This window comes from Protomyctophum bolini (genome assembly GCF_963924005.1).
Source record: "Protomyctophum bolini genome assembly, chromosome: 1".
Taxonomy (NCBI): domain Eukaryota; kingdom Metazoa; phylum Chordata; class Actinopteri; order Myctophiformes; family Myctophidae; genus Protomyctophum; species Protomyctophum bolini.
Window position 1 is genome coordinate 19125243 of NC_137862.1, and position 144179 is coordinate 19269421.

Genomic DNA, 144179 nt, shown 5'->3' on the forward strand with positions numbered 1-144179 from the left:
AGGTTTGTCTTAAAATAAATAATCTAAATGGTCCGGACGGCTGACATAGAATCCCAGGCACCTAGGCTGTTAACCCCAATCCCAATCCCTTTGCTGGAGTGTCACTCCCCTGCATTCTCTATACGTCGTGTCAAACTATACTGTATCAAATATAGGGAGGGGGGGATCATAATTTTATAATAATCTAAGACTTTCAAAAATTGCAGATGTACAAGCTCGCAGCACGGCACAATGTGACACACTGTGAGCTTGTATATCTGCTATTTTTGAACAGACAACGTATAAAATATGTATAAAGTGGTTAAAATGATTATGACCATTAACTCAGTATGCTGGGCACCCCCTTGGAACCACCCCAAGGACCCCTGGGGGCCGCCGGTCCCCACTTTGAGAACCAATGTTGTATGCACAAGACTCTGGCACACCTGTCTGTGACGACATCACCTAGAAGTCACCTCCTCTTGCCAAGTGGGGTTTACAACAATATTTACAAATCAACTTCATCATCATGTGTGAGATGACAGGTTTGGGAAAGAAAAGGGAAAGTTGAGTGCAAGAGGAGCGCTCCAGCGTCTTTCTTTACCCTAGAAGTCCAAGTCCCAATCTGTGTTGTGTGAAACAGTGTGAAAAGTTCCCTACCACACTAGTGCCGTTTCCTAGACATTTTTCACAATATGTAAAATTATGTTTAAGTATTATCCTTCTAATAATTCTTGCTGATCTACATACAGCAAACCACTTGAAGATTTTTTTTTTATTGAGTAGGCCTACTCACTAAAGTACTATTTCATCTTGTAAGATGGTCTATGTCTCTATGTGAGAACTTTAATCCATGATGGCAGAAAGGCGCTGGCAACAACAACAAAAAAAGAATTCCTTTAAAAAACGTTCAGCGTGTAGATCTGCTATTTTGTCAGTGCGAGAAACAAAGCACAACCAAGTATAAATCAGACATGACACATCCATTGTCAAATGTAGGTTACTGGGGTTTAAAATAATATTAAAAAAACCCAACTCATGTCATTTGTGGTTACACAGGTTAACAGGTTACGCAAGGTTGACACGCTCTGTGCACTTGACCTGGCCTGAATGCATCACAAGGCTGTGACACATCTGTTGTTGGTAGTGACATCATCCATAAATCAACTCCCATTAACAAGGTGGGTTAACCCCTTGAACCCTATAGCGTCTAGTGCCCGATATCGGTATTATTATTATATATATATATTTTTGCAATTTAGGTTCAAGCCACCATCTTGTTTCAGAATAATTTCTGCTCAGACAGAACCTAATTTTTGTTACATTTAACATTCAGAATCCCCCTCAACAATACCAAACAAAACACAAACAAAAACTAAACCATACAAAATTAAAACGCCAACAAATAAAGAAAACATAACACCAAAGGTACATGGTCAAACACACCTTCACAAACACAGTACTCAACCTGGTGTCCACAACATTTATGAATGGTTGCCACATGTGTAAAAGCCATTGTAATTATTATCATGTAGTATGTATACAGGTTTTTCTAAGGGCAGGATCCTTAAGGCTCATACATACTCCAGTTTGTGGTGATAGCTTATCTCCTCTGTGTAGTTTTTAAAGGGTTGGAAAACTACACCATTACGTCAGTCGCGGTGATGATCAGCCATCACCGCGGACACAGACCCATCTCTCTGTTTTTACTATCGGACAAGTCTTTTCACTCTGGAGCTATCACCCCGTTCACTGATTGGTCTAGAAGTTGGGTAAACCACAGGGAGGCGGGGTCAATCCTTAAGGACATCACCGGCCCGCGAGTATGATGGCCTCAACTCTTATCACCGTTTTAGGTGATAAGCTATCACCTAAAACGGTGATAACCTATCACCAAAAACTGGAGTATGTATGAGCCTTTAACCAGATTTGAACCTTAAGTGCTGACATTTTTAGCATTGAGCCTGCCTCCTTGCTCGGGGCATCAATTGAATCTTGACCATCAGGTCAATTGTTTTAGTCAAATCCTGTGTCTATAGGTGAGACATGACCTTTGACACGATCTAAATGGCTGAATAAAAGGGCAGGGAGACAAAATAACTCTAGCATAAAAATTGGATAAAATTATATTTTATTCATTAAAAAGATTTGGAATTTTTGATAAAGCATCAGGCCAAACGGTGGTCTTGATAGGACACTGCAAAATTAGCACTGTATCGGTCGGGCTCTACTAGTGTCATTCAGTGAAAACAGCTGAAAGATCACAATACAAATAAATACAATACAAATGTTTGGCTACGAGATTTGGTGTACAAGAAAGAGCTGTTGCCTCATACGTCTCGCCACCCAAAATTTCACATTATTGGGACAGCTACCGTATAATTTGTAATTAATATTTTATATGCAATCTCAGTCAATATCCTAAAAAGATATTGCATTGTTGATACAAAACTTCATGCCCCCCTTTGGATTCAGTTCACAGGCATAGAACATTATACTGCATTTCTCAATGTAAATCTGTTAATTAGGCAACAAATCTATGAATGCACCATGTCTCTGTCTGTGTGTACGGTTGTAATACACATAACTAGAGAACCGTTCGCCCCACCGACTTCAAATTCGACACACTCGTTCCGCACAACCACAGGGAGTGCAGTGCCCGGTGTCGAGTCGGTCGGACCCACGGTTGTCCAGTACCGCCACAAAAGGCCTCTGCCCGGGCTCTGGACAGGGCCGTTGCCCAGGCTCCATATATGGAGCTGGCCTGTTCTGACATCACAACGGATCTCCAACTTCCATCGTTACTTTATTTGTCATGTCATGTACAGTTGTACATTCCAAATAAGCAATTATTAACCATGTTCTGATGTCATAATGTTTATAATGCGTGTATACATTGCTTCCCGGAAGTAAAAAACAGCCAGAGCCAATCACAGACGCCTGCGTCATTCGGCATTAGCCAATCTCAGGCCGGCACTCAACAGTACAGACCAACAAAGAGAAGAAGAAAATGCGCAAATGGTTCTGATTTCTCCAAAACCAACAAAGAAGAAACCGTAATGTTTGATAAAAATCAATTCATTTAACACCATAACATGGTTAAAATGTGTATTTGGAATGTACATTAGATGATAAATAAGGTAATAACGCGATTCATGTCGATAAGTAATTTGAAATTACAGGATTACTAATATGGCTTCAGAACATTTTAGATGGGGGAAAAAAATGGAAAAAGAAAACAGGTTTTTCTCCTCTGCTGAACAATTAGTTCTCCCACCTCCCATTCACAAATGGTAACATTATATATCGATGAGACAGACATATTGTATCGATTAGTGCCCCGAGCTGGCTGGGATAGAACAACGCTCTGCAGACCGGGCCAAGGACCCCTCAGCTGAGAGAGAGATGAAGCAGGAACCCCCGCTACATATTGTATGAAATTGTGTAACAGATTAACCTTTTTCATAGTGCAAACAAGTCTATGAAGCTTCATAGCTGTTTTGTAAATTCACATTTTTGTTCTAATAATAATGTTGGATTTATGTCTGTAGCCCAATCAACAAGCTCACAACACATTGTGCGTTGTGCGCACGTGTGCATGACGTGCCGTGGTACTGGAGAAAAAAAGAATCACCATTACACAACTGAAGCCGACACAACACTCACTCCTGGGATAAATCTCACGCATGTGTAGGTAATGAGGATAGGTCTACTCTGGAGAGTCTGGATACATGACAGTTGGAATATGCTGTGAAGAGTTGCGTTGGACTTTATACACTAATGTTTGATATAGTTGTTGCTGTTGTTGTTGTTAATCCTGGCGCCCTATTTTCTTCAATTCATCAAGGATTCTCTTTTTGTTTTTGGAATTCTCCATTTTCACCGTGAATGGGACAAAAAAAAAACCCCGTTAAATTCTCCATGAATTCACAGCTTCACAGGGTGAGTATGGGAAAAGTTATTTTTGGGGCATAGTATTCATTTAATGAGATCCCCATGGTTCATGCAAACTTGTACAACCATGTGTGTATGCAAATCCAGTCCCTATGAATAACACATTGTCTCTGGCGGGTGGAAACCTGTGGAACCTGTCCAAAACTGTTACTTTACCCAATGTATTACTTTTCATTGGTTAAATATGTATTTACACACACACACACACACACACACACACACTTCACTTAATAATACCCGCACTACCAGCTCACGTGTCGTAGTTGTATGGTATTAGTTGTATGGCAAAAGATTAAAAGTTAACCACTTAAACTCCAGCATTGGTATTGATGAGGAAAGCTCTTGCTGAAAATAGCAGACCAGCTAGTTTTAGCGAAAGCTTTCCCCACAATAATAGAGACCCTAGTATATTGAGCCCTGAGGAACTTCGGATACTCATATACACAGTAAGTGGTTAAAATATGAAGAGATGAGGTTTCTCCCAGACAGTGACAAAATAGTTAACACTCTAACCGCTAGCATTTATTGAAAAATTAGGATCTAATTCACGCCAGCATTTTTTACAGTTGAGCTCTTATTTTGAAAAGCCACATTTCCGGTCCGGAGTTTAAGTCAACATAACCTAGGAAGCTGAACGGAGCCTGGACAGGCCTTGTTTATAAGATGAATCCACATCGCCGGCTCAGTGCCGTCAAAGAAATGCTGTTTTGACCAAAAATGCCATCTGGGACAAGGAATAGGAGATACAGGTGATTGAAAGAAACGGATAGAATGGATTATTATGGTGAGGTCGATCTAAAATGGGCGATCCATTGTCATGACAACAACAGCTAGCTACCCGATGCTAACGTAAGTAGCATTATGGCTCCATCGATTAATGCACTAAAAAAGCGCAATTGCCATTGATCTACGCCAATGGCGTAAAGCGTAGTATTAAAAAATAGGCTTCAATTGACCTAGATCTAGTCTCAATGTCTTCAGGTCTGGGACATGTTTCATCCAATTAAGAATTGAAAGAGCCGTTTGTGTTACCAACAAACACGCAGTTTTTTTTCACAGTTTTTTTTCGCAGACTATAGTTACTTGGCCTATATTTAGTGTAGGGCAAACAGACTATAGTTACTTGGCCTATATTTAGTGTAGGGCAAACAGACTATAGTTAGGAAAAACTTTTTTTTCGCATTTCTTTTCAGCCCTGTGGGAAATCTCCGGAAAGGGGTGGTGCTGTACACAGTGTAAATTTGTTTGTGTGTCACTGTGTGTGCATGCGTGCCTGGGTGTGTGTTTTTATTACTATTATTTGGGAGGGCCAGTGTTGTAGTGCTCAGGGGCAGTCTTACCACTAGGCAAGGTTAGGCAGCCGCCTGGGGCCTCATGAGATTGACCCAAATTATTGGGTTTTTCCACTATGGCACTGCGTCACATAAAACCATCAAAAGTAGCAGATCTGCAAGCTCTCGACGCAAAATACACAGTTTTGAGCTTGCAGATCTGCTACTTTTTTATTTGAATCCTGAAAAGTAATTGTTTTGGAAACATGAGCCGGTTTCTACCCGACAGCGACGATATACAAGCTCAGTGTATAATACAGACACAACAAACATAGCAATACAATCGTTCCATGTGTGTGTGGGTGTATGTGTGCGTGTGTGCGCGTGTGTGTGTGTGTGTGTGTGTGTGTACCGTGCACCTCTCATAGTGTAGGCGTTCATGAAGAGGGGGGTACACTGACTCTTCGTCAGTCTCTTCCAGGCAGGGGGACAGCTGATGTCTCTCTCCTCCAAGTCACACACAAACATGTCTTCAGGCTGAGTCACCAGCGTAGCGTAGGGCCGGGTGGGGGGAACACACCAAGGGAAAGCCAAGTTTAATCTAATGACAGTTACAAAAATCCTCCATGCAACACTGCTTTTCAAAAAGAAAACACTGCACTTTATTCGCTATCTATTTTGAGATTAATTGTGTGCGCCTACAGTTGTTTTGATTTGAACTGAAATGCTGGTGCTCTCGTCGGGCCGCCAGTGTGGCCTGCTTTAGACAAGCATAACAACTGCAGGAATAAAATAGACAAAATAAAATACACAGGGATACTACTGACACTTAACTAGGCTAGGATAACAATGCAGTGTTGAAGGAGCACGTCATCCATTTTCAACCTTCTTCATAGAAGTAGTCCTCCTCACCAGTGGTGAAAAAAGTAGTTTTACCCTTTACTTAAAGGACAACTTTAGTTTTTTTTTTCAACCAAGGTTCAGGTTTTAGGTCGTTATAAATAATCATTTGCTGCTTTCTTTCGTTTGAGCAATTTTAGTTGTTTTTGACAGAGGGGTGGGGGCATTCGAACATGGGGCTAAATACATCCTTTTTTACAAAATTTTACAGCAAATAATATTTACTATAGTCCTACTAGACCCCAGGAAATTACATCTGGCCACAAACGATCACAGGATCTACTGAATGTGAAGGTAGAGGTACTAGGGGGATGCCATAGGCTACTGTGGGCTGTATTTTGCGTGTCTTTACCAGGTCTTATTACTTAACTTAAGACCTGGAGGCGTGGTCAATGCTCTTTGGCCAAATGACATTGATCACGCCTCCAGGTCTTAAGTTAAGTAATAAGACCTGGTACTTAAGACACACAAAATACAGCCCTGTGTGTCATAGGCTCAATATGTCAGTTTGTCACATTCAATAGATCCTGTGATCTTTTGTGGATATAATTTATTGGGGTCTAGTAGGACTATAGTAAATAAATCACCATATTCTTTTGTAAAAATAATACATATTTAGGACCATGCTCGAATGCCCCCACCCCCCTGTCAAAAAAAACTAAAATTGCTAAGACGAAAGAAAGCTGAAAATGAAAAAGAAAAAATAACACTCATCTTTTACTTTCTCTAATAACCTAAAACATGAGCCTTGGTTGAAAAATGTCTACATTGTGGAATTATGTCTACATTGTAGAGTATGTCTACATTGTATGTCTACATTGTGGAATTGACAGTATCAATTCCACAAGGTAGACATACTCAAGTAAAAGTCCGGAATTCAAAATTTACTTCCGTAAAAGTACAAAGGAATTGGCATTAAAATGAAAATGAAATACCAAAAGTAAAAGTACTCATTGTGCAGAATGTCCCATTTCAAGCTCTCAAATGTGTAATAACCATTTGAAAATAGCAGATCTACAAGCTCACCACTGCTCCTCACAGATTCACTATTTCCGAATACGTTACTCTACTCTTTCAATGGTGGGCCATTGTTCTCACATTAATAAAAAATAAATAAAAGTTTGATATGTTGATCCTACCAATGATGTCACTGGTAGGCGGGTTTCTGAACTGTCCACAGCCCTCTGAGACACACAGTTAGTAGACAGAAATGATACCATATTATGGTGAGCTTTAGTGAGGACCAATTATATAAAGATACGTTGAAAATGGGCGTAGTGCTCCGTTCAGTATAAACTAATCTATTAATGGTGAGATAAAAGGCAATAACCACAATAATAAAGGATCAAAATCATAGGCAAAGATCATGAAGTATTATAGATTTTAGAAGACATGATCCAACTTATACCTTACGAATATTTATCACCCCTTCATACCGAATCACATCGCCTAAAAATATCTGATCTTCGAGTTCATAACAAGTGGCAATGTGCCTTGTTATGAGTTTGAAGATCAGCTATTTTTGCAGAATGTTTGCCCCAAAATAGGGATGCTAGGGTATGTGGTTATAAAAATCAGCCTGTAGAATGTGTAGAAAGCTGTTAAGTATCCTGGGACTGCCACAAACGCTAAACTGACCTTCAAGCAGTACTGTGCGGCAGTGTGTAAAACGAGACATCAGCGCTGGTACCGCCTTAGAAAACTGTCCCGTTTTCACACTGACAAAACCATGTTAATGGCCTCTATGTTTTCTTTTTCTCCCTTGTGTCATGGTTTGTTACCCTGTCTCTGGAGAACAGGAAAGTCTCTAACCAAATTGTCAAGTGGGCCAGTAAGCTTGTAGGTGAAGTCTCAACTCAAGTTGAAACCATTTTTCGTTTTTTTACTCCTCGCAGCTGTAAGGTAAGGTGACTTCTCTCAGACTGTTCCCATCGGATAGCAGAGCTGAGGGTGACCTGTAAGGGTCCATTTGGTTCCACTGGAATAGAAATAAATAGAAGAGAGCTCACCTGTATCCTCTCCTTCTGGACTCCTGAAGGTGCGATGTAAATCTGGTCCCTAGAATGTCATGCAAAGACAAAGTTACACAATACACGTTTTAGGAAAGTTATTCCGTGCCCATTATGCTAAACATTTCTCTTTAAAAGAGAAGAGAAGCTGCCTTTTTTCACACACGCACACGTAAATGGACCTGTTGGAACCCCCTACAGCAAACATTTTAGCTCGTTTGCCTTTAAACGCGCATAGCTCATGAACCGTTTGACCGTCGGCAATGAAACTTCGATTCACATATGCGTTCACAGTTCAAATCCATCTCCTCCCGGACCCTGGCGCCCGCTGGCCTAGTGATCCAGGCCAGGCGAATGCCACATATTGGCTCTTGCCTGACAGCGTGTGGCGTGTTCGAGTCCCGGTCATGACGACCTTTGCTGCATGTCTCTCCCCTTCTCTATCTCCCCCTATCCTGTCTTTCTTCACTGTCACTATCAATAAAGGCACAAAAGCCAAAAACAAATCTTAATCTCGGTTTCTCGGGCCCGGCGTCGATCCAGATAATTTGCGCGCGTATCTACGCTCGTTCTATGTGCTGCTTTCAATGGCTTTTATCTCCAAATTGGCGCCATGAATGTCATTTCTGGTCAAAACAACATTTTTCAACGGCCGACAGACGGCGCTGTGATACACTGTCAGGATTTTTCTGCACCCAGCGAGAGAACAACAACCGGTCAAGACACCAAAATAAGGGTTGAAAGGGGAAAAACCTTGGCAATCCACGATAAATAAATGAATTAATCCCAGTAGGGATTGTGATTTAAAAAATAATAATAATCTATCTCCTCCCAGGATATTTGATCAAGATGCATGAACATTTCTACACGTGAACTTTTGATCTGTGAAAATTCTTCTTCTGCCCATAATACATACATGCAGCATCACATGATTCTGAAACTTTACAGTACGGTAGAGGGTCATGCCAAATACCACTGAAACCAGTCAATTTCTTTTAAATGAAACCTTTGAACAGGCAAAAGGTCATGGCACTTTCCACATCTTCCTTGACTCATGGGGAAAACATCTGTCACTTTGACCAGATTTACTGCCATTTACTACTTATTTTGAGCAGTTTGAAAAATGCTTATACCCGCTTTTCTGCCTGTATTTTTGAGCAATTTGTGTGAAACGTTCTACACAATCTATGGACCATTATCTGAAATCCCAGTTGAAGAGAAGTTTGTATGTGAAAACATGAACAGCGAAATCTATAAAAGCTTTCGCCTTTGGACTACGGGTTCAAATCAGGGCACTGCCAACTGTGCTAAGTCAGTGTATGAGTAGCTAGGTTTGATGCAGCAAGTTGGAAGTCCTGAGAACTGATGGTAGGTGTGGTGTTAACACACAGCTTGCTAACGATTAACTGCATGCCCCTCAATGCCACGATGATAGCATTGGACGAGCACACTTTTCCTAGGCCGACAGCAAATGTTCTGTTATAGCGAGAAGCACACCAGCGACACCGCATACCTCAAAAGAAAGCTACATTTGTCCACTCCAATTTAAAAAAAATGATTTTACCATCTTCCATTCTGGAGATAATTATCTTTATGTAATACCTGCTTTTGTAGTAACAGGCTCATCTTGAACAGAAGCCGAGTTAGGAGCTGTTTTATGTCAGACGTTGACAGACAGTTTAGATTCGCAGACTTTAGATCCGTGTCCATCATGAAGCCGGAACATTGCGCTACATGTTTGACACATTGCCCGGGTGTGTAGAAAGGCGATGGAAAGTAATCACTAAAAAGAATGCGGTAAACGTAGAAATCCCTTTCCCGCACCGGACCGTTGGGATTTGAACCACGTAGAAATCCCTATCCCACACCCTGTGTTATTTAATTATACTCTACTACAATTACAGCATTTGATAGCTAGTAATTGTTCATGTAGATTTTTTTTATTTTTTTAAATGGATACAAAGCTGATCTGTGCTTTGACATCTGCTAATTTCTATAAGTTTGAGTACTTATACTCAAAGTATATTTGCTGATTGCCTTCTTGCTTGGGTTCCGTCTTATCACTGCTTGCAGCTATATTATTTTTGATTTCTTTGATCCTTTTATTCAATTGTACTTTTACTCAAGTAAATATCAAACTTGTACATGTAACAGACGTTCTACAGTAGGGTATTGATACTTTTCCATCACTGCATACAATGGATAATCTATGATGTATGCCAGGCATACATCATAGATTATGACATACTGTAGCTGACTGTTGACGTGACAGGCTGGCCACGTGAAGTCACAGATCCATATTGGAGTCACACCGTTCCCATGTCCATATCCATATGATTTTGTTTTATTGATTTTTTTACGGAGGAAAACCCACAATACAGGCGACTGAATCTTTCCCACAAACAAATCAATCTAAACATCGTATCACATGTCAGAGTGCCGTTAGGCATTTTCACTTTTAAACGAACAACACAAGCCTCCATTGCCGTTTCTGACCGACCGTGCAACTCTCAGCTGCTGCCATGCTCTGGTGTACACAGCCCACAGCAGTCTGACAACCGCTGGCCTTTACACATTTCAAAAAGAAAACTGTACAACTCAAACTTCCCAAATGGTTTATAAAGATTCCTCAGATCGTGACAGCACAGCATAGAGACGTTCCATATCGTTTCACTGTCGGGAGGAAAACCTTGTATGTCCAAAACTCGTACTTTTCAGGAAAGGGAGGGGGGGGGGAGAACGCATGCACGGTCGTGCACACACACGAAAATATGAGATCTGCGAGGCAAGCTCACAACATGTCACACCGCGACTCATTGCGAGATTATAGTGTCTATTTTCGCTACCTGACAAAGTAGCGCATTCACTTTGGATGAAACAAACGGATGAAATATGGAGATACAAGGTTCCTGTCTGACAGCAACTATATAAATGTGGCACACCAAAAAGTAGGCAGCCCAGATACTTTCCCCATTTACTTTAAAGGGTAATACTAGATCGCTACATCAGTTTCTGAGTGAAAGCTATATGAAAGCAAGTTTCAACCCAAGTATTTGGTTCCTACTTCGAACATAATTTCGATACCCAACCCAACTAACCCTATCTACCTACTGTATCTACCTATCTGTATGCTCAAACATGTAGTAGGAGCGACACAGGAGTGGAAATGGAGTGAAAGAGAAGGCCAACGCTCTCCTCTCCAGTCATATCTTGGCTGCTCCGCTCCACACTCCAGTTCCCATGCTCTGGTTGGCAGTGACCCCCGTAAAAAATGCCCAATTCTCACACAGAGCACGCACGCACAGGCACACGCACACGCACACGCACACACACACACACACACCTGACAGGTTGGTTCCCCGTTCACACTCATTTGCATTCTACACGAGAATAAACAGTCAGCCCACCACTTCAGCGGCCATGCACAAGAACAGGCTACAGAACCTGGAATAGTGCTGGATGGAGTTGCATCGTGCCATAATGCCTATTGTGGCAGCAGTTGTATGGCTTTAGTGTGTTCACTGTTGTAATTAGGCCTGTCACAAATCACTACATTATTATTGTCCTATCACAATTATATGATAGCCTCATATTATTTTTGCACAATCGTCAGCATTGTTTCCATTCATCTGTATACATTATTTGGAGTTATTTCTTTGCATATATAAAATTATTATTTCTCATATCTATTCTGCGCTGCGCATTTTTGTTTACAAAGCCTAAAAGCCAAAGTATATAAAATATAGTTTAATATAGAAAATAATTGTACATAATATATTATTTACACAGCATGTTCCAATGTTCAATGCCAAAAATGCAATTAAATCATGAATCGCTATTAGTTGCATGGCAATTAATTGCCACAGCAATGGATGATGGGTATGAACATTGCAGGCTTGTGGATTTGCTATTTCTGAGTGACGCATTAGTATGATCAAGTAAGGCGTTCATTTACGAAAAAGAAAAAATAAATAGAGATAAGAGAAAGGCGGTTTCTGGCCAACAGCAAGTTCGGCAACGATAACGAAAGCACATAATACAACACTCCAACATCGAGTAACTGGAATTGGTTCCATCATATCTGATTTGGAACCGTTTCCGGGACTGGTTTCATCACACTGTCAGAGGCTATTCACTTATTATTCATAAGCGACATTGGACTTTGCTGTCAAATCTGCCAGATCACAATGCGTTGTGTAGATTGGCTATTCAATAACCAATGTATATGTTTAAAGTTATCATGTGGCCTAGTAGTCGCTTCTTTAGTTCTTTTGGACCCGTTTTCATGGACCGTGTTGCTTATTTCTCTCACAAAATCTGGCAACAGTGTTACACATACCTGCATCTCAGACTGATGCCTCCCCCGGTCCCCGTCACCCAGCCCAGCTGGTAGAAGAGACGACACAGCTCTGGGATGAGTACACGAGGATGCTCTGCGTCTGAGTCCTGCCACAACAAATGGAAGAACAACTCTATCAACCTAATTACATTTTATAATAGTGCCAAATCCCAACATAGTCGTCTCGAGACACTTTACAAGCAGAGGCACAACGTGTCGCCCTTGAGCAGGCATGTTTAACTAATCAAGTTTAACTTGAGGAATAAAACTTCTATAAAAAGTCTGTCTAGGAATGTTCAACCAGTGGTCCGGGGACCACCAGTGGTCCTTGAGGGGGTTCCAGGTGGTCTACAGCTAAATGATGGAGTGTTGGTAGCCAAATGGACCCTTATAAATCTTTAACTTATAAATCTTTAAAATGAAGCCAAATGGAACCTTATGGGTTCATTTGGTTTCATTGTATGCTCTCAAGAGTTAAATTATTGTTAAACATCTGAATGACTGAATGAATATACCGGTACAAGAGGTTTAATCATTGTTATTTTTGATCGTTTTCCCGTTATCTCTCCTATGTTATAGCCACATCAATAGAGCATGGAATTGTGGACAAACTCTTATCCAATGACAACAAAATATTCTAAGTCTTATGTCTGAGAGGCTAAATCTCATCAAATGGTGGCCCGTGGCTTAAATTCTGAATAAATAGTGGGCCTTGATATGGAAAAGGTTGAAAACCACTGCACCAAAGTCTGACATCACTGCCACTAGAGGGCGCTATAATCCCCCTGGGTCACAGAGTAATCTCTGTATTGGAGTTCCCATTGCATCATAAGAACCGTTACAGAAATAAACAAATCAGCCAGGCGATTTTGGATATGAAGCATCAACTGAGGGTAAACAAGTGCAAATGTGTCCAAACACAGAGATGATCAGTATCATAAATGACACAGAGGGTGTTCTAATGGATTTAATCAATCTAGTTATTATTTAGTCACAAGCTCTTGTTCATTGGTTCAATGAAATATTATCTTCACTAAACGCTATTTGCACTAATTTGTGAGACACTGTTGTAGTATGACAATTTAAGTAGGGCATTCATTTATGGGGGGAAGAAAACATACCGATTTTAAACATGACGATACAAGGTTTCTGCACGAAAGAGAAGATATGCGCAGCTGTATAAACAAGCCCTCACTCAGAATGGCTGGGCAACGTTGAAGCCGTCTTCCTACTGTTCAAAACCTGGTACTGCTAAATTTATGAATGAATTTGTGGCGTAGACGTGATGCAGAGGTACCACAAGAACAGCGCGAGGGGTACTATGATAGGAGCCAACCAATCATATGAACGCTCGAGGGGTACTACCCGGAAGACTTATTTCTTCTATGGCTTCACTGAGAAACTTCCATTGACGTGAATAGCGGGGGTGGGGCTATCGCTCCTCAATCCGTTCTCTAGATACTGTATATACATGTAATTATTAGTGAAAGGTTGCACAGTAGAAGGTGTTAATCATGCCAGTCTAGGAAGGCATTCAGCTCCTCTTAACGAGACATGAAATAATGAAGCATTAAAAACATTTGGTCCAGTATGTAGGGATGGGCCGATAATCCTTATTAATGTTTATCACATAAACGCCCACTATAAACGCTCACATTTAATTTATGGTATAATTGTCTTTGCTGTTCATATGCATATCACATGACCATTCAATTTGGGATAAATATGGGCAATCAATAAATGCCAGATCCTGTGAATCCATGATTTTAAGTGTACAGCCTGTTTATTGGACTATCATATCAGATAACCCTCTCACAGGATGGCGCATCAACACCAAATATCTTTGCCAAAAAATAGCTGTTGTGGGCTTGTAGATCTGCTATAGATCTGCTATTTTTGAGGGGCGCTAGTCCCTCCTATATACAGGTTTAATGTTTGTGTTTAGTTCCATGTTTGTTGTAAAAACGCCATTGACAATGAAGGGAAAATCATCTTGTCCCGAACACAAACATTAAATGCCATCAACAATAAAGACAATTTAATGTTTGTTTTGATACCGTTTGTTTTACATCATTATATCACCTAATCATTGAATTCCCTCCTCGATATTGTAAGATGATAAGAGCGCCCCTCACTTCACACGGTTATGATTTTTAGATACATTTTCGGGTGGGACACACATTTTCCAAATCAGGAGAGAGAACCCATTTATCAGCTTAGCGTCAGTTGTGTATGTTCCAGTTCCAACTCTGTCCTCTGTTTCATCACTAGTCTAACATGGCTAGACTACCGTATACCACAATCGTCTATATTAGAGCACTGTTTCCCAAATGTTGCGTTGGGTACCTGACTACCTGTATTTATTTATTTATTTCCTGCATTTTTTTTATTTCAAATAATTTTCAAAAACATTCCCAAAAAATGTAATGTAATGTTATTTTCTGTAATTTCAAAAAATCTAAAAATCTAAGAAATTCCATAAAATTAGAAAACAAATAGTGAAACAATCTACAGTCACAACACAAGCTTGTAGATTTTCCATGCCATTTTCTCTAGTTTGGGTCCCAGGGAGACATCAAATGTCTGTTTTGGGTCACAATAAATAACAAATACGTGGGCTGGAGTGGGTAGTTATGAATTCGTTATATAAAAAAACTTAAATCACCTTTTTTTATTGCAATGTATTGCAATGTATTGCTTCAATACAGTATAATATATAATCTATTAAATTTACCTCCATTGTTCCACCTTGGTCCCCATTGCTTGTGCCACATACAGAGGACATTTTCTGCAAGAGAAAAACATTGTCAGGTAAACGTTGGTGTAGTCATGGACTCAGACCTGAATCACAGCCACAATCACAAAGTCAACCTGCTATCACGTCAAAAATATAGCACGTGTTATAGGACTTATGTCTCAGCAGGATCTAGAAAAACATGTCAACATTGACTACTGTAACAACAATTAATGGCCCGGTTTCCCAAAGGACACATGGTGTAGACAAATGCTCAGATGCCCTCAGGCCGCACACAGAAGCCTGTGAACATATAGACATTCCGTGCATAGATGTGCCACGCAATGGTAGGCCTCAGGCCTGGTATGGTAGGCCTCAGGTTTACCATTCTGAAATTTAATTTAATAATATTTGGACTGCTGGACAGCTGACAGTAGGATCTCTTTACTCTTAAAATAAATAAATAATAATAATCTCTTTATAAAAGTTATTTGTCATATCTGCCCTGTGCAACTGTCGCTTGCCAAAAATACAAGCTTGTGAGCAGATATGATATTTTTGGCCAGCGAGCTAAACCATGATTCAATGTTATTGTCTTTTTGTAGGCATTATTATTTTGATTATTAAGCCATTTCATGAGAGCAACAATTCATGACAACAACAGGACAAGTTACTTGTGTTACTTTTCAACATTATAGCTGTTATAGAACAGTAACATGACATAGGGGTCAAGGTTTTTCAGGTCAAGGACCCCTTCGCCGAGAGATGAGCCCAGGACCCTCACTATATTGTTTACAAACGTGTTGCAGATCACACGTACGTAGACTCACATGATAAATTATGCAGAGTGTATAGGATCACGTTACTCCAATCCAAAAAAGTATGGGAACCACATCCATAATAGGATTCAAGTGGTTCATGTATTTAAAAAAAATCCAATCACACACATATTTGGCGGACCCCCTATAGTATCCCTGAGGACCTCATATGGGTCCCGGATTCCCTGTTGAACACGCCTGCTTTATAAAAAGTTGACAAGTTTCCAGTTTTTTAGCATCTAACTAATGAAGGTATGTCTACTTAAGGCAAAACCCAAAGCACAGCAGATACCTGTATCACTAGTCAGTGTTCTTTCATTCACAGCATCGTGTTGTAGTTGTGTCGCTGCTTACCTTTATATTTAAATGTTCATAACAATAATATGATATCCAGTTCCACACCACTATAATATGTTAGCCATGTTGCTAAATGCTAATAAAAAAAATGCTGCTGCTTCTTCTTCTTTTACTGTTTAGTCTTCTCCTTCTTCTTCTTCGTTTGTATTTCCGGCATACGCCCGTACCCGTTGGAGTATTGCTGCCTCCCACTGTTGGTCTTGGGTACTGCATTCTGGTCTGTTACACAGTAGCAGTGATGGTAGAAGTACTCAGATGTTTTTACTGAATAAATAAATGGTAATAGGCTACCTACAATGTAGAAATACTCTGTCACAAGTTGAAGGCCTACAGTATATTCAAACACCAAGTACAAACATTATTTTATCAAATTTGTAAAACATTTTTTAATGGCCAAGCTATAGACACTCACAACGCCACACATTGTGAGCTTGTAGATCGCCTATTTTCAAATAGCTGAAGTATAAAAGGTCATAAATAAAGCGTAGGTTTTGGAATATAATGTAAATCTGCAAAATAACCAAAGCTGTCAAATAGAGGAATTGAATTAGAGGAAAAGTAGGCAAATTACAATATGTGCCTGTCGACGTATAACAGTGGTTCTATCAACCTGTCCTGTACAACTACATGCACATCCACAACCAGGTGCCGAGGTATACGAATAAAGAAAAATCACCACCTTGGCTTTATGTGAACAGCACATGTGTGTCAGTTCAGTTGCGTGTGAGACATGAGTCTCCATGCACTCTCCACACTTGGAGACATAATGGAGTCTCCACATTAACACACATGCAGTGTCCAGGCCTCAACCTGTCCTGGACAATTATCCCCCACAGTGCATGGCGTTCCCTCCTCTCACATTACCTTACTGTGCATTAAGTAATAAAACCTTTATCTCCCACTCACTCTGCCTCACAGAACCTCATGCTAATCTCTTCCTGTGATTATAGCACAGTGGTTTTCAACCCTTTTCATATGAAGGTGTGGCCCATTATTTATTGGGCATTTGAGCCGTCATCACAGATGTGATGAAATGTGATGATGCCAGCACATTTTGAGCACATTTTGGACAAATGGCTATGGCCGGTTTAGCTCAAGGAGTGTTTTTTGTGTAAAACTAATGCTTGGAATGGATTCAGAATCATGAAAACCCCCTAGTTTGACATGTCACATGCTATATAGAGCATAATGATTTTCTTTTAAATCTTGCCTTATATAGGATGTTAATGGTAGGATCACATGTAAACCCCTATTAAACAAATTGCTCAACACCGACAGCCGGTCAGCAAGTGAATGTATGTATATAGACAATATTTTAGGCCAATAAAAAAGACTATGTCAAATTTCCCACTCAGTGTGTGTGTGTGTGTGTGTGTGTGTGTGTGTGTGTGTGCGTGCGTGCGTGCGTGCGTGCGTGCGTGCGAGCGTGTGACTGAAGAAAAGGTTTTTTTCAGTAATTGTTTAAAGATCAGAGCAATTATGTTCAGAAGCCTTTTCCATAAAACCACAATGGTCTCGGATAGTTCATTAAATGCAAAGGTTAAAGCCTCAGTCTAAGATTTCATCACCTGCATGTTGGCAGTATGTAGAACAGCATGCAGGATAGTAAATCATCATTTTACATAGGCCTCTATTGTGTTCATTGTTTGAAAACAGCACTATTGTGGGGGGCTCTTTCACACCGTTCCACAACTTGCATAATAGGAGTTGGCTATACATAGCCTACACATTTTTTTCAGCCGTGACATTTAATGTTTCATTGATCCTTTCACCCTCATCTAATACCTGTCTATCCTGATTCCTGTGTGAACCACAGGTCAGGAATATGTATGGGAAAAGGTATAGTGTGCATGGTCCATGTGAACATGTAGTGAGTGGCCTCTCCATCCTGCATCCTCTCCATGAGAGAATCCTCTGGGTCTCTCTCCACTGCACTCTTCCCTAGCTCTCACACACTGAAACGTCCACCTCCAGGGTTTAGTAGCAGCCATGGAAGAAGCAGAAGGCCAGACTAACTGCCAGACTATACTCAAGCTGTTTTCCTATGTGAAGACTTTTGTTTGACTTCACCTTCCTCCTTTCAAGTGGATTTCCTTCCCTGCACGCACCTGTCCTTGTGCTGTACTTTAACAAGAGCACTCTCAGTCAGTTCAGTGTGGAAAACACTGCCTGGATTGAACTATATGTAGTATATCTGCTGTAGTGTGGAAAACACTGCCTGGATTGAACAATTATTATACAGACAGTAGGTTCTGCTGTAGTGTGGGAAACAATTTGCTTGGATTTAACTATATGTAGTACTAGTAGGTCTACTGTATTGTCGAAAACACTGCCCAGGACATTAAAAAAGGACATTTAAATTTGATTAAACAATCCTTTAAAAGGAAGAGAATAGAAAATCAGTTGATGATCATGGGTCTTCAACATATAACCCCTACGGCCTAATTAAGTGGTCATCATAGTAACAGGAGGGCGACCAAATTTAATTTGGTAAATATTTGTTTCTTGACAATGTTAATAAAGAAAATACACATTAGTATAGTATAGTATAGTATAGTATAGTATAGTATAGTATAGTATAGTATAGTATAGTAAAGTATAGTATAGTATAGTATAGGCCTAACATGCATCCAACATAAATGGAACTAGAACTGCACTCTGCCGAGTGCATACTTGCTTGTTGCACACTAGTAGGCCATAAATGGCCTACTAGTGCGCAAGCAGAGCGCGCAAGTACTTTCGACCGCTGGAAACTATCACATCTCAGTATCTCTGTGAAGGAACGTTTGAAATGTATAATCATTACGTGTAACCATTTGCTACCTAACTACTTTTTTACAGAAAAATGAATCATTGATATGTGATGAAAAAAAAAGGTATATAAACTGAATTAAAATATATTATACAGTATAATTATTTTATTACTTATTGTAAATTGTCAATTGTTTTAAATGTATTTCATTTTGTACTATAGTGATATTAATACTAAATCATGATCAGAGTAATATGTGTCTCTAACTTCAATTTCTGTAATAATACTTTCAAATTTGTTGAAATATACATGATCTAAAATACTTCCGAAATCTGTAGTTGGATTTGTATCTCAGTGATGACGTAAGAGAAATGGTCATCTGTGTAATCTGGTCCCACCAGATACCACATTACGTCATCGTTGAGAGCTGGGACCAGAGTACACGGTGTGTATATGTATGACTAGCTCTCAGTGATGACGTAAGAGATATGGTCATCTGTGTAGTCTGGTCCGAGCAGACCAGGCACAGATTTACAAATTACAAATCACATTACAACTACATACAGAGTATGTAGTTGTAATTTGATTAGCAGTATACTGTGGTTACTTGGTTCCAAAAAGTGAAGCCAAGTTTTTTTCAACCGTAAGTCTGTGCCTGGTTTGCTGGGACCAGTTACAACATTACGTCATCGTTGAGAACTGGGACCAGAGTACATGGTGTGTATATGTATGACTAGCTCTCAGTGATGACGTAAGAGATATGGTCATCTGTGTAGTCTGGTCCCAGCAGACCAGGCACAGATTTACAAATTACAAATCACATTACAACTGTAATTTGATTAGCAGTATACTGTGGTTACTTGGTTCCAAAAAGTGAAGCCAAGTTTTTTTCAACCGTAAGTCTGTGCCTGGTTTGCTGGGACCAGTTACAACGTCATCGCTGAGAACTGGGACCAGTGTATACTGGTCCCAGTTCTCAGCGATGACGTAATGTTGTAACTAGCTCTCAGTGATGACGTAAGAGATATGGTCATCTGTGTAGTCTGGTCCCAGCAGACCAGGCACAGATTTACAAATTACAAATCACATTACAACTACATACAGAGTATGTAGTTGTAATTTGATTAGCAGTATACTGTGGTTACTTGGTTCCAAAAAGTATATGACGTAATGTTGTAACTTGTAACTGAAACTGTTACAAGTTACAACATTACGTCATATACACACCATGTACTCTCTCAAGGATGACGTAATGTTGTAACTGGTCCCAGCAAACCAGGCACAGACTTACGGTTGAAGAAAACTTGGCTTCACTTCGAAGAGACCAAGCGAAATGATTACTTGCGCGCTCTGCTTGCGCAAGTAATAATAGAAGAGTTGAACTGAGGGGCGGAACAAACTGGCATTCCAATTCCTCCAATCAAATAATTTGGTCCTGAGCAAACCCCCTGGCCTATATACCTCGTATTGGCAGGAACTGGGGAGGTAGGCAGTAGGCAGGAACTGGGCATGGCAATGAAGGACCGGGAAGTCTGGCGTAGCATTGTGGAATCCATGATCTCGACTGCGGTCGAAAAATGATGATGATGATTGGCAATGCCTTACTCATAAAGAATTCCTGGCTCCGTGCCTGGTGGCGTGCACATGTAGGCATTTTGAGGGACAGGTGCTCAAGTGAAAAAGGAACCGCTGGCTGCCTTAATGGTGTGTGAAATGTATAGATTTTGGGGCATAATTAATAATAATCATCCAGAATTGATCGATATCACCATGGGCCACACTGTACAAAACGAAAATAAAATGAACAAACTGTACAAAAAACTAACTTTCAAAAGGGCACTTTGCTGTCCAGAGGGCAAAAGGGCAGGTGTCACTTTGTGTCTACGCCCCTGCGGCTCCCTTTTGGTTCACCAACCCCCCAATCTTGAGTATCCGAAGCAGGTGTCCTGCGTCAGTTCGTGACAAGTTGTTTAGTGACAAGAATTTGTTCAGTGGTTTGAAATACACCTTTTTTTTCAAATGATTCTAAGTCGGGAGGTGTTATTTTCGGGGCTATAATAATTCATTAGCGAGGTGATTGGTTACAGGATTGGCTTAGTGACAGCAGATGTCAGGGCCCGTGGGAAGCAGTCTGCAGGAGAAACATGTTGGCAATTTGTACAAGATCTAAGGGCCATGCAATCTGAATTAAACGTTTTGAAAAAGCATGTTGGCAGAATATTAAGGCAGGAGGAGGATTTCATATCTTTGTATGTCATCCAAGGTTTAATGGCTACTCGTCAAAAATGTTCTGAATTCTGTCAGTGAAGAAGCTAGGAGGCAAATTAATTGCATGTTCTGGCGATCACGAAAAATATACAAAGTCAACTAGAAAAAGGCCAAAAAGGGATTTTTTTTTCTACCGGAAAAAAATACTTTGTTACTCCGCTGCGCCCTCTACCGATATTGCCCAGAGAACTGCCTCATAGAGAATATTTTTCCTCCGGTGAAAAAAAATCCCTTTCTGGCCAAAAAGTAGGCTACCGTTTATACGTGTGGTGGGGGTCTCAGAGTGCGTCCACTAAGGAAAGTAGGCTTTCTATTGACACAACCCGTGTTTGTATTGGTGAGTAGGTCAAACGTTCGTGAGATTTCCACTAAAGAGGAGAGGCTGATCTGATTTCGATTTGGAAAGGAAAACCAAAGCTGCAACCATTCATGATTATTTTAGGTGTATTTCTATTTTTATGCTGTGTTCCCTATGTACTGTTTTTCCGTTTTGTGTTTCCTGCGAGGACTGCAGATGAAAATGAGCAACTGTGCTATATCCGGTGTATTTACGTGCATGAGGCTGATTTGGATTTTTTTTGTGGCATGCGTCATCCTTGGCCAATCATGTGAACTTTGGAAGCCAATCTTAGCCAATCAGGATGAAAGATGGGAAATGGTGCAGATCCGTGTTGATCACATGACTATGGAGATATTGTGTGATGTATGGATAAAATGTGTACGAGTAATCTACAGAAATGTGTTTTGCCTAAATCTGCCTCATGGTGGCGCTATAACAGGTCGTTGAGGAATATTTGTGGCAGAGGTTCGTCGTTGGCATCCAGGGAGTGTTTATGCAAAGTTTGGCATTGATTGGGCCAACGGTGCCGGAGATTAGCTGGTAACGGACAGACGGAAGGAAGGACGGACACACACACACACACACACACACACACACACACACACACACACACACACACACACACACACACACACACACACACACACACACACACACACACGGACGGACGGAGTGCAAAACATCTGAGGTGGGTGTGTCTTTCGATACTTTCATGATGCTCAGTGACATCATAGAAGGTATGTTTGTTTCCCTGCCCACATCCCTGTTTTTTTCTACAGGCAGGTGTTCGGGTGAATTTCACCTGTGTTCAGTGATAGTATGATAGAGAAAAATCCAATGCACCCACAATGGACTTTGTTATTCTTTTCTTCACTGGACCATTGTCACATGTCTTAGGAATGGGAGGACCAAAGGAGACGTTTTTTCACTGATCTTGATATTTCTTATGGAATATTTGGGAAAAATATACCTGTGTTTAGTGATGGTGTAACAAAAACATGTTTAGATTTCTAGGGTTAAAGGTGTGTGAGCTGCAGGTCTTTCTTGTCACTTTTCTTGCGAGAGACCACTTTCACCACACCTACAAGTTAATTTGACTGAGATCCAAGAGAGGGCGGAAGTGGAAGTGGAACCCTGAGTAAATATTTCACTGGCATTTTCAGTGTTATGCAATTTGTTGGATTACATCTTTTTGAACATGTGCGTGCATGGACATACAGTAGTCCTCTCAAAGAACACACTTGAATGATCAGAGAGAGACACATTAGTATTAGTCACTACCTTGCTGTTCAGACATGGTATGATGGTGGTGATTAAGATGAGAGTGTTTCCCCGTTGTGTGTGGGCCCCTTTTATTATGCTGAGTCAGTCCTACTTTACCTGAGTAAAGTTACCAAGAACACAATTTAGTCTGTAGTCCCTTTTGTCCTGAGGGTTGTTAATATAGACAGACAGACAGACAGACAGACAGACAGACAGACAGACAGACAGACAGACAGACAGACAGACAGACAGACAGACAGACAGACAGACAGACAGACAGTTGGGTGGCCTGTAGAAATATAGATCGAGACAAGGAAATCAACAAAAGACAGATTTAGTCTCCCGGCTTTGTTTGTTATTGTAGAATCACGTGTCCAGCAGTATTCTGTAAGCTTGTATCTAAAATTATAAATTAAGACTGTGTATGTGCATCATGGATGTGTGTCAAACCACGACAGCCAGTCACAGTGTCCGGATCTAGCAGTGACAGCTGGCACCTGTACTGCTTGCACAGGTGAAGATAGAGAGAGCAGATAGACAGAGGAAGCTCTGCTTGGCACTGCTTGCAAACCATGACGCATGCACTTCTCTTCTCACTGCTGACAGAAACTCGGATGTGTAAGTAAAAGTAGCAATACCACAATGTAGAAAGTAGTAGGCTACTCTGTTAAAGTATAAAACAAGCCCAAATTGATTAAATCAATTAATTACCAGCTGCATTATTATTATCTGCGGCCGGGGGTCCGCTATAGCTGCCTCTGTGTCAGTTTCAGTGCAGTAGTTTAGGTAGGAACCAAAATTCTCTAAGGTGGAACTATTGTGGTCGGACACATTTGCGGTGCACGCGCGCACACACACACACACACACACACACACACACACACACACACACACACCAAGCCCCCATGAGGCTCTCCAGCGTTGAAGCACTCTGCCCTATTGGTCAGAGCTGAGAATGCAGGCGGGCCCCTGCATTTTGCCTGCGGAAACCCTGTGCAGCTCGGGTTTAACATTGAGCGCTCGGTTGCACTTCCGCATTTGGACACCAACTGTTGAAGTAGAAGTAGACGGTTCTTCCGGGTGTTTCAAAACGTCACTGAGCTAACTTCCACTGAAATGAATAGCAGGGGGGCGGGGCAGTCGCTTGGGTTCGGCCTCTATCCTTTTATTACTCTATGACACACACACACACACACACACACACACACACACACACACACACACACACACACACACACACAGAGAGAGAGAGAGAAACAGCTCGCGGTTTAGCCAGTGAGAAAGCCTAGACTACTAGAGGACTAGAGGACTAGGACTACCTTGCACATCGATGATAGACTCAGCTTGCTATTTCATAGCAGGCTTCATTGGTTAAAGGGGATATAGCGGCAAATCTGTGTGTATACAAACACACTCCCTCTCCCCCCTCCTCTCTCTGACAGAGAACACACTCCCTCTCCCTCCTCCTCTCTCTGAGGCATCAAAACTCAACTCAGTGCACAACACCTTTAAAGTTCAAAGGGATCAATTAAGAGCTCTGGTTAAGCTCTCCCCCTCCCCTCACAGAAATACACGTCCCTGCCAGGAATGAATGTCAACATAAACAGAGGAATTAATGTCAACATAAACTGTAGAACAAAACCAAACTACAGGCAGAGGGATGTATCTTTCTGCAAGGAAATACCTCAGTCCAATAATATAGTGGCTAATTGAGGCAAATATATAGGCTAAATGTTACCTAAATCACCTTTAATGGATGTAATTTTGAGTTGTAGGTAAAGCTTTCAAACTAGAGTGTAGATCTCCGCTGGGCTGGGTTGCCTAACAGTTGGGGTGGCAGATCTTCCTTGGCCTAAGTCTGATACCAATCAGACAATGTGTTCTAGGTTTGTGTCATTTTGTGCAAAATGGGCCCTTCACACAAATTTTGGAAGCCAATCGAACAGATTGTTAATAATTATTTTCATTTATTTATTTTTATATAGCAGATCTACAAGGTTATAGATATACATATCTTTATTCTTGACCATATGAATATGATATAATCGGTACCGATTTTCGTGAGTTTTGGACAAAATCTGTATGTGTGTATTATTTAGCTGATATTGGCCTTATGGTGGCGCTATAACAAAGACAGGCAGGCAGGCAGGCAGGCAGGCAGGCAGGCAGGCAGGCAGACAGACAGACAGACAGACAGACAGACAGACAGACAGACAGACAGACAGACAGACACAGACAGGACCGAAAGCATAATCCCAAGCCTTGACCGTTCCAGGCTGGCAGGAACAATAATTGTATTGAAGTATAAAACATTGAAAAACAGATATCAAGTAAAGCAGAAGTACTGTACCTTAAAAGTACTATCTTCAAGTACTAGCTGTACTCGAGTAGATGTACTCACCACCGTCACTCCTGGGTCGGGGTGTGGAGAGTACAAGACTGAACAGGGACCAGCCCACACCTTCATATGAGTCACCTGAATATCATCATACCATCTGAGTCACCACCAGACAATACCTGCATGTCCCCAGGCTATTCCCATGTTATGAGCCATCCTGCAAATATTACCACACTCAGTGAAAACAGTGAAAACAGTAACCCTGTTTGTAGAAACCAAACACTAAGATGAGATGAGGGGTTCTCAAAGGGAGGCCCGGGGGAGAGGGGGACCCCCTGGGGCTCTTGAGACAGTAGCAACTTTAAACCCTATATAAACTGGCTATTTGAAAATACATAGAGTTGACATGACAAGCTGACAAGCTTACAACACGTCGATTGTAGATCTGCTATTTAAAACAAAATCACACCCGTGACCCGTGTGAAGTGTTAGGACAATTTTTGTGTTTACCACACTCCACACACACTAAAAGCTGGACATAGGAGGGTAGCCTGGCTAATAAGCCAGACTAATATCACACAACCATTTTTGCCATCAGCTGATTCGGTCTGGCTTATTAGCCAGGCTAATAGGAGGGACCCCTCAAACATCTTGATCAGACTACAAACTCACCGCCGATTAGACTGATTTATGGGAGTCACAGCTGTACCTGTTGTACACGTCTGTCTTTGTCAGTTTTGTGTCTGGAGATCTCTGTATCTGTCTGTCTGGGCCCCTTTTGCCCATATATAGAGATCTCTGTATCTGCCATGCAGTCCTTGTCCCTTCTATGCCCATATAAGGATTGCCCTGATATCATCAGTACAGTATATTTAGTATACTTAGTACAGTATACTTAGTATACTGTACTGATGACATCAGGGCAATCCTTATACAGTATACTTAGTATACTGTACTGCATACAGTATACTATATGCCCATATCAGATCGGCACACAACATTTTCAGATGAGGGGTGTCAAATAAATACATTTGGGCAGCCGATCTTCACGTTAGCGGGGTGAGGGTCATGGCATTAACATGTTTGAGACCCTGGGGTTTTCAACTGATAATGAACCTGGGGACCACTGTTGTGTTGGGTGGGGTCTGGGGGGTATGGGCATGGTGTGGGGGGAAAAGCTTGGAATAAAATATTGAGGGCTTCATTTAATTGTTAATTTGAGAAGAATTAAATCAAGCCCTTAACAGCAATTATTTAACTGACATAATTATGCTCGTAGTCCAGAGCTCAAAAAATATTCAGAACCACTTATCTATTCCATTCCAATAGTTGTCCTTATTCTGTTATCTTAACCTTCCATATTAAACAGTAAACTCATGGTAACTAATAACTATTCATTAATTGCAATTTATGTATGAGCGAGCAGACACATGTGATTGGTCATATGGGCACATTTCCTAATAATGGTGACTCAACCAGTCAATCCAGTACACTTTCCCTTGTATTCCCTTGTATTTCCTTGTATTGAAATTCTAACCCCCTTTTCTATGGAAGTTCTTGACTTGTCTTGACTGCACGGCCTCCGTGAAATTCCTGCCCTGAGTGGTTCTCAATTAACATGCAGCTCTATTTGGCTGCAATCCCCCCCCCCCCATACAAGATTTATGTTGTATAAATGTTTTTCTTTAAAGGATTCCATTTATTTATATAAATGGCAGATCTACAAGGTTGTAGATAAGAATCAGTGATTAAATTGACTTTGATACCAAATTATATAAAAACTAGAACTGCACTCTGTCGAGGCCTACTAGTGCACAAGCAGAGCGCGCTGTGTTCTAGAATACAGCTCTATGACTTACTGTCTGACACTATTTTGAGATCTGTTGAAGAACATGAAGGTAATTCTATACGGATGAGTGACGACTTTCGATGGTGACGTACTGTATATGTCGATATTAGAGCTTGACTAGCTGGTTGTCAAGCCCTTCCCTGCACTATTCTGTAGGCCTAATAAAACAATGATTTGCATAAAGCCCACAGGTATAGATGACTATCAATCAAAGCAGTTTGCCTTCAGGTTGTTTTCAATCAGGCTTTATTATAATGAGGTGAAACCCCGCAGGCATCAGGAGTTTTTTCTTAACCCTTCGATTTATACCTCGTTGTGTGATGTCGCATGCAGATGTCACATATAGGTATAGCAGTGTATCTGTGGTGCCACAGATAGAAATCCCATTGATTTTTTTTTCCCATGCAGAATTCCGAAGATATTCATATATTATTATAAGCCAGCCATCCAGGCTTGTGGTAAATCATGACCATAAAACATTTGATTCTTTTTTTTATGATTCAAAATTTCAACTGCTTTTTCAGTTTAGTCACAAGGGAATAACTGAGAATGTATTTGATTCTTGAACAAAGGAGTTCTCTATGGGGAAAAAAAATGTAGCACCACTAAATGTCCGCCCGATGTACATGCCCACACAACATGGGCTTGTAGATCTGCAGTTTTTTTGGTAGGCCTACAGGTTTTTTGTATGGCAGTGTAGACAGAGGCTCTGCTGTCCGTCGTCCCGGTAGGGGCTCCTACAACAGCAGTGTCAACACACACATGGTTGTCACTGGAATTAATTAGCATATAATGACTTGAATGCCATTTTACAAGGCAGAGAATGCAAACACTCGTGTGAAGTGAGGGGCGCTCTTATCAGCAAATCAAATTAAAAGTTTAAATTAGTTTACACGACCAAACACACAGCATCATCAACCGTATCATATCTATGTATACTAATACAGTAAACAATCAACAGGGCATTGCCTGACCACGGATCACATCAAGGACCTGCAACATGACTGAGGAACACGTTCCACTTCAAATCATATTTATCCAACTGATTATTCATCTTAAAGGGTAACCTCTCCAAAGCAGCCACAATACCAAGCTGAGTGAACCATACATGTGCTGGAGGCAAATCCTCAGACTTCCATTCCTTAACAATGATTTTCCTGCCCACCATTAATGCTGTATGAATCCAGTCAGATAGAGGTGCGGGGAGGTGTTTTCTGCCCACACTTTTTGAGGGGCACTATAGCCCCTCCTATACATGGTTTAATGTTTGTCTTTAGTTCAATATTTGTTTTGTAAACGCATTGACAATGAAGGGAAAATGTCAGTCATAATGTGTCATTTACGTCATATTGTCTCTTTATTGTTAATGGTGTTTAATGTTTGTGTTGGCACCGTTTGTTTTACATCACAATTACATCACCTAATCAACATGAGTTAATATATTAGCGCCCCTCACTTCACACGGGTGTGATTTTTATCCTCAATTCCGTGGTACACACAGCCACAGAAAGCTGGCTATAGCTTTCTGAGCACATTCCGTGCTCAGCCAATCAAATCATTGCTATGGGGTACACTCATTGCTCAGCCAATCAAATCATCGCTATGGGGTATGCACATTGCTCAGCCAATCAAATCATCGCTATGGGGTACACACACAAACACACCAAGCTGGGCATAGGTGGGGCTAGCGCCTAAAAAATACCTGCTCTTCCAAGACATGATGTCAACTCTTCATTTATTGTTATTTCCCCTGAAGCAGAAAACCAATAAACATGCATAGCTTAAATTAAAAAAAGAACAGAAGGGAAACAGAGTTTCCTTTCCACTGTAGCTATACTCAAACATTTTTTTTCACAGTTTATTTAGGAAAGTGCCATCGGCTGAGAGAAAAACTATTTACCAGAAGAAATATATGATTTTCTTCAACCATTTTACTCTGGCATCCCAATTTTAGCCATGCGGGTACAGAAAGCATCGCCTTCTCCATATATGGCGACTGCCAATTATTGCAAACACTGAACAGAATTTTTCCGATGCCTTAGCTCTCGGCTTGGGCATGCCTGCAATCTGCAGGCCCCTCACGACTGATTCGTGGACACTACCGAGGCTTCCAAATATGAACACAAGTAGTTTACATCTGTAGCGAAGCTGTAGGCCTATAATAGCATCCTTAAGACGCTGGTACTTAAGCACCTTGGTAAGGAATGCCTCTTCCAGACTGTGGTCAAATGTACATTCCACTTCCAAAATGGTCACTTCTCTACTGTCCTCATCAACAACAACAATATCTGGTGTATTAGCTGTGACATCTGAAAAAGCATCATTTTCATTATTGTGCATGAACATGGCAGTTGAAACACGTGAGTGCTTATACATTTTGGCAGATGATGAAACATATGAACTTATGTCCTTAGCTAATAGGTCAACAATTCTGTCGTGCCTAGCAATGTACATTCCCTTACTGTATATACATAGCAGCCATTAAGAATATGTGACAGTGTTTCTGTAACTGGAGTGTGGTCATGGTGCAGACAATGAGGAGGAAACGTGTTAGGATACCACAGAGAGAGATTGAGTCTGGTTGGAAGGAGGCTGTAATCTGGCTTTGACTGTAAAGGTGACTATGTCCTCATCGACTGCATAATTCTTGAATATTGTATGAGATAAGGTGTGGTCTGCATTGGGAAGGCAAGCTAGCTTCCCCTGTAGTTTTAAACCAGTCCAGTGTTGTTGTTGTTTTTGCTGTTACATTATAAGGTACCCCGTGCATTGACTGGTGATACATGGTGTTCCGTATCAATTACAGTACTCCTTACTGAGATCAAACAGTTGGTAATAATGTCCTCAGAAACTTCTACAGATTCAGAGTCAGGTCGAACCCAGCACAGAGATACTCCAGTTCTCACACAGAGGTCATTGAGGTCAGGCCAATCTGACGACACCCCAAACCCAGTAGCATGTGAGTCCATTTTAAGGTTGGGCTTTCTTCTAAACCCCAGGAAACTTGGCTCGCCCTCTGCTGCCAGTGGCACTTTACGCCGTTTCATATCTAGAAACCGAGAAGATCTATCAAGTTCCCTGACAGTCGTGTCATCACTGTTTAGCATGTTCATCAAGTGAGCCAGCCTTGTGGCGTTATATATCCACTCCACGTCCGGCACGCCAAACCCACCATCCTGTTTGGACTGGAAAATAATGTCTCTGGTGGTGTGGGTGTTGAGCCCGAACCACTTCCTCACAAACTACACTGTCATTTAGATCACCAAGTGTTTTACATGCCAGATGAACGTTGGAGAAGAGGTATTGTACTCTAGTCAGGGCAACCTGCCTAATAGCCTCCAACTTCATCAGCAGTGGTAGTGATGAAGCGTCAATCAGGTTCAGCCTAGCTGTAAACTCAGATGTTATGTACTCAACCTGTTCTCAAACACACACACACACACACACACACACACACACACACACACACACACACACACACACAATTACCCAGCCGATCACCAAACTTACCTTAGTTACGTCATCAAGAATGGTGGTAGACAACACCGACATACGGTGGGAAACACTGACATGCATACCCAGCCGATCGCAGTACATCTTTGTGTAACTTTTTCTATTTTTTAAGATGATCCATTTGGACCCGGCCTATAGCATCCATATTCTGGAGGGAACTGTCACGGGGCAACCCGTGCCCTATATATATATACACATAAAACGGCTTTCTATAACATGCAAGGACTAATGTTTTAAACTGGTGTATTGAAAACTGTTCACCGATTCTTTGCTTTGTCTCTCCTGCACAGCTGGTGGCATTTCCCTTGATTTAGGAAGGGGCCAAGTGCTATGCAGGAGAGGGGTGTTTCTTATGCTGTCTTATTATTGTCTGAGTTTACATGCTGATTTATACTTGTTGAGAAGAAATGGTGCTAATTGATTCTGTGTCCTGTGGTAGGATCCACTCCTATTTAAGGGAGGCTGCAGGGACAGACAAGTTAGTTGGATGTGGGCATTGACACAAATAACATCCTTGAGTGAGAGCTACAGGGCCTTGTGTGATCAAGGTACAGCCTGAAGAGTGTTGCCCAAGTATTTCTTTATCTTTTGGTCATTATTTTGTTGCCTGTAATCTAGTTTGTTATTGAGGATTATTGCACTGAATAAGTGTCTGGATTTTGGTGGAGGAGTTTTGGGGTAAAATAAAGACCCTTAAACTGCATTACTGACTGTTCTTGGAGCCTTGGCCGTTCGGGCAACTTTACAGGAACATTAGCAGAAAAAAGCAGATCTGCAAGCTCATTATTGTAGATTGTCCGCTTGAGGGAAAAGAGCGGGCCAAGTATTGAGTCAATTGGTCATGTTTAGGTTATTGCCGGTGTAAGTCGTTACATTTCAGAAAATACACATGAATCCATCAAATAAAGAACATTAATTAAAACACAATTTACAACATTAATTTTATTAACATCTTATCTACAGTATGAGAGTTTCATCTTCAACACAACTTTATACAATATTATGGTCTCTCTCTCTCTCTCTCTCTCTCTCTCTCTCTCTCTCTCTCTCTCTCTCTCTCTCTCTCTCTCTCTCTCTCTCTCTCTCTCAGCTAAGAGGTCCTTGGCCTGGAAAACATTCAATAAGTACATGCATGTATACAAAGTTAGCACTGATCGGTCCGCAGCCAGTTTGCGAGATTAGCTCCAGACAGACATACAGACCCTTTCATAGATGGCCAGCCTCCAGCAGAGCCATGCCATAAAAAAACCCCCCAAAAAACATAATATTTCTTTTTGTTTACGAAAACAACATTAACGGTTGTGTGGGTTATTTCCCACACCGTTCCGGTGAGTTTCAGTAGAAACAGTGGGTGTGTTCTTGTTACATGCAGGGCTATTGTTCAACAGAGTGCCTCCCACTGACGAGTCTATATAAAGTCAGATTTCACCTGCAGCTCAAATAGGCCTATACCTTCTGTACTAACTATAACTTTGATGAAGTCAGCTCCACTGACTCATTTGAGAGCTGGGATCCATAGAACATAAGAGAACTACATTCAACTTCAATTCATCGTCATCGCCATTTTTGTCTTTTATACATTTCGTGTCATGATGAGGACTCTACTTTTTGGAGTTATTCTTGGACTTTTGACCCCTGGCCACTCGTTACCGGTTAATGGTGAGTGAAAGTTTATTCTCTGGCACTCTCTCTCTCTCTCTCTCTCTCTCTCTCTTTCTCTTCTCTCTCTCTCTCTCTCTCTCTCTCTCTCTTTTAGCATATATTCAGAGTGACTTGTGGGTGTTTTAAGTAAGCTCCTTTATCTGGATTAAAGTACGTGTCTAAATATTTGTCACTAATGTCACTCAGGCTGTCATCTCCATATTTTAAATTTCTATGGTTTTCCATGAATTAATGTCCTATTCCGTCATACAGACCCCTTTTCCACCGGTTGGGAACTGGTTCAGTTCAGAACCTGCAGTTTTTAGTCCATGAGCCAGACCTCCAAAATTGGAACGTTAATTATGAATTGAGTGGGCAACACCATACATAGTAAATTAATATATGATAACCCTTCCACAGTAGTAGCTTGTTCATATTTAAAAAATAATTGCACATTATCCTACATAATGCCTAATTTGCATAATTAAATGCAATTTCAGCAAATGTGTAATACAATAAATCATTGTCTTTGTGTAAGTAATCCACTTACACGTTTCATGGTGATAACTATTAATTACATTTGTACCTATTCACCTATCACGTATAGGCCTACTGTAGGTGAAAATTACAAAATGTGTTATAAATATGAAAAAGCTTGATCCTATAGAAACATTTTAATATAGGTATGGTTTTGCCCACTCAATTTATAATTAACGTCCCAATTTTGGTTGGCTCATCATGGACTAAAAACTGGTTCTGAACTGAACCGGTTCCCAACCGGTGGAAATGGGGCCACAGTGTCAAACAATAGTAACAGCAGGTGTACAAGCTCAAAACGTGACTCATTTGAACTTGAGGTAGTTTTAGATATTTCTTATTTTGAAAGCTGCCTATCAACTCGTCATATCGCGTTTAATTCCCAATAGAAAGACTAGTGACTAGTCTAACAGGCACGCACGCGCACACACACACACACACACACACACACACACACACACACACACACCTACATGCATGCGCACACACACAATTGCTGTTGTTGAGGAAACCTTGTCCAAACCATTACTTTTCAAAAGAAAAACAGAAACTACACTTTGTATTAGAAATGCAATGCACAGCTGGTGGCTTTCTGCTCACCATAGAGTATTCTGCAACAGTTCACAGCTTTCTCTCTCTCTCTCTCTCTCTCTCTCTCTCTCTCTCCCCTACACTGTGAGTCAGCACTCCCACCTTCACCTGAGATGCTCCTGCATGGTGTTTCAGGCTCCAGACGCTCTCTATCTGTAAGAATGTCCACTCCATGCAGGCTCCTGTTACATCACCGGTGTCCATGTTCCACTGGCTCCGCTCGCCACACACACACAGTCTTTGTCAAAACAAAAATGCTGAGCAGCTCCAGGAGGTGCATTAATGATATCCCCTGTCGTGGCGCTGTCAGGGGGGAAACCTTGTATGTCCAAAACTGTTACTTTTCAGCATTCAAACAACAAAATTTAAATAGCATAGGCCTACGTAGCTAGGAATGCAACGCTTTGCGGCACGTTTTGAGCTTGTAGATCTGCTTCCTTTTCTACTTTTGTGCGACACTGTAGTGTGAGAATGTAGGGTGTTAAATAACAGGGGAGGGGGGGGGGGGGAACATAAAAAGTTGAGATGAGAGGTTTCTGCCCGACAGCAACGGTATAATACGAAACCAAAAAGCAGTTATGCATGTAAATCTGGCTGAACAATATGTTCATGGTGATCACCCTCACTGAACATGACTAGACAGAGATGGAAGATGCACTTGACGTATATGACTGGAACCTGATATAATTTTTGATTTGATCATATTAAGTATTTATTTACTTTTCTTGAGAATGTATACACAGATGGAGTACAGTAAGTAAGTAAGTAAGTACAGTAAGTAGCCTAAGTAATTAAGACAATGTAAAACATAGGTCTATATACTTACCATAGGTGATTCGTGTCTCTCATTGGTCTGTTCTAGAACCCTCCTGTTTTCACTCTACACCAGGGGTGCCCACACATTTTTGACTTGAGATCTACTTTTAAAATGACCAACTAAACAATCTACCCACCCAAAGAAATATTATCCAACTGCTGAGCTGCCATTAGTTACGCTAATGATGTTTGTGTGCAACACTCTTGAAAACAAAGTATTGCATTGTGGGTTCGAAATTCAAATCAATCAATCAAGTCACCTTAATTCAAGTGGCATATTTTTTTAGGGCATGCCATGTGATCTACCTGCACAGCCTTTGTGATCTATGATCTACCTCTGGGCACCCCTGCTCTAAACCATATTAGCTGAAAATAGCTGATCTACAACATAGACACGTTATGAGCTTATAGATCGTCTATTTTCATGGAATGTTTGCGCCACATTATAGGGACCCTGGGGTTCAATTGGATAAGTCAAAATGGCCCAAATGGCTTGAACATTGAAAACACTGTTTTGAAATTGGAATAAAGAAAGAATGTGATTTATTGCATCACTGGGACCATCAGCATTATCTATATTTTGCGTCTGTCTCTATATTCAAGATCTGCTGCAGTGCAAATGCTGAACATGATTAACGGTTTGCGTGAGACAGGGGAGTGGGGGAGTTACTCATTTTAACCATGTCATTATCGCGTGCCAAAAGCTTGCGTAGCATGCTTTAATGGAAATGAACAATTTGACAGAATTGACACTCCTTTGGTTAACACACAGGAATGATTAGTCAGTTAAGTAAATCAATACTTGAGCAACATGACTCACCGCTCCTCATCAAAAAGCCTCATAGCACAACAAGTTTATACAAGCACTCTGTCTGTTTGCTGATTAAGCTCTTATCCTTAGATCTATACAAACTACAAAGCTCTGTGAATTTCCTTTCCCTCCAGGTCAGGGCATGACGCAACGCACGCAGGTACATTCTTTGTGGCGATGCTTAGTTTTTTTCCTTTTTCATTTGTCACACAGCTGTCACGGAGCTACCGGTGGCCAAAGCGGAGGAGGACGTGCTGAGAGAGGCCGTGACGGACGGCTTCATCGTAGGCTACGCGTTCCCAACCACAGCCACCAGTGAACTGCCCAGAAGTAGTAGTAACGAAACAACGACATCTCAACTTCCATACGGCCAGTCGCCCACGGACGAAGATGAAGAGGAGGGCAGCACCGCCACCAGCTCGGACGAATCTGATCCCATAGAGGCCAGCGGGATTTTCGAAGGCAGTGCTGATGTATACACAACACCACCGTGGGAAGTCACGTCTAGCCAAGTCCCGACTCTTACCTCTACTGTACACAATACTACAGAGGCAGAAACTCTCCTCACTTCTGACTCAAGCATTACCACCCAGGGTTATAGTCCTTCCTCAGAGTCAGTTACAGACCCCAGTACAACTATCAGTGTAACCCTTACCCCTAGTGTTATACCTGATATACCTGATGTAACAGACTCTACAACTAGCAGCGCTGCACTACATACGTCTACACCTATGTCTACATCTACCGTGGCAGCTGCTGTCAGTAACTACATCGTTCCACGTCTGTTCAATGAGGTTGAGGTGTCACGTCCAGCATCCGACGAGGAGTTGGAGAAGAATATATTATCAGAGAAACGACTTCCAGGTAATAAATGCAGTGGAGCAGTCCTATATACAGTATCAACTTTTAGGGATAGTTCATCTTTGCCCGCTTACAACTGAGTACCATTTGGTTGCATTTGTAGACTTTGAGAACCACGTGCTAGTGCTATATCACAATTACAGGTATATCATGTGTATGAGGAGTATGTTTGTTTTTTAACTCATCATATTCTGGTCCCTACAGGTCTCAGTGTTGAACAGTCAGTAGCGATTGACGATACCAATAACATATCCAAGCAAGAAGATCGCAAATCATCAAGTAAGTCCAAAGCAATTAAGACTGTCTGTCCTTTATAGTTCTTGTGTATTTCTGTTGCTTAATGCGCACATTATATACATTAATAAGACTTAGTTTGAGGTTGTTGGAGTTGTTTGGACGCTGTAGTGTGATCAATAGGGCATTTCTTTACGAAAAAAAACCAAAAGTTAAAATATGGAGATACGAGGCTTCTGACCGACAATAGCAATTGCATTACTACATTTTGACCATACGGTACCTAAAGAATGTAAATGATGTAAATCTCTCTCTTATGGTGGTAGGTTGGATGATCATCACTGCCTTTGTTGTTGGCGCAATCGCAATGATAGTAGTCTTGGTTGCCATCGCAACCAGGCGCAGGTAAGAACTGTAATACACATAACATTTTCATATTAAAAGAATATCTACTTTTTAGTATATTAATTTTTCCCCCCCAATAACTTGCACCCTTAGGTGGCGTGGAGCACCAAAGCAAATGCCCAATACCGAGGAGAGCAAGGCCAACGGCAGCAACCAGCAGAGGGAGCTAGAGATGGAGACCTTCCTAGAGAAAGGTACACCCAAGGAAGACCAGCACACAGAGGAGTACACTGTCATCCCCTTGAACGAGCTCCCTGAAAAACAGCCTCTTCAGTGACACTCTGGGGTACAGGACGTCTCTGAGGGACGTGGGACCTTCTTTGAGGGAACGTGTGTCAGAACAGAAGGGCTGGACATTTTGAGCAAATGAATGTAATCCCGAGTGCAGGACGGCCATTGCTGTTGAACAAAACAGGCTTCTGTGAATCTTCAGGGCTCTGAGCCCACAAGCAGTACTAGGAAGACCAAACTTTAACTTTAACTGACTTTTCAAAACCTTTGACATCTGTGATTATTATTACTATGATCTCTGCCAGGCTGATCAGAGCCTGGAGCGGAGATTGGACGGATCAGTGCTGTACCTTTCATGCACGCAGCCAGTATGCCAAGGAAGTACCTTCACCCCAAAGCATTTTCTACAAAACACGTTTTGCTACTCCTCCTAGAGACTATGTCCAAAACCTCAAAAGCACTTAGAGCGTTTTCACACCCAAAGTTCGCTTACAAGGACCAAATATTAGCATTTTGATTTTGGTCCGTTTGGTGTTCAGACTGGACTTTGTAAAGCGTACCAAATATGTAAACAAATGACACGTGGACATGTTAAGCGAACCAAATAGTGAAAAAAAGAAAATAGGTCGCATCGCAGGCTCCGTCATAACTTTGCGTGGTGGCGGCGGCGCATGCTCAAAATAAACAGATCTACAAGCGTACATCGTGTACCATACCGTACATACCATTCCGTGTCGATAACTTGTAGGCCTACATCTGTTATTTTTGCGCATGTGAACCTCGTACGCTGCCATTAAATTTGCGCTGCACCTCGACAGACATATATGTGTCTACTATTAAAATCAGACAGCTAGCTGTCATATCAATAGTGATCCCCGTAAAAAAGAATGCTTTTAGAACTAATTATTAATGCAGCCTCACAACTGCCGACGCCCGACGGCTATTTTGGCTATCGTCCTGTATTTGGTCCTCTATAAAGTCCGAATGCATTCACACCAGTAACGAACCGCACCGTGGTTCGTTTGGAAGCGAACCGAGTCCGGCCTTTTTTAGCGGACCATGGTTCGTTTCTTTGATCCGCACCAGAGTTCGGATGCATGTTCACACCAACCGAACCAAAGAGGTAAGCGGACCATGGTTCGTTTTAAACGAACCAAACATGTGCGGTGTGAAAGTGCCCTTCCACATCTGACGGACCAAATGCAAAAAAGTTTAACCATATATTGTAGAAATACCTTTGTTTTCCCTCACGGCTTCCTTGGGTCCTGGCGGCTGCAACTCACCTCTTACATAGCCCTGGGTATAGGCCACCCGACCTGGTGGAGATGTACGCACTCCACAGAACATCACTTTCAAGTGGTGACATAATTATTGTCATATTGTCACATACGTAATAATATGTATTTCATATAAAGTGGTCAGTTAAGAAGAAGAGTACCATTCATTTTTTGTTATTTTTTAAAATTGCACTGTTTCATTTTCTGTTGAATGTTTATCATTATATTGTAAATAATAGTGGGAATAGTACTTTTTTAAAACATTAAATGTGGTTAAATACATTATTCAGTACATGCACCAAATGTAGGCTACTCTATAACATAACTGGATGTGATCCAGTTATGTAAAAAAAATATTATTGTGAGGTTATTTTGTGCGATATTACTTTCTAATTTGACTGTAACTTAAGTAATGATTTCCCCATATACATAATTTATGTTCTTATAGTACTGAGCATTATTCAGCGTAGTAATTTATCTTGTCTATGGGCTAGAGTTTCTAGGTAACTTCTATATGACAATAAGTCAGTGGTTTGCGTTTGTACAATTAATGTGTGGATTCCATCACTGTGCGACCTCTGGAATTCTGCCAACATTAACAACTACATTTTGAGAAATAAACACAGAAGCACCGTTTATCTATTTGTCATTTATATTTGCACAGAAGTATTAAAACATTTAGACAGTCCATTTGTCTGGCAGATAATGTTTGTTTTGTGTTGTTGTTGTTTATATAGCACTATGCTGGAGGTCATAGCCATCAATCAGTTAGCAATGCTGCCAGTACACACAGAACAATGTATGGTTGGTTCAAAGAACCATAAACTGCTTTAGTGAATGGTTCTTCATGTTCCTCGCAATGGTTCTTCAAAGCACTGGCATAACAAGTCAATACCGCGGCCGTGGCGGGGGGGTAGAGCACATGATCGGGCCCCCGTACCGACCCCCCCATTGTACAACATGATGCATTATGGTGCGATATTAGCTTGGTGTTACATCACTTTAAAACCCTCTTATTCCCAGCCTTAAATCACATCTTTTTGTGGCTTAGGCCAGATTTGGCGACTTTTTGAATGACAATAGAAAAATGTGAGATATGACCACAATGGCATGAAATATCTCATTTTCAAGGTGCATGTCTCTACTTCACAATGAAAAAGGAATTATGACTCTAGCATGTTCCTTCGTTGACTTATAAGCATTTTAGTACAACTTGGTTTCACTGTTCACTGAAAACCAAGGTGTATTAAAATGCTTATTAATAAATAATGGCAAATGCTAGAAAGAAGATTTTTATATCATTGTAAACTACAGACTTGCAGCTTCAAAATGAGACAATCTGTGACATTGTGGTCACATCTCACATTTTTAGATTGCCATTAGATTGCTGGCCAACGCCAGCCAATTCTGGCGGAAGCCCCATTTCTTAATTCATCATTTTTATGCAAAAATAAACTTCTGCGTTAAAATACAATCACGCCATCTTTTAAAGGCATTTCCAAGTAGTACCCCACGATATCCACCAGATGGCGGGAACGTACCATTATGCTGAAAATCTCTAAAATGTGTAAACTGGTATAACACTTCCTGTTCAAAATGACGTAAACATCCAATGAAAGATTGTCCCCTACAAGATAGCCTCTCTCAGTCGGAATGCTAGGCTAACAATAGCTTCATCATAAGTTAGTCTAAAACCACCCAAATCGAGCCCAGAAAGTCCCAAAATATCAGATTTTTTGCCGCGATTCACATAGAGACGGCGCGCGTGCACGATAGTGCACGATCGCGCGGATTTCGGCCGGTTTTTAGTAGATTACATAAAAATAAAAAATAAAATGCAAAAAAATCGGAAAAAAATGATAATTTTATTAATTTTTTTTGGAATTATTGTCTACCACGTCCACAACGTCCTTGGCCTTGAGGGATTTGTTGATAGCACGTCAGAAAACACGTCGTTGGCCATGAACCAGTTAAAGGGGAGGTTCGCACAAGCTGTTTTCTTACCGTATATGAAGACGTGTATCCATTTCCATATCCATTTCCGCAATTTCCTCAATTTCCATTTCCGCATTTCCGCAATTTCCATTTCCGCAATTTCCATTTCCGCAATTTCCGCAATTACAATTTCCGCAATTTCCATTTCCGCAATTTCCGCAATTTCCATTTCCATTTCCAACTATTAATGGCAGCTGGGTTTCATCATTCAAATAAAATAGAATTCTGTCCGTTTAGCTATAAAATTATGTCAGGGAATAGGGATACAGAGTATATGTCTTTCATTTGCATTGCATCTCCCCCCCCCCCCCCCCCCCAAGCTTTTATTTTCGTTCGAGTAATAGTACAACTCTAATAGTATTACTTATAATAATGTAATTAAAGATAACTTCATTCAGATTTATTTATTTTTATTTCATTTTCCAGATTTTTTTTAGATTTTCATTGGTGGGCCAGGTCCCGCGGGCCTGATGTGGCCCGCGGGCCTGAGGTTGAGTATCACTGTTGTATAGCATCTCATATCCATATTTGGGCATAGAGGTTTCCAGACAAACACACTGACACACGGAAACGTCTCCAACTTTATTATAATAGATGATCCCTTTCAACCCCCGCCACATCGTCAACATCAGAGCAAGCATGCTACAGTCAATAACACAGAAAGTGTCAGACCTCAAGGAAATATTGTATACATTCTTGGACCAATATGTATGAATCAAAAAACAAACAAGTTAAATGACCTAAATATACATTTGACATTCATATAAAACTCTAACCGTTTTTTCAGGCCAGTTGACTACAGAGCAAAGCTTTAGTACAGGAAAGGGCTATAAGGAAATCAATTATAAAAGGAATAGACAAACAAAGTTATGGGTTTTGAATTGGTTCAGGTCATCCGCTGTTGGATAGAAATCTTTTATGTCCAAAACAGTGCTTTTAAAAAATTTCTTCTATTAGAAGGAATTAAATGGATCCGATGTTAAATAGTCGACCAATAGAGGACAAACAAAAGCTTTTCTATTTCAGAGTGATACCGTCCCTGAGCCAAAACACTTTAGTTGGCTAAATTTGGTGTAGCAGGAAATAGACCTAAATGTGGGCTACCAGAACTAATGTTTTTGATAGCTGCAATCTTATACCCAAGGTAGGTTCACACCCGAGGTAGGGTACAATAAAATGTTAATTTGACTTTACAGCCAAATTTGCCAACAAGTGCTTAAGGTATCGTTTTTGTTTCTGTTATGGATCTATTGCATCTGATTATTTGGTACACTCTGCATTTACAGTAAAAGTATACATTTTATCTATACAGTACTTAAGTCAATAACCTACAGTTGGGCCTATGTGAGAAAACGGTATAGGTCTATCATTTTAAGTTATTTGTTTTAATATACAGTATAGTCTTCTATTTTATAAAAATGTATAGCAAAAGGAAACATCACAAAAGTGCCAAAATCTATACAGTTGAAGAATACATTTGAGCTACATAGAATATATACACAAAGTGCAAGGAGGCACTTTAAACGGGAGGCATACTTTGGTCCGACATATCATTGGTTCGAAGGAGCATTGGTCCGACTCGGGAGAGGGTTGGGGTTAGGTTTAGGTGTGCTGCCCCGTGCTTGCGGTTAAGGTGAGGGTTTGGGGTAGGTAGTCGATCGGACCAATGGTATGTCGGACCAAAGTATAGTAACCCTTTAAACATGAAAATACAAACTGGTGCAAAATAAAACATAAATGCCACTACACAGATTCGATAAATGCTATACTTAAATTACAAGCACTCTTTTGTGTATTTACATACAGTTGAACTGCGTGAGCCATGGGTTTGTTTTACAAGAAAGGCACAGCCTTCCTCTTCAAGATTGTATTTAAATGCATGGGGTAGTTCACCCCAAAATGTATTTTTGCTATATCCATTGGTATCCCCATGAAGCCTTGAATTCACTGAGATATTTTATCGCATTCATTTGATTAAATATTTCCTTATTGAATTAAAAAAATCTCTATAAAAATAATTTATGAACACCAAATCACAGAATGGACCACGCTATACTAACTGTCCAGGTTAAATTGTTTTAAATGTAGCATTGCTCTTGTTAAAATTGGTCTCTCTTTGCTTAATTTAATTATATATTGCAATATTGTCTCAGGAATGCAAGGGGGGAAAAAACATGATTTTATTTATTTTTATTTTTGAGGTGAACTATCCCTTTAAACTGGCTGCTGCAGAGAGACAGAACTTCACTTTATTTTATTTTTACTAGATCCCATGTCAGTCCTAATACTCTATGATGTCATAATGTCCAGCAATGTCATTGTCATCATACGGACTGCACTTTGCAGTTGACATCTTCAAGGCAAGGTTGTCCATTTTTTTTTTTGCAAAGAAATATACAGTTTTGAAACAAACAAAACAACAGAGCAATGCACTGGCACCGCTGAGAGTGGGAGAGTCAACCCTTTGAATGTTAATGTCACGATCTTGTGGTCTCTCTTTCACTCTCTCTCTCTCTCTCTCTCTCTCTCTGTGCAGCGGATCAGGCGCGCGTGCACACACACACACACACACACACACACACACACACACACACACACACACACACACACACACACACACGCTCCTATGAACACAAACTTAGTCATTTGCAATAAACAGACAAAAACAGAACACATTCAGTGCTTGTGCATTAGAACAACGTTTCTCAAGCTCAGGTCTTGGGACTAGCAGGGAAGTCCAAATGGACCTTTAACGGGTCTGTAACTCTGAGAGCTCGGAGGTAAATTAAAACAAAATTTACAGTGTACTGTAGATAGATATGGGACCTTAACTTTATGACAATTTACACGTCCAAATGGTCCAATGGTGGGGACAGGTACCAGTCGTTTAGAAACAATGCATAACAGTTCCAACATTTGGTTTGTGGCCTTGGCCCTGGGCTCTCTGCATCACTGGACAGTTTGCGTCGGTCGCTTGTTTATAAATAATTACACCTGCTGTTATTTAGAGGCCATATCCACTCCTTTTACAGACTTAAGTCCAAGATTTAAGCTGGTGGTGCTTACGTCTGCAGGCCATGTGAGCTGACAACAACACAGTTGACTGTTTGACTTAAAGGATTATATTCGCCTGCCGGTAAAACAGTCGGAGAGGTAATGCACCTTAGCAGCCTGCAGTATAGTACCGATTGACACCAGGTCTGTTTTTCTTAGTTAACTTTCTGGCTGCCACAGCCTTCTGCCTTTGGTTAAATGCTTGTGATTGACATTGTCTGAAATCAGACAATGTCAACCATTCATTATTGGTCATCAAACAAAACAAAAAAAATACAAAGTTAATGGGTTAACTCGAGAAATATATGAAATTACAGGCCGACATTGCTCGTGAAAATGAATGAAAACATATTTTTACCCTACCTCTGATTTTAGACATTTTATGGCATATAACTGGCAAGGCCATGATCACATTATGTTCACATTAGTTTATGTCTTTCGTTTGTTTCATTTTGCCATGATCACATCAAATCTGCCTTTCAAATTAGAAAAAAAGGTGATCAATCCACTAGCACCCCCTGTTGAGCAGGTGGAGAGAAGACTGTTGGTATTGCAGATGTCATATCGTAGCTGTAAATTAGATTCTTTCAGAAGTTTATGTATTTCGTTTGTTTTGAGGGCAGACAGACAGACGAAAGCTGGTGGAACTCAGGGAAAGTTCCGTCTTGTTGTGCACGTTAGTCACGCTTCCACGGCTCTTCCTCAACAAGAGAGTATTCTCTCTGGAGGCCATTTGGGGGCCTGCCATTTGTGGTCACCTGAAAGCAGTCATCAAGTCATCTAACTGTGTAGTAATAATAATGCATCCAATTTATATAGCGCTTTTCATGGTACTCAGAGCCGCTTAGTTTAATGTGGGGATCAAGGCACCGTCACATGCACACTGTCACAGGTTGGGAGCAGAGAAACCAAAACCTTAACCACTTACACATTTTGATTCAAATAAATTAAAAATAAATGAATAATAAAAAAACCTATAATGTCTAAAATAGGGATGCCAGTTAGAAAGAGATCAGACATTTTGACTGAATTTGATTTGAGGATCCCCAATGTGTAGTCTCTTCGAAGATACAATTGGGAACTTATTGATGAATACAATTGATTTTAATCAATACAACCATTATCTGCAGTAATTCGAGGTGATCTGCCTATAATCTTCCATTAAGACATCAACAGGTTCAATGTCCGTAAGGTTTTTGAAGCAGGCGGCACCCCGGATACGACATACTGCCATATTTAATGTAGTTCGGACATTGTTGCAATTAGCTCTCTCTCCGTTGATAGAGAGAGACAACGGACATAAAACTTGTGGATTGTAGCTTTAAATGTGATGCAGTAACATGTACAGTTACAGTACAATATTGATATGAAGTTATATCATTGACAGAAAATCAAAACATAAGGATTTTCATTTCAAAATTGGTCATGTATTTGATGGATTCTCTGCCCAACCGAACTACAATACCACAATAACAATATTATCCCTAATAATAATTATCATTCAGAATATCAGACACAATGTTGCACCATGCGGACATCCAATGTAATAATTAGCAAATAAATTAAATATTTTTAGTTTGTTGTTGGTTGCATTTCATGAATACTTTTGAGGGTGCATGAATGCTTTTGGCATTTTATGAATATTATCACTTTGGATGAAACAGCAGTTTTTATGTCTACCAAAGAGCAGCATTTGATCAAGGGCTACCACGAATACATGTCCAATTACGAAAACAAAGGGTTGTACGCGCATGTACAGTAGATATCCAATTAAGACATCAACACAAAACACAAAATGATTTGAGAGCAGAAACGGTTTGAGAGAAGCTTATGCTTAACATCTTATAGGCAAGTCATACAGATTTCAATTAAGGAAAAGTGAGTTTCTTTAAGGATGTTATATTCAAGAACAGAATATAAATATTGGAATGCTGTTGATTAGCTATATGGTATCACAAACAACGACGTCGACTCTGTGGGGGCTATGGGGCTACAGCCCCCATGAAGAATTAAATAGCCCCTTTTAGCCCCCATGAAGATTTTCGTGGACATTTTATATTAACATTACAGATTTTCTGGGAATTATTGACACTCTGTGACTCCGTCACAGACTGCATACTATTTACACATGCTCTGGAATTCCGAAAATGTGAACCTCTCCGCCAGCTGTTCAGAGGTGTTAAAAGTACTCAAATGCTAATCGGGTTTCTTTTGTTTTCACCTAGCCAGGTATTATATGCCTACAGTACAGTGCCCATAGGCGGCGGGTGTGTAAGGCTAGGGAAGGCTTAGCCGTTGTCTGTGTATAGGCTAATTCATTGGTAAAAGTATGCTAAATAACTCATTTTTAGACCATTTGGGAAATAAATAAATCCGCGGCGGGGGGGGGGGGGCTGCGGGGGAGGCGGGGCTGCGGGTAGCCCCCATGAGGATCATCAGAACTCGACGGCTCTGATCACAAAAACTGCTTTTTTTCATATGATTAACAGGTGTACAGTATTACATATAGATTTATTTCACACCTTTGAACAATGATTTAGATGAATGTGTGACATTGTATATTCACATAAACATAATTATGTCAATATACAAAATAACATAAAAACAAAAGACAAACACACAACTTAAAACAGCACGAGCACATGACGAACACCCGGGGAGCTTTTCTCTACATACAAGTCTCTATGTCCGTTAATCTATATCCATATTGTACCTTGTCGTCCATGAGAGCAGAGTTGTGTTGGTGGTGGGCGTATACATTCTGGTTACTACTGTTGTTTTCATAATACTGCTGCTGTTTCCCCATGGTTCCCATGGTGTCGTATTCATCGGGTCGGCTTTGCTGAGCGTCAAACATGTCCAGTTCATCTTTGGAGAGGTGGTACACGATGCCCGCGCCATACGAGTCTCCCACCACGTTGACGGACGTGCGGAAACGATCCCTGCGAGATCAAAGTAACACGGGGGTGGGTGGGGTATCGTGTTGGTTCTCGTCAATTGGTTGTGAATTTTCTTGACGGTGGTATTAAATTATTATTATTATTGTAATTCCTTCAATTGCTCTAACCACATGAGGATTTTTTATTTTGATGTTCGTAGGATAGGCATTTATAAGCTTTCAGCCTATTCCTTTTGATCATCTCTAGTTCCTTTTGTTATGTAACCGTGTGTTAACAAATAAGCTGTTTTGTTACTGTGAAGATAATCAAATAAACTAAAGTAAATGTAGACACAAAAGTCAAAGTCGTACGATTTGTCACACATGTTACCACAGTTAAATTTGTTCTTCGCATTTGACCCATCTCTGAGCAGTGAGCCGCAGCCAAGGAGCGGTCAGCTGCCGCCGTGCCGCGCTCGGGAATCATTTTGATTAGTTGATTTGACCCCCCCAATCTAACCCATATTGATACACAGTATTGATACTCCAAATTAATGGCTAATACCAAACGTAAACCATAAAATCTCCAGGCTTCTACATTCAGGAAGCGGATCCAATGTAGTAATCATTTTGTCAGAAGCTCTTGTTAATAATACTTTTCATTGTTTCGATATTTATAAAACCCAGAGACACACTTAACCACTTTCAGTTAATTGGTGAGATTGTAGATTGGCTAGTTCTGCTACTTTTGTGTGACACTGTGTACAGTAGTATGACAAAGTCGTCTGACTTTAATTTATGAAAAGAAACACTAATAGTAAAAAATATGGAGATGTAAGGTTTCTGCACGACAGCAGTGATTTGTAAACTGGTGTTAATTTAGTTCACCATTATGCGTAGGTTTTCTCATTAGTGAATTTCCATCACATCAAAAGATTGTTGTAATTAATCATGCCCAAGAAAGGATGACACTTGAATAAACACACAGGCACGCACGCACAAACTCACACGCATGCACAAACAATAACACACATGCACTCACACTCACGGGCGCGTCCACACATCATTCAAATTAAACCTTATAACAGGGAGAGCGGGTCGCGTGATCCAGCATCCATAGCAACATTTAACATCTACATTCCAGCAGCTATCAAACTATAGATAGATTCTCGCAAGAAATGTTATCAAAACAATGTCTGCATAGATTGTCTTATATTGTATTTAAACTAAAATTGGACAGTGGTGTTTAGTTGTACGCAGACTCAAGAGACAGGGTTTTGTGTTTCAATACATTTCATTTAGATAATACAGTATCATGTTTGCTTGTGCTTCTGTGTGCAGGCAGAGGGAAATAAGTTACCACTTAAAATCCTTTCCAAAAGTTAAAATATTGTACTTTTGCTTTCATGCCCTAAACATGCCCTAGTTAGTGATTTTGAGGTTAAACGTGCACACTAAAAGGGGTAGCATTTGCCACACCTGCACCACTGTGCATTCGTGCCCATTGTATTGTACTCACAGCAGCCAGTCGACAGCCACCAGAAGACTGATATCCTGGGTGGGCAAGCCGACCGCAGTGAGGATCAGCAGCATGGTCACCAGTCCAGCACTGGGGATACTGGCGGCTCCCACACTGGCCAGGGTAGCCGTCATACTGCAGAGAGAAAACCAGGTCAAAGCCGCACTCCAATGTACTTACATGGGTTAAAAGGAGCACTTCACCCATGTATAATTCAACCTTAATATATATGTGCATAATGGTCATCATTGAGGACCATTATAGACACTCTCTGTGTCTCAGAGGAGCTACTATGCACAGTTCAGAGCTGCCCTACCGGTGACATCATCGATGGGGATTCCAAAGCTAATATAAACTACAACCTTTCTCTTCCTAGAAAATTAGCATGCTGAAATAGAAGTCATCGTTCTTGCATTAAGCCGTGTATATGTTCAACAACGCAGCCATGCAAAGTAACATTGACAGCTATGAGATGGCGAAAGCTTGACCTGCATAGCAACAGTAACTAAACTATTTGGATTGGCATTGGACAATCGCTTTTTGGGGTGGGATTTACCGAACGGCAAATTATATGAAGAAATGTTGAAAATTGGTCCTTACAAAAAAGGGGGGAGGGACAAAGAAAAAAAGCGGTCTCCCTGTCTATTTTGTTAACAGATGGGATACCAATTTCATTCAATCAGCTGAGACAGAATCTCTCAAAGAGGATGTACACTACAGTATCAGCTTAAATTGTATAGTGTTCCAGTTCCATTTTTGTCATCACTTTCCATTTCATTTCTTTATCCTGTATCCTGAATAAGTTCTCCCCCCTGATTGGATAAAAAAATTGTATCCCCAACCTGAACATTTATTTTCTGTTTGCCTAGTTTGATATCAGAATATAGCTGTTTACAAAAAGTTGAAATATGGAGATACAAGTTATATAATTGTTTACCTTGCTTGCATATCATATCATAAGACTGACGTCTCACCTTACAGTAACGATCTGCCCCCAGTCAAGGTCAATGTCGTTCATCTGAGCGATGAAGATGGCCGCCACGGCTTCGTAGAGCGCAGTGCCGTCCATGTTGATGGTGGCTCCCACGGGGAGGACGAAGCGCGTCACTCTCTTGTCGATGTGCAGGTTGTCCTCCAAGCACCGGAAGGTGACGGGCAAGGTACCAGCACTAGACCAAGACATATGAACAGAAATGGTTTAGATCACTGTTTCCCCGAACAGCTGGTCGGGACCCATTTTTTATGGGTCGCGAGTACTGTAAATACTGTATTCCCTTTTTGGCTTTTCCTACATTACAATTTATAATTTAGGCATTTAGCAGCTATGCTCTTAATCCAGAGCGATTTACAAGAACAACACAAGGTAATACATCAAATACGCTTCCTTTGGAATACTTCGTATATGATTGTTGTTGAGGTGAAGTGTGTGGAGGTTTTTTTCTAGTCCTATGAAGGAACCAGGATCATCCTGGTTGAAAGCAAGATGACATTTGATTTTGTTGAACCTCAGGTCTAGGATTGTAGTCTGAGGAGAAACTGCCGGCACGGTTTCAAAGTTTAGATACAGATCATCATGGTCCAACACACACCCTGATGATCAGCCACAGGGCGACCACCGTGAGAACAAACAAAAGCCGCCGCTCACCACCAGTGTTCCGTGATTTATTGAATATTCGCTTAACCGAGAGTGTGGCCTTCTCGGGTGTGTGTGTAGGTAACAAAAGCTGACACAAATAGCCGTCTCCTGAGTCTCCAGAGTCCACTATAGTCTGAAAATGTTAGGGTGTATAGAACAGAAACAAATCTTCCGTGTAAGACAAACAATCACGTAATTAAATGACACAGTGTTTCTCTTGTGAAATCTTTCCTAACCAAGAAGTCTGTGTTTACAAGCAGCCATAAAATTAAAAAACATCATCAATCACCATGTTTTTGCGGTCCGTTCTTTCATCTAACATCTCTCTCTGCCACCAATCTTAATGTTATTTCACTCCTGCTATTAATTACCACAAGCATTATTGCAATGCAATTGTTTAACCAAACTTGAGCCCTACAGCCAGGGGCTTCATTTGGTATCCCAGGGGAATTTCCACTCCCTAGCAAGGGGCTAATGTCAAGTACAAACTAATGTGTTGGTTGGTTGCATTATCCTCAAAATTCTGTAATTGTATGCATTTTCACCGCCTTCCTATACGTTTTTGCAGATTAATTAATTCGATTTTAGATTGGCACTGAGTGCATTTCAATGTACACCAGTTCATCTGCATAATGGCATGTGACACGTTATTATTTTCTTGTCACCAATACATACATTAGACACTTTTTTTTAAAATCTTCAATTTTGTGAAACCAGCCATTTTCAGTATTTCTGTCTGAAATTGTAATTTTTTTGCCACCCTATATTTCAGTTTTTAAATGACGCCTCTGGCTCTAGTTCCGATCCACAAGCTTGAGCTTGTAGATGCGGTAAGCTAGTTTTTGGAGAATGTTTTCCAGAGAATAGGCATGCTGGGGTTCAAGTGGTTACTATCAAATTAAATCAATTATCATCATTATCCAATGACTAATCTCCAAAGACAGATTCTGCCGCGCCCCAAGAGGCAAAAACATTTGCTTTATTTATTTAATGGATTCTGTTTCCCGAACAGACATTTGATTTTGTTGAACCTCAGGTCTAGGATTGTAGTTTGAGGAGAAACTGCCAGCACGGTTTAAAAGTTTAGATACAGATCATCGTGGTGACGTGGTCCAACACACAACCTGATGATCAGCAACAGGGCGACCGCCGTGAGTAAGAACAAAAGCCGCTGCTCACCACCAGTGTTCCGTGATTGATTGAATATTCGCTTAACCGAGAGTGTGGCGTGTTAGAGGAGGCCTTCTCGGGTCCATTAAATTAATAGATTTAATGGATTCCCAGATCTTCTCACGTATGTGTTTTGTTTTTTGTTGGTTTATTTCAAAGAGGTGTTGCATAGACCACAGAGCTGTTGAAACCAAGGAGAGAGTTCTGAGATCACCTTGGGAAATGAGTGAGTAGGCTACGTCCCATTTACATTAAAAACACAAAGTAAGGACAGTGTGAAATGTGGGATCCCTTGGGGAATGAAAACTTTGAGTCAAAGGCAATAACAAAGCATTATTTTCTCAACAGTAACTAGTTTATGCTCTTTGCGTTTAGGATATGACAATGAAAGACAAGTTGCTGCATATTCAAGGTGAAATGGGAATTAATTTGTAGATTGTATGTTTTCGATGCACGATACAAGTGCACTATTCATCATACGTGTGTTTGCAAATGTCTAGTCAGGCAAACGATCTATGAGCTTACAACGCAATGCGATTTAACGTGAAAGTGCTTAAAGCAGCAGTACTTTGGGGCATAACATGGCAGCCAACTTTGCCTTTATTACCCAAGAGTCTCTGCAAGCATGTCCGGCAAGGACACGCTGTGATTGGCAGTCTTCGCTTTGACTGGCAGTTCAGCCTTGGTGCCTTTATTGGCAAAAAGCCAGGATGAAACTATAGTCTAATACGTTTAAGCCCTATAGGGACCCCCTGATTCTATACATTTATGGAAGGATGATTGTTATTCCTTAAAAATGCAACTTTATAATTTTGTGGGACATAATGTTATATTATGCTATAAATAAATATATAACTTAAGTTACATAGTAAACAATCGAATAGTTTAGTTTGGGATAATTACTGTATTCGATCCATTGGAACACAGGTTCTGTTTTTTTTTCCCTTCCGTAATTTCCCGAAAAGTAACGGTTCTGGACAAGGTTTTTCCATTGCCATGATGTCAATAAAAGACTAGCCTCGGAAACCCAGACGTTTTTATTTCCAGGGAGAAAAAAAAAGTCTGAGTCTGAGTCCACTTCAATTCGGCATAGAGTAGCGCAAACATTGCTCACTCTCTGCTGATTTCTGATTGTCTGCACCTTTGTAAAATTGACATACACACGCACACATGTACAAACACACGCTCCTCTCTCTCTGTGTCGCTCTAAGTAATTAGTCTCATGTCGCGCAGCTGCTTATATATTCTCCCGGGGCCCGGGAGAATATATAAGCAGTAGTGGTCCTACGGCGTAGGACCACTACCAGTTGACCTGTAGTAAGTCTCATGGTCGGGGGGGTAGGACCAAGGGATTTGGGATTTGTTTATAAACATTTTGGTATTTGTTTATAAACATTTGTGATTTGTTTATAAACATTTGTGATTTGTTTATAAACATTTTGGGATTTGTTTATAAACATTTGGGATTTGTTTACAAACATTTGGGATTTGTTTATAAACATTTGGGATTTGTAAGTCTCATGGGGGGGGTAGGACCACTACCAGTTGACCTGCAGTAAGTCTCATGGTCGGGGGGGTAGGACCAAGTCTCATGGGTTTTGGGATTTGTTTATAAACATTTTGGTATTTGTTTATAAACATTTGGGATTTGTTTATAAAAATTTGTGATTTGTTTATAAACATTTTGGGATTTGTTTATAAACATTTGGGATTTGTTTACAAACATTTGGGATTTGTTTATAAACATTTGGGATTTGTAAGTCTCATGGGGGGGGTAGGACCACTACTACTGGCCACATGAGGCCCCCACCTAGCTTCTTAATTTTGATCTCAAAGTGCACCAGATTGAAGCATTTTCATGGCAAATTTACAATTTTTATCCGGCGTGGCAAAGCTGGAGGGGGGGGGGGGCTCTGTATAATATGTTGCCTAGGGCCTCAAAAGGCCTAGAACCGGCACTGCTCCCGGCGGATCCTGCCGGGAGCTGCCTATGCCATAAAAAGCATAGGTGAGTTCCAGGCTAATAAAAGACCAACTCACAACCTAAAATCATTAAGTTGAATGTGTGAGAAATGTCTCCCCCACCTGGACGCTGTTCCCAGAGCGGTGACCCAGGCCTGGAAGATTCCCATGAAGAAGGTCCAGGGGTTCTTCCTGACGATGACGAAGTAGATGAGCGGCAGGAAGATCCCTCCGTGGATGAGCAGACCCACTATGACAGTCACCATGTACATGCCCAGCTGTCTGGCCACTACCTCCAGGTCGGCGATGGAGATGATCTTTCCACAGATCAGACAGGCGATACCCAGGGGCGAGTACCTACACACAAACACACACAGTGGTGGACATTGACTCAAATTTGTTTTTTTAGGGCCAACAATGCATGCATGGCTTTACGAAATTACCTTATGTCATGTGGCAGCCAAGTCTATGGACTTGTTTCATACAAGAAATAAGCCAGGATGGACAAAGAACATAGACAATACAAATGTAACCAATGTGGAAAAAACTTCAGAAGAAACAGAATATAATGGGAAAAGGAAAGAAACAATACAACTGTAAACTTTAGTAAAAAGTGAAAAAGAATTGGAATCAAAATATACTTTTAAAGTACCAAAAGTAAACGTACTCGTCGTTATGCAGAATATCACATTGTACGTTTTCAAAAAGTATAAATATCCTATAGTATTTAGGGCTGGTTTGTTTTGTAATAATAATAATCAATAATATGCTCTATGCACACAGAATAACTCTTCCTACTTCCTTCACGGCCTAGTGGAGTGTAGTAGCTACAGTGAAAGTATGATATTTGCCTCCGCGTGCAGTAGAAGTAAAAGTATTGAAAATTGTAAATATTCCTGTAAAGTAAAAGATACCTTAAAATTGTACAGTACTTGAGTAAATGTACTTCTTTGTGGGGTTTACTTACCACATAATGTAGCCCACCAGTCTCATTACGATCTCATTCAGTACGTTGAAAAACTCCAGCATCAGTTTGGCTTTTTCTCCCATTTTGGCCATGGTGACTCCAAACGCCACGAAAAACCCGATTAAACCTGCAAGAAAAGGGCATGGGACATACTATAAGAGAGATGTCTGCCACCAGTTTATGAATGTGGTTCATAGTGTTAGTGTATATAGTTAGTTAGTTTATTGATCATCTTCCAGTGTCAAGTACAAATTATACAACAATTCAAGGAAACTGTCACACAAAGGTGGAAAAAGGCTGAAGCTAAAAGCTTATAAACGCCTATCCCATTTACAACCAAACATGATTTATGTTTATTAAAGTGCGTGCCCCCCTGTGCCCCCCACAAACCGGAAATACTTAATATTTAACCAAAACCAGAGCAGAACTCCCACCACGAGACTCGGGCAATTAATTAATACTGTTGCAATCACTATATTAATGTATTTCATACAACTTAAGTAAAAATAAATCTGAACTATCCACTTCAGGGCTCTATGCTAGTGTATTTTCTGTTTGCTTTTATTGTGGAGAAAGCTTTAGCTGAAAATAAACAATTGTCGATCTGCTATTTTCTACCAAATGGATGACCTTGAATTGGAATGAAAATTATCATGTTTTAATAAAAGTCTGTGATGTATATAGGCAACTATACACTATGAATTAAAATGTTTGACCAACCGAGGACATTCATTCCTCCTTTAAACTGGAGCGTCCTCTTGATGGTGTACTGGGGCGGTGCTCTGGTCCTGTTAGTGGGCACTGGTACTTTGGTCGAAATCGTCTGAATCTGCAAGTGACATTTAAAACATCAAATTATTAAAATTAATAATACAATCAGCCATAAACCAGCCTCACGTCTCCAGGCTTTCACTACAGAGAAAAGCTCTGGTTTTCATTCTAAAATTGAGACGTGTGATCCGGTTTAGAAAAATAGGGAGACTATAAAACTAAACTAAAAGCATTAGTTTAGTCTCCGTAGTCAAAAGAAACATTAACAATTATACCAAACTAAACCAATTTTAAACCAGTGGAACCATTTTGGAGGTGCACAACACTCTTGGGTTCTGCCATGGGTTATATCCGCTCTAGAACGGATCAGAAAACTAAAAGAGAGTTGATACGATGCAAAATTATAGCCATGAACAGAATCATGTGGCCATGTGGGCAATCACCTTCACTAGGTGGCTACCTGTCAAAATGGCCATAGTTGTGTGTGAAGTGTCAACACAAACCTTGATTGAAAAAGGACAGAGATGCGGGCACTCAAAATATTTAAAAGAGGAGAAGAATGGCTACGGACCCCCATCTGAAAAATGTTCCTGCCAAGGACCCCCATAAGAGAGACCCCCGTTCAAAATGTTCAAAATTATTCAATCTTTTCACAATTCTGTCAAGATTTTGCTAAATGTTTTGCTCTTACTGTACTAATTATCATTATTTTAATAACTTGTAGCTGCACTTTAACAATAGATTTCTATTTATAGATCAGTAGTTCCAAAACATTTAAATATGGTTCTAGGACAAATCCCACCTGTTGGAAGCAGGCTTGCACCAGGTTTTCGGGGAAGAGATTTCGGATGAGGTCAAAGAAGGCGTCCAGACTGGAGACGTCCTCGTTCTTCTTGCCCGCTCCCATCTGCCCCCTGAGCTTGGGGTTTCCGGGGTGGATGAGCAGCACCAGCACCACGCCCAGCACCGCTGCGATGATCGTGGTGGTCATGTAGTAGACCATAGCCCTGGTGCCCAGCCGGCCGCTGGACTTGGCGTCCAGACCAGCAAGACCTGTGGGGTAATGATCATAAGGGTTTTAGAACCAGTGATGGAAGAAGTACAGTAGACTTAGATGTTTTACTTAAGTAACAATTAAACTTAAGTGCATTGTAGATATACTCTTGCTACAAGTAGTAGAAAAGTCCCATATTCAAAATGTAGCCTGCTTGAGTAAAAGTACAAAAGTATCTGTATTAAAATATACGTAAGTGGCAAAAGTATGGTCTTTGTGGCAAGTTCAAAAAGGTAATGCCACACGATAAGGGATTTGACTATAAACCAGTGTTTTCCAAACAATGGGTCCCTGACCCATTTTGAGGTTGTTTTTTCAATCACTGCACCTTTAATTAAGTTTTGGCCTACTGCAGGTAAAGTGTTAAAATGGTTGCCGTTAGAAAGGTTTGAGATGCTTGAATACAGTATACTGTATCGTCACTGTGTTGGAAACCGCATGTCCAAAACTGTCACGTCGCTTTTTGAGACACTTTTCCGGCTTGTGGATCTGCTAATTTTGATGCTGTTGTGTGACACTGTAGTATGATGATCAAGTAGAGCGTTGATTTTTATTTAGAAAAATAATTTGATATGGACCAAGGGTCATCACCATGTTGGCTTGTAGTGGACATTTTTGGATTATTATTTATTTATTTTTAAACACCACCATTCGACGCACAGGAAAGAGCACACAGAATGCAAAATGCATGCCAAATGATACGCACAGCTGTGTGTGTGTGTGTGTGTGTGTGTGTGTGTGGCCCGAGAACCACTCCACAGCACGTGAAAGCACCGAAAGGTACCCTTTCAACTACCCTCGGCACCCATGCATTATATATCTGCAGAATATATCTGCAGCTTGTCGGCGCAAATAAGACAATCTGATAATTATGTAAACTTCACTGTTCACTCCATGCATGACTTTGATTATTTAATTCCATGAAGCCCCCCCCCCCTCTCTCTCTCTCTCTCTCTCTCTCTCTCACTCTCTCAATTGGCAGATGTATAGCTGCAGGCAGGTGCGTTGTGAGCTTGCAGATCGGCTGCGGTTAATTAAGAGAATTTAGACTTCACTCCATGCTTGACTTATAAGAATTACATCATTACCCCCCTCCCACCCTCGTTAAATGAATATCTTTAAATTTATATCTGTGGACATGTCTGCGTGCGTGCGTGACAGACAGACAGACAGACAGACAGACAGACAGACAGACCTCGCAATGAGATCTAAATTCGCACAGCAGATGTAGCGCGTTGTGAGCACGTTGTGAGCTTGTAGAACAGCTGATTGTAAATTCATTGTAGCCTTTGTGATTTTTGTGTTGTCCTTGTAGGCTATCTACAACTCTGGGACCCCCAAAGGACCCCCCAGAAGGACGATCGCGGTCATGTGGATAACATTCCGATGGTATAACAGCCATGCTCTTTGTGCGTAAAATCAACACTCGCCTTTTCAGTAGGCCATTAAACCTTCAAATCGAATTAAAAACGTTCCTTATTTTTGGAGGTTATTAAAGTTATATCAATCGACAAAATGTGATACAATATGTGCATGGGTATTGGATTAAAATAATTGACGCAATCAAATGAAAAGTAACCTTCGGGAAAGTGCAGCCTTATTTTTCGGGGACAAATGAAGGCAAAAGGAGCAAAGGAGCACAGGAACCCCCCCTGGGGATGGGGGATGCGGAGAAAATAACCAAAGACACCGTTTCAATACCATCGGCGACCTATTACATTATCGTCGGTGAACGCCGACGAAAACTTCAAAAGTCGCGACGACAAAGGTCAAAGGTCGCGACGTGTCGCAAAATACTCGACGAGACGAGACGAGCGCCCGTTCTCCACAGAGACCGTACCATGCGTCATGGTGCACGGGTGGAACGTCGCGGAAAAGAGGCGCAGGTCGCGACGAAAGCCCAGGAGGTCGATGCAGGTCATGACCAAAGGCCAAAGGTCAAGACGACTCGTCACGGTCGAGGATGGGGTTCGCCCCTCCTGGATTTTTGCCAACATTCCATTTTGCTAGCCCTGAATGACCATAACAGGTCTGTAACTGAGTGTTTAATTTGCAAAGACCCCCTACTCTGAGAGTGTTCAAATGGAACCAAATGGACCTGGCCGTAAGGGTCCATTTGGTTCCATTTGAACACTCTCAGAGTAGGGGGTCTTTGCAAATTAATCATTTGAGAACGACTAGTACTAGTGGACTCCTAATGTGCCATAGTGTCATAGTATTCTGAAGAAAACCTGGAAACTTGACATTCAGTAAGCGGGTGTTATGATCAAAATGAGAACATTATAATGTGTGTGTAAAACAGAAAATCTGAAATTTGCCACGGACAAGACCAAGTCTTTGCCACGGACCAGTCCGTCCGTGTACGGACATGTTTATATGGACAGTAACAATATTTATAGTTTTGTGTGGTTAAAGTCATGGGAGGATAGTGAGATTGCATGACCTCAAAACACCTTCAGATCTTGTAGAAGTACGGGTAGCATACCAAGCAGCAGAGGTGGACACTGGATAAAGTATATCGTTGCTGTTGGGAAGAAACCTTTAATCTCCATATTTTAATGTTTTGTGTTTTGTAAATTAACGCCCTACTTGATCACACTACAGCGTCACACAAAATACAAAAGTATTAAAAGTACACAGGAAATCCACAAGTGATTTTTACCCGGCAGCCACGGTACACTGCAGCTGTTATCGGCAGTTGCCGCTTACAAACTGCCACTGCCGTGGCACGGACCGGCAGTCATAATCCCCCTGCCACCCGTACACCCGTAAACTCATACATCATTGAGATCAAATTATAAAAAACATTATAAATAAAACAATGATGTAAAGAGTAAAGACACTTGTTTGGAAAAATAAATACAGCAAAGTCAACAATAAAAATAAAAATAAGAGACAAAAGTCACTATACGTCACGACTTTTGTCTCTTATTTTTATTCTTATTTTCTTATAAGCCTCATACTCTAGGGTGCGAAATTCTCTCTACAATGTAGCAGAGTGAAAGTCAGCAGCTTCCAAAAAACAAACAAACAAAAAAAAATGAATTCTCCAAAAATGTGCTTTAGTACAGTACTCAAGTAACAATGTACTTATGTGCTATACCATTGCCGATGGTTATTGAGGATATAGCCATGAGATTGCATGACCTTCAGAGCTTGTACAATGTGCTTACCAACCAGTACCGGCTCAGCAGCCACGGCCAAACAAAAATGTCCTTAGGGCCGATTCATACTCGCACCGAAGAGACGACTTTAGGACGGTACCTGCCCCCCCCGAACCTCAAATGACGTCACATTGTAGGTTCTACAGCGCCAAACTCACTTTTATTCTGCACTAAAATAGGAGTATGAATCAGCCCTTAAAACGAGCAGTCAGATTTTTTGTTTGGTCTGGAAGCAATCCAAAACAGCCCTTTTGTACTGGAAGCGTATTTTATGTTGGTCTGTCTCTGGTGAGAAATAAAGAGTGGGCTATAATGGTGCCTCCCTGTCCAATGCTCTTCTGGAGGAAGAATTATGTTGTTTACCGATATTTAGAAAGATCTCTTTTGTGTATAATAAAGACATTACATATCGACTAAAAAGCACTGAGTGGAAGATAGACAATGAGCTCTTTCAGAATATAGCCTATAGTCTCATGGCCACTGCAAACTTTGTTTTCATATAAAATGGAAATGGAAAATAACATAAACGCAGTGATGGAAGTACTCTGATGTATTTATTTACTCAGGTAAAAGTAGCAATACCACAAGGTAGAAATACTCTAAGTAACAACTACAACTAAGTAAAAGTCCTTCATTCAAAATGTACAAAGTACAAAAGTATTGGCATCAAAATATATTTCAAGTGATTTCAATAATGAACAATAGCAGTTCTACAGGCTGATGCAACACATTGTGATCTTATAGATATAAGCCATATTTGAATAGCTTTAGTATAAAAAAATCAATCAATCAATCAACCCCATTCTTACATTGCTTACAACAGTAACATACAGTAGGCCTATCCACATATCTTATTACTGTACTATAGACTATTATCCTCATACCCACTGTTGTACACCGGCCTGCAGGCATATGCATATATATATATAATATACACACACACGCACGCACACACGCACACACACACACACACACTTCAATTATATTTACTAGTGTTACTTATTTGTATTGCTCTACTCTTACCGGTATGGTTATGCTTACTGCTGCTGCTGCTGTTGCTACTGCAACACATGCATTCCCAAATGGATAGCATCAATAAAGGTCCATCTACTGCATCTATCTGAACCAACATGCACCAGTGCCTCTCACCTGTGACCAGACTGGAAACAACCAAAGGTAAGATGAGCATCTTCAGCAGCCTCATCAAGATCTCTCCTGGGAATGCAATGACCATGACGACATCCGGAGGCAGAGGAGAGTAGTGTCTGAGCAGCATCCCCGTGCAGGAGCCCAATAACACACCTGCAAACAATAAGAACATCACCATGAATCTAACAGTAACACACCTTAAAAACACGAGTTTAAAACTGACCTTAAATCATGGCGTCACTTAAATACTACTTATAGTTGGCTACAAGGGCAGTCGTTATATCAGTGGTGAAAGAAAGTACTCACATGTTTTATTTAAATAAAAGTGAGAGAAATCTACCACACCGAAGTTCCAGACTATGCAGTGATATTAGTCTGGCCATGCCAGGCTAAGTAAAAAGTACTGTACTTGAGTACATTAGTTACTTAGTACTTACACAACTGCTTTCTGTGTTGTTCTGTTAAGTCGTTTGTCCAGTGTGTAGCCTACTGTCCTTCACTGTGTATGGTTATCTGTAGTCTGCTGGGTGATTGTTGTATAATAAATGGACCTAAATGGAAACAAGCTTCAACATGTTTGTGTTTTATCCCTTTTGACGCTTTTAATTGGTGATACTGTCCTTCCAACTGTTTTGCCAATAAAGTATTCTTTTCGATTCTAACATCATCAAACTAGACATGGAAACGTTGTACTATAGGCCTATCTACAAGCTCACATTGCATCATATTACGATGCGCTGTGAGCTTGTAGATTATAGATATTTTCACTTTTGCACCAGACTCTAGTACGACAAATTAATTGACAAAAATGAAAAAGCTGAAATATGGAGATGAAAGGTTTCTGCCTGACAGCAATTAACACAGCCAGTGCGAGAAAGGGATTTCTACGTGGTTCGAATCCCAACGGTCCGGTGCGGGACACGGATTTCTACGTTTACCGCATTTTTTTATTGATTACTTTCATTCACCTTTCTACCCGCCCGGACAATATATAAAACAACTCTGATCTATGCTACAAAGCCCCGGTCACGTGATCCCAAAAAAAAGGAATAATGCCTCTCCCTTCCTGAAAACAGGACGGGAGGGGGTTGGCGTATTGTCACGTAATGGTGGCTCAGACACTCCAATGCAACTCAGGTCAACAGAATCGCTGCATAACAAGCCGATCGTCTCGGTGCACCTCTCATCTTATTTCTCTCTCTTTGTTTCAGGGAGGGGAAGGCTCCCTCCTGTGTGTTTCAGCAGAAGGAGGGGAGGGGTCTTGTGTGTAGTGTGACTGTGTGAGTGTCTGTCGGTCAGATTTCTTTCTCCTTTTTTCTTCATACTCAAACCAAAAAACTATCACGGATTGTATCGTCCCTCGACGAGCGGTTATTTCTTTATCATGATGATCAACGCCGGTCAGATGGAACAATGCAAATGCGCTGTTGTGTTATGGGAGGCGGGCAGCAACACCAGTGTTACACAGTTATTTCGGGGACAAATGAAGGCAGCGTCTCCGCAAAGGAGCGTCGCACAGGGAACCCCCAAAGGGTCACAACAGTCTTTCCACCTCGGAAGAAAAAACAGCAACACCACCGGTGTTGCGATACACAGCGCCTGACATAAAACCGCTCCTAATTAGGCTTTCTGTTCAAGAAGAGTACGTTACTACAAAAGCAGGTGTTACATAAAGGTACATATCTCCAGAATGGAAGATGGTCAAATCAAAATAAATAAATAAATTGGAGTGGACAAGTTAAGCTTTCCTTTTAGGTATGCTGTGTGATTCTCGCTATAAGAGAACATTTAATGTGGGCCTCAGAAAAGGTCCTTCGTTCAATGCATCACCCTTAGCACCACAAGTAGGCAGGTTTGGTAATTTCAAACAAGATTTCAAATGCGTATATCTATCAATGCCAGAACAATGGCTTCTATTTCAGCATGCTAAACTTTCCAGGAAGAGAATGGCTGTAGTTTGTATTTGCTTGTAATGTCATCGATGTTTCATTGGTAGGCAGGTTTCTGAACTGTCCACAGCTCACCAATGAAAATCAGTGTGAGTGGATGGAAATTGTGCCATCTAATAATGAGCAGTAGTGAGGACCAATTGTATGAAGATATTAAGGTTGGATATGTGTGGAGTGCTCCTTTAAAGGACCACTTCATAACTTTTCAACCTATCTTCATATAATTGGTCCTCACTAATGTTCATGATAAAATACCACAAATTGTTGTGCTCATGTTTTTTTTTTTATCTTTCATGATTTTTATTATTGTGAGAATAATGGCTTCCAATATTGCATTGCAATTATTCAGGAATAGAAAGGCTGCCTGCTGTTTCTATTAGCTTTGATTCCCCATCAATGATGTCACTGGTAGACAGGTTTCTGAACTGCTCATGGCCCTCCTATGAGACACAGACCGAGTCGGGAAAAACATTGTGGCATTTTATCATGAACATTAGTGAGGACCAATTATATGAAGATGTAAACTGGTGAAGTGGTCCTTTAAGTAATTTACATTAAAAATAAATAAATAAATCAAACCAAAGACCTGGTAAAGTTGGTTTGGGACAATTATTGTGACATGGTATTTTGCCTTAATTTACAGCAGACGATTAATGACATAACCCAAGGTGACAACAGTCTCTCAGGTTGTACAGTAATAGTCCTGGGTCACAGATACTGAGCTATTTCTGTCTACACGCAACTACCCTTTTCTGTCTACATGCAACAATGTACTCTTTATTTCTGTCTACACGCAACTACCCTTTTCTGTCTACACGCAACAATATACTCTTTATTTCTGTCTACACGCAACAACTATTCTTATTTTTGTCAACATGCAACAATATTTTTTTCTGTCAACACAGAACTATCTGTCTACACACAATACTCTTTATTTCTGCCAACACACAACTACTCTTTATTTCTGCCAACACACAACTACTCTTTATTTCTGCCAACACACAACAATACTCTTTATTTCTGCCAACACACAACTACTCTTTATTTCTACCAACACAAAACTATCTGTCTACACACAACTACTCTTTATTTCTGGCAACACACAACAATACTCTTTATTTCTACCAACACACAACTACTCTTTATTTCTGCCAACACACAACTACTCTTTATTTCTGCCAACACACAACTACTCTTTATTTCTACCAACACAAAACTATCTGTCTACACACAACTACTCTTTATTTCTGGCAACACACAACAATACTCTTTATTTCTACCAACACACAACTACTCTTTATTTCTGCCAACACACAACTACTCTTTATTTCTGCCAACACACAACTACTCTTTATTTCTGCCAACACACAACTACTCTTTATTTCTGCCAACACACAACTACTCTTTATTTCTGCCAACACACAGCTACTCTTTATTTCTGCCAACACACAATACTCTTTATTTCTGCCAACACACAACTACTCTTTATTTCTGCCAACACACAGCTACTCTTTATTTCTGCCAACACACAACTACTCTTTATTTCTGCCAACACACAGCTACTCTTTATTTCTGCCAACACGCAACTACTCTTTATTTCTGCCAACACACAACTACTCTTTATTTCTGCCAACACACAACTACTCTTTATTTCTGCCAACACACAACTACTCTTTATTTCTACCAACACAAAACTATCTGTCTACACACAACTACTCTTTATTTCTGGCAACACACAACAATACTCTTTATTTCTGCCAACACACAACTACTCTTTATTTCTGCCAACACACAACTACTCTTTATTTCTACCAACACAAAACTATCTGTCTACACACAACTACTCTTTATTTCTGGCAACACACAACAATACTCTTTATTTCTACCAACACACAACTACTCTTTATTTCTGCCAACACACAACTACTCTTTATTTCTGCCAACACACAACTACTCTTTATTTCTGCCAACACACAACTACTCTTTATTTCTGCCAACACACAACTACTCTTTATTTCTGCCAACACACAGCTACTCTTTATTTCTGCCAACACACAATACTCTTTATTTCTGCCAACACACAACTACTCTTTATTTCTGCCAACACACAGCTACTCTTTATTTCTGCCAACACACAACTACTCTTTATTTCTGCCAACACACAGCTACTCTTTATTTCTGCCAACACGCAACTACTCTTTATTTCTGCCAACACACAACTACTCTTTATTTCTGCCAACACACAACTACTCTTTATTTCTGCCAACACACAACTACTCTTTATTTCTACCAACACAAAACTATCTGTCTACACACAACTACTCTTTATTTCTGGCAACACACAACAATACTCTTTATTTCTACCAACACACAACTACTCTTTATTTCTGCCAACACACAACTACTCTTTATTTCTGCCAACACACAACTACTCTTTATTTCTGCCAACACACAACTACTCTTTATTTCTGCCAACACACAACTACTCTTTATTTCTGCCAACACACAGCTACTCTTTATTTCTGCCAACACACAATACTCTTTATTTCTGCCAACACACAACTACTCTTTATTTCTGCCAACACACAGCTACTCTTTATTTCTGCCAACACACAACTACTCTTTATTTCTGCCAACACACAGCTACTCTTTATTTCTGCCAACACGCAACTACTCTTTATTTCTGCCAACACGCAACTACTCTTTATTTCTGCCAACACGCAACTACTCTTTATTTCTGCCAACACACAACTACTCTTTATTTCTGCCAACACACAACTACTCTTTATTTCTGCCAACACACAGCTACTCTTTATTTCTGCCAACACACAGCTACTCTTTATTTCTGCCAACACACAACTACTCTTTATTTCTGCCAACACACAATACTCTTTATTTCTGTCAACACACAACTACTCTTGACTTTATTTCTGCCAACACGCAACTACTCTTTATTTCTGCCAACACACAACTACTCTTTATTTCTGCCAACACACAACTACTCTTTATTTCTGCCAACACACAACTACTCTTTATTTCTGCCAACACACAACTACTCTTTATTTCTGCCAACACACAACTACTCTTTATTTCTGCCAACACACAACAATACTCTTTATTTCTGCCAACACACAACTACTCTTTATTTCTACCAACACAAAACTATCTGTCTACACACAACTACTCTTTATTTCTGCCAACACACAACAATACTCTTTATTTCTACCAACACACAACTACTCTTTATTTCTGCCAACACACAACTACTCTTTATTTCTGCCAACACACAACTACTCTTTATTTCTGCCAACACACAGCTACTCTTTATTTCTGCCAACACACAACTACTCTTTATTTCTGCCAACACACAACTACTCTTTATTTCTGCCAACACACAATACTCTTTATTTCTGTCAACACACAACTACTCTTGACTTTATTTCTGCCAACACGCAACTACTCTTTATTTCTGCCAACACACAACTACTCTTTATTTATGCAACACACAACTACTCTTTATTTCTGCCAACACAAAACTACTCTTTATTTCTGCCAACACACAACTACTCTTTATTTCTGCCAACACACAGCTACTCTTTATTTCTGCCAACACACAACTACTCTTTATTTCTGCCAACACACAGCTACTCTTTATTTCTGCCAACACACAACTACTCTTTATTTCTGCCAACACACAACTACTCTTTATTTCTGCCAACACACAATACTCTTTATTTCTGTCAACACACAACTACTCTTGACTTTATTTCTGCCAACACGCAACTACTCTTTATTTCTGCCAACACACAACTACTCTTTATTTATGCAACACACAACTACTCTTTATTTCTGCCAACACAAAACTACTCTTTATTTCTGCCAACACACAACTACTCTTTATTTCTGCAACACTCAACTACTCTTTATTTCTGCCAACACACAACTACTCTTTATTTCTGCCAACAAAAAACTACTCTTTATTTCTGCCAACACACAACTACTCTTTATTTATGCAACACACAACTACTCTTTATTTATGCAACACACAACTACTCTTTATTTATGCAACACACAACTACTCTTTATTTATGCCAACACGCAACAACCAGGTGGATCTAACTTTGATGTTGACTGCAGGAGCACAAAGAAAACATCATCGCACGCATGCAGTGTTTTAATTATAACATCCATCCATTATCCATACCTACAGCTACAGTATAGCAGTTAAACCATTTCTTTACAAAATTAGGTATAATATAATAACAGAGAAGGAGACTGTTGGACAGTCTTTGCTCCAACAGTGTTTATTTTGTTAACACCATTTAATTTCACGGCCGAAACGTCGTGTCTCTCTGTATGTACATCTATTTTGTCCAGCACCAGCAAGGAACTGGATGTGCTCAAGCCACCTGCTTTTTAAACTAGTATAATATCATAAGTCATGTTACAAATCTGTTATTTTTAATACTTTTGTGGCTTCTGCCCAAAAGCAACAAAATGTGAGTACTTCGTCCAGAGCTGACATATGGACCATGTAACCGTACCTAGGATGGTCAGAGTGAGGACCATGTTGTTCATGATCTTTTGACACAGTCCTCCACACGCTCCCTTTGATTTTTTCTCCTCCATGGGCATGGGCTCCATGTGGCTCTCATGCATCCTCACCTCCACCTGCTTGTGCATCTTGTTGTCGGCACTGAAACAAGCAACACAAAAAAAAACTGTTAGGATTTATTAAAGGCAACGTTTTCTTATTGACGGCATCAAATTTGCGGTACATTTTTCAACACAGCATTGGATTTGTAAGCAGAAACTACTCTATAATCTATAAAAATTCAGGTCTGGTGAGAAATTTGCAATCAGGACTGCAGCATAAAAGGGTAGCAAGACCACTCGCCCTTGGCGAGCAGTCTGGGCGATTGGTCTTGGCGACTCGCCAAAAGGGGAAGTCCATTCGCCCCGAGGGGAAGACCACTGGGCCCGGGGCGAAATGTCTTCACCTTTTGGCGACTGGTCTTCACTTTTTGGCTAGTGTTTTCTTCACTTTCAGCAACTGCAGCCTTTGCTAGCTACTGTGCTAAATCCGTCTTTTATATAATTTTATCAATCCATGACATCCATGCGTGTCGCGGTGAAATCCGTCGTTTCTATAATTTGATCAATCCATGACATTGTTGTTAGAAGAACAGCTCAAATATTGAATGTGAAGACATAGTGTAATACAAATCCTGGTGTGATCTTCTTAAAAGTGGAAGGATCATAACACAGGTCTAAGGTATTTTTTCCCCTGAGTTTCTGTTGATAAGGTTTTGACTCTTTCACATCAGTGCACGGCTGATTCAAGCCATGCATTTAGGGGTAAAAAGGTACCTAAGGTAATGTAAACATACAGCATTTTTTTATTTAGCAATTAAAAGCATGGGTCTAAAACTACAAGTAACTTCATGGAATAAATTATAGCCTACTTGCAGTGTTAGCTGCAAGCAGTTTTACGCCACATGTATTTATTTGAAAACTCAATTAGCCTATAGTTACTTTTTAGATTGTATCATTGCCAAAGATAAAAACTAAAAGTTTACATCTGTAGCCTAGCATGTGAGATGGTCTGCGTTAGCTGCTGATACTTCAGCACTTTGGTTAGAAAGGCTTCTTCACACACACACACACACACACACACACACACACACACACACACACACACACGAACACGAAGCAGTAAAACATCGCATTTATCAACTTTTCGCTGCGCGCCTCACAAGGCTATTGGATTTATTTGTGCTTCGTCTTTGCACAATGCACGTATAGGCATCTCAGTCTATGATAGGCATACATTGTGTAGATCTGTGTGTGTGTGTGTGTGTGTGTGTGTGTGCGCGTGCGTGCGTGCGCGGGCTGGCGGCATTGCGTCCTCTCTCCACTGTCTTTCTGTGAGTCCCCGATTTCGGAGCTGCAAAATGCAAGAAATAACGCACTTTATGTGCAAACTCCTCGGTGCGCCTTGGAATTGGAGCGCAATGGAAATGACTAAATGAGCATGCTCAGGGTCGAGTGGTCTTCCCCTTTTGCCGAGAAGGCTTCACTTTCTGGGGCGATTGGTCTTGGCGACTCGCCTCGGAAAGTAAAGCCTTCTCGGCAAAAGGGGAAGGTCACTCGCCAAAGGTGAAGTCCACTCGCCGAGGCGAGAAGTCCGGTATTCCATAAAAGGGACTTGAGAGCCTCTGTTTTGTTTGGTGAACAATGGAGAACCTTGAAGAGATCGACAACCAGAGAAGGAGAGGGGTAAGAGTGAGATGAGGAGGAGGACCTCATCATCATCTCACTCTTACCCTCTGCTTCGAGAGGAGTAGGTGGACACAGAGGAGGAGGAGGAGGGAGAGGAGGACAAGGAGGAGGTATAGGGAGTTTGAGCAGGCTGGTTTACAGTAAAAAATAAAATAAAATAAATTTTGGCTGCATATTTGTGTGCCGTTTTATGTTTGACTATGAAAAAGTACAGGGCTACAAAGTGCACAGAGTCATTTTACAAAAGGAGAAATGGCTCGTTCTCCAGGGTCATTGTCATTCATGTGTGTTCCATTTCTATGATTGTGTTTTCAATTTTGCACTTCATTGTGCTGTAAATGCTTGGTAGTGTGCAGCAAATGCTTATAGTGTACTCAATGAATGGTATGTGTGTGTAATTTGAAAATATGGCTGTGTGTACCAAATGAAAACACGAGTTCCATTTTGGGAACAGTTAAGAGATTTGATGGCAAATTGTCATCATGGAAATGAAGTGTCAGCATTTTGTGTGTGACGTTTTCAGTTTTGTGTGTGCAGTTTTGAGAATGCTGTTAGGTTGTAAAAACGTGTGTTTACAATCGTGAAAAACTGTAACAATGGTAGCCTATGGTCCTTTCAACACAGTGTGTTCATTAAGAAAATAGCTTTCAGAAATTCAGACATAACCTGCTGTGATCCACTTGTGTATTATTGTCACAATACCTTGTATGCATGTAAACAACTGTTACTTCCATTTTCATTATGGAAATGAAAAAAATATGGATCCATGTAGTTATTATTCAGTCACAAGCTCTTGTTGATACTTAGCTTGGTTCAATATGTACCAGTAAGACGCCCTAAAGGGTGAGGTCACATGCACACATCCGCCTGGGTGATGGATAGCAGACTGCTGGGCGAGCACTGGCGCTTTGGCATGGGGGGTCAGGATCAACATATGGAATGAATTCTGTACTGGCCATATATATATATTTTTTGGTTTCATTCTTTATTTACCCAGGGAAGTAGCTGAGCACAGGTGCTCATTTTCAGCAACGCCCTGCACATAGAAACACACACACACACACACACACACACACACACACACACACACACACTAAAACCTGGGAGCTGACCAGTACAACCACAGTCTTATACTGTTAGCCACTAAGCAGCTCCAGGGGGAGCAGTTGGGGGTTTAGTGCCTTGCTCAAGGGCACTTCAGCTGTGTTCGCGGGGAATCGAACCAGCGCAACAAGGGCGCTCCTCTAACCCTTAGGCCACCGCTGGAGCGTGTCTTGAGTGTACAGGGTTTGATGAAGGCCCAGGTAGGGCCAGGCCTCAATTTTCGCCGGCTGCCAGGCATGGCTGCACTAACTAGAAATGCACTCTGAGGAGCTGCCAACTTGAGCTTAGCACACAAGTTGACCATGAATGGCCTACTTGTGTGCGAGCAGAGCACGCAATTTATCTGTGACTCTTGTCAAGTTGAAATGATGAAACCCATAAACCAATCAAAACCAGTCAAAACCGATTCAATCTGATGTCATAGTGCTAACATCAGATGTCAAAAACAGACATTAATTCTAAAATAAAAACACTATTAAACTGACAAAATCAATAGTTAGGCTAAAGTAGGCTAATAGGAACGTAAAAAGATAATAACATTTATAACATATAATAACTTATAACAATTTCAAACTATCAATTAACTTAGAGTCAGGCGTTGTAATTCTAAAACAAAGGTTGTAATTTTAATTATATTATTATAATTCTCTATTTCCATTACATTACAGGATTTCTGATATTAATCCATTTTTCAAATCTATCAGATACTTTTTAGAATACTCTAACAGCTTCTCAAATTACCAATTGTTCTTGATCTTGCATAATTGTGTCTTGTATTTTTAATTAAATCTTTAATATGTATTTTATATTACAATAGTAGTTCTTAGCTTCTAATTTACGAACTATATTCTTACAAGTGAACTATATTCTTTAAGTTTCACGATAGGCCTATGATATCAAGACACTTCTCTTTGAAAACCAATAATTCTTACCATAAAACCATAAAAAAGGTTTCCTTTGATCTATTTCCTTCTATAATATTTAATGAAAACTCTGTTGCTTTCATTGACTGTTCCGAAGTCTTTAGATATTTGTTGTTTTCCCTCATTCTCAAACCATTGTATTAGTTCATCTACCTCCCATATGCCAATATTTATATACAAGCGACGCCACCAACATACGGCGCCAATCCAATCGGTCGAGGGGGCCACCGACATACGCAGCAGGCTGCCAACTTGCGCTTTGATTGGCCAAGCGACGCCAGTAAAAAGACACATTCCCTGATTGGATTGGCCAATCAGCGATACCACCAAAAATACACAATCCCTGATTGGCCGAGGGGACCACCAAAAATTCAAAATCCCAGATTGGCCGAAGGACCACCAAAAATTCACAATCCCTGATTGGCCAAGGGTGTCACCAACATGCGCAGCCGAAATCAGTACTCGCGCCCCGCTCTGCTCGCGCAAGTAACACTTTTGGGGCAGGCCCGTCTAGAGTTTGAATGGACAATTGCAGTTGCCAAGTATCAGTCAAAAGGGAGACATCAAAGAGGAAGGTGGGGAACGATCAACATATGGAATGTCAGAACAAGTCAGCTCTATGGAGACCTAAGGGTTTGAGGTCAGATGTATGGCCGACTCCATATATACAGATCTAGGTGATGATCCAGTCTTCTCCATGTATCCAGGATTTGATATCAGTATCGTGATCTTCATATCTGGACACGTGTCACAGGGCGTCACGGACTAACGATTTAAAACGAAAGCACAAGTCAATACAAAAGCTGCTACTTTGTGGACGAAACCATGAAAAGCACAAGACTTCTTTACATCAGGGTCCACCATTTTCAAATCATCTTTCTACTTGCTCATCATCATCATCATTTTTCGAACGCCGTAGAGATCATGGATTTCACAATGCCACGCCAGACTCCCCAGTTCCTGCTTACTGATGCATGTGTCCCTAGCGATGACATCAGGGAACGACAGTAGGATTCCAGAGAAGAAGGGAAATAAAATATACTGTATCCTCATGATCAGCTCTGTAACAGTGGCCAGCAAACTGTTCTTCTGGATCGGACTAGTGAAGAAACACGGGGAAGGTTGCCATATATTAGAGAAGTCGATGGGTGGCTCTTCCAAAAGAGATTTTGTGCTCTCATTAGAAGGCAGGTGTAAGTGCCATCCAGCCGTTTCTCTAATTTCGTTGAAATGTCTCGTCCTAAATACTTTTACTTTGAACCTCTTACTAAGCTGGGATGATCAGATCTTATGCATGTCATTGCAGGCTGATCAGGCCATACCCTTCCTAGTTTGAAAGTCCTTAGAAGATACTATAGGCTATAAACCCAAATACTTGTAGTCGTCAACCTGTTTCAAAGGAGTGTTGTTGAGTGTTTTGATAACGTGGTTATTGTTGGATTTGCATATATACGTATTCAGTTTTTGTCTCGTTGAGATAAAGACCAACACAGTTGAAGGCCTACTTAATTGTCATCAATTTGCTACATGTTGCTACTTCTCTATGACACTGATATGTGACAAAGTAGTAGGACATTCATTTAGGGGGAAAAACATAAAAAGGTGAAATATGGTTATACACGGTTTCTGTCCAACAGCAATGTTATGCTTTAACAAAAAGTGGTTGGAAGATTTTTTTCAGTGAATCAGTGAAAACTAAGGCTTCTGGGCAATTGTGAGTTGTGACAGATTCTAGTCTAGAGCCTGGTTTCCCCTCATGTGCCCTCCTCCTCCACCTGTGCTTCTCATCATGACGTTGCTGAAGCAACCCAACACCAGCAGGTTTGTTGTGGTCAGCGTCAGACTTCGTGGCTTAAAGACTCTTTGCCCTAAAGATCCACAACCTTTTAAATCCTCTGTGTGGTTAGTGATTACTTAACCCAGGAATGCCCATGTAACCCCCCATGTCCTGTGTTCCTGTACCTTCACCATGTCATCATGACACCTGTGATACAGTTGAGTGCCACCCATATTGTCTCGAATCCTTTACCTTTGCCTGTATCTCTATCTACTAGTGGCTCATATATGCTATGTCAAGGGTTCCCAAACTTTCCAGGCGGTGATTTAACCTGGGGAATGTTGCACATTAAGCTAATCATAAGCAAATGGTGTCGCAACCCCCAGTTTGGGAAGCACTGCGCTATACCTGGTCAGCCCAGGCGCAGAGGGCCAGGTTGGATGTTAAATTACCTTTACTAGACCTGTACGTGCCGTCGGCCACCGGCCTACTTGAGAACGATATATATATATATATATAATAATACCTGTTGTCAACTTGTCATAGCACCCGTTTTAACTGTCTGTCTGTGTCCCACATGGAGATCTCTGTATCTGCCTGTCTGCCTGTGTCTGAAGAGGGAAAACTGACTGTTAAAAGTGGACTGAAGTAATCAATTGTCAGGTGTTGGGTTGCCATGGCAATCAATTGGCTGAGGCAGAGATTGGAAGGGGTGAGGTGATGGGACTTGGTGAGGGGACTTGGCCTCATTAAGGCCTATTCATAGTCTGGATTTTCGGTGATGAGGTGACCACCGCTCCGGTGGTGAGCTGACCACCGGAGCTGAAATAACATTGAGCGGTGGTGAGTAAAAACAGAGAGAAGGGCTGGAGCGGTGGCGGTGGTTTGCTCTTCACCGCGGCTCGTGACGTCATGTTGTAGTTCGGTGGTCACCTCACCACCGAAAATCCAGACTATGTAGCCTTTAGGCCCACTGGCAGAGCCTGACCAGAGCCTTTTGTGGTGGTTCTGGACAACCGTGGGTCCGACCGACTCGATAACGGGCACTGAACTCCCTGCGGGGGTGTGGAACGCATGTTTTTAATTTGAAGTCGGTGGGGCAAACGGTTCTCGAGTTACGTGCATTACAACCGTACACACACACACGCGCACGCACGCAGACAGAGACGTGGGACATTTATAGTTAGATGTTTATGTTGTCTTTTATATTATTATCAGAATAGGACCACATCAGAAACATGGACCTTTAAGTTGGCCTCCTGCTGTTCATGGACAAGGTCAGGGAGACGAAGATGAGTTATTGAGCTTTTCTATATTGTTGTGTAGTCGTTTTTGTTGCACTGTCCAATTGTTGAATGTTTAATGGTTAATGGAACACGACGGAAACAATTAAGCCTCTGGCTTTTTGTCTAATCTATTTAGCGTTGTTGTTGTACTGCCTGTAGGCTGTACCTTTAAAAATCCTCAATAAAGTACTCAATCAATGAGGCTGACACTGTGCCAGGCAGCCGAACTGGTGGCAAGCAAACAGACACGGTTGAAGCCAAGCCAAAGCACAGCTGTGTGGAAGGGGCGCATAACTGTGGCGGGGCAGCAGAGCTAGTGTTGCTAGCTCACTGCAGAGCTCCGGACCCTGATCAATGATGATGCTGGATAAGGAGGGAGTGGAGGGCAGTGATCCAGCAGTCCTCACAACTGTGTCAGCTAGTCTGCAGCCTTGCATCACTTATTCTCGACGACTCTACCGATACAGTATCTTTGTTCTATCCCTGTGGTGCTGCTATGACAACTAAATTTCCCTTGGAATCAACACAGGTCTAGCAGTCCATCTGCTACAGTGATATCTGTCTGGCTGTGTCTCAAAGTGTTTTACGATGTCTGTTACATTTACCCATGCAAGGCACCAACCTGCTCATCGGGAGTAGGGTTAGGGTTCAGTATATCTTGCTCAAGGATACTTTGAAATGCAGCCAGGTGTTAGCCAGAGATCAAAACAGGAACATTTTGTTTCGTTTTAGTATCTCCTGAGTCACTGCTCCCCCCGGGATCAACCATTGAGCTTTTTGTTATTCTGCAATCATCTTTAATGGAAGACAAATAGAAAATGCTAATTAAAGGATGGTGTTGGACACGAGACAATCCTAATGGACTTACTTCAAAGGGCGCGCAAATGTTTTTTAGATTATTTATTTAGTATCCTCTTATTACTACATAAACAAGGGAGCGAGGGAATGGGGGGGAAGTGTGTGTGTGTGTGTGTGGGGGGGGGGGGGGGGGGGCAACTAAGTCCATCAGGCCTTGCTGACTGAAACATTGTGCTCCTGCGCTAATGAGACTTAAGCCTTGTAAAGAGGATAAAATTAGCAAGTCAAGCACACAAGTGATTGCATTATGTAACAACACGGGGGCACACCATCAAGTGTCAAGGTGTCAGCACTCAGCACCACTTGCCAAGCCAACTGTTACGCATTCACAGCCAAAGGATTACTGGCTTCATACACAGTTCTCTGAACATCCCTTCAAGCAGAGTGGTGTGAAGAAACCATGAAGTACAATATATAGGCCTACTCAAGTACTAGTACTTAAAATATACACCACACCTCAGATTCATTAGTTGAGTCAAACATATTTAAAAAATAGCAGATCTACCAGGTCTGATTGTAGATCAGCTATTTTAGAAAAGTCAAAGTATAACATAAGGCTTTAATGTTTCATGGTCAATCATCATACTATAATTCAGCGAATGTCTGAATGTCTGTCTGTCTGAATATCTGAATGTCACTGACAGCGCGTTATCTCATCATTAACTGCACGAATCACTCCCTTTTCACACAGGCATGGACCATAATTATATGGAGGTCTTAACGGAGACTTTTTTCCCATTTGACACATTAATGATTAATAATCAATTTATTAGTGAACGTTTACCCCCGTTTATCCGTCTGTGGTCTATCTCCGACCGAGCCACACTATTAGCACACATCTCTCCATGCCAAAAAAAACCTGCACGCTCCCAGAAACCGGCTAGGCTACTTTTTACAGACGCAACTGTCATATTTACTGTACAAATATAGTTTTTACATCACCACACGATGGGCAAAGCGCCCGGGCGCAGTACCCCCCACGGCCACAAGAGGGGGCAAATATCTCACAACGGGTAAGGGCTAGTAATTATAACATAGCATGATGATACTGTATATGATTCAAAAATGGACATTCTGCAAAATGAGTACTTACTTTGGCTACTTATTGTGATGCTAAAATATATATACGGTATATGTGTATGTGTGTGTGTGTGTGTGTGTGTGTGTGTGTGTGTGTGCGTGCGCGCGCGTGCGTGCGTGCACACTGTAAATCACCAGATGTTCTCAAGTCTATTGATTGCAGTGAAACTGTAGCAGCAGCCAGTGTGCAAGAATCTGAATCCTTCAAATACAGCTACAAACTTGGAATTACATAAAAGATAAAAGATAAAACGGGCACATGCTGAAACAATAAATCAAATCAGAAACAAAGGTAACCTTGCTGATGAATCAATACAAAGTACAGACACCAAACAATTATTTGTGTTTACATTCCAAAGGCATTGTAAATATCAGGCACCACTCCAAAATAACTTTTTTCCACATCATATAAACAAATCAGCCATGAGCCATGTGTCGTCATATCAACTCAGAACACATCATAGCGTCACTGTCAGGTGGAAAACTTGCACTGTATGTCTGAAACCTTTAATGAAATGGGGGGGAAATAATCTGTTTGTACTTCAGCTATCTTTAAGGGCATGACTGTACTTCAGCTACAGTATCTTTAAGGGCATGACTTTATGAAATCACGGAGATACAAGGTTTATGCCAGACGTCTGGCATCTCTTACTATGAAACCACTCGGTGGATTGAGCTCTTCCACCCAACAGTGAACCATCTCTTCAGAAAAGCCTTCTGATCATTCACAGGAGGAACAACACAGAATGACACAGACTCAATGTTACTGGAGGCTTCTAAATCTTCACTTACCAAAGGTTTTTCTATGCTGCTGCTTTGAATCAATATTATATTTGGCGAAGAGAAACTACTCACTCAGCCATGGGCTTTGGTGCAATATATCCAAAAAACAGTTTGAAAAGCTATTTTATTCCCTAGATGAGGCAACGTTAACAATCTGTTAACAACTGAATGAATAAACTTGGATATCTCAAAAGAAGCAGTTTATCCAAAGCAAGATACATATTCCATGTAGAAGCTCTCTGATAAGTGGGCTGAAGGTGAGCTGACCTGTGGCACTGACAGCAGACTCCCACAGGAAGGCGGAGTCACACCTGCTATACTTAGGAACAGCTAGAGCAGTGAGTGAAAGCGTTCCTTATACTGTAGCGGCCTGTGTCAGTCTAATCCTCCCTACAGGAATGTATGTACAGTAGTAACAGTACGGCCACTCTGAAAGGAAATGTATTGTCAATTTACAATTTAGGCATTTAATCCAGAGTGATTTACATTAAGCAAGAACAAAAAAGCATGGGAATACATCACATATATAAAAAGCATTTATCATGAAACATGCATAAGCTAAGAACGTAACAGTGGAATATCTATATAATGAAACTATACATAGTGTCACTGTCGGGCAGAAACATAGTAACATTTTTGGTGTTTCCTTTTCCCCGTAAACACTAGCCATGTGTTGCATGGAGAATAGGTTTCTACCATCAGGAAGGAGATATGGTGTCCCAGCATACTTTGTCCACCAGTCGACTTTGAGGTTTAATCAGGAGTTGTTGCGAATGCAGTGAGCACTTACTATGAGACCTAGCAGATCATGTCTGTCTGTGTGTCTGTGTGTCTGTGTGTCTGTCCCGCTATCCAAATATGGAGTGTGTTGCATTAGCAATCACTCAGCTCCATATATGGGCACAAAAGGGGCCAGGTCTACTCAGCTCCATATATGGGCACAAAAGGGGCCAGGTCCACATATACAGTAACAGCGGGACAGACACACAGACAGACAGACAGACAGACATGATCTGCAGGGTCTCAGCTGCGTTCGCTTCCTGCGTTTGCGCGTCTTACTGGTAGTAGCCATGTGATCTAGGCGTGGACATTGCTCTTGTCTTCATGTCTTTATGTATAGGCCTATATTGTTTTGTTCTTTGTGCTACATGTATGTCAAATGTGTGCATGAGTTCTGAATACATGGCTGTTGGGTCAAAAGACAAATTTCAGTGTGAACTGACAATAAAGTACTATAGCCTATCATATCGTAAATCAATGCACTACTCATACAGTCATACTAGTTAGAACTTCACCACGAAGCTCAAAATGTGTTGCTTCGCACCATGTTTCAAGCTTGTCACTCTGCTACTTTTGATGCTTTTGAATTTTTTGGACATATGATGTTTCCACCCAACAGAGACGATATCCTGATATTGCACACTGGCACTTAATTCGTACTAAAAAAAGAAAAAATAAATTAAAAAAACAAAACAAAACAAGTAAAGTCTTTAGTGAAACAGGCCTGAGTTGCAACTGCACCGTTTTCCCCCCTTTGTACACCAATTCTCTTTATACCTAAAATAGCCGATCTCAAGTGGCTAACTAACCAACTAACTAACTAATAAGTAACTAACTAAAATATGGTAGATAGCCTATGTGGTTAGGGTTCATTATAAATAAAAATTTAACTAAACCGTCTCATTCTTGAGATTTTACAGTGATGGACTATTTTGCACTTTCAGGATGCTATAGAGCGTCGCAGTCCCGCCCCCTTTCATGACGACGCCAGGCCCAGGAAATAGTTTCCAATGCATTTTTCCCATAGACATTTCAAAACGTATTTATTTAAAGACCTTATAAGCGTCGTACGAAGCCAACACTTGTCGTGACAAATCATGACAACAAACACAATATTTTGGACCAAACAAATAATTACAAAGAAGAAAAACAACAAAAAAAGTGTTTAAACCTGCCGTTTTCTTCTTCTTTCTAATTATTTGTTCAGCCCGAAAAATTGTGTTTGTTGTCATGATTTGTCACGACAAGAGTTGGCTTTGTTCATGGCGTAAACGTCTTTAAATCAATACTTTCTGAAAAGTCTATGAGGAAAATGAACAGGGATTTATTTTCCGGGTCCCTCTAGGGGGCGGGACTGCGACGCTCTATAATGGGGCTATGCTAGATTGCTAGTGTATTATGATAATAGCCTACTGTATGATGCATTCACAATCACAATATCTGTCCTTCCAGCTTGGATGTTAGAGAAACTTCACAACGTCTCGACAACGCCTTTCGATGCTCAACAGTGTGAGTTAAGTATACCAGGACTATTCTCAAAGTCAATCCACAAACAAACAACACATCACCGAGAAATATAAGTGTCACTATTGCCAACAACTCAATAGATCTGCAAGATTAACCAAACATTCCAATTATAAATGTGAGAGCTGCTTGGTACCACAGGAATGCTTACTTTAATTATTTCAGCAAGTGAATGAACATGCGCTAACCCTACTCCAGTGGTGTAAAGTACTAACTATACATTTAAGTACTGTCACGATGACACATAATGTGAGCTTGTGTCTGCTATTTTCAAACGTTTTTTTTTTTTAACTTGTGGGACATTCTGCATTCCGAGTACTTTTAATTTAGTAATTTAAGATACCAATACTTACAGTATGCACTAAGTACATTTTCAATACTTTTACTGAGTATTTCTACATTGCATTGATACTTTTACTGAGTACTTTTTCCCTCACTGCCCTACTATAATAGCAGTCTACATTAATAGGGCTTATATATGTTTCAATAATATCTGTTTAAGTTGAATTAAAAGCATCATTTTAAGGGCTGAACACAGGTCTACAACAGATGAGTAATTAGCAACCAACAAATACTTAAAAACTAACCGGTCGATTTCATCCAAATAAGAACCACTGCTTATCAGACCAAAAACACATCGATCACTGCTACACTGCCACAGTTCACTTACAGTCTTACACTGAGCTAATCCAAATATTGAACACAGCAGCTAGTTTCTGACACATTATGAAAAGATGACAAATAATATAAAACACCATATTGACAACTAAGGCATTGTAATTCTAATTCTGCTCTACAAGCTGTCAGCTTATCTCATAACAAAATCAATTACACCGGAGCAACTTTGTTTATGCAATCGGCTAAGGCACAATAATTTCACCAGAGCCAGTGTAGAAGATATACTGTATGTGCCTTTTTACATCTACACAGTGGAACAACCTTGAAACTATGCAGTGTCAAACTGACAACCAATCTGAGGTCTTTTAAGCTGCAGACTAAAGCAAGCTTGTTAAAGGTCATTTGTCTAGGGACACAGATCGCTTTTCTTTGTCTTTTCTCATTTTTGTACTGTACAGTGTTTTAACTTATTAACTTGCTTGTGAGAGGAACCACAATGGAACAATAAAGTCTTAGGACTTTGTTGTTTTGAAACAACTCAAATTGCTGTAACCTTGTGGTTGCATTGCATTTCAAAGTACCATACAGTGTATAGGTTATATTGCATGGGAATACTTAGAAAGACTATACTGATGAAAAGTGTTTCAACTGGCCAGCCTAATTGTATATGTATCCATGAGGTAGTACTGTAAGTGAAAAGAATATGGTGACCTCTGACCTCTGCTATGTCTGTATGTCTCACACACACACACACACACACACACACACACACACACACACACACACACACACACACACACACACACACACACACACACACACACACACACACACACAGAAAATATTCAATGAATCAAAACCTGAAGGCAAATAATAATAAGTCACATGGGAGTATAGTACTGTTCAGTGAATGGTTATGGCACACGAAAATGGCGTACCCTGCCAATATCTATGAAGGCAAATAAATAACGGCATAGCCTACCCTAGAAGTGTAAATTGTCAATAAAATATTCAAAGAATCAAAACCTATGAAGGCAAATAAATAAGTTGTTACATGGGAGTATAGTATTACTGAGTTTTTAGTTGAAACACCAGAAAAGTCAACCTGTGAACAGGAAGTAGTAATCGGTCATTTTCGGGGCGGACGCCAGTTACTACTCTTCGTCAGAACCGCTAATATAGTAACCGCAAGGTTGCAGGGATTTTTAATTGAGCACATCGACGTTCTGTATAATCACTTCAATCTGATCGAGCAATCTGATCCGAGAAAAACGCAGCTAGAGATCGTGCCTATAATCAAATCAAATTGATTTATTATAGCACATTTAAAAACAACTCTCATTGTACCAAAGTGCTTCACAAGGCAGAATATAGTGGAATACAATACAATACAATACAATGCAGAAGACGTCAATAATAGAACACCAGGCAAATAGGACAAAGTCATCTAAAAGGAAAAGTGCAAGATCATGTCGGTGATGCAAAGGCTTGTGAATATAAAAATCTTTTAAGTTGTGATTTAAAGCGCAAATAACATGCATTTTAAAACTGCTTTTAATATTTAATAATCATATTGTCTATGTCCCTCAAAGTTATTTCTAATGGTTTGAGCCTCAATCACCACTCTGATATAACCAGCCTTGTCAATTATTTCTGGACTTTGAAAGCAGTTTTAGCTGCAGTACCACACTGTCCTGAGGTGGAGAGGGTGCTGATATGCAGATTATTTAATATTTGAGTCATTATAATACTCATGCTAGATAAAACCAGGCTTGTTTCCATTCCATGCCAGCTTGGAAAATCAACAATGGTGGACATTGTAAACAAAGTGGAAATGCAAATTTGCAACTGAAGACTGAAGAAAAGGAGGAATTATACAAAGTAGGGTGACATTGATGACATCACGATGAGGCCAAAATCAGTCGAGCTGTTTCTGAGAGCAATTTCCATTAAAACACCCATATGACATGAAGGCCTGATTGTTCAAAATTGGTTATTTGTGGGGATAAAAAACACACATGGGAGCCCCAAAAACACAAAAGAAATTGAAAAAGTTGAATTTTATGTTATAGGTCCTTTAAAAGACTCACTCAACGGAGGGCGCAGACCTAACGGCGAGGGGAATGCTGTTCCACAGTGTGGGGGCTGCGACAGCAAAGGCGCGGTCGCCCCTGAGCCTCTTTTTTGTGTGCGGAACCCCTAAGAGACCCCTATCTGCTGACCTGAGGGTCCTGGTAGACGGGGGATAGGATAGGAGGTCGGTGATGTAGGACAGGAGGGTTTTGAACTGGATTCTGAACCGGACCGGCAGCCAGTGGAGAGAGGCCAGGACAGGGATGTGATCTCTCCTCCTGGTGCCGGTCAGGAGTTGTAGACGGGACAGGGATGACTGACTAATCCCAGTGTAGAGGGCATTACAGTAGTCTAACCGGGATGATATTAGTGCGTGGATGACTATTTCTGTCACGGTAGGCAGAGGATAGAACCCAAGTGCAGAGCCACAAGCAGATAAGTTCAAAAAGTATTTATGAAGTCAGTAAAGCTTACAAACAAAAGTAGTAACTGCAAAATAGCAAAAACTCAGGAAGTCCAAAAAGGAAACACATTCCAAAGGCAAAGTACTAAACCATTCAAAAATACAAAACCAAGTCCAAAAGCAAACCTTTCAATGCGAAATGCAGTAAGGTCCAAAATACAAGGCACGAGGAGCTGACAGAAGTTACTGCAAGGAACATTACAGGAACAGAAAGTAGTAGCCTACTGGCAGTGTGTTTGTGGAATGAGTCCAGTCTTATAGGGAGCAGGATGATTGGAGAAATGTCCTCAGGTGTGAAAGGGGCATGGCACTGTTGGGCTAATGAGGGAGTGTGAGCAGTTGTGTGGCAAGGACTGCGAGATGGAATGGAATGTGGGAGTGGCTGACATGACCATGACAATTTCAAGGTCGTGTGGAAAGAAATGGTTTGATTTTGGAGATGGAACGGAGGTGAAAGAAACTGGATTTGACTTTTGCATTCATTTGTTAATGATACTCCTAGTACTATTTTTGGCATGGGGTTTGACAGAAGTGGAGAGGGTGCCGAGATTGTTTTGGATTTGAGTAGTGGAATCAGGTGGACCTCAAACTTGCTGTCATTCAGTGTGCCATCCAACATTTGATGTCAGTAAGGCCGTTATTTAAGTTGGTGAGTGTGGAGTGGTCATTGGGTTTCAGGGGGAGGTAGAGTTGAGTGTCGTCTGCGTAACAATGAAATGAGATGTTATATTGTCGGATAAGTTGGCCGGAGAATAGAAACGGAGCAGAAAAATGTCAATGATGTCACAACGTGGAAGCAAGCATTTCTCTAGCTGGGAAGCTACTCTGGATTAATAGAAAGAAAAGAAATAACTCTGGAAACTTGGAACAGAGAATGTTAGGATGTTGAAATTATGACAGGAGGGGATGTTATGTATTATTTTGAAGAACGCAGCTTACGTAATTATAGGGAGCTAGGCCACAGTTGTTTTAACCCATTAAGCCCCAAGTCCAATTCTAAAAATGTCTCAGGTTTTGTCTAATTTGGGTCCGCCCAAGCTATAATTTGCAGTTTTTCAGTTCAATTTGGGTGTGGTCATTGAATAATGGAATGGTGCAGGTCAGTGCAACAAAAAAGGCTGCTGCAACTAGCCGCCTGGTTCCTTTTAAACGCCCGGGGCCAAAAACAATTTTTCACAATTTCCCCAAAATATCAGATCTACAAAGTGATGGGCTATATGAGATTGTAAATCTGCTATTTTTGCAACAGTGGTTCAAATCTTTCACAATCTTTCAACGGGTTAATGAGCTACTGTGTAGGAATGAGACCAATTGTTCTAGTTATTGAAGTTATTGCTTATTGAAGAATAACTGGAACATTGTGTCTCCTGTAGAGAATGTCCTCACTTGGGCTAGACAACGCTCAGATCTTTCAAATCAAAGCAGAAACGCCTTTCATGTCTCTTGTGCTGCGCTGTAATTTAATTCTCTTTTTGTTGTTTCTATTCTCTCAACGCATGAATACCTATGTTTAATTGCATCCAAATGTCTTTTTGCAACAGGTGTTTGTGCTTTGTATTTAGGCCTTTGGCTTGTGCTACTTTTGCGTCTCATAATCCCTCTGCATGGTTCACTCCTAGAAGTTCCGTGATAAATATCTGTCTCAGCTCAGCTACACCTTAGCACACAGCCGCGGACAGAAGAAGCTGACTGACGCGACGGACAGATTCACGTAAACGCTCTCCTCCGAGTCCGAGCTTATTTCCATCCACCAGCTGTCTGTCCGCGGCTGCATGTGGGCTAAGGTGTAGCTGCGCTGTCTGTCTGTCTGTCTGGTGTAAATGTGTCATGGCTGAAATGAACTATATACTCTGCCCTGCCTAAATGCACGCACACACACACACACACACACACACACACACACACACACACACACACACACACACACACACACACACACACACACACACACACACACACACACACACACACACACACACACACACACACACACACACACACACACACACACACACACACACACACACACACACACACACATGCAGTGATTCTTGCTTCCCTGTGTGTGTGTGAGGGATGAAGTTGAACGGTGTTTGTGAGCTGTTCTGGTACAGTGAAAGGTTGTCAGGTTGCACATGGCAAACCATCTGCGAAGCAAATCCCGCCTCCCTTCACCTCATGCAGCACCACATGACCACACGCACGCACACACACACACACACACACACACACACACACACACACACTCTCTCTCTATCTCTCTCTCTCACTCTGTCTCTCTCTACGCTTAGACAGCAGGTGGCTATAATTACCTAATCTGTCCTGAGCCCTTCATAATCCAACGTACATCTCTCTCTCTCACACACACACACACACACACACACACAGAGAGAGAGAGAAAAAGCTGATCTACAAGCTCCAGCGGGTCATGGATGTGGCACACTGTGAGCTTGCATATCAGCTTTTTCCGATGGCGCGGTACCGCCCTACGACGGAGCATAGCTTATACACAGAGGGACAGTGATGGAAGAAGTACAGTAGGCTGGCTACGTACTCTTTTACTTTTACCACAATGTAGAAATACTGTGTTACAAGTAAAAGTCCAGTATTCAAATTGTATTTGAGTAAAAGTACAAAAGTAGTGGCATCAAAAGTACCAAAGGTAACAATACTTCATTAGCCTCGCGTAGTGATACCAATATCACTGAATAGATATTAGTCTTATTTTTTTGCAATGTCCCGCCCCATATTTGAATCCTAGGCTCTGGTTGGTTATAGTCTGGTTCCAGACGAATCCGGTTGGTCGGTCACCATTTCGGCCTCCCACAGTCCTCACACAATTGAGAGGGGCCAGATTGAATCTGCCTGGGGCAATATGCACGACCTGTTAGTATTATACTATATAGGGCTGTGGTTAATGTGTTTTGTAATAATAATCTAAATATACAAAGTAACTAGTAGCATATTTGCCTCTGAGTTGTAGTGGAGTTTACTTGAGTAAAGTTACTTTCCACAACTGCAAAGCCAGACATTGCATGATATATCGCAACGGCCGTCAATAAATCACATTCATTGCCTCCATTTTACTTTGTTGTGATGGTTTTTTGTGCTTTGCTACTCGTCTTAACCTACTGCATCCTGGCCTGTACGGTATGCCTCCATATCCATAAGGAGATTAGATCACTTTACACTATGTATGATTTGCGATTAAATGGCAGCCATAAATCTTATAAACATAGCATACAGTCGTGTGGAGGCCAAATGCAAATGAGGATCCACCCACTGGGCTCATGAATATTTTGTTGCTGTAGTGTCAGGAAGAAAACTTGCATCTCCATGATTTAAACTTTTAAAATGTTTTTCATGAATGAATGCTCCACAGTCATCATAGTGTCACACAAAAGTAGCAAAACACAAGTACATTTACTCTTGTACTGTACTTGGGGATAGTTCACCCCAAAATTACTTTTAGCTTTCCTATCGATTACTCACCCGACAGACGAAATGAAACTCTTTCAGACTCCATGTCATCATAATTAATAGCTTAGTAATGTGACCAAAAAAAATTAAGAAAAGAAAATAGGGTGAGTAATGATAGGCAGAGATTTACACAAATGTTTTTTTATTTGAAGCCAAGAATCAAGCCATCCAGGATCCTGGTGAATGTGAGAAACAAAAGGCCTAATTAATGATATGATTGATATACTACATTTAATAAATACCCTTTGTTTAGCAGTTTTCATTGTTCTTTTTTATGGTCATGATTCAACAGGATCCTGGGTGGCTTGATTCTAGGCTTAAAATAATTGATATACATATTTGTGTAAATCTCTGTGGGAAAAATGAATGGCAGATTTTTCAGTGGGTCCAGAAAACCACGTCCACTTATTTCCTTACATATAACTCTGTTACATAGCCTAAGCCTAGCATATTTTTTGATCTTTGCACGTCTAAAGTTCACACATTTTCTGTCAGGACACTTCCATTCACGATGGCCAAAGACTGACAAAATAATAATAGTAATAATAATAGTTCCCCACTTCTGAGTGGGGAACTATTATTTATTTATTTTTTGTCACATAATGTGAAATCTATACTCTGCATTTACACATTTTAACTATTATGGGGCAGTGGGCTATGGCCATCAATACAGTGCCCATGGGGAGCAGTTAGGGCTTAACTGCCTTGCTCAGGAACTTTATAACACATAAAGGGGGATAGGAGGTGAACCTGGGGACATTCTGTTTCCCAAATGGCCTCTCTACCCACTGAGCTATGCCCACCACACCTCAAATGAATCTTCTTAATTCTTATGTCTTGGCTTATTGTTTCTTATCTGCAACCTCTTCTGTTTCATTCTAAATGGTAAATGGTGCATTTTACTGTATAAAGCACATCTCTCCAAAGCACTTTGCATTGCATTCACCCATATGTTCAATTAAGGCCAAAGCCTGGGGATCGAACCAGGAGCCTTCCCATTCATTCACAAGCTGCCACTCTACCACCTGAGTCACGGCTGTTTCTTATCTCATCTACTCTGTCGGGTGGAAAACTCATTATGTCCAAAACTGGTATTTTTCAGGATTCAAGTTCAAAAAGGGCAAATGCAGCAGATAGTAAAACAGTAAGTAAAACAAAGAAATGGGTTGCTTCGTGCCGCCTTTCAAGCTTGTGGATCTGTTACTTTTGACACTTTTGTGGAACGCTGTAGTATGATCAAGGACATTAATTTACAAAACAAAATAAAAAATATGCATTAGGCCACAGACCCCCATAACTCAGACAGATACAGACCTGTAAGGGTCCATTTGGATCGATGATGGAGGTGTGTAAGAGTCCATTTGGGATTGCCTTTGAGGTACGTAAGGGTCCATTTGGGATGGTCTTCGGGGTATGTAAGGGTCCATCTGGTTTGGTGCTTGAGGTCGTCGAGGACTTCAAATATCTCCTGGCGTGGACTGCTTCAAGGCGACAGGATCTGGAGGCCTGGGTGGCCCTTGCCTGGAATGCCCTGCATGGGATGAGGTGAGTGTGCAAATCAGACATGAGAGAAGGCCAAGACATGGATGCTCAAAGCGTGAATTCCGTTTGTGTCCGAGCATAGGCATGGTGCCTGCCTGTGATTGGCCTACCGACACAGCCTGTCTTGACTGTCCTGTTGGATAGTCTGATGTGAGGTTACTCCGTGGTGGAAAAAAGTAGTATGGTATGATACAAGAGAACGCTAACTTGTACATTTTATTTTTGTAGAAGAGGCAAACTAATATTGTTTATGCCGTTTGCTTTGATGGAATAATTGATTGAACATGCACCATTGCACACCATAATATGATTTGATTTGGGTGTGTTTGTGTCGATTGTGTAAACTTGAAACATTATTGTACTATAAAAAGATCTATTTTCCCTTCATCTTTATCCATTTTAGTGTAATATACTATAATAATAATATTTTACTATAATTAGATTAATACACGATAATCAACACTAACATTTTATTTAGAACACACCCAAATCAAATCATAGTACAACATACGTGTCAAGCTGTCATTCTCTTGTAGACTATTATTAATTTCTCAATCTCACCACGGAGCCGTAACCTCGCGTCTCGGAGGACAGTCAAGCCAGGCAGTGTCAGTAGACCAATCACAGGCAGGCGGGGCATTACCATGCCTCAGCCATGCCTATGCTCGGACACAAACGGAATTCACGCATGCGCAAAGCACAGCAGGAATGGACCCTAGACGGTGCGTGTCTACACAAGAGTGCTAAGTACGATGACACTACATGTCACATGGGTGGACCACATCAGAAACGCAGACCTCTACGGGACCTACCACAGGTCACAGACAAGGTCAGAGAGAGAGGGATGAGGCTAACTGGGCACTGTGTCAGGAACTGGTGGCAAGCAAACTGACACTGAAAAAGCCAACCCAGGGCAAAGCCAGGAGGGGAAAGACACACATTACCTAGTCCTAACATACACTGTGGTGTGACAGCGGAGCTAACACACACTGCAGGGATCAACACTAGACAGGAGGGTGTGTCTTGGCTGCACATCGAAGTAGTTATGTTCCAACTATCAATAATTTAGCTGGGGAATCACTTCAAGGACCCCTTGGGATTCCCAGACCCCACTTTGAGAAGTTTGTGTTTATCAAGAGAAATCCAATCCTATCCAATCCACTTTATTTATAAAGCACATTTTACAACTCAGAGTTTACAAAGTGCTGTACAGAAGAATAAAACTAAATACACTGTAGCTAAACACAGAGAACAACAGCAAACACACGAAAAATACAAAACGGATACAAAACATGGACCATGGAAACTCAACCGGGGTTAAAAGCCAAGGTGTAGAGGTGGGTCTTTAGGTGGGATTTAAGGTCTCAATGGAGGGGGCCAGTTTGACATTGGGGGGGGGAGCGCATTCCATAATTTGGGGGCTATGATGGAAAAGGCTCTATTCCCTCTGGTCTTTAAGCGGGTCTTCTTTTTTACCCTAAGGTTTAGCTGGCCTGCGGACCGCAGTGACCTTGGGGGATTATACACCTCAATAAGATCCGCCAAATGCTAAGGTGCCAAACCATTCAGTGCTTTAAAGACAAATAATAAGATTTTAAAGTCAATTCTTAAACGCACAGGGAGCCAGTGTAGTGATGCCAGAACAGGTGTGATGTGGTCCCTCCTGCGAGTTCCAGTTAGGCGTGCCGCAGCATTTTGGACTAACTGAAGCCGAGCAATGGATGCTTGGTTTAGGCCAGCATAGAGTGCGTTACAGTAGTCCAGACGCGTGGTGATAAAGGCATGGATAACACGCTCAAAATCACCAAAGGAAAGGAAAAAAAGCCTGGGTGAGCTGAGCAGGAAAAGTGGCATAGAAGTGGGAGTGAACCTTGTATTTCGATAAACCAATAACAGTGCAGAGGGGTGCAGGCGTCACTCCTAATTCGTCAATATTGATGAACGATTAACCGTGCACACCTAGCACGTTTGGCATTATTATCCGGGATTGATCGCTCGTATACATGAATGAAATCATGCTCACCTGTGTCTCGCCCTATATGAGCGTGTGGATTTTACTTGCTTGAAGAAAATGTTCCCTTCAAATGTGACGCCAACTCAACGCAAAGTCATATAATGTCCTATTGTACGCACTGTGAATGATCTTCTCTTGTCAAGTACGTGACCGCTTTGTTCCACCAACTCCTTCCCCTACTGTGAGCAGCAGATCAATCCATGCCCCTCCCCCTTGCGAGTTGTGACTCAACCAGGTGCATGCACACACACACACACACACACACACACACACACACCTGACACTAAGTCGTCACTGCACCCTCTTGCATATCGTGCGCATGCACACCAGTGTTGCTATGTTAGCCCATTATAAGTGACTTTGGGTTTGTTTTATTGGTATTGTAAATATTGGTAGTTGTATTTGTCCATGGTCAAATATAAAAGATAGCAGATATTTTTTGCCTTATTTTTTGGTGCTGGTTACTTATTTCTCGTCCAAATCTGGCCAACACTAATGCACACACACACACGTGCGCATACACAAACAGAACCGTGTTGAGGGTGGTGGGGGCGGTGTATGGGAGTGTAATAGTTGTATTGTATGTAAAAGTTCACAAGGCGTCACAATGTGAAGTCTTGTGAGTCTTGTAGATCAGCTATCTCCAGCACGACAGTGGTGCGCGACTAATCATAATCAGGCTTTCAGATTATCAGACTTTCACTCTCACTGATTTAGCATTGTGACATCACACAACCATGCACTGCAGGTGGCAGCCGCAAAATGGAACACAAATGGCTTGTAATTGTGTTTTTTTTTATTATTCTATATTCATTGCCTTTTGTGTTATGGTTTGCCGATGAGAGCAGCTGTAGGTTAAAATTTCCACCCAGCAAATTATGTCCATTCTTCATCTTATCCAATACTATTATCACTATACTATTGCATGTCTATTCGGAAAATAGACATGCAATGCCCAGGCCCGGATTGGACGGACTGGCAATTCTGGCAGATTTTAGAAGGGCTAGGCACAATCATGGTGCCTGTGTCAGTACATGCCTGTCTATTCCTATAGCAAGCATTGTTATAGTGTTTGTTTCTCCAGATTTTTAGTAAACATAAAATAAATTTTCAGGTGCAGGATACCAATTCCATCCAATCAGAAAAGAAAGAACTCATACATATACAGGATGAATGTGTCAAATTGGAAGTGATGAAACAGGAAAATTAGCAAGGCAATGCGTTGCCAAATAGCGTAGTCCTTGTGGGTCTGGGCCGCATGCTGCGATTGCCAATTATTTATTTTGTAATTAAATAAATATAAGTAACCTGGATCCTCTTTCATTACCTGCTGTAGAGGGCGAGTGCATGAGACTAATGGGTGTACTACTAGAGGCATTCATTGGGCGGTCTTAAAGGGTGTTCTGAGCTGGAGGAGAGAGGGAGAGAGAGAGACCGGTGTGTGTCTGCATCTCAGGAGTGAGAGCTATGTTTAGCAAATCCCTTCAGTGCCTTTCTCAATGACATGCACATGTTGGACAGTCTGCGGAGGAACTCACGAACGTATGAGCTCACATGCAAACTGAGCGCAGACACACGCTCACGCATGCACCTTGTATTTAAGCCCTTTGGGCCTCTTGCCTCCTCTGGGCAATCGTTTAGTTTTTAAAGATTTTGTGCACACATTTAGTACTTAGTTTTAAAAACTGTGCTAAATAAAATCAATCTAATTGAAGTAGGCTTAGGCTACTTGAGTGTATTTACTCCAATCAAATATTACTCCACTACAATGAAAGTTGATATAGACTTAAAAGGCTTAAATCATTAAATGTCTTTCCTCTGCTACACTAATGACTGTAATGATTCAGTCGAATCATCTGATCTTTTTCATTTTACGTTCAGTATCAGGAACATGACAACATGCATGACATTTACTTTGTTGATAAAACAAGTGGCATTGATCACACAATGTTTGGCTATGAATAACAACTGTTATATTTCAGATACCAACCTAGAAATTGTCGCTGTTGGGCAGAAACCTCCACATGATCTCCATATTTCAATTCATAAATGTTTTCCCCATTTTATATGTTGCATAGCAGTGCATAGCAAAAGTAGCGAAAGTAGCAAAAATAGCAACTTTACAAGCTCATCACATGGTTCTAGCCTGGCCAACTAGGGTGTGCAGGAAGAATATATGGGGGGGCAACTCAGCACGTGCCACTAAGCGGTGCGGGAGAAATATTTTTGGGGGTTCCAAATAAATCCCCCAAAACCCCCGAAATGCATAGAAAACTAACCAGACTTCCTATAGACAGATGATTTTTCACTAGGCAGGAAAAATCCTGTCTAGTGCACCAAATTGCCTAGTGCACCATGATTTTTCAATAGGCAGGAAAAATCCTGCCTATTTGACAGGCAGGAAAAATCCTGCCTAGTGCACCGAATTGCTAATTGTCGGCACTGCTATCATCATATCAGTTTGCGGTCTCAACAATTGTCTGTTGTGCATATTTCGCGAGCCATCGGCCTGTCACAATCTTTCTCCGCCTCTTTAAGGAGAGAGACTCCTTTTGCGTTATGTGTTCAGTTGGGTTTGAAGTTTTGATTGGGTTTGCCCCCCCTAGAACCGGCCCTGCATTGTGATTGCTATTTATATACTGTTTATGAAAATCTTTTTAATCTTTAATTTTTTGCCTATAACAACATGGAATGGGGACACCTGGATGAATGTCTTGTGTCTGTGAGTTTTTCACAAGTGCTTGTGGCAATAACTATAATGGATCCATTACACAGGTTAGCACCCTAAAGTGACTACCTACATCTATTTCATGTTTTTCTCGATCCAATTTCTGAAGTTAAGTATCTGCGTGTGCCCAGTGTAAATGAGCTTGTGGCAGTTCTTTTGGTCGTGAAAGAGGCTCTCTAAACTGAACAGCTCCCACACAATGGCAGAGACTCTGTGCTTCTCCGTGTGACCTGCCAATAACGGGGTCCTTGCGGTGGGGGCGACCGGGGAGGCGACGTACGGTATGATGGTGATGCCTGGCAGGACATTTGGACAAGGGACATCGGGGTGAGTGGACGGTTTGCTAATGAGACACAGCACATTGTCTGTGAGAATGGACACGTCCGTTCCTATTCGTGCGAACTCCCGTTTGCACTGAAGAAAGTCGGCCACCTCGGCGACGTTGTTGTCGACGGAGTGTGTAGGGTCGTTGTGTCCTACCGTCCACCTAGCGGCATACGCCTCTATGGCCATCACCTCTCCACCTTGCATCTTGGGTAGACAAACCGGTGATACGAGCCGGCTGATCCTCACCTTGTCTTGTAGCTTGAGCATGGCGAGATCAGAGTCCAGGGTGGACTTGTAATTCGGATGAACCAAAATACTTGAAACCTAATGGGGCAAAAAAAAGAGAAACAGGTTTGAGTGAGGTCTCAGGGCTGGTTAATTAATCTTTGCACAGTATGTCTAATCATATCACACCAGCTGCTACAGTATGTAGATACCAATTTTACCATATGTTTAACCTCATGCTTTAATCTGCTGGTCTCATGCTGTGTAGCCTATATGTAGATATGTTTTACATGTGTTCTCCCTGCTCTCCCTCTCCCTGCAGCCCCACGCACACGCAAATAAAAGACATTTGCTTTTGATTGTACCCTCAAGCGTTGAAGGACATTGGCCTGGCCCTCAGAGGCATTCTTGTACTGCATTCCCAGCACCACCCTCACGTGTTCCGGATGGAGGGGACGCTGCCGCTCGGTGTCCGGGGACACCACGCAGTGTGCTGCCACCAGGACACTGCGCTGGGTGACCAGAGCACCACTGCACACCAAGTGCCACAATGCTGCCTCCTCCTCGTCCCCCGACGACCCCTGCTGGCCGCCCGGGGCATTACCAGTGCTGTGACCACCACCAGTAGCAGGTGAGCGGACATAGATGGCTGCGTGCCAAGGCCAGCGCATCCCTGAGGGATTCTGGGAGTTGAAAGAGGTAACTTTGCCACACACTGGGGGTATAGTGGGGGAGGGGATGAGATTATACCAACAAAAAAAAGAAGAAAGACAGAATAGAGAATTACATTTTATGATGAAATTCAGAAACATAGGCTGCATGAAAGGAACTTGAAAGGAATTCTTGAATCTATTTAGAACTTGGAAAACCATTTCCCAATCCCACTTAAAGGAGTAGTTCACCCAAAAAAAATGACTTATATACACACATATATGCACAAATTGGGAAAATAGCAGATCTACAACCACACAATGCGTCACAATGCGACTCGTTGTGAGCTTGCGGTCCGATAGTTTCACCAGGTGAAATGAAGCGTAAAATTGGGCTTATAGAAGGGTGTGAGGATAATTGATAGAAAATAAGTCGTTTCTTGGGTCAACTACTTCTATAAGCCCAATGTTACGCTTCATGTCACATGGTGAAACTATCAAACCGCAAGCTCACAACGGGTCGCATTGTGACTATATTTTCCCAATTTTCAAAAATTGGGTTTTTGTTTTGTTTTTATTATGGCCAACATATCCACACTTTTCCTGGGCTGTGTGTGCTCCAGTTCCTGTTGATTTCATTGGATATCATTGGTCATCTGACCAGTTTAATTGGCTTTCATTGGATCAAATCGACAGGAACTGGAGCACACACAGCCCAGGAAAAGTGTGGATAGGGATGATTGAGAAGTGGTTAAAAAAAACTAGGCTATATGGGGAATAATGGAGCAATAGTACATTTTATCATATTCATTTGACTGTACGCACTTGAGCCATTATGTCAAATCGACCGGCTTCATCAGGAGTGGTGTGCTTGTACTTTGCTAAGAGTACAAGCACCCTCAAAAATGGCAGAAATCATGAACCATGTCCAATCCACCCAAAATTTGAATCACATGTCGTGGGTGATGGCATCAACAGAGCCAAAAGCAATTCCATTTTCATCCATAGGGGGTGCCATAAATTAGAATATTTTAACCGTTTGTTGCAGAAGAAATATTTTTGGGGGGGATAAATCCCATCCAAATTACTTACACATGATCACAGGGGTGACGTGACATTGTAATTGGCTAGCAAAATGTGTGGGAGGGGCCTATATATGCGATTGCGGCAACCACACTTTGCACATTTTTTTATTACATTTTTTGTCTTTGCCATCCATACAAGGGTGAAAGACAGCGACTGACTGAGCCACTGCTGCCCCCACCTGGTGAACAGGACACATGGCGACCAGTCCACTTGCCGGTCTTCAGACAGCTGCGTCGGGAGCTGCCACTGTGGTGGTACAGTGGGGAGGAACACTTGTACTCAATGCTGGTGTGGAGGTGGTGAAAACCACGAGGGAGCACCGGCAAATGTGTGGCCTCACTTTTCGGGCGCCTGTGTGACGTGAACAGCCTGAAAGTGGACGGCAGCACGTGGTATGCCGAGGACATGTCGAACCTGTGTGGAGTATTTCATGAGCGATCATTAGTCAGGTTTGACCTGACAAAAATGACTTATTTACTATCAATGTGATGGTCATAACATTATCGGCTTTAATGCGACACAAAAGAAAATACAAAAATACAAAAAAAAATCACTTATAGCCCAAATCGTGCTATAAAAACGAAACTATAAACTAAAAAGCTTATTGGAAAAATCTAATGAAGATAATATAATATAGCGTCATACTTTGATGTTTGATGTGGTTTCAGAACCGTCTGAGTCACCAGCTGTGATACTTTGGGCTCTCTGCAAGCTGGGAGACAAATCAATGACATCATCCATATCATTGTTACATCAGTAGGCTAGTTCAAAACATGTTGTGTCAAGGACCCCCAAATTTATGTAGGCTATACAATACTGTATGCAGATATACAAACTCGAAGCATGGCACAAAGTGACGCACAGATGCACAGTGATCTTGTAGATGCTATATATATTTTGATATCAAAGGTTCTTCTTTTTTTTAACTCAAACTTTTTCTTGCCAAAAACACAAAACATTTTAGATATTTTTCAAAACAATTCTCTCCAAAATAGAATTTTTGAATAGCCAAGATAATACATGCGTATGAAGTGCTTACAATGATTGAAAATGGTAAATGGTGCATTTACATAGCATTATATTCACACATTCACACACATTCAGACACGATGGCAGAGGGAAACCATGCAAGGCACCAACCTGCACATCGGGATCTGCATAAAAAACATCTGGCCGCTATACCGGCCATAGCCCACCAATGAGAACAATTATAAACCAGGTATATAGTTATAATGTTGTATAAACATTTGAATTAGTTCCTTCCCTTGAGCTCAATTACGATTTTGGTTTTGTGAAAGAGAGCAGCCTACCTCTCACACACTGGGGTGGTCTGCTACTCCATGATCCATTGGACAGGCAGGTAAGGGTGGGTTCTCCACTCAGAATGTAGGAGCCTTTACAGAAGAACTCCGTCTTGCTACTGCTGCTGCCACCAGATCTGGCAGCTACAGGTTTATGATAGCCATTCGAGATTTTGGGTGGTGGAGCACAGTGTCCCCTGCTTACTACTGGAGACGAAAGGAGAGGGAAAGAGAAGAGAGGGGGAGATTGGAAAAGTTGAGGATGGGGGAGAGAGGAGGAGAGGACGAGAGAAGAGAAGAGAAGTTTCAAAACCAGGCAAAGTGCAAATTTCGGTCGACAACATGGCACGCAACTAATAAATCAGGCTTGGGTACAAACCTTCATAATGAAACATACCTTTAACACACTTGGGTTCAGTTCCAGTCCAAGTAGCATTGGGCAGACATGTCCTCTGCTCAGAACCAATCAGTGTGAAGATGGGGTGGCACACATAGCTGACAGAGAGGAGCCGGTGCCCCGGCCCGTATACAGGCAGGGCATCCCCATTGTCTGGCTTCTCTGGAGGCCTACACTCTACTATCTTGGCAGCTGGAGCAGTGTTAGGGGGGAAATAAATAAATCATTTTATTGTTCTAGGCTGTGGTGGACAAAGTATATACTCAAGTATTAAAACTTACAAATACAATAGTAGTATTCACGTTTAATTATTACATTTCTTAACATTTACCTTTTTTAAATAAAAAATAAAATCAGCAATGCTCATAAATAGTGAAAATAGCAGATCGTGGTTAATTCATAATATTTTGTTCTGAAGCAAAGATTTGAATTAAACATGTTTGGCTTGAAAAGCATATATACAGTATATATATATGCTATGCAAACAATTAAAGATTTCTCAAAAATAGCAAAAATGGCAGTTCTATATGGCCAGCATGTAAAATAATGGTCCACGGACTCTTTCCCGGTTTCAATGGGTTGATAAGCGGTATAACTGCCTGAACTCTGCTGATAGTGGAGAACAAAGCCGTCCAGGTTGGTGTAGCCGTCTGAGACGAAGAGGATGTGGAGAGTGTTCCCTGTGGTCCTGACCGGAGCAGGAAGCTCTGGTCCACAGTACCGGCCCAGGACCGGCGAGTTCAGACTGTCGCCGTCACGCAGTTCAATATAGTCGTAGCCACAGTGGTGGTCAGACTCCACACTGAGCACTGAAAACCTGCCGGGTCAGGTCACCAAAAAACAGGAAAAAAAGGGAAAAACTTGTTCATGTTAAGGATCACAAAATTGAAATTGCCAGGGAATCCCAGAAGAGAAGATTTATGTAAAAAAGAAAAAAAAAATCCAAATTATTCAAAGATTTCAACATTTTCTATAATATTTTCAAAAATATCAGATGTACAAGCCCGCAGCGCAACACCACGTTTGATTGAAGTATACAAGTGACATGCTGTGAGATTGTATGCTACAGTAGCTGTGAGATTGTATGCTATTTTTGAATCGCCAAAATATAAATGGATTAAGAGGTTAAACCCACAATGACCCCTGGGGGTCCCCGGACCCCACTTTGAGAACCAATGTAGTAGCCTACTCCGATTTTAGACTTCAGTAAAAAGAAGCAATACCACATTCAAAATAAAGAAATAAATACATAAAATAAATACATAAATAAACATGTGCTGACCTCATCACATTATTTTGTGATGACCTCATCACATTTGTCATGACGAGTGATTTTTGTGCAAAATGGATTCAGAATCATGAAAACACCCTAGTTTGACATACCACATGCTACTTAAAGCAGTGGTTCCCAAAGTGGGATCCGGGGACCCCCAGGGGTACCTGAGGGAGTTCCAGGGGGGACCCATCTATTTTGTTCATAAAGTGCTAAAGTGTTTAAAGCAGTGGTTCCCAAACGTCTACATTTAGACGTCTACATTTAGACGTACACATTTAGACGTCTACATTTAGACGTACACATTTAGACGTCTACATTTAGACGTCTACATTTAGACGTCTGTATACATTTAGACGTCTACATTTAAACGTCTACATTTAGACGTATACATTTATTTGTTATCCGTGTTGCGAGGATGAGGGGGTACCTGGAAAAATATCTACCCCAAAAGGGGTACCTGGTCCAAAAAAGTTTGGGAACCCCTGACTTAAAGCATAAGGAAAATTTGACATTTTATATCTTAAAGGGACACAATTTTTGCAAAAAAGAATATGTTAATGACTTTTAAGATTTAGAACACTTTCCTGGGGGTCTTTATGTGTGTTATATGTGGTTTTAGATATTTTAGATCCTAGCAGTGTCTCTGATGTCATGGACACTGGGCTCACTTACTTCCTGGACTACATGTTGTCTCAGTAAGACAGCCCTCCCCCTATCCACAAGGAGTAGCAGTGCACCAAAGCTTTGTGTTGTGTGAAAATAAATTAAAAAAGTCCCCCATTCTGTGTTGCCTGGAGATCTGAAAAAAATCAGTAACATACATCTTTGTGATGTCACTGAGATGTACAATGATGTCACTGATTTATTTTCAGACCATAACAATATAATGTTGAAAATGAGTCGTATTCCCCTTTAAGCCCTATTTTATATTATATTAAAATAGCTGATTTACAAGTTCACAGACATGAGCTTGTAGATCTGCTATTTTAAACAATTTCCCTAGTTAGTATTATCTAAATCAGCAAAGTAACTATTAATGTGTAATAACCGTGGCAACAGTGGAGGTCAGACTTCAAACAAAAAAAAGTAGAATGGGACAGGAGTTTTGAAAGAAGGTCCCACCTCAAGCAGAATGGGACAGGAGTTTTGAAAGAAGGTCCCACCTCAAGCAGAATGGGACAGAAGTTTTGAAAGAAGGTCCCACCTCAAGCAGAATGGGACAGGAGTTTTGAAAGAAGGTCCCACCTCAAGCAGAATGGGACAGGAGTTTTGAAAGAAGGTCCCACCTCAAGCAAAATGGGACAGGAGTTTTGAAAGAAGGTCCCACCTCAAGCAGAATGGGACAGGAGTTTTGAAAGAAGGTCCCACCTCAAGCAGAATGGGACAGGAGTTTTGAAAGAAGGTCCCACCTCAAGCAAAATGGGACAGGAGTTTTGAAAGAAGGTCCCACCTCAAGCAGAATGGGACAGGAGTTTTGAAAGAAGGTCCCACCTCAAGCAGAATGGGACAGGAGTTTTGAAAGAAGGTCCCACCTCAAGCAGAATGGGACAGGAGTTTTGAAAGAAGGTCCCACCTCAGCTCAATGCTGTGTCCAGGGTTTACTTGCACTCTCCATTCACACCGGGCATTGGTCGGGTAGCTTTCTAACGCCACAGTTCCATGGGCCCGCTGAAGGACTCCTCCACATGCTGAACAAAACACATACAAATAATTACATAGTTTGTATATATTTTAAATGTAATGGTAGATTTATTACAGGCAAATTACACTCAACTGTTATAGATTTGTTTCAAGATAGGATCATTGAACCATCATTGTTTTTTTCTTTTCTTTTTTAATATAGAGCTCTAACATTCAAAAGTATCACAAAAAGTATCTAAAAAAGAAAAGCCCTTCGCCAAAATGTATAAACATGCCACTGTACTTTTGCAGTCTCCTCCACTCCAGCCTTGACGACAGTCCTTACAGAACGTCCCTCTGACAAAGAAGTTATCGTTGGATTTCCATGTCCCATTGTTGCAACTCTTACAGTTTTCAAACAGACTGCAGCCTGCAGGGACAAACAGACAGACAGTGCACATAGTCCATTGTTCAGATCACGTCACACATCGGTGTCGCTTCCTGAAAGGAACAGATCATCAAGCTAACAGTTATTGTTGACAAGCAACACAGCGATGGTGTTTGTTGACTATTAGTCTATTCTGATTGACTAATAGCAGAGACTCTCATGCATTACTGTATGTTTTAATAATGACAATTACACCATTAATATTTCCTGCCAGGATTAATTCATTAATTCACCCGTTCACCGCCAGCATTTTTCCTGTGCAACCCTGATTTTGAAGTAGCCAAAAACAGTAACCAGATGGTACTTACAGTATGTTACTTATGATGTGTGTTGTGACTTGTAAGTAGGCTGGATATTATTCTCTCGCTCACAAAGGCTTACCGCAACCATTACTACGATGGCTATGGACTATCGAATAAAACATGTTTTGGACAGAATTTCAGAAATGCCATCTGGGACAAGGAATCCGAGATAAAGGCGAGAGAAGGAACAGAAACAGGGGGTGTAGATGCATGCGGCGATCAAGATGGACACTTTTTTGAAGGGCGCTAGCTTAGTAGCTAGTGTTGCACAGGTCAGGACCTGCGGGTCCAGCACGTATTAATAATTTGACTCAACCCAGCCCGCTCCGCACCACCGCATCAATTCTCACAACCTGACTTGGCCATGGACAGTTTCTAACCCCATGCTTCGTACAGCCGAAGATTGAGAGCTCTGGAGATCCCCGACTAGTAGACCACATACCAAGCATCCACCTTGACACCCCTACAGCCCCTGGGCCTAGGCTATGGGATGAGTGATGAGTGATACCTGTGTACGATACAAGGGTCATATGATATAGGGTCCCATACTGTATGTGATCAGACTAGTATACCTGGGTGAATGATACAAGGGTCACACTGGTCCAGAGCGTTGCGGCAGCATGGCACGGTGTAGCCCACCCGGACCCTCTGCTGGGCAGGACACCTGCACTGAATCAGCTGGTACTCACAACATGGCCGACACATGACGCTCCACTCAGAGCTGGGACAGCTGTCCTCCCGGTCCGTCACTCCAGACTCTATACGTAGAGGAAAACATTCACATTACTGTAGGATTCAACACAATTGGTTCTAAAACCAATTTGAGAACCCCAAAAAATGTGTTATTTTTCAATGTATTTATTTTGTACTATTATTGATGCACAAACAATGACTTCTATTATATCACTTTCCAGGGAGAAAAAGGCTGTAGTTTCTAGTTTCTATTAGCTTGGAATCCCCACCGATCATTGGTAGGACATAAGGGATTTCTACAGCCATCCTCTGCGACACAGAGTAAGTGTGACCGTTAACCGATTCAAGTCACATAAAACTTTGCCAATTTACAATTGGAATTACTTCCTATGGTTCACAACAATAAATTAAATTGCACTGGTTAAAGTGCGAAATGCATGATTATTGTGAAACCCAATAAAGTGTGTTTGTTTGTCAACTACGCCACCTTTTTATAGAGGAAGGTTCTAAACCAATGTTCTAAATTCTAAGTCTTTAGAAAACAAAATGTATCATACATATTATACTCTGTGCGTGCGTGACTGCCTGCGTGCGTGCGTGCATGCGTGCCTGCGTGTGTGCCTGCGAGCGTAGATTTTGTGCATTTGGTTCAGTAGAGAAAACTACGAAGCACTACAATATAAATCACACTTTATTTTCTGCAAGGCAGGATTTAATCTGTAAAACGAAACAAATGGTTTTACACTTCCTGGGGAACCTAACCCCGCAGGTCCATCGCATACTTTATTCATTAGATCACATTCACATTTACATAGAAATACATTTTATTCTGTGTGTGTGTGTGTGTGTGTGTGTGTGTGTGTGTGTGTGAGTGTGCTGTCGAGAACTGATGTTTTGCAGTGTGCTCGTGGAATAGTAAATCCATCACCTCCTCAATTGGCCTGAGTTTTTAGAACACTGTAAATCTTACAACACTGTCTGTAAACTTATAAATCGCTCCTAATTCCTAAACATTTAGTTTTAAGGTGTGAAATGCTTTTAATCAGCCAAACACTGTAGGGGAGAGGACAAAAACATGTTGGGTAACATAACACTACAGAGAGAGAGAGAGAGAGAGAGAGAGAGAGAGAGAGAGAGAAGCGTCATGTCAGCCAGTACCGGTTCTAGGCCTTTTGAGGCCCTAGGCAACATATTATACAGAGCCCCCCCCCCCTCCTGCTTTGCCACGCCGGATAAAAATTGTAAATTTGCCATGAAAATGCTTCAATCTGGTGCACTTTGAGATCAAAATTAAGAAGCTAGGTGGGGGGCCACATGTGGCCAGTAGCCCATGTAAGGGATACATGAAAAAAAAAAAAACTTCTCCCTGTGACGAGGCCCCCTCAGTGGTTGAGGCCCTAGGCGACCGCCTAGTTCGCCTATGCCTAGAACCGGCCCTGAGTGGTCCTACCCCCCCCCCCCATGAGACTTACAAATCCCAAATGTTTATAAACAAATCCCAAATGTTTGTAAACAAATCCCAAATGTTTATAAACAAATCCCAAAATGTTTATAAACAAATCACAAATGTTTATAAACAAATCACAAATGTTTATAAACAAATCACAAATGTTTATAAACAAATACCAAAATGTTTATAAACAAATCCCAAATCCCATGAGACTTGGTCCTACCCCCCCCGACCATGAGACTTACTACAGGTCAACTGGAAGTGGTCCTACCCCCCCCATGAGACTTACAAATCCCAAATGTTTATAAACAAATCCCAAATGTTTGTAAAGAAATCCCAAATGTTTATAAACAAATCCCAAAATGTTTATAAACAAATCACAAATGTTTATAAACAAATCACAAATGTTTATAAACAAATCACAAATGTTTAACAAATACCAAAATGTGTCAGCAAAGGCTAAGGTATGGCAAGTTCATGTGACATGCGTCACATGCGTTGTGCAGTTATTTGCCTTATTTTTTGGCCTATTTTGTGCAGTTATGTGCAGTTAATTGCCTATTTGCTGCACCAGCACATTCACCTGTGCAGCTGCTTGCACCCAATTGACGAGAGAGAGAGAGAGAGAGAGAGAGAGAGAGAGAGAGAGAGAGAGAGACCTTAAGCACACCTGGCTCTGATCATCTAATCTCACTCACCTGCCTGCCATCTTCTCATCACCACCACTCCATAAAAGCCCTGGTTTTCTCGCCTCACGCTGCCAGATCGTCCCACAGTTTCTAGGTGTTATTTCCTATTCTACAACAGGTCGCTTCGAGGAAGCAATCTGATTGGTTGAAACGGTTTCTAGCCGTGGATCAAGCCAGCACTGTTCACCACCTAATCAAAACAAAGAATTCAGCCGCTCTGTTTTCCCAGAGGGCTAGCAAACTCGGTGGCTAGGCTAGCTAGTTTCTTGGGACATTTGTGGTCGTAGTGACTACATATGTCATTTTTTTCAGCGATTTTCTTAATTTTAAGGGTAACTGTTAATAATTGCAATATTAAACTTGAGGGTGTTGTTTTTGTTTTTTTTAAGATATTTTTTTGCGGCTTACGCCTTTTATTAGTTTTTGAAGGGACAGACAGTAGGCTGACAGGAAACGGGAGAGAGATGGGGGGATGACATGCAGTAAAGGCCGTGTCGGGCTCGGGAGTCGAACCCGCGGCACACTGCGACTGGATTACCAGTCGGGTGGCCAGACGGTTACGCCACCGCCTGGGCGGAGGGTATTGTTTAACGCGATTATTGCCACTTCAGTGATGCTTGCGGAACTCGACTTCGTCTTGTTCCTTACCGCATCACTGTCGTGGCAATAATCACGTTAAACAACACCCTCTCGTGTAATATTGCTTAAGTGTTTCCTAGTGACAATTATTCCTAGTGTTTTTGCTGTACTATAGCTTTGTTCCAGTGTTTTTTGGTTTTTGACTAAAACAATGACATTGTGATGTTTTGCCACATAACCCGAAGAGTCCTACATTTCAGTACTTTGACTATTTGACATATTAGATTATTCTGCCGTTGACCGGCACCACTCGATTGATTGATTGATTGATTTAAATATTTAACAGTTTGCAGAATTACAGTACATTTCAAGCACAAACTCAATACAAAGACTGTTAACTGTGAGTGGACAACCCATTTAAGCATTATACGAGGTTTACAAGAGGGTCCACCTTGTTCAATTCATCAAAACATTTAGAGACGTACAAATAGACACTTCTATATAGTCAAAGAATGTAGTCCCTTGTTTGTGCCGAAATTGGGTTGTACATGGTTCGTTACACTCCCTTTGGTGTTGTGGGTGTGGACTTCGTATCTAGACAGGTACATGGTAAGATGCTGTACTCTGTCGTCGACCCTAAGCCATTCCAGCCTGTCAAAGTGGGCAGGGGTGAGGTGGGAGCCTAGTTTTAAGGGCCTTTGAGGTGCTGTGGTACCAGGAGGTGCATGCATAGTCAAAGAAACCTTGTACGAGGTGTTTTTGTTGACCAGTTTTTGATTGATTGATTGAAATATTTATTAACAGTTTGTAGATTACAGTACATTTCAAGCACAAACTCAATACAAAGACTGTTAACTGTGAGTGGACGACCCAATTAAGCATTACACTTGTTTACAACAGGGTCCACATTGTTCAATTCATCAAAAAGTGTTTGATGAATGAACCAGTGAGGAGATCCTGTAAACTAAGGAATCTTGTTCTTTGGTTGACTTTTTTTATTACGTTGGTGGCCGTTTCTACCTCATGTCATCATGTCAACATCACAACACAAATAATACAAACTATGAAAAATTACGCCATCACATATTCAAATGAAATAGTGTGGTTTAAAGAACTGAACTTTATTCCTACAAAATCACGACCGTACACTCACAGTGAATGAGTGGCTGCCGACCGGAAGCACACCGGCGGCCCAAACTGAACGTGGAAGTGTTGGCTGCATATAGCCCATTAACTTCGGGTTACTTCAGTAACCTCAGTTGTATAAGTGACTCGAAGAAGAGAGTCATATGGGTCCGAGACACTTGGTGGCGCTGGAGCACAGAACAAAACATAAACTCACGAGCTAATTTATTGGTTCGTGGAGCTGTCACTCAAGGCGGCGCCTCCGGTCCTGACCCGCAGGTATAAAACCGGTGGGCGTACACGCCGAGTCATTCCTATCAACCATTTTTCTGCCGCTTGCCAAAGCAGACGGGCAGTACAATGACTCTCTTCTTCGAGTCACTTATACAACTGAGGTTACTGAAGTAACCCGAAGTTGTCTAAAGTGCCTCTCTCGAAGAGAGTCATATGGGTCATCATAAAACTCCCGTATGATCACCCCGGCTGACAGGACCGCTCCACGGTCCCCCTTTTTCCAGAGAGACGTCACGTGAATGTGCGTCCCTCCCGCAAGGGAGACTGAGAAGGTTTTTAAAGGCCAGGGGCCAGAAGGGACCTCTTGACCAAAACAAAAAACAGTCAGACTTCCTGACTCAAATGGGCGGCAACCCCCAGGACTGCATGTCCCAGGGTTGCAGGGGCCACATCCAGGTTATAAACGTGGCGAAGGTCGACGGAGACGACCAACTCGCCGCAGCGCAGACATCCTGAATCGGGACTCCCCTGGCCAAGGCCCATGATGCAGACAAACCTCTTGTAGAGTGTGCACGTAGACCCTCTGGGGGTTCAGAACCACACGAGGTATAGGCTAACCTTATAGCCTCCATAATCCACTGCGAGAGTCTTACTTTCGAAATGGGTTTACCCTTCCACTGGGAATCCCAGGCTACAAAGAGCTGCTCACCCAGCCTGAAGGGGGCAGTCCTTGACCTGTAGACTTTCAGGGCCCTCATAAGACAGAGACAATGTAGTCTCCTATCCTCCACCGAAGAGAAGGGAGGAGGATGGAAGGCCGTGAGATCCACAGGCGAGCAGCCCGAGGGAAAGGTCTTAGGTAGAAATGAAAGGTTCGGCCTGAGCGTGACCCTGGTGTCATTACCACTGAATCTCAAGCAGCCGCTGCTCATTGAGAGCACGTGCATGTAACCAGCCCGCTTTGCTGTCGTCAGGGCGACAAGCAAAACGGTTTTCAGAGAGAGGAACTTCAGGTCCACCGTTTCCAGTGGCTCGAAGGAGTCTCTCATCAAGGAGTCCAAGACTATCGTCAGGTCCCACGAGGGGACCAGAGATCTGGCGACCGCTCTGAGGCGCGCAACTCCTTCCATGAACTGACGGATCAGCAGGTGTTCACTGAATGGTCTGTTGTTCATACCAACCTGATAGGCCGCTACGGCCGCCAGGTTGATCTTGACTGAGGAGAGACCAAGACCCCTGTCCAAGAACTCCTGTAGGAAAATCAGAATGTGTCTCACAGACGCCTGAAAAGGGAAGACCTCTTCCTGTCTGTCCGAGCACCAACGCTCAAACACAAGCCAGGCAGTGTTATAACGTCGTCTGGTGGAGGCAGCCCTGGCACCAAGGATCGTCTCTACGACATTCGGAGGCAGGCCAATCGCTTCTAGCGACGCCCCTTCACGGGCCAAACCCAGAGATCTAGGTCCTGAGGACGTGGGTGAAAGATCTCTCCTCCGGCCTGGGTCAGCAGGTCCCTCCACAGAGGAAGCTGTCATGGTTCTTTGAACAGGAGAGGGACTATGTCCTGTCTCCAAGATCCCCAGGCTGGAGCTACTAGTAGCAGCTCTGATCCCTGATCCCGCACCCTGGCTAGGACATGCGGAATCAGTTCCAACGGGGGAACGCATAAAACAAGGAACACAGGCGAGAGGACCGAAGTCCCCCCTGCCTGTCGATGTAACAAACCGTCGTGGTGTTTTCGGAAACGAACCAGGACGTGGTGACCTCTGAGGAATTGTTCGAATTCTCGGAGTGCCAGGAACACTGCCAGTAGTTCCAAGTAGTCGATGTGGGAGGAGCGTAATGCGGCATCCCACACGGCCCTGGCCATCCTCCCGTCGTGGGTGGCGCCCCAACCGGAGAGGCTGGCGTCGGCGGTGACCAACCTCCTGACTGTGGGGAGACCCCTCGGGACCCCCTCCGTCAGAACACCTCTGTTCGACCACCATTACAGAGCTAGAGTGCAGTTCGAGGACACTGTCACTCTGGTCGAAAGTGCGTGTAGATCGCTGACCCTCTTAGCGGACGTCAGGGCGACCAGGAGGGCTGGCTTTAGTGTAAGACATCTCAGGTCAGCCGTCTGCAGTGGCTCGAAGGGCTCATTGTTTAGAGCCCTGAGGACTAGAGACAGAGCCCAAGAGGGGACCAGGGGTCTGTCGACCCTGTGTACCCTGCGTACGCCCTTCACAAACCGTTTTGCCAGCGGATGTCTCCATACTGTCTGGTCGTTAACGCCCATTTGGCAGGCCGAGATGGCTGCTAAGTGGGTTCTCACTGAGGAGAGGCCTAGACCTCTGTCTAGGAACTCCTGCAGGAATGTCAGGGCGTAAACTACTGAAGCTTGGAATGGGATAACCTGGTTAGGTCGTTCTGAGCACCACTGCTCGAACACACCCCAGGCTGTTTCGTAGCGGGTCATTGTCGACTGGGCTCTGGCCTTCTGAATCGTTGCGACAACATTCGGAGGGAAACCGGCCTCAGTCAGCATTAGCCTCTCACGGGCCAGACCCATAGGTCTAGGTCCTTGGGGCAAGGGTGGAAGAGGGATTTCAGCCAACGCTGAAAAGGCCTCATATGGAGTCTGTCCAGACCTACCAGAGAGATGGCCGAGGCCATGAGTCCGGCCATCCGTAGACACGTACCCAGTGGAAGTGTGCGGCCTGTCTTGCACATGGTCACGCACTTCAGGAGGTCGTTGACCCTGTCCCGACTCAGCGGAGCCCTGTAGGAGACAGAGTCCAGAGTGATGCCCATGAAATCCGTGGATTGGGTAGGCATGCTCTTGGCTAGGTTTATCCTGAAACCCAGTGAGGTCGCATGGGACACGACCCGAGTCGTGTTCCTCGCGGCCTCCTCTGCTGAATCCGAACATAGGAGACAGCCGTCTATGTAACTGGACACCCATAGACTCAGAAGTCTCAGGGGTGCCAGAGCGGCCTCCGTACAGCGGACGGAACACTCTGGGACTGAGGGGCATCCCGAATGGAAGGACTGTGTACTCATAAGCCTTTTCTTGGAACCCAAACCGCAGGAACTTCCTGTGAGGTGGGTAAATAGGGATGTGGAAATAGGCGTCTTTTAGATCTATGGATGTGAGCCAGTCGCCTGGGCGTATGGAGCGCACCAGAGACTCGGCCGTCAGCATCTTGAACTGAAAAGACTTGAGGTGCCTGTTGAGTATCCGCAGGTCCAGGATGGGACGTAGACCCCCCCCCCCCTTTTTCTTGACCAGAAAGTAGCGGGAGTAGTGGGCCAAGGGTACCTCTCTGACGGCATCCTCCTCCAGCAAGGAAGCTATCTCCTGTTGGAGAATCAGACCCTCCGGACCCCCGGCGTTGGTGAAGATGACCTCTGAAAACGCTGGGGGTGTTCTGCGAACTGGAGTCTGTAGCCCTTCGCTATGGTGTTGAGGATCCACAGGGATGCTCCGCACCACTCCCACTGTGCCAGGTGCTTGGCTAGTGGGTTCTCTCCGGCTATGGGAGGCACGCCCCGCCTGGGGGTAGTGTTCCCTAGCATGTCGGAGAAAATTGGGCATGACCCGTCTCCCCAGTGGCGTTTTGGTACGCCACTGACCTTATGCCCTGCCCCACTGCGTCGGGGGGGGGCCCATGGGGCCCCCGTGGCAGTGGGTTCATGTCCCCCCCTCCGTGGATATTGTTTTGTTGTCTTTTTGTATTGTGGCATAGCCTGTACTACAGACAAAAAATGCTGTACTTGTGCAAACAATATCGAGGGACCTGGCTACAGGGACGCCCAGGACGCCCACCTGTGCCATGGTCCAGAAGCGCATTGCGGGCGGACTGGACGTGCAGTCCGAGACTGCTACGTCCGGTGCTGGGCCCGGCGCATGGGGGGAGGGTAGGGAGTGTGTTACTTCGGCTGCTGGTCAGGGCCTCGCAGCCTGGACGCTGCACCTCCACGTTGAGGGTGATCCTCTCGAGTGCGCCTCTGAAGAGGCCTCCGGGGATGATAGCACCCTCGGAAAAACTCTCTCTGGGCAACGGGATCCAGACCAGGTGAGGCTTCCAGCCACCTAGCATGCTCTGAGGTGATGGAAGCGGTGGCCATAAGGCCGGTCAGGTCGGTGAGTCAGTACGTGAAGGTCACAATTTTCTCATGTAGGAGACGAACTCTAGCCAACTGTTCAGGAGTAGGGCCGTGGCCCCTCTCCTGAAGAAGGGAGCTCTGAAGCATTGAGAGTGTCGCGGGGTAGCCGGGAGAGTCATGGGCTCCTTCCAGCTAGCCGTGTAATGTGCTCTGAAAAACCTGGGACAGGGGAAGCGGTGGTCCCCCGACAGTGATTTTTGTCGTGTACATACTGTGCAGCTTGGCCACAGACCCACCCATGGTGGGGATCTGTGTCAAGAGCTTTTGCCTTTCTTTGGGGAGCGGTCCCGGTGTGCAGTCTGGGGCTGCTACACCCTGGACGGGGCCCAAGGCATGGGAAAGCGTCTGAGCACGCTCCTCCTGGAGACGGAGTTGCAGGGTCCGATCGGCCCCTCCAAAGACGCTGTGCCGGTCGTAATCCTGGCAGCCGTCACGTTGGCTGTTGGACAGCAACGTGAGGCATTCAGTGACCGTATGAGAGCAGCGTGAGACAATAGCCGAAGTAGCTCCGATGCTATGGCTATGTCATAGACGAGTTGGTGTGGCACCTTGAAAACAGCCTAACTGGAATGCTAAACATTCTAGGGTGGCGTCGGCCATCCAATGAGGTTGCTACTCCCGACCTCGAAAAGGTTAGCTAAACAGCTAAACAAACCTAGCTTCACAATGTACATACCTGTAATGTTGAGGGAAGCAGTCGGTTGTTGAGGGTCGTCACGTCGAGTGAGACTCGTGCCTTCGGCCGCTGCGTGAAGTAGTAGCAGTGTCGGTGGAGGCCTCCCGCTGGAGGGAGAGCAGCACCCAGAGCAAGCCGGCGAGGCCTGGCTGATGTCTTGGGTCTGGCTCCAAGGCCTGTTTACCAGTGAGGTGAAGAGCATGTGGAGCTTGTTGTTGGCGGTCCGAGCCGCCTTCCCGGCAGGGGAGGAGCCCAGGAAGGACTCGTCACGGTGTCTCTGAGACGCGTCGAGGTTGAGGGGTCTGAAGAGAGAGGACGAGGTGGTGGGCTGACTAGATCCCGCTGGAGGGAGAGCAGCACCCAGAGCAAGCCGGCGAGGCCTGGCTGATGTCTTGGGTCTGGCTCCACAGGTCTGTTTACCAGTGCGGTGAAGAGCGTGTGGAGCTTGTTGTTGGCGGCCTTTATCACCCCCGCAGGCCATCTTGGGTGTTGGTGTAGCTTGAAGAAGGAACCAGCAGTCCAAGACATTGTAGAAGCACTTCACTTTTAAGTTATAATATAATATCATTATATAATAATAATATATACTATAACAAAATTGTTGTGAGGAAAAGCTGTCTGTAACTCACAAAACAGGATAAAAAGAAAAGTGGCGGTGGAGTAGAAGAGTAGGACTCGTGGTGCACCACTGGGAATTGGGGAGGGCTGTCGCCACCCCCGCAGGCCATCTTGGGTATTGGTTGTAGTCTGAGGAAGAATCAGTAGCCCAAGTGGAAACTTCTTTAGTCAAGAGGTTGTTACAAACCCTGTTGAAACAGAGCCTTGGAAGGGGTCCATCATCGTGGCCATCTGTAGCCATGGTGGAGATGGCTTGTTCCTTGTCTTATTCTCAAACCCCTTTTTTTATTTCATTTTAAGATATAAAAAAAAAAAAAATATATATATATATATATATATATATATATATATATATATTATTTATTTAGCACCACTACTAAATAAAAATATTTTTCTCACTTAACTCCCCTACTATAGAGGGTAACGTGAAGCGGAACACACACAGTGGTTAGCCTTCAGTCAACGGCTGAAGGCTACCCCACGTGTTGTTGCTGGCCCACCGTGTAATGGAGGGAGCCAGGGAGACCCTTTTCTTGTCCCCAATGCGGGGAAGGGTTGAGAGAGAGTGGGGAAGGGTTGAGAATGCGGCCCGTCTAGCCTGCGGTAGATGTAGACGCTTACAGCGCCTGATATTCCCAGGCGGTCTCCCATCCAAGTACTAACCAGGCCGGACCCTGCTTAGCTTCCGAGATCGGGCGTGTTCAGGGTGGTATGGCCGTAACGTACCGGTATGCCCGCCGTCACCGAGAGGTGTAGAAGCGAGGCTGCGGGCTGCGGCTAGGACTCAGATTAGTCAGCGACTAACGAGAGGCTAGCCGTGGAGAAAAGAGGCGGCAGCAACGCTGAAGCTAAACCACAGACAGGCTAACGGAGCTAGCTGACAGCTAACAACGCTAGCTAGAGGGTAATGAGAGGGAAGACAGAACAACAAGCCGCCGGGCAGGCTCACTTGTGTTATGAGTCTTATTTGACTTATCTGCTTAGTAGCTCGTAGAGAGAAAGACACCTTCTTGTGGCTGCGAATCCCCGCGGTACAAGTCGGTTTTAGACTCGTCCGTCTTTCGGGAAAATACAACTTCAACAGCCGGTGTGAACTTTGGTGTACTCGTTGTGCTGTGTGCATCCAAGCGCAGAAAAATGTAGGAATGACTCGGCGTGTACGCCCACCGGTTTTATACCTGCGGGTCAGGACCGGAGGCGCCGCCTTGAGTGACAGCTCCACGAACCAATAAATTAGCTCGTGAGTTTATGTTTTGTTCTGTGCTCCAGCGCCACCAAGTGTCTCGGACCCATATGACTCTCTTCGAGAGAGGCACTTTAGACAACTAATTATATAGGGTTAAAGGAGGAGAAAGAAAGACGAATCAATATACTTTAGAAATCAGTGGTTCTCAAAATGGTTAATTTCAAGGTAGGCCTATACGTCATAACTCAGAGTGTAAATGGAACCAAATGCAGGTCCATTTGGTTCCATATCGAGAACCTCTGCCTTCGATGAAGTCCAATCAAAACGCTTTACTTACCAAGTGGCCAGGCCACGTGAAGGTAGACCATTAGGAGAAGGAAGGACAGTTTGGGGTCCAGAGAAGTGGGCATCAGTGCCATGCTGGTGTGTGCAGCCAGATGTTGGCAAACCAAGCCTATAGTTATGACAATCAAAACTATATTTTAGGCATTTAGCAGACACTCTAATCCAGAGTGACTACAATAAGCATGAAGGTAAACAACACATACATCAAATAATGCAGAGACAGTGTAGTCAGTGCCTCAGGAAACTAGGATCACAGGTAAACAAAGAGCCTATAGCATCTGTACATTGAAACTAGGATACTAGGTAACTGTTAACTGTTAATTTAGATGGAATGTCAAATAACATTCCATCAAAATTATATTCTTAACATTGTGCTCAAGAAAAATAAATAAATACTAATACTAATACTAAAGTTGTGACTTCTGAGGTAAAATCTCCGAAACAACAGTAATTGGAACAGCACTACAATAGGCGACTTGCCTTTCTGCCTTTGTCTTCTTATTGGAGTGATGCAGCTGTGAGCGGATGATTCAAAGCTTAAAGGATGGAGATCTTTACTGTAACTCTTTCCTCCCTGCCATCTGACATAGACATTAACCTTTGTGCTGAGCATGGAGAGCAGCTGCTGTAATACTCTCTCTCTCATTCTGTAGTTCTGTAGTTTTGTAGTAGACTCCTCCTTATACCATATGGGGGAATGTCTCACTGGACGAGGCTGTGGAAAGTGCATTTCAGGGCCTATCACGGCCTGGCGGTCCTGTTTAATGGGAAAAACAGTGACGGGAAGCAGGAATATTTTCCATCTGCTGCAATAGAATGAGAGAGAGCTTTGAATTTGGAACAAAAGTGCAATCAGGTTTGCGGCTTTGCACGGATCACAGCAAGCTGGATAAATTGTTTCCACTCACTCAAAAAAAAACAAAAAAAAAACAGTCCCTTGCATGCCAGCACTTAACGTTTCTGCATGTTTGATTTATTCGCTTTGTCACCTCCCGATGCTGGCTGTCAAAGCCCTTACATTACAAAGCTCCCAGCAGATGTGTGTTTGATCGAGCCTACGCAATGTTTATGGCTTGCACTCTCTGTTTGCCCAGAGCCATGGATCAGAGCGGCCTTCTTTTACCACCACATTTCAAAGACACGGTTGTTTTCCATTACCTTAACATGTCAACTAGGAGTTTCCATGGTTCCTTATAAATAAATATTGATTATTGTGTCCCTGTTTAGATGTTGTTGGCCTAAGTACATTTGTGTACACATCTCATCCTCTGCATTTTAAGAGCGGTGTGTGTTGGAAGGTGTTGCTCTGTCAAACACAAACTGAAACTGAACTCTCTCTGCAGAGCAAGGTGAACCTACTAAATTATAATTAACAGCACAGGTGCTTGTAATGCAGTCTCAATCAGTCCAATCAAAGGCCCTCTGCACATGCCTGTTGGCAAGGCATTGGCTGATTGGAGACTCTTCTTCTTAATTAGTATTAGTAACAATTGTATTCAGTTCTAAAAGAAGTTGACTTAACAGATTGTGTTGTTGTACATTCCTTTTTTTTTGCTGTTGGGCCGGTGGGGGAAAGTAATATACATGTATACAGTATTATATAATACCATGGGAGACTATAGGCTGCCTCAAAAAGGTCAGAGACTGTTGCTTTATTTTATTGTTTATTTATCTACAGTATACAACTGTCCGTTTTGAGATGCTGCAGCTGCAGTGTGCGCAGTTCAGATTGTTGATGTTTAATTCCAAATGTGGAATAGGCTATGCAGCAGAAAAAGACTGATGAGAGACTGTTGATTATTTATCCTGCAATTATTTCTTGGGAAATGTTTTTTAAAGAAATCAACTCACACATCTATCTAATGTAACAAGTAAACAGCACACATCTGGATAGCTTGCATGCTGGCTCTGTCATTAGATTTGACCTCAGGTGCTCATTAGCAGTGGTGGAAAAAATACACATTTTTTACTTGCTACAAGTAAAAGTCCAGTCTGTTTGTACCATGAGATGCAGCTGACCTGCAGCTGCGCATCTGGAGGTCATCAACCTCCTGATTGAGACATGGCACGCGCACGCAGTCACACGTCTGATTTTAATAGCAGATCTACTAAGCTCTATAGGGCTGAAACTAAGTGGTTAATGTATGAACTAAAAGTTATTAATAAATAACTGTAGTGGAGTAAAATTTAAATACGTACATGGACTTACTTAGTTACTTATACATCACTGCTCATTAGTGAGAGGTGAAAGAGTCTCCACATGCACACATGAGACTTTGACTTGTATGTCCAAAAACCATTACATTTTTATTATTTTAAAATATGTTTTAAAACAGTGGAAAAATAGCTCATCTAATAATAATAAATCAAACTTATAGAGCACTTTGCTACTTTAGATACTTCACAAAACAAAACAAATAAGTTTAAGACATCATTAAAATAAATACTGGCTACAAAAGCAGACTAAAAGCTGTAAAAATAGAACAGTTAACCAATGGAAAAGGGATTATGTGGAGAAGGCAAGTCTGATGAGGTGTTTTAAAAGAGTGAGACTCGGGGCTGCTTTGATGTGGGTTGGAACTTGGAAGTGAGTCCCACAGACAGTCAGTGGATTGCAACGGAGAATGCCCCGTCACCCCTGGTTCAACACTTGGTCCTGCATGAGGACCTTCGAGGAGGTTCAAACTTCAAAGCAGTTACGCACATCCTTTTGAGGGCAGGCGACGGACCCATGAAGACCACCAGAGATCAAAAGCAACAAATCAGGTGTTCGTCAGAGTGAGTCATCAGTGAGTAAGGACATTGGGAGAAGGATGCTGAAGAAAAAAGGTCTTCTTTGGAAGTCATAAGCGCGGCCCATACTCCTTCTGACGTCCGAATCTTTGGAACGGGATGTGATATAACTAGTGTTATTAACTACAACTTGACATCATTCCGAGCATGGGAAGGACTGTGCCAGAACCTTTCCCCGCTACCCGTGGACCTCCATTATGTCCTGACTTGCTGAACTTTGAGCCAGGTTGTTAAGTGGACATGGTGGAGGAGGTCAGAAAGGTAGGGGGGAGCCAGGTTGTAGTTAGTTCTGGTCCATAGCCCTAATGCTAATTCTGCCCTGCATTAAGGCTATATAGGACCGATGGCGTCTAGCTCTCGCATGAAATGCAGACCAGCCTCTCTTCTGTAGCGGGAATATAAAGAACGTTTTACCTGTGTGTGTGTGTGTGCGTGTGTGCGTGTGTGCGTGCGTGCGTGCGTGCGTGCAACGTGAGTCTGTGCCTGTTTGTTTGTTTGTTGTTGGGGGTATTGTGCTTTTATTTCTTCTTGCTTTCAGGAAGGAATTTCCACCACCTGCACATATTCTGTAAACAGACAACAGAAGAGATTAGCACCTCAATTAAGTTATGTTGTTGGAAATAGTTACAGTAAAAAGAACGAGAACACCATTCAAAATCGAATAAAACATGGCAGCCGCGTCCATTAAGTTCAATAGGGAAGTGGTGTCATGTTATATTTGGCTATAGTAAATCAAACTAATCAATTCTTCCCCACCAGGGACTTGGATTGCTTGGTCTTGGTGTCATCCAGAGTTTCGTAGGTGTTGTCCTGCACAGCTGGGATTGGCTCATAGGTGTCATCAACTGCCTGGCGGTTAGGGACCATCTCGTTTGGAACCTCTGCGTACATACTGTCACCCTGCGCTGGCAGTGCACCACCGTCACCCTGATCACACCACTGGTACAGCGGGTTGTACTGGTCCAGTCTGTCACCACCTGGGTGGCAGGGGTGGAAGATACACACAAATTTGAATTGTTTTACTTCAGAAAAACTGGTGAGGGTCACAGCACTTTTATTCTACCTGAATTGAAAATGGGTGGTCCTTTTAGTACAGCACTTGAGTAAATGTAGGCTACTTAGTTACTTTCCACCACTGCTTGGTGGCCTGCTGGTGACGTGGTGAGACAGTGTCTCATGGCATCCCGGGGGTCGTGGAGGGAGTACGTTTGGCAGGTGACGGGCCTTTTGGGGGAATTGGACGTGATGGATTCTGTGAAACTAGGGTAGCTGAGTTGAGCGGAGGAGGAGCTTCCTTCCGCTCCGTTTTGATCCAGTCGCGGAAGGGACCTGCTTCTATTGTCCATCACGTTAAGCTCTGAGTATGTCACGTTGGATGTGGCAGCGGTGTGATTAAGATGGCCGTTGTTATTATGATGAAGCAGTGATGATGATGATGGCTGGTCCCCTTTCTCCGGGCTGGGACGTCCCATGACCGTCCTGCCACTGTGGTCCACTAGGGTGTATAGCATTTGGCTGGGGGGATGATGTGAGGTCTTATCAGGCAGAGTTCCACTCATGGAGTAGCTCACAGTCAGAGGGAGGCCTCTCTTTGGTACTGGAGGCAGTGCCTAGGATAGAAAATACAAATAAGGATTGGTGGAAAGTACATTTTCTTTATAGCTACTGTACTTAAGTACAATTTAGAGTGTTTGTTTGTTTTCATTTTTCAGATTATTTTACTATACTTGAGTATTTCCAATATTCAATACTACATCTCAGAGGCAAATATTGTACTTTTTCTTACTTTGAAGTTACTTTGAAGAAACTAGTAACTAAACCGTACATTAACCAGCCGCCTATATGCTTTGGCTGTTCGAAAAATTACCTAAATGGTGACGTCATGGCTCCCTTCATCCATTATGTTTGCCAGGTGCTTGAAAAGCAGCCTGGACTACAATTGCTATACTTCTCGCAACCGTAAACACGACCTTAGTGGACACTTTGTCATGATTGGCTGCCTCTAGGCTGCCTCTAAGTCAATAGGAGACTTAACAATAAAACCCATAGTCTGAACACCGTAACGTCGTGAAGCCCTATTGGCTGCTGTTGTGTAAGGGGTTAACCAGTGAAGTTGGACCTTGAACAGATGGCAACAGAAGCTAATGTTATGAGCTAACTGTAGTTGAGGAAAGCCATAAAAAGACAGTGAGTGAACTAACGAAAGAACGTCGGGAACAAACTAAAACAACGGCCGGAAGGTTGTGACAGAGAAACATACTTATTTTGGGGGGGAAATATTTTACGAAGATGCACAATGGACAAGAAACAAGCAGCAGCACCGGTTGTGCCTGGCAGTTATGACGAGAGAGTCATTCTTGTTTTACAGTTTATGGAGTGGTTGAGTATAGCTAGGCCTACTTTGTGGTGATGGCAGGTTGGAAAGTGGTGAGGGATTGATGTCTTTGTCAGTGCACTGGTGACACCTGCTGGTTGGTGTATGTATTATATGTTCTGTTCTTTTTTTACTGCATAATTTTAAACCAGTTCAGAGTGTTTCCACTGAAAATGAATTGGTTCAGAACCATAAAAGTTGGTTCAGAACTGGAATCAAGAAATATAAATACTTTATTGCCCTGAACTGGGAACCAGAGTGGGCATGTCACTATTCTACAGGTTGGAAGATACACATGTGATATACAATGGCAAAAGCAAGTGAAAAATCTTAATTTAAAAAAACAGGAAACTGTAACTGCCATTGTATTTCCCCTAAATGGACTTATATTCGACACATTGCTATAGCAGGCCTACTGCCTAGAATCAAACCTGTGCTCCTCAAGCAGGCTCTTTACCCATTCCGCTATGACAATTAAAACACAGACACAGACAGACAGACAGACAGACATCTGTAGTATGAATGATAGTTCTCACAATACCTGTGAAGTGGATATTGTGTCTACAGAGACTGTTCCTTTTAACTTTCTGCTTTTCGCTTTAGCTGGCAACGCAGGTGGAAATGCAGGTGGCATTGGAGGTGGCAGTGTAGGCGACAGCACAGGTGACAATGAGGGGGCATCAATTTGCTGCTGGATTATTTTATGATCAAACTGGTCACTCCTGTGGTCAGTGGTGTGGTTCTGGTCCCATAAATGTCTCAGAGCTTGGACACTCACACCAGTCTTCTCCTTCGGTCCACATTTCACCACGTCATACAACTCTACTGAGTTGCTCTGAAATAATAAGAGATTACAGTCAACTTTCTTAGCATCCAATGCTGAATTTTCTCTACATATATTAATTAAAAAAATGGTTATGGTGCCTTTCTTCAAAGTGCTTTACATTAACACGCTCATTCACACACCGATGGCGAGGGAAACCATGCTCATCGGGAGCAGTTATGGGTTCAGTCAGTGTCTTACTAAAGGACACTTCAACAACACTAGCCTCCGAGACCGCATGCGTTTGGTTTTCAAAATAAGGAAAAGTGGCATAGGATCGCTAACCAATAAGTGCGTTGCTTTAAATTTGGTGACGTCAATGTTCTTCTACAGAGGAGGGGAGGGGCTGAGGCGGGCACATAGGTTGGTGAACCAATAGGGAGCCGGCGTCCATTTCCAGTGCTAGTTTGTTCCGCCCCTCTATGCACAGAATAGCACAGGGCTCTTTCAGGCTACTTTAACATTAATCCAGGGCCGGTTCTAGCCCACTAGTAGGGTGGGTAGGGCCGGAGCCATAGAGTAAGACATTGAGGGGGCAGAAAACAGCCTGGTCACGTAGTTCATGTACTCGCACAAGCCTATAGAGAACCATTACCTGGTTGTTCCAGCCGGAGGTGAGACATTCTCCAAAGGGCTGAATGGGGCTGATCTTGTAGTGCTCTATGAGCTCAAAGAGGCTGCGGTGAGCCTGGCAGTCTCCTGTGACGATGAACAGTCCCGCTGGGTTCTGGTTGATCACAAAATGGCGGCATCTGTCCTGACCCCTTCACAGGAATTACAAGGACAGTGAAATGAGGGACAATGGTAATAAAGTAGTCGGTTGTTGTTGTTGTAATGTTGTTTAAATTCTGAAGTAAGGAATAGGCTACTTAACTTGCAAAGTTGTTGCTAGTTAAAATTAACTACATTTTAACGCAGCCTTTAAATCTATCAGCTGATAAGAGAAATGGTCACCGTCACCGAAGTATGGCCATTTGAAGTGGTAAACACTGCTATAACACTTCTGTCGTGACTCGTGATGCACTTGCAGCACCCAGGTCCACTGTCATATACCTGTGCAACCTTCTTTTCGCTTTTCTGATCAACCCAATTGACAACCTCAGTAGTCCATTGTAACCAAAGCCCATGGTGGATCAAAAGAGAGGTGGCTGCCCAGCGGCAGTGCCCACCCCTGCTATAATGTAACTGTAGATGTGCTCACCTGTAGGACAGAATGTATCCAATGGCTTTATCACTGAGGCGGATGAGAAAACAGCCCAGGCTCCTGTCCCTCAACAGCTCCTCTGCATCCCTGCACCAACACAAAAATCACACCCGTGTGAAGTGAGGGGCGCGTGAAGTGATATGGTGATGTAATGGAGATGTAGAACAAACGGTGCCAACACAAACATTAAATTCTCTTTATTTTTAATGGCATTTAATGTTTGTGTTAGGGACAAAATGACGTAAATTTCAGTTCATTGTCAATGACGTTTATAAAACAAACATTGAACTAAAGACAAACATTAAACCTATAGGAAAATACCCCCCCCCCCTCCCTTCTGTCTATCTGTCTGTCTCTCTCTCTCACAGCACACACACACACACACACACACACACACACACAAATCCTAAATGGCACTACCGCAAGGTAAAAGTATTTTAAACAAGCATAATAATCCGTGAAAATCAGCGACGAACTGTGGGTTTGGACTAATTTTTACAGATAGACTGACAATAAGCTACTGAAATTTTTAGATTAGTTGATGACCAATTGTTGATATATGAAATGAATAAACCATTTTTGTCCTGCATCATTTACAAAAGTAACCATAATCGCACAGGAAACAATCGATAGTCACAGCCTTACACATAGACAGCACATTTACTTTTCCACACATCTGCGTGTACTTTATAGCGGTGAATGTTTCTCTTACTTTCTGGAGGTGAATCCTTGGAACCAGTCAGGGACGGAGCCGCCCGGCAGGACGCGTGACGCCTGTGTGTCCGTGAACCACCTGTGCACTTTGTCCCTCATCATGTCCCCCTCCGCAGGTCGTTCCATCACCTGTACGTCCTCCTCCAGCATCCTCACTGCTGCAGCGTCAGCGTACACAATGAACACACACACCTCACCGTTTCCTCCCATGACGTTTTCTTCTTCTTTTTTATCTGCACTTGGGTTTTCAATATCTGGCCCATGGACCATCTCGGTCCACCTGGACTCTTAAGGTGGTCTTTAACTCAGAGAGTGTGAATGGAATCAAATGGAGCCTTTTACTGGTCTGTAACTCTGAGAGCCACAGACCTTGTTTGATGCATTTCCCTTATTGTTACTCTCCAAGTTCATATCAAACTTTATTTGTATAGCACATTTGCAACAGCCCAAAGTGCTGAACATGGTCAAAAGCAAAGCAATTCAAAGCAACAATACAAAAGTAAACATCAACCAAAAATATGCATTGACACAGATCAAAATATGCCCAATGAGCTCTACTACTGTATACTGCAGTAGTTTTGTGACTCAACCATTTTAATCCCCCACAGTTTGACATGCATTACAGTACACCATTTAAAAGAAAAATTGCAATCTCTGCAACCTCATTTTGCAAAAATCCTCAGTGCTAATTTAGTAGACGTACACAGACGTTACTGACCCGTATAAGGGTCCATTTAGATCCTGTGGCGGTCCCCAGGCCCAGTGTTGAGAGAGAAAGCAATGGTTTTATCTCACCTGGAAGAGCAGGGCTCCTCATTTGACTGTTTCCGTTGTATTTGGTCTGCTGTGAACAGTAGGTGCTATGTGTCAGTTTATCTGCATGCCAACCATGAACACTCACTTCACTTCATTTTCATATCTCTCTTCCTCATCCCTCACTCTGCTGTGAGGGATTAACAATAACACACAGCCGACACAAAACATATTGTATAACAGGTTTATTTCTCTGTTGTGTATAAAGCAAACCATCACTAAACATTTTTGGAACACACACACACACACACACACACACACACACACACACACACACACACACACACACACAACAATAATCCGAGTACTGTTTAAACTTTAAACAGTACTCAGATTATTGTTGTGTGTGTGTGTGTGTGTGTGTGTTCCAAAAATGTTTAGTGATGGTTTGCTTTATACACAACAGAAATATTTTAAACTTTAAACTTTAAAGTAAGAAAGACGTCTGAACTCTGAAGCCAAAGCAGACTGTCAAAGGACATTATAAGAGTATTTTTGCAACTCAAGATTCAAGAACTTTTTCCACAACAAGCGGCCAACGAGGTATTCTATATTTTAGATTAGTCTTTGATGTTGTGTTGTTTTCTTTGACAGACACGTTCACCTGCGCATCACGCATTTCTACATGTTTATTTCATTTGTTTGATCAATATTATGTACTGTGATGCACTTTGTTGATTGTTCATGTGTTTTATTATTTTTGTGTGAACATACAGTTCCATGCACAGAGGGATGAGAAGAATGCCTGAAATAAATGCCCGTTTATAAAGAACCGACCTGTGTCGTCAATGTTGTGAGAATTAGCTTTATACTTTTCAAAGTTGACAGCAGTATTTCAAAGTTTTTGCATTCATTTGGATATAAACATTTGTGTGAAGTATGTCTCTGATGTCTTGGTGCAGTGGGCAGACGGTTAGGAAGTGTAGCTCAGTCTATCTCGTTTTGTGTGCAGTGGGCTATCCAACTGAAATCAGAGCAAGAGATGAATAGTGGGTTCTGGGCAAGCAGTCCTCTGAGTGCTGTCCACAGTTCTGGGTGAGATGTCTGCACTTTCTAAAATTTCAGGCCGAGATGTCTCTACTTAAGTGGGCGACAAGGAAAATGGGCGGCTCGCTTGGTATTCGTATTGTACGTACAGGTAAAACAGAACCAATCAAAAACTATTCCCAGTGTGTGGTACCACAAATGGTAGGGTCTTTCATAAACTGTGGATGTTTATGAGTCACTGGCATGAAACCCATTACTCTGGCCCTCTTAATGGCTTTTGTGACCTCCCATTGTTTTCTTGCACATAGGCCAGATATGTGCCGGCCAAAGATTCTACCCGTGTGAGGGGATATAAACTGTGACAGCAGCTGGACGTTCTTATAATCCACTGGAATGTTGTGAAGAAGGCAGACTTTGGGCGGCTGCTTGAACGGATCTTCCATCTTTCCAGGCATGTCGTCGTCGTGTTGACTCACACTGGACAGACTCTTTGGATTGGAGAGTCTGGGTATAAAGACACGTTTCAGTGGTCGCAATACTCGGAGAAGGGACATTTCAGCGTAGCCGACAGAAAATACTTGTGTGGCTGCCGAGCACCACGTGTCTGAAGAAGGTAGTCACCGACCACGTGGTGGTCATATTACAGTGTATATGATGTCATATTGATTTGTTATCATCACAGATACACATATGGGAATCAGATTGTGTCAGCCTCTTTGTCACAATCCATATATGGACATAGGTATCACCTAAGCTCCATATATGGTCACGTGAAGACTTTTATGCCCACATATGGAAATCCCTGATGTCATCAATATGATGTCGTAGTCCTGACATCGGCTGGACGGTACACTCAAACTGCCTTCCCACTGGGCACATCACACCCTGTTTTAGGGAAGACTATAAAAGCTGTGTTTCCATCGAAAGATACAATAAGTAAAACATAATATATAAATATACTATAACATGTTTCTGACTATGGCATTATTGCGTAAAGGCGTCCCGGGGAAACAGTGGATTGGAAAGTACCGGCGATTTCGACCCATCACATGGCAGATGAAACGCAACATGGTGGCACAGTTGGAGCGCGAGGCTGAGAACGAATACTGGATCAGCAGGCCTTATATGACTCCGGAGCAGGAGTTTGGCCATGCTGCTGAGCGGAAAGCACAAAGGTGGCTTAACATCAGGGACAATAACTTCCACAGGAAATTTCCCCAACACAAGTACATCACAGACCACCTGAGTCATCTGAACACTACCAAAACATGGTCAACCTAACAACATGGTTGTTGTGAGATGCACAGAGTTCTTCTTCTTCTTCGAGTCCGTAGCAATCTCAGATATTGTTCTGCCAATATCGGTCGCAGGCCACAGCTGATGCTGGTAGGTTCTGCAAGGTCTTCTGGGCATCATTCTGGATTCAACCCTCTCCTACCAGTCACATATCAAATCCATAACCAAATCAGCATTCTACCACCTTAAGAACATCTCCAGACTCCGCCCTTCACTCAGTGGCCGAGACCCTCATCTATGCATTTGTTAACTCCCGCCTGGACTACTGAAATGGAGTCCTGTTTGGGGTCCCAAACAAGTACCTGCAGGCTGCAGTATGTCCAAAACTCAGCTGTCAGAATTCTCACCCGCACGAAGCCTTGGCAGCACATCACCCCCACCCTCAAACAACTGCACTGGCTTCCTGTCAAGTTCCGTATCAATTATAAACTCCTCCTTCTCACCTACAAATGTCAGAAAGCCCTGGCTCCACAGTACCTATCAGGCCTCCTCCATAAACCTCCTGTGACACGGAACCTGCGGTCCACAAACTTTAAACGACCCTGTCACAATTCCATGGTCTTCTTTTTCTTCCATGTTTCTATGGCTTATTCTTATTGCCTTCCTGCGTAATTGGTCCTACCTTATCGCTGCCTGCAGCGTTTTTTTTTTTCTAGTATTATTATTATTAGTAGTAGTAGTAGTAGTAGTATTTTATATATATATCTTGCTTGAAATTACAAAACATTCATACCAATGACACTGGTCACTGGCATGTTTCTGAACTGAGTCTGAGTAGACAGAATTGTAAAGAGCATTAGTGAGGATCATCAGTTATAATTATGAAGATAAGGTTGACATAAAGTGGTCCTTTAACCATGATTGTTTGATTGTTTGTTCTTTCTGCTTTGGCAATGTAAACGTATGTTTTCTCATGCCAATAAAGCCCTTTGAATTGAATTGAAAAAATGTATTGTTTGATACGTGTTACTTGTCTCCCAACATAGACAGAATATATATTTTAATATTAATATTTTTGTCTATCTGTCTGGGGCTAAACTCACAAATTCCTTTGATAATGTATTGTGCACGTGGGCCAAATATATGTCCTGCACACATTCCCACCACATTATATTTCTTTAATATTTCATTTGAATGGTTGGGTGAATGTAGCGCAGATGCCGCAGAGTAGCCTAGCTCAGCATAAAAGTCTAATATCTCTCTTGTCTTGACAATACATGGTACAAGTTAATTTTATGTTGTATTCACAATTGACCAGCAGATGGCAATAACATGCTATATACAATGCACCCAGTCTGTATTTATGCAATGTAATGTTGCATACTATCAGGGGTGGAAAACTTGATGGATGATAGAGAGGGCCACTAAATGTCGACACTCACTCTTGGGTGCCACATGGCATACAGTATCTGCATTCTCTCCAGTAGTATAGGCCTTAAGTGTAAACTTGAATCACTCATATAGTCCATAATAGTCATAAATGTAACAATAAAGGTAAATTAACATTATCCAGTGTAACATGTATTTAGTAATAGGCCTAGGCCTACTGATATTAACTTTATAAACTTTATAAACTTTATTTAATTTTTTATGTTTTTTTGTGGCTTTCGCCTTTATTTAATATTTATGGAGGGATAGAAAGTAGGCTGACAGGAAATGAGAGAGATGGGGGGTGACATGCAGTAGCCTAAGGGCCGTCGGGGTCGGGAGTCGTACCCGCGGCACACTGCCAGACTGGATTGCCAGCCAAGATGCCTGGACCGCTGAGCCACGACTCAGGCCTAACTTTATAAACTTAAATACAAATTGTGTCAGCCATGGTTTCAAAATCACAAATTCTCTTTATTTTCAAACTATCCATACAGGATCACATACCGGCTGCTTGCCATGCTATGCTACTACATCTCACGATCCTGCAACTACAAAATAACCATCTGCTCTTCTGTGTAAAAGTTATCTGTCCGGACAGTGGCTCTCCCTGAGTGTTTGTTTGTGGAGATGACTGATTGATTCCACCAGGCCAAAGGCATGGAGAGAGACTAGTATGTTTTGCACTCCGTCCATCCATGTGTCTGTGTGTGTGTCCGTCCATCCGTGTGTCCGTGTGTGTGTGTGTCCATCCATCCGTGTACAGCTAATCTCAGTCACCGTTGGCCCGGACGATGCCAAACTATGCACACACACTCCCTAGATGCCAACGACTTACCTCTGCCCAAAATTCTTCGGCCAGTTATAGCGCCACCATGAGGCCGATTCTTGCTAAACACATTTCTTTACATTACTCATACAGATTCTATCCATAAATCATGCAAATCGGTATCTATCACAAACACTCCTATCCTCCTGGTGGAGACCTGTGCCCCGAGGGGAATTTTTTTCTAGTTTATCCTGTTGTACCTCAATGTCCTCGATGCACAACAGGTGCGCAGCCACACCCAGCTCTGTGACCAGTTATAGTTTGACTCAGGCCAGGTGTGACTGCTTAAATAAGCCTCACATCCCCATCGCCAAACTGAGGCTGCAGGGCCTATTTGCATTTTTGCCTTTTTGGGCCCTGTGGGCTCAGGGCTGCATTAAAGGGGTATTTGACTTTTAAACACGTTTGGGTAATTTTACCGTCTACTCTATAGATAGCAGATGCCCTTAATCAATATAGTATAGGTAATATAGTTACCTTGCCATGATGGGACTCCAATGAATGATGGGAAATGAAATGAAATGCATAGATTGTCTTTGAAGAAATTAAATTCGTCAATTGTTTCATTGAATGAAACGCACGCACGCGTGCGTTAACATCCACACCACCACAACGTCCTAATAGCTATGTATAGGGTAATATGGTACGGAGCTGCACTAATTAATATCTGTTAATTTGGGTCACTAGAAGAGTGACACAAATTCAACGTTTGCCACCTGGAAAGTACTACAAAAGGGGGTTAATCAAACAGAAACTACAACATGTGGCCAACCTGGCGGGAAGGAAACAACAAGATAGGGAAAACATTTGGCCACCCTGGCGGGAAGGAAATCTCGTAGATCTGATACTTTCACTATTCATGTATTTTTATTGTAATTTAAATAATGTATTAATACTTGTGATGGGCCTAATGTACCTCAATGTACCAGCTTGAGCGGTACATTTGGGGATTCCAGACAACATAGCGCGCCCACTATCGTTGACCGGCTGAGGAGACCCTTGAGTCTCGACCCTACCCCCGGCGTTCTGAGGTCACTGTCCTGGCGGGGAGACCATCGACCCTACCCCTGGCGTTCCCAAGGAGCATTCCAGACATCAAGGGCAGCAGGCATAATTTTCCTTTAAAAATAAATAAACAAAAAAAAGGTGTTAAAAACAAATTAGAAATGACTACACCTGTACGTGCCCATCGGCCTACTTGAGAACGATGCAACTAGGGAACCTAATAATACCCGTTGTCAACTTGTCATAGCACCCGTTTTAACAGGTCCCTTTTGTGCCCATACTGTACAGTATATGGAGGTGAATGCGACCGTAGATTACTATGAAAACCTGCAAAACCCGTGGCTCTGTCACCATATACGGGCGTCAGTGCATGGTCTTGTGACACAAGAAGTGAGGACAGAGCGATACGGAGGCTGCCATGACACTCCATACAGTATATAGGCATTGCATTGGGACTGGATTACCCAGAAGCCCTGAGAATTAAGCCATTTTAGACCAGAGGACGATTCTACGAATGCCTTCTAATAGTTTTTATGAAAAACCTATGTTTCTATGTCATTGGTGTTCAACCTTTTTCACGTCAAGGACCCCCAGAATTATCTGTATTTGGCCGTGGACCCCCATCAGAAACTATGTTGTTGCAGGGACCAGGGACCAGCAAAGATTTGAGTTAAAAACGTTCGCACGGAAAGAATATATATTCCAAATTTGTGCCACATTTTCAAGATCTTTCAAAAATAGCAGATCTACAAGCTCAATATTTAGCTAAAGAATAACCTAATGCTTGATAATGAGTGCTTCCAAACTTAACACTAAAAAAAAAAAAAGAATCGGACCCGTATGAAGTGAGTTGTACTGTACTGTACTAGCCCTCCTCCCTGGCCTGTGTGTGTCTGTGTGTTAGGCTGTGCAACAGTGACACTTTTCTGTGCTCGGACACAGCCAGGGACAGACAGACCCAGGGAATCAGGGACACAGCCACACACAACTGTCTATAGGAGTGGTTGCGCCACTCAAAAATATCACAGCACAGTTTTTCTTGACAGAAAGTAGCTCATACCATGTTTACGGTGGATTTTTAGGAAACAAAAGCTTTTCAAATTGAAAGAGGATAATTCAAGCTTGCCCTACTACAGCTGCAATGTTGGTGAGTTTAACGTCGTTCAATACAAGCAGATCGTAAATGCAATTTGGACCAATGGGATGTCAATGGAGGGCATTGCAACTCTACAGTCATCGCATTGTATTGTTAAGTGTTTCAAATTGTGGCTAAATGACTCTTAATCATGAAGGAATTTCCAAACTGATTCCACTATATTTCAAAGGCCCAATTAATTCTGAAATGATTTTTTTTAAATCAGACCCGTCTGAAGTGAGTGGTACTGTACTGTACTGTACTGTACTGTACTGTACTGTACTGTACTGTACTGTACTGTACTGTACTGTACTGTACAAGCCATCCTCCCTGGCCTGTCTGTGTTAGGCTGTGCAATGAACAAACGCAATATATTGTCGGGGAGACACACATAGCTGTCTATAGGAGTGGTTGCACCACTCAAAAAGACAAAACGCCATACAAATATGAACATGAACACCCCCTCCTCTACATAGCTTTAATTGGCACCTTCATAATATATAGGATTACCAACACCACTGCAGATGAGACAGGCCGGTGACCCACACATAATTTAGCAATAATTCCGCAGTGTCAACAAATGAACACATTTAAAACCCTTTTACTTCTCTTGTGTGTTGTTATTTAAACATGGTCTATATGTTGTACACCAGGAAACATGATGCAACACAACACAACTGCACAGTCATTTCCAATCCAGCTGGTGATGTCAATTAGTCATTTGACTAATTAGTCACTTTCCGACAAACTCCGGTAAACTGTACCATCACTATTACCGTATATTAACTGTATATGCCTGCTAAATACAGTGCCCATAATTGCACGTTAACTCCTCTTTTCATGCAGTGTGACTCAGGGGTGTGTGTTGGCCACAATTTGCAACGATTAATCACATTTTTTTTATAATGTGATGAATCTAGAGTAGCAATACCCTCCATTGACTCCCCACTCATACAAATTGCTTTTGTGATCTGCTTCTATTAAACGACGTTGAACTCACTATCATTGCAGCTGTAGGCCAAGCTTGAATATCCTCTTTCAATCTGCCAAGTGTTTGTTTCATAAAAATCCACCATAGACGTGTTATGAGCTACTTTCTATTTCTGTCAAGAAATTCTCTGCAGGTGATTATTTGGATTACTAAGTGTTGGCTTTTGGAAGCACTCGTTTTTATTAACAGGTCGTGCTGCTGCCTCCTGTATTATGTGCAAATGCGAAACAGGTGGTATGCAGGGCACTTCAGTGACTTCAACGAGTGCTTCCAAACTCCAACACTTAAAAAAATAATCACCTGCAGAGAATGTCTTGACAGAAAGTAGCTCATAACATGTTCTACATCGTTTAATACAGGCAGGTTATTGCAACTCTCGATTCATCACATTATTTAAAATTGCGCACGTGCGTTCGTCTCCAATCAAAATGTTGCACATTAAGCTATATCAACTGTGGACCCAGGGGGACGATTTGTATGAAATGTATACAAATAGCAGATCTACAAGCTCACAACATAGTCAAACAGCCACGCACACACACAGCCAAACACACACAGCCCCACAGTCCACACACACACAGCGCCACACACGCACACTAAAGTAACCAAAAAATAGCCTCTGAGATAGAGTAGAAAAGTAAAATGTATAAAAAATCGGAAATACTCCAGTATTAGGCTAAATAAAAGCTTCATATCACATCACACAAAACAATGCTTCTATAACTCCCCGGACGACCCCCAGTGGTCCTTGAGGGAGTTCCAGGGGGTCCCCAGCTAAATGATAGCTTGGAACCAAATGGACCCTAATGGGTCTAACTCTGAGAGTGTACTTGGAACCAAATGGAATAAACATTGATTTTACAATATAAATTGGGGTCTCAGAGATAGAAATGACATTAAATGGGGGTCCGTAGACTAATGCATGTCAAACTGGGGGGTCCTTGAAATTAAACGGGTTGAGAATCACTATAGAGAGCCGTCAAAATATTAATATGGGGGTCCCTGGCATATCTTTTCAATTGGGGGTCCGCTGGCTAATTAGTGTCAATTTGGGGGTCCTTGGTATGAAAAAGTTTGGGAACCACTGATCTAGTTAACTATTTGCTGCTACATCAAAGTGAAATTACACGCAATTCCATCAATTCCTTTAATGGTAGGCCTTAAGTAGCTAATTAGCTAAGCCAGTCCACCATGCAGTGGTCCTTGAGGTGGTTACTTCCAGGTGGTCCCCATGCAGCTATACTATGGCGTTTAACCAAATTGACCCTTATTAGATCTTTAACTCGAGATGGAATAAAACCAAATATACAAGTTTGGTTGACCCGTCAAGAGTAAAACAATATTGTTAAATACCTTTTACCATTAGGCTAATTAATTTACCAGAAGTCTACACAATTAGATGTAAAATAATTGTCATTTTGATCAACATGTGCCCGTTATCTCTCCTAATGGTACAAACATCAATACAGCATGGACGTGTGGACAAACAAACTCTTATCCAACGACAACAACATTCTCTAGTTTTGGGTATGAGAGTATAAATGTCATCAAATGGTGGTCCGTGGCTCAAATGGGTCTGAGAGGCTAAATCAGAGCTAAATGTCATCAAATGGTGCTCCGTGACTCAAATGCCCAATAAATAAATGGACACTGATGTGAAAAAGGTAACTGAGCTAAGCTAACACTCACCTGAGTTTGATCAGCTGATGGATATAAAGGCCTACGGCTACTTCTGGTTCCACAGCTTCTTGTAGAGGGGTTTTTAGCATAGAGGTTTTTAGTTGTCTAGTTTTTCATCAGCCTCGTAAAAACACTGACGACACTAATTAACTCCATGATGTCAATAAAAGCTGCATTCCGAGGTGTTTAATATTAAAACAAACGGATTGTTGTAACAAACATTGTCTCAGTCTCTAGAGCAGCGTGCTTTGTTTGGGCGTGTGTGTGGTGGTGTGACCAAAAGGTGGCGTGCACGAGCTGATGACTTTACATGCACGTGCGTTATTACGGATCCCCCCCTGCTCAGAACCCCCACTGAAAAGGCACGCACACACACGCGCGCGCGCACACACGCACACAAGCTAGTCTATTTTTTATTTTATTTATTTATTTATTTTTATATATTTTTCATGACAGTATGACTGACTGGCGTTATATGGCTGCATTGAAGTGTAGCCTGCTAACTTTTAACGTTTATATTAATTAATTAATTAATTAATATATATTGTGAAAAAGTTTGGGAACCATGCAGGGCTAGTACTGTTCCCAGAGGCGCAACACTGACCGAACGCTAGGGGGGGATATAGAGCGGCGCCGCGAAGCGGCGCCGCCGAAAAATCCGTCCCCCCCGTCCCCCCCACTACCCTAGGGGAGGGGGGGATGGGGGGGTCTAACCACCAAAACGTGGGGTTATGGTTAGGGTCGGACTACAGAGAGGTTGTTCCAGTGACTCAATGCACATACAAATGCAATGCCAATATGCTATATTAACATTAGAACGTTTTAAAGACAGATTAATTATTGACGACAATGCAACCTGTGGGTCCAACGTCACTGAAAACTTTCATAATGGCAATTAAATTTACTCACGAGTGCTGATGTGAAATGGAGGATGTAAGAACACACTTTTGTTGTATTAGAGCAGGGTAAATATGAAGTTTTGCGCCAAGGTCTTGTTTATATTCCTCTTTACATAGGCTAGGCTGTATTGTCGCAATTTGGTCCGTCTGAGATCTGAGTGAGGGGGCCTTCCTGAGTGAGGGGGTTTCTGACGGCGTCGCTTACTCGCTTCCCCTCTGTCAGAGGTGGAAGCTACGCGCAGCCGTCGGGAACCCCCCCAAACCGACTGTCCCCCCCCCCCTCCAGAAAAGAGGTCTTTCTGCTACAGAAACTGTCAGACGAAGACCAAAAACACTAGCGGGGTTCCTATGTTGCGTTATATTTTTCGAAAGAAGCAACAGCTGTACCTATAGTCTCGTACCAGGCCCAAACTCATTTGGGGGGGACCAATGTGACGCTGGCAGGGGACGCGTCCCCCGCGTCCCCTAGGCTATTGCGCCCCTGACTGTTCCTACAATATATAGCATTAGATGACAAGGCCTACATACATTAACTGAAAATTCCCTAATATTTCTAGTCCAGGGTATTAAAAGTGACTTTCGAGTCGGGATGCACGGACGGTGCAGTGAAATGTGACAACTGAACTGACAAATCGTATACTGTAGCCTACAAAAACATTAACCGCATGGGGACGCGCTGCGCACGGCGGCAGCGGAATGATCAGCACCAGCAGCTTTGAATGCCCAGATGAACATGGAAAAAACGAATTCAAGTTCAACTCTATTCTACACTTGCGCTCTAGAATTGAAAGCAGTCAATGTGGTCGGCGTTGCCATCGCTTCAGTTTATGGTGTAATTATTACCGTTGGACTGATTGGAAACACCACTCTCATCAAGACGTTTAGCTCTGCGAAATCTACTATTCGGAATATTCCGAACCTTTTCATGACAAGTCTGGCGCTTGGGGACGTTTTGCTCCTTGTCACCTGCGCACCAGTGGACGCAAGCCTCCACCTAGCGGAAAACTGGCTGTTCGGTAGATTGGGCTGTAAAGTCATCCCTTTTATTCAACTTACTTCGGTTGGGGTGTCCGTGTTCACTCTTACAGCGTTGTCAGCTGATAGGTAGGCTACATGTTTTGCTATACTGAATATATCTTCTGCGGTAACAGGTACGGTCGCCCCTTTTCCATCTCGCCTCACTCTGCTGTAAATAACAAACATAATTCATGTTGGTGATTATATTAAAAAAAAGGTATTATCATAATTCATTCATCATTGTTAAGTTAACTCTCCAACGGGCATAATAGCATGATGAGGCCATTGCAAAACATATATAAAACGAAATTAACTGCTATAGAAGGTGCTAAATTAAGTAATTAAGCAGTCACTGTCTCTGTGTCATGTTATTCTTATAATGTTACAGGGTATAGAGATCGACTACTATACAATCAAATAAATCTGTATACAAGATCATTTCAGATTTCAGAGAGGGAGGGAAATAGGCCTACTAAATTAACTGTTACATTATATTTGGTGAAGGGGCGAGTAGCCTATAGTCGACTACATGACTATAACTCGACTTTAAGAGGCCATACAACCAACCCAAATATTCGAAAGTCTAGTGTAACAATACCATAGCTTATTTGATTAGGCCTACTAGTGTAAACTGTCATTTCAGTCTATATTGAACAGGCCTATTATTGGCATTACTACTAAGACCATCTACACTACAGTATGGGGATAATAGACTGTGATTCCAGTATCTAACGGTCTCTTCCCATGTGTACTGCATCAGGTACAGAGCCATTGTGAAGCCCCTGAACGTCCAGCGGTCCAGTGCTACCTCTGGCATCGTCCTGCGTGCAGCTCTCATCTGGTTGTTCTCCATGACGCTGGCAGTGCCCGAGGCTGTACTCTCTGACCTGCACACGTTCAACATCAGCTCCACCAATGAGACCATAGTGACCTGTGCCCCTTACCCACTGGCCGGGGAGCTGCTCCCTAAGGTCCACTCCACGGCATCCTTTCTCATCTTCTATGTCATTCCCCTGTCGGTCATCTCGGTCTACTATGCCTTCATCGCCCGCAGTCTGCTCAGAAGCACCTCTAATCTGCCGGAAGGGAACATCTGTGCCAAGCGACAGGCAAGTCACAACTCTTTCTTAACATATTGTTTGTTGTTGGCTATAACACATACTCACTGCCTAAGTTCCGGACATGCATTATACAAACAGACAGTTTCCCTGTGTTGGGTTTATAAGTCACTGTTATAATTTTGTTCATAAATAAATGTTGTCTCCAGGGACTAGATTGATTTAATCTGGGATAAAGTGATGTGCGATTTAAAATGATAGGCTATACTAGGCCTACATGATAACGCTGAGGAAGGCCATACAGGCCGAAACGCGTACGTTTGTGCACTATCTCATCAGAGGTAAATAAAAATCATGCAAAAGGACATACAATGACTGCTGGCATTTTCTTCACCTCAACTTAGGCTATACATCCCTACAACCTATGTCCAACTCCCTTAAATGTACCACACCTAGATCTTCGACCTCTGCCCTCACTGTCTCAACAGCACACCTGTAAAGATTTGTAACACAACTTACATGGAAACATGCTGCCAAAGTCTAATGAAAAACACTTTTATGGTAGTTCCTGTTACAAAAGGTGTCTTCAGCACCACATTTAGCCATGATCACGCACGCACACATGCATGCACACACAGACAGACTCACAAGGTGAACACTGCCAAACGATTGGTAACAAAATGTCAGTGGACTAAACATGCCAGAGCTCTGCTATAGTTCTTTAATCCATTAAGATCTGAGGCCAATCCTATAAAAATACTTTTTCATGTCAAAGACTCCCGAATTGATGTAAAATGTTGGGTGTGGAACCCCATCCATGCAGGGTTTCTGCTTTAAAAAAATATAACATTCAAAGATTTGCAAACATTTTCACAATCTTTTTTGTTGTTGCAGAAACTCATAGCGCAAAGTGATTCCAGATTAACTGCCTGTTGATATAGGCATCCTATGAGCGTGTATATCTGCTATTTTTTAATATATAATTATAAAGTATAAAATATGGCTAAAAAGACACTTTCCCAGGTTTAACACTACCCTTGATTTTATTTGCACATCTAACAGGTGGAATCAAGAAAGCACTTGGCTAAGACTGTCCTGGTCTTTGTGGGTCTATTTGCAGTGTGCTGGCTACCCAGCCATGTTATCTATTTATATCGCTCCTACAACTACTCTGAGGTACATATCTAATTATTTATACTTGAATGTGTCTATAATTGAATAGAGTTCTCAACTCGCTAACGCACTGGACCAGGGCTACAGTACGTGTCAGTGTGCTTATTTGCTTTTTTGTTCATGGTCTGCTGGGACATTAAAACATTTCACCTCAATGGGAAATGTCAAGATTTATAGGTAAATTGGAAGGTAAATGTACAGTGACGTGTGTAGGCCTACAGTCCAGTATATAACTTTCTGTCTACCTCCTGCTAGGTGGACATCTCATTGCTTCACTTTGTGTGCAGTGTGGTGGCCCGCATCCTGGCCTACACAAATTCAGCCCTCAACCCCTTTGTTCTCTACCTGCTCAGCAAGAGTTTCCAGAAGAAGTTCAACCAGCAGCTGTGTTGCTGCTGTCCTACAACCCGCAAACGGTCCTTGCAGAGTCTAACGCCATACAACACACACATGACCTCCATTCGCAGCACACATCACTCCATGCTTAGTCTGAGCATAATCACTGGCAAGCAGGCCTATGAAGAAGACTGTCTGTAGAGGAAACTTGATCAAACTTGGGGTACGCAAAGCTACAATACAGGCAGGGTTTCCTTTATTTTATCCACTTGAACAATGTCATGTTAAATACTGCAATGCCAAATTGACTTATTTGACATGGTTGGAGACACTGCATAATGATAGACCAGATAGGACAAAGCATGGAACTCATTAATTAGCATCTTAGGCAGATGCGAGTGAAAGATTGGCTCCAACATCTTAACAACGTAATTTGGGATGATGGCAGTTTTGCGTCAGACAGTGTCAGTGACAGGTTTACAGGAGAGAATATAAAGCACAGTAACGGCATGACGTTTAACTGTCTAGCTCTAAACATACACTGATACTACAGTAGCTGTCTCTACGTTACCAACCATATACTGGTGAGGAACTGGCACAGAGCTCTTGGCAGGGCTGGCTCTTGTAGCCTCTGGAGCTGATTGCAGATCAGGTGAGGAGATTGGGGCTGGGAAACACCTGCGCTGAGGTGTGCTGTGGAGTGCTCTGGAACCCTCCAGCACTCACAGCACAGTTGTGGAGTCGATGGGGAGTGAGACGTAACACTCTTTAAGAGGAGTACATTGAAGGTCGGTGCTTTCTTTGTGCTTTTCCCCTTATTATGCTGAAGTAAACTCGTAGATTGACTATTTTCGGCACACGACAGCGTCTTACAATGAAGTATCGGGCTACATCACACTCAGCGGTTCTCAAATTGTCATTTCAAAGACCCCCACAGATCCCATGTGTGTGTCTCAGAGTTACAGTAATACAGACCTGTAAGGGTCCATTTGGTTGAAGGCGTAGTGCTATTGACTGTGTATAAACCACATAGCATCTGCTGCTTTCATCAGGCAATTAATCTGCAACCACATGTTAGATGTGGAGTCATCACATCACACCACCATATCCTAATTTGGTGCCGTGCACAGAGGAAAGAATTATGCCCCGGGTTTGATGGGTGAGCACACTGTTCAGGCTGGGCAGTGTTTGTTTAATGGTAATATAAGAACCACGCCAAATATCTGTCCTGCATGGTGTCAACCATCTACTTAACATGTCATGCACTGTCTGGAGTCAGGTTGGACTGTCACCAAGGCTTACTCATTGTTATGCCTTTAAAAGGTGAAATATGTTTATACCGCTAAACAATGGTGCTGAAAGCATAATTTCTTGACTCAATAAATATTAGCACTAAATACAAAAACTGTCCTGAGTTTTATGAATTGTTGCTGTTTGCTGTTTACAAGAAATGTGCATCGTGAAGACTGATCAAGATGAAATGGTTGTCAGAGGAGTGGTACCACTACTAAATTGGAAGGAAAGTTCTGACCTGTCATCTGATCATGTATTATTATCTCAATTTAATTATTACTGTCTATAGAAATGGAAACTTGGTGGTAATTTAGCACTGATGACTCAACACATAACTACTGTGTGTGTGTGTGTGTGTGTGTGTGTGTGTGTGTGTGTGTGTGTGTGTGTGTGTGTGTGTGTGTGTGTGTGTGTGTGTGTGTGTGTGTGTGTGTGTGTGCGCGCGCGTGCGTCACGTGCTTTTCAAATTGTTGCCAGTTGGATAATCATTGGGGATCTGCAGAGGAAGCATCCACCAGAAGGCACTGTTTTTTGCAGTAGAATTATTATATACTACTACTGTATATAGAGAATTATTAGCTTGCAGATCGGCTATTTCAAAAGATTTTTATACATTTTATACGTTTGAAAACTTATGAAATGAGACATTCTGCATAATGAGTACTTTCTACGTTTGGTCCATTAAGTACATTTTGATACCAATAGTTTTATACTTTTACTCCAGTAGGCTACATTTTGAATCCCGTATCATTCTTTAGGTATTTCTTTTTTGCAGTAGGGACTTTTACTTAAAGGATCAAGTACTTCACCACTTTTCAACCTAGCTTTATAATTGGTCCTCACAATGTTAAAAAGTAGTGAAGTGGTCCTTTAAGTAAAACATTTTAAGCCTTGAGTTAATGGAGATGATTTTGTTTTTGTCACATTCCTAAGCAATAATTTAATGGCCGGGTCATAGGTCAATAGGAGACTCAGTAGAAGACTCCTCCGGTCATCAAATTATTGGTTTATAGAGCACCGAAGTCCTGACGTCACTGTCAGTAGAGGGCGCCAGTCCACAGGTTTGTGTACTTTTTATTTGCATTGAAATCCCCATAGGGGGATTTTAGATCTCTTCATATAAGAACTGTGTTTGAAAAATAAACCGATCATCCCGGCCTTTTCATTTAAGCATAGACTGAAGGTGGAAATGTACAAATATACCCAAAGAGTAACACAATAAGCGCTAGAAACGAGTCAAACAACCCAGACACTACATTTCCGGGTAGGCGGGGTGGCTGCAGCTGCCCGTCGAACAGCAGAAAGTTAGAAACTGACATGTTAATTATTATACAATAATAATTGTATTGATATTTAATGTTTCGTGGTTAGTACGAGTCGAGTCACCGCCAGCTGAGCTTATGTCAACAAGGAATCTCAGGAACACAATGTGTTGACAGCTGGGTGTGACGTATATTAGCAGCGACATTGTTTCATATGTAGTTTCAAGGCATTTAATTGCGGCCACATTAATTCCATTTTCTTCAGAAACTGGCTGTATCAAAAATGAATGGACATCATTAACGACCCACAGCCACCCCCCTGACAGAATCATCCCCCAGGATGATCGGTTTATTTTTCAAACACAGTTCTTATATGAAGTGACCTAAAATTTCCCTAATGGGGATTTCAATGCAAATAAAAAAATACATGAACCTGTTTACTGGCGCCCTCTACTGAAAGTGACGTCAGACTTTGGTGCTCTATAGGAATGTGACAAAAACAATTCAAGGCTTCTTGGGGTGTGTAATTGATAGAAAATAAGACATTCTATAGGTGAACTACTCAAAGTAAAAGTTCCTTCCACAACTGCACATTATACATAATATAATGGCTCCGTATTTTACAGACCCTATAGTCTACTTTAGAAATTATATTATGGATTAATGTATAATGTGCAGTTGTGGAAGGATTTTTTTCTTTGAGTAGTTCACCTACAGAAATAGAATGTCTTATTTTCTATCAATTACACACCCCACAAAGCCTCGTTATTTTTCTTACCATGGCCACTCTGGGGCTAGAAGGAAGCTTATCTTTATAGAGGAAAGAGGATGTTCTGCAAATGTGTTGTGACACAAAGACCACCAGTTAGCACATTATTGACAATTTGTTATTATTTTCAATGATACACATTTCCTTTACATGGTCACATTATAAAAAAATATCAATCTTTCGTGTTCTATCAAACATAAAACTAATGTTTGTTCAGTGCACAAAGGACAAATGTATACAAATCAAATATTAAACATGGATTTAAACAAGAAAAACATGTTAAATTATTTATCAACATGGTCATGTGAGTTAATATCTCATAGGAAAAAAGCAATTAGTTCAAATGATTGGTATAAATAATACTAAATAAATTATAAGCCTTTTGTCTCTGCTTCTGTGCTTCTCGGGCAAGCAGATTGTCATTTTATTCCCACAGTTGACTGGTATCACTTGCATCTGTGAAGAGTGAAAGAGGAACCATTGATCAGCATTGAAAATGCACGAATTTGCACAAGATACAAAGTCCCGACTCGTTAATTTAATTCAGAGACTGTACAATACAAATATATTTGAACACTCTAAGCTAATAAAGAATAAATTAACACTGGATTTTACTGTGTAGAACCTACAGACATTCATTAAAGTTATTCATTCACTGTACAGTATAGCAGTGATTCTCAAGCTCACTTTGGTATGCATTAGGCCATTGGCCCCATAACTCTCAGCATTACAGACTCATAAGGGTCCATTTAGTTTCGAACTTATCACTTATGGTCCCCCTGGAACCCCATTGAGGACCGCTGGGGGTCCCAGCTTTGAGAACCAGCACACTACGCTCAACGTTACTCAGGAACGTGTGGGCTATTCAAATATCAAAGAAACAGAACAGAGACCTATAGTGCTCCACAATAGCTAAATAAATAGAGATATTAATGCTACTGTATGAGTCCACAGTACAGTACCTGCATGAACTGTAGTCAAAGTGTTTTTTCCTGGTGGCACAGATGGTAAAGTTGAGATGACAGTTGGATTTCAGGGGCGGCTGCGGACTAGGAAGGCAGTCACAGCGCTCCACATCAATCTCACAATCAGGCATCCATGTATTGAGCGGAAACTCTAAAACAGGAGAATGCAAAGGTTTACACCAAATAATGAAGAAAAGGTAGTGGTGTCAACAGACAGTGGCAAGACCATTGATTGATGATTGAAGACCTACAATTTACAATTTACAATTTAGGCATTTAGCAGACGCTCTTAATCCAGAGCGACTTACATTAAGCAAGAACAAAAGCATGGGAATACATCACATAAAGACATTTATCATGAAACATGCGTAGCTAAGAAAGTAACAGTGGAATATCTATAATTAAACTATACATATAAGCTATACATCTATACTACTATGCTACACATATGTACTATGACGTGCTATGACTACTAGAATTGCTATCTAAGGGGGTGGGGTAAGTGCAGTGAATGACGTAAATATCACAAAGTTAAAATATACAGTAGCCTATAAAACTCTGATTGTTAACCACATGAACCCTAGAATCCCTATTGATTGATTGCTTGATTGATTGATTGATTGATTGATTGATTGATTGATTGACCACTTTATTGAAAAGTAATTCAAAAGCCCGAAAGCTTGTTTCAATTGAGATCCTTTAATTCTGTGATATATTCCTAATTCCTATATTCTCGGCATATCATAATAAGCAAACATTTGGCAAAAATAGTCAACCATTCGGTGCCGATTGCTGTACAACAATTGAAGTATAGGCAGGGGCGTTGCTGACCATTAAGGTTGCCCAACACGTGATATGTTGGCGCAACCATTACATGATGTTTTTTTTCTTTTGTTTATACCTTTCCATTAAAACCAGAACCCTCCCTGAAGTGGGAAGTACAGTAGGCCTACATTATTAAAAACAGTTCATAAAAAAGTTCACAACAAGTCACATTGCAATGTGTTGTAAGCTTGTAGATGTGCATGTTTTGCAAAAAGTTCTTTCAATTTTTTTTAAACATACGAGTTGTGGTTTCCCAGAACTCATGGGTTCGAACTACTTCCTGAGCAAGGCTGAAATGAGGTTCTGAGAACCTTATCTGAAACCAAGCTGTAGCGTGTGGGAACAACAGAACCTGTCAAATGCATTACCCAGCACGACACGGCTTGCTTCGTTCTAAACATCTAGCCCCGTTTGGAACTTCAGGTTCAGGCTTAAATCAGGCTTGGCCAGTCAACCCCCGTCCGCATGCGCAGTACTGCTTCCATAAGATTGCATTGGGAAAACATGGCACTGGTTGACTTCATAAGCTATGTAAGTGGTTGTTTCAACCCGCTCTGGCCCATTTCAACCTATGCAGGGATATCCTGACACGAAACCTCTTCTCTGAACTAATAAATGGGGCTAGCTTCGTTCTTGTAGCTGAAAAGAGGCAAAAGACCTACAGTGCAGTATACCTGGTTCGGTAGAGGGGTAGGGTATACACTGTTCTGCCATGCAGTCCCAGATCAGCCCACTGGCACACAGTCTTCTGGAGTCTTCTGCTTGGTGGTGCATGGGAGAACACCTGCTATCCCACCCAGCAGAGAAGAATGAAACATTGTGTTATCATTTTTAACTGAGATCTATGTATGGCATTCTGTAGAGCCTTTCCGATCATGATTGTATATTTGGGAGCCGCATGCAGATGCTGCTTCAAATTCCATCAAAAACATATTTTACAGTGACTGCGAGTTAAGCAGTGATTATGATAATAATATTAGCCAAATCATTTGGTTTGGTGTCCCAGACTGTTTGCAAAAACCAGAATGTCTGAAGTTGGTTTTCTGTCTGATACGGTAACGGTATGGTAATAAATTTGCCATAGCATATCCTCTCTTGTGTTCTCGTGTAAATGTCACATCTCAATGACCAAAAACATGTTCTGGTTAGGTGAGGGTGTGACTCACCCACTCTTCCTGTGCGGTCGGGCGTTGCGTCGTATGATGGAGGGCTCCATGCACTTGCACTCTGTGTGATTGGCTACTTTTATCAGCACAGGCTCCGGTCCAAACTTAAATGGAATCACACTCAATAGCTGAGTGGGGGAGGACATGGACACACACACACACACACACACACACGCACGCACGCACGCACGCACACACACACACACGCACACACACACACACACACACACACACACACACACACACACACACACACACACACACACACACACACAGCAAAAGAGAAAAAGTGAGATTGATCCATTTACAATATATCTACAATGCAATATCCACTACAAGCTGAGAAGACATTTGAGCTCTCACCGTTTTATTGACATACATGGTGGTTGTGTTCCTGCAAGTCACTCCCTCATTGTTGCAGCAACCACTGCACCTACAAGGAATATATGGCGTATCTTGGTTGGGGAAAAACTTATACATAAAACTGTAATACATTATGGCACTAAAACGGGATACTCTTTCTATGAAGCCCTATAATGCTTTATACAGTACATAAGCCAGGTCAGTGGTTCTCAAAGCAAGGGTCCAGGGACCCATCAGAGTTCCTTGAGGGGAACTGAAATAGAACTTGTGCCGATCCATTTGGCTCTAACTCTCAGTTAAATTAACACTTAGTTTAAGTTAACCCGCCTTTCTGTGTGGAGTTTGCATGTTCTCCCCGTGTCCCCTGGTGTCTAAACTATACCTCCTCTGGCCAGCCTGGGCGGCTGATAGAGGGGAAAGGAACTGGTCGGAATAATGTGTTCCTTCCACACGCTACGTCCGGCCGGGGAAACTCTCCCCTGTCAGGTGAAAAGAAGCAGATTGGACTTCTCATGCATAGAAGGAAGCATGAGGTCAGTCCACTGAATAGCAGATTATGCAAACTCACTGCACGCCTGTGCATCTGCTAATTTTGACAAATTTGGAAACATTTTGAAAGTGATTGTTTTTTAATCATTTTGAATTGTTTTAACACAAATCTTCGCTTGTGCGTGTAACTGGCACAAAACATTTTCAGATGGGGGTTCACAGCCAAATAATTGCGGGTCCTTAATTGGTCCTTATTGAGAACTCCTGGTTTAGAAGACAATATAATCGGCTTAATGGGTGAAAAACTCACCTGTGGACAGAAACACAAGGTGGCTTGAAGAACATGGATGGGTTGGTGCCCAGTTCCTTAGCCACATCAACACACGTCTCCCTGGGCATGCACTGTGTCCGCTGCCACTCCTCATCTATGGCTATAGAGGAGACAGCATGAGACACACACGCTAGACCACATTTTAATTATTATTATTACCCTTATTATTATTATTATTTTAAATAATTTTAAAATGTAAAACAGCACAATAATGTGCTATAGAAATATTGTTACAGGGAAAAAGTCCTGTAGCCTATATTACATTTTTTAATTGAGTGAAAACATTGACAAAGAAAGAAAAGAGGCCGCACAGCTCGTAGTCACGAACGATGCTAGAAGGTTTTATTGAACTGACATTTTGGCAAGGAGGTTGCCTTCTTCAGGGTATGACACAAAAGGGGTAAAACTACTATTTATGAAGATTTGGACAAAGGTGCACTCATGGTCAACACCCAAAGTTGGTAATTTGTTGCTGGCAACAATGATAACTTTATTTATACATCAATATAGAGACAATTGAGTAAAAAACACAAATAAATTGTAATGCATTAATGTGTTCATCACTTTTTGGATTACCTACTTGTGCTACTGCAGCTTAACTTATAATAATGCTTTATTATGTATCAGTTATTATATGCCTTATTCAATCTAAATATGTAGCCCACCAGTGGGCCGTGAAGGTATTGCAAGTGGGCCCCCAATTTTGGCTATCTAAGAAATGTATATATTCTTCTTTAAAACAATGGAAACTCTGTTTTCACTATGATACCGCTTTGCCCTTCCACAGCCGTGTTAAGTGGTCATATGGGTCAAGGTGGGCCGCAGTTCTGCAAACGCTTATGAGATTTTCAAGGGGGCCCCGATCCTGAAAAGGAACCACTGTTCTGACCTTTGAGTATCTCCAGGCTGTAGGATTCAGCAGCATAGCGTGTCGACCGATGAGATCCCGCTGAGGATGAGGAGGAGGACGAGGAGGAGGAGGAGGAGGAGGAGGAGGAGGAGGAGGAGCGGAGCTCTGTCTGGGCCTGTGGCTGCTGCAGCTGCAGGCGACACTTCCACAGCTTCCAGTCAGGGAAGTCCGTCAGCCTCAGAAGTTCATCTAGGCTGGACGCTGACCTCACCTCTCTCTCCCACTGCTCCTTGCTCAAAACCTGCCATGGACACAACCATAGTTGTCGTGAGTATATGACCTATCATCCTCAATGCATCATCTAAGCAGCTTACATTTAGCAAAAGAAAGAAAAGAAAATGTATGTAGGCTACCTAACCTGATATACTCCACTTGCTGGGAAACATCCTCAGATTTCAATTAGACTCAGATCGCCCCTTTGTGGCCATTCTAGAGAACACATGTATCTGGTTGCTCTCAAATATTAAAATGTAGCCTATTTGAATTAAATTTAGGATGTCAAAGTGTGAAATTGAAAGCAACAATAATAGCAAGTTGAGGTCACTCTGAATAAAAACCATCGCTGTTGGTATTCATCCACTCCCCACTTTCATTTGGTGAGGATATTCTACGGCCATTTGGGGTGTTTCAGTCCTGCCAGATGAAGGCAACAGAAATGCAGCAACAATTACTAAATTAAATTTGCAAACATATTCAGATTTCTATATTTTTATTAAATCTGTAGTGTTAATCCAACTCTTATAAGGCCAGTCCACGGCAATGAGTCTCCAACAAAACTGTTGAAATTGGTTGCAGGGAGTCTGAATTTACCCATTGCAGATCGGTGCAGTTTTGGGATTCTGCATTGGTGTGGACTGGCCTCTTTTACAGGGGTCTGAGATCCCTACAGGGCGGTCGCCAAATCTTTGAGTGATACGATTCAGAGGGGAACGAGGGGAACTGCGAGGCGTTGTGAGCTTGTATTTTTGGTAAAGCAGTTTTGTGTAGACTGTAGAGAGAAAAAATACCAAATCAAGTCCAGACTAGAGCCAATGGTCAAGTTTAGTATTGAGGCTTGAGGTTAAATGTCTGACAATACACATGAAATAGAGAAGATACTGTGTATATAAAAAAATAATAACATAATGATCCGTGGAACGGCAGTTTGAATCCTCCTGTCGAACTGTCCACACGTCTTGTCCTTGGGCAAGACACTGAACCCTATACATTGCCTCCAATGAGTTGGTCGGTGTGAGCTTTCCACCATTGGTGTGTGAATGTGGGAGAGGATGCTGGCGTCGACTGTTCGCCGCTTCACCTCCCAATGTATGAATGAATGAACCATTGTAAAGCGCTTTGAGCACATCGAAAAGCGCTATAAAAATGCAATTCATTATTACTATTATATTTGTACAACACTGATGACAGTACTGTCAAACACGTCTAACTATCTATGAAATATATGAAAACGTTTCAACACAGTTTTATACAAGTGGGGGTCCCTGCTTCATCTCACTCTCAGCTAAGGGGCCTTAATTGGCCTGAATAACATTGTAGACCCCTGCGTTAAAGTGAACATCCATTCTCAGAGTTAAAACAACACTGCAAATGGACAGCTTGCCAAGCATTATGCGTTGCATGTCTTTCATGTTGTTTACACTTGGGTTTTATATTTATATTTCACTTTAAAAAAAAACCAGCAACAATGAAGGCCAAAACATCAAATTTCTCTGTCTCATGTAAGCCTACAGTATGTGCCTTAGTGTTTTGGTTCAGACATTTACTGCCATTTCTTGCTTGACCAAATAAAAAGTTAAAAGAGAATTCTCAGTAGCGCAGAGCAGCCAAGGGCATGATGTGGCTGAGCGGATGGAGTTGAACATGAGGACTTCCTCGGTTCATTTATGAGGCTGAGAAGGCCAAAGCCCTGAGACTGGCTTGTACTGCAGTTCAACTGCTGGTGCAGAAGGCAAGGCACGCAGGGACGGCACGCATAGAATATCACACTTGTCTGCACAATGTTTTCTTTATTTCCTCTGGACAATTGTAACGACACAATCCCCTCTGATGTGTTCATCTGTTCAATATGTTGGGGGAAGAGGGTGGGGCAGGCTGACTGCTTCCACTTAAATCAGAAGAAATAACAACAACAGAAAAATAGGGAGGTTTCCTCTCAGCAGTTTCTACCGGGGAGACGAGCAGCACTAATGAGAACCAGAGGGAGAGAGAGGGGGAGAGGGCTGACAAGCAAATTGTGGGGAAAAAGGGAAGTGGAATAAAACAGAGAGGAGAAAATAGGAGCATCGTGAACACAAACATGACATATGAACAGAGGAAGAGAGAGAAGACGCTGCCAGAGGGGCATGAACGTGGGGAGTGGACCAGTGGTGGGTTGAGGACTCTGAGGACATTCGAAAACCGCACTGTGATGCAGAACAAGTCACAGATACCCAGCCTGCATTATGTTGCGTCATTCAGAAGCATGCTGCAATCACTCACACTTCACCACACCACACAGTGTGACGACGTGAGTGTTATGAGCATTAACTCAAAACAATTTAACTATTTTTTGGTGCACACGTGATATCATAATGTGTGTTTTTTACAAGTGAGTTTTATGAATTAGGGAAACAACAGAGAAGCACACGTTACTTTGTTAAGAAATTAAGAGTAAAGTAAGTAAAATAAAATAATCTATTCAACCAAATGCTCATAAAAGCATTAGGGCACGGTCGAACCACACTTTTATTCTACCTATAAGATTCTGCCAATGCATTTCAATAGAAATGGAGCGGTTTGCTGCCATTTGCAAATTTCAGCAAACCCGATTCTCATTGAAATGAATGAATGAATGGGCATTCGCCCTCATAGGTAGAATAAAAATGCAAGTCAGTATAGCAAGTACTGTAGCACACTACATAACTTGCTACACTGACATGCATTATGCTAGCTAAACCAAGCACTTCATAACAGAATATAGTTTATGACCACTTACCCCACTCCCCCCTTCTCTGTGCATGCTGTGGCTCACTTCCAGCCAGCTTAGCTCCACCACCAGCATCACTATAAAGGACACTCTGCACAGAGTGCGTTTGATCGTCATTATCAGCCCTTCCTGTTTGATCTGTGCTTTAGAGTATAGCACTGAGTCTCAAATTGCAAGAAGCAATGTCGTCGTTTTGGCAGAAAATTATTAAAAAAAACTTGATGCAGGCTGACTCTCTGAGACCAGTCGTTTCCAAGGCTGGGCAATAAGTCCCCAGACCACACACAGTTCGTCCTCTG

The 144179-nt window shown here is 42.0% G+C and overlaps 7 protein-coding genes across 10 annotated transcripts in view; 2 read left to right on the top strand and 5 right to left on the bottom strand.

The window, feature by feature from the left end:
- The window catches only part of apip (APAF1 interacting protein), a 22291-nt gene extending 5807 nt beyond the window's left edge, over positions 1-16484 (bottom strand). Inside the window, exons 1-5 of the mRNA XM_080766625.1 lie at positions 16359-16484; positions 15187-15240; positions 12453-12559; positions 8114-8162; positions 5624-5741 (exon numbers count right to left, since the gene is read on the bottom strand). Coding sequence (XP_080622751.1) covers positions 5624-5741; positions 8114-8162; positions 12453-12559; positions 15187-15237 — 325 coding nt within the window. The 5' untranslated portion in view covers positions 15238-15240; positions 16359-16484. The remainder of the gene's footprint in view (positions 1-5623; positions 5742-8113; positions 8163-12452; positions 12560-15186; positions 15241-16358) is intronic.
- A 15653-nt stretch (positions 16485-32137) lies between these two features.
- Positions 32138-38245, top strand: cd44a (CD44 molecule (IN blood group) a). The gene is made up of 5 exons (XM_080766590.1): positions 32138-32343; positions 35294-35944; positions 36146-36220; positions 36502-36580; positions 36674-38245. Exons 1-5 carry the CDS (start codon positions 32274-32276, stop codon positions 36855-36857), a joined length of 1059 nt encoding a protein of 352 aa, XP_080622716.1. The 5' UTR covers positions 32138-32273; the 3' UTR covers positions 36858-38245.
- Positions 38246-42910: 4665 nt separating this feature from the next.
- Positions 42911-85874, bottom strand: LOC308317503 (excitatory amino acid transporter 2-like). Its single transcript, XM_080766565.1, has 11 exons — positions 85702-85874; positions 65901-66052; positions 59408-59560; positions 54843-55093; positions 53990-54098; positions 53270-53396; positions 52426-52659; positions 48509-48703; positions 47535-47669; positions 45851-46079; positions 42911-43895 (listed from the first exon to the last, which is right to left on the bottom strand). The coding sequence occupies exons 1-11, from the start codon at positions 85812-85814 to the stop codon at positions 43815-43817; spliced, it is 1779 nt and encodes a 592-aa protein (XP_080622691.1). The 5' UTR covers positions 85815-85874; the 3' UTR covers positions 42911-43814.
- A 1202-nt stretch (positions 85875-87076) lies between these two features.
- pamr1a (peptidase domain containing associated with muscle regeneration 1a) lies at positions 87077-110677 on the bottom strand. Of its 3 annotated transcripts, none has more exons than XM_080766524.1 (12): positions 110528-110677; positions 110040-110156; positions 98876-99061; positions 97858-97983; positions 97507-97621; positions 95263-95474; positions 94658-94849; positions 94270-94467; positions 93605-93671; positions 93138-93373; positions 91589-91938; positions 87077-91322 (listed from the first exon to the last, which is right to left on the bottom strand). In XM_080766524.1, the coding sequence occupies exons 1-12, from the start codon at positions 110658-110660 to the stop codon at positions 90747-90749; spliced, it is 2508 nt and encodes an 835-aa protein (XP_080622650.1). In that variant the 5' UTR covers positions 110661-110677; the 3' UTR covers positions 87077-90746. The 3 variants fall into 3 exon arrangements, with proteins under 3 accessions (XP_080622650.1, XP_080622649.1, XP_080622648.1); XM_080766523.1 differs by having other exon boundaries at positions 94270-94464; positions 95257-95474; XM_080766522.1 differs by having other exon boundaries at positions 95257-95474.
- A 2904-nt stretch (positions 110678-113581) lies between these two features.
- Positions 113582-118088, bottom strand: sh2d7 (SH2 domain containing 7; the record flags this gene model as incomplete). The annotated part of the gene is made up of 6 exons (XM_080769700.1): positions 117954-118088; positions 117239-117328; positions 116633-116801; positions 115756-116049; positions 113967-114450; positions 113582-113817 (listed from the first exon to the last, which is right to left on the bottom strand). Exons 1-6 carry the CDS (start codon positions 118079-118081, stop codon positions 113582-113584), a joined length of 1401 nt encoding a protein of 466 aa, XP_080625826.1. The 5' UTR covers positions 118082-118088.
- Positions 118089-120823: 2735 nt separating this feature from the next.
- grpr (gastrin-releasing peptide receptor) lies at positions 120824-132743 on the top strand (the record flags this gene model as incomplete). Its single annotated transcript, XM_080769713.1, has 5 exons — positions 120824-121001; positions 129741-130062; positions 130736-131084; positions 132096-132209; positions 132462-132743. The coding sequence occupies 5 exons, from the start codon at positions 120824-120826 to the stop codon at positions 132741-132743; spliced, it is 1245 nt and encodes a 414-aa protein (XP_080625839.1).
- A 3270-nt stretch (positions 132744-136013) lies between these two features.
- Positions 136014-144179, bottom strand: part of vegfd (vascular endothelial growth factor D) — an 8546-nt gene continuing 380 nt past the window's right edge. The window contains exons 1-8 of one of the 2 annotated variants that reach the window (XM_080790268.1): positions 143890-144179; positions 140895-141156; positions 139985-140105; positions 139186-139255; positions 138823-138950; positions 138331-138440; positions 136829-136982; positions 136014-136322 (exon numbers count right to left, since the gene is read on the bottom strand). The exon at positions 143890-144179 is cut by the window's right edge and continues 380 nt beyond it. In XM_080790268.1, the coding sequence (XP_080646394.1) occupies positions 136313-136322; positions 136829-136982; positions 138331-138440; positions 138823-138950; positions 139186-139255; positions 139985-140105; positions 140895-141156; positions 143890-143997 (963 nt within the window). In that variant the 5' untranslated portion in view covers positions 143998-144179 and the 3' untranslated portion in view covers positions 136014-136312. Of the gene's footprint in view, positions 136323-136828; positions 136983-138330; positions 138444-138822; positions 138951-139185; positions 139256-139984; positions 140106-140894; positions 141157-143889 lie in introns of both variants that reach the window. The other variant, XM_080790267.1, reaches the window with a different exon arrangement.

What these genes read in the sequence shown, in the direction of transcription:
- cd44a (XM_080766590.1), top strand. Translation starts at nt 32,274, where the DNA reads ATGATGAGGACTCTACTTTTTGGAGTTATTCTTGGACTTTTGACCCCT. An exon ending in CCACTCGTTACCGGTTAATG is followed by an intron (nt 32,344 to 35,293) that starts GTGAGTGAAAGT and finishes TTTGTCACACAG; the next exon opens with CTGTCACGGAGCTACCGGTG. An exon ending in ATCAGAGAAACGACTTCCAG is followed by an intron (nt 35,945 to 36,145) that starts GTAATAAATGCA and finishes TGGTCCCTACAG; the next exon opens with GTCTCAGTGTTGAACAGTCA.
- LOC308317503 (XM_080766565.1), bottom strand. Translation starts at nt 85,814, where the DNA reads ATGGACCCTTACATACCCCGAAGACCATCCCAAATGGACCCTTACGTA. An exon ending in TGCAAGCCTGCTTCCAACAG is followed by an intron (nt 54,099 to 54,842) that starts GTGGGATTTGTC and finishes TGTCACTTGCAG; the next exon opens with ATTCAGACGATTTCGACCAA. An exon ending in GGGCAGATCGTTACTGTAAG is followed by an intron (nt 47,670 to 48,508) that starts GTGAGACGTCAG and finishes TTCTCTCTGCAG; the next exon opens with TATGACGGCTACCCTGGCCA.
- pamr1a (XM_080766522.1), bottom strand. Translation starts at nt 110,660, where the DNA reads ATGCTCAGCACAAAGGTTAATGTCTATGTCAGATGGCAGGGAGGAAAG. An exon ending in TCACGTGGCCTGGCCACTTG is followed by an intron (nt 99,062 to 110,039) that starts GTAAGTAAAGCG and finishes CTCTACGTATAG; the next exon opens with AGTCTGGAGTGACGGACCGG. An exon ending in CCACTATCAGCAGAGTTCAG is followed by an intron (nt 94,850 to 95,256) that starts GCAGTTATACCG and finishes ACACTGCTCCAG; the next exon opens with CTGCCAAGATAGTAGAGTGT.